Consider the following 111313-nt stretch of genomic DNA (forward strand, 5'->3'; position numbering starts at 1 on the left):
ATTTAGTGAATACTGGCAACATTAACTTTTTCTGCAGCAAGTGGAGGTATAATTAGGGGCCCAGTGTTTAGGGGCTTCATTTCTCGGTTTTCGGACAGCCAATGTTTTTATTAAAACATCCTAATGTAGTGAAACTGTAAGAAACAGGACTCACCAGGCTGAAATGACCCTAGCCTGCAAACAGACATAGATGCCTGCAGAGCTTCATTATTCTTGTTGCAGGACCAATATTTACCAACTGGAGATTTAGTAAAACCATGATCTACCAATTCTTGTATCAATTTATTTCACCAAATGAGCAATTTACTGATGATAAACATCAACATGCCAAGACATGTTTAGCGGCATACTTTTAAAACAATGAAAGCACAGAAATTGTCGCAACGTGCTCTCCTGCAAAGCAGATACAACTATTGTATTTTTGAAAAGAATATGCAGATTGGATAGTGAAACAACTGATGAAGCTCTAGTATTGCATGACCTGACACCAATATTTGGCAAGAAGAGACATATTTGAATGGCCTAAGTTCTACCTAAATCCCGATACCTAACTTTCTGTTAGTGGGTTCTAGCTCTTCAGTGGTGCCACACAATATGAAAGAACAGCTCAGGCATTTAAACAGAACTTAGTCTAAACAGGGTCCCACTATGGTAGGTGCTACCTATTTTAACTTCCTGGGAACAATATTAATAGCTAAATGGTATTTTAGCACAAAGACAAATTCCATAAGAAAACTATTTCTTTAAAATAACCTTTTTTTACACAGTTAAACAAGAAGGTAATCCATTAACAGAGTTGCTTAGATCCACTGAGTATTTAGAAGGTTTAGTAGAAATTGAAGATAAAAAATAGATTACCTGCCTTTACAAAGTCAGGAGATTCCTTCAGTTAATTTTCCAATACTGCATGCACGCAAGTTTCAGTACACCTCTACATCAATGTCTTGATGAGGCCTGGAAAGCAAGTTGGAGAAGATATCAAACAATTAATCTTAATTTTTTTTGAGATATACAGCAGACAGCTTCCTAAAAAGACAGTTTAAGGACTGCTCGTATTTGCCACAAAGCAATCCTACAACCTGTAGTGAGTGATACTGGAACTGATGCAACCCAAGAAACAGGGCACTAAAGCAGAAGCACTGGGATATGCATTGTAGAGATATTCCCCTTTACGGAGGAGAAAATGCTATGGTTGCTAAATCTTGATGAAGAGCAACCTACTTGTCCTCAATTCTAGCAAATCGGGTTGTGCATCCCAGATCTGAAGCACCACATTAGGACTGAAGTAACCAGAGTGCTGGTCTCAGCTTTTCCACTCATTTCAAGATTGTGAGAGCATCGCTTCATCCTTAAACTTCCAACTTTTCATCTAAGTATACATATAGAAAAATTTCCTTGCTCCTATCTTGTATTTGTCCAAACTGCAAGTCATTCTACTTTACTATTCTGCTCCTATCTCCTTTTTTTTATGCAGGGAAAAGTAGTGCTTACACTTACATACAATTTAGGGTCTGCTTTTAGTATACAGCTCTTTGAAACGGACATTGCTAGAGCAACACAGCCCCCTAGTGTGGATGCAATTCATTTCCATACAATTGTGAGACACTAGCTTTAACCAGATCACACATGGTGATAATTACAGTGACTTTACTTAACAAAACATACCAATAATCAGGCGTATGGGGATTGGCAAATTTAATAGCTGAAATAGTTTAAATTTGGAGCAGTTCAGCTACCATTTTTGAGTGAATATCTGCGTCACTTCAACAAGATGGAATTAAATCATGTACCTTAATTCTGACACCTCATATCTCAAGGACTGGAATAACCTGGGGTATCACTTGTGTAAGATAATCCAGCACCATTTTCAGCAGTTGGGTTTTCACTGCTTGTCCAGTTGTGCCAACACAGCAAATTTGATCAGGATGCTGATACAGGTTGGGAGGAGCAAACGAACAATTCCCTGCTCAAATGAACTTCTTGATGTGGTTCTCTACATAGCCACGTAAATATCAGCTGCACAACAGTGGTATAGGAGGGAGGAGACAAGGAGGCAGTCTGGAAACAAGGAACCTAATGAAAATATACTCATATTTTCTCACCAGTATTCATATTCAGCTTGAATGTCTTTCCCAGTCCTCTATTTCTGCCTGTCTTTACAGGCAAATTTCAGCTCGTTTAGACTAAACAAGCTTTCCTAGTCATGTCTTATGTCCTTGTTCCTCTGGAGACCTTAGGAGTCTTTGTCTGCATTTCTTCCACTCCCAAGAGATAAGTCTTCAATACAGACATGCAATGCACAGTACTCCAGGGAAGAAAAGCTGAGGTTTTGTAAGTAAAGTAAGATTAACTGGAGTCAGAAAACGGAAGATGAGATATAAGATCATGGATTCAACAATTCACATGGAAGGAACTCACCTAGAACAATTGCCTAGAACCATTAGATACAAAAGACGAAAATTCAGGTTCGAGTCAGACAATAATCAAGACAGATTGCCTGAAAAAAGATGACATTGTCCCACGTGCTTAAGAAAGCAATGATGCACTGAATGATCATGCTTTTTTTTTTTTTTTAAGAGAAATGATTACTTGTGCTCTACAATTTAATAACCATGAAATATTTACATTTAAGCTTTTGGAGTCTTTCCCTGTCTGAATATAGAGTCAGTTTTATTAACTGGTATGTGGCTAAACCTTTTTACAAGCTTCAGATTTCTCCTCGCCTTTTATGTATTCTGTTTACATATATAAATATTAATGCCAAGAAAGGCCCATGAAACATGAGGCTTGACAAAAAAATCCAGTACTTTAACATTTAAATTTGGCCATAAAGAAGGTGAATAAACATTTTTTTCTCTCCATATATTGCAGATTGACTTAGTAATAAACATGAGGTTTATATTACTGGGATTAAATTGAAGGACTTTGTAATCAGTTTTTAATTTGGTGTCTATTCTCCTAAAGTTATGCTGCTGTTCTTCATGTTTCTGCATCAGTCAACTACCTCATCTCCCTTGCTGACTAAGGGGACTATTTCACAATTAATCTTCAATTATCTTCCGTGAAAATGGCACGTTTACCAGCATCAGTGATCTCATACAGCTAAATCAGTGCTTATAATTTTAAGATGGGCATGTAAAATGCCATGTAAAAACTTCCTACGCATTCATGTGCACAAAGTCTTTTTTCTGTTGCTGTTTTTTAAAAACATGCTTTTATCCACAGATGAAAACAAAGCGATTTTAGTTAAGACAATTGCCTTTGTAGACTAACATTTGAGAAAGAATATTAATAACCAAGTAACCATTTATGATCTTTAAAGCTCTGACTGTGTAAGGAATCAGCTGGTGAAAAAATGTTTTGTCCTGTTACAAGGTTCCCCAACGGTGGCTGCTGTTTGTGAAACCGTGCTCCCTCAAATACAGAGAACATTGCAGGAGAGAGCTATCCAGCTGCCTCACTTGGCGAAATTCACAACACAGTGCCATACTGCTCATGTTTACTGTGGCATTTCAACCATATCCAGTTAGAACAGCAGCACCTTAAATCATCTGTACAGATCATTTGATTTCCTACGTGCTACCTTTGTATCTACTCACAGGCAACCTGAAGTCAGTGATCAAAACCTTAATTCACTGTGATTAATAATTACAGTATTTTTAAAGAGCAAACAACATAGAGAAAGTCAGGTATGTGACCACCTAGAGAACCTGAGCATGCATAAGTCTATGGGACTTGACAAGAGGCATCCTAGAGCCCAGAGGGAATTGGCTGATGAAGTTGCCAAGCCACTCTCTACGGCATTTGAAAAGTCTTTGGTGATTGGAAAAAGGGAAATATTGCATCTGTTTTTAACAAGGGGTAGAAAGGAGGACTCTGAGAACTACCAACCTATCAGGCTCACCTCTGTGTCTGGGAAGATCATGGAACAGATTCTTCTAGAAGCTATGCTAAGGCACATGGAGGACAGGGAGGTGATTCAAGACAGTCAGCGTGGCTTCGCCAAGGGCAAGGCCTGCCTGACCAACCTAGTGGCCTTCTATGATAGAGTGAAAATGTCAGTGGACAAGGGAAGAGCTATGGATGTTGTCTACCCACACTTCTGTAAAGCCATTGACACAGTGATAGGCCCCCACAACATCCTTCTCTCTAAACTGGAGAGATATGATTTTGATGGGTGGACAGTTTGGTGGATGAGGACTTGGTTGCATGGTCACATCCAGAGCGTAGCGATCAACGGCTCAACGTTCAGATGAAGACTGGTGACAAATGATGTCCCTCAGGGGTCTGTGTTAGGACCAGTACTATTTAATGTCTTAATCAATGACATCGGCAGTGGGATTGAGCAAATTTGCAATTGACACCACGTTGAGTGCTGTGATTGACACACCTGTGGGAAGGGATGCCATCCAGAGGGACCAGGACAAAGTCAAGAAGTGAGACTGTGTGATCCTAATGAAGTTCAACAAGGCCAAGTGCAAGGTCCTGCACATGGGTTGGGGCAACCCCGGTATCAGTATAGACTGGGGTATGAAGGTATTGAGAGCAGTCCTCAATTGAGGAGGAAAGCTTGAGGGTACTGGTTGATGAGAAGCTCAATATGAGCCAGCAATATGCACTTGCAGCCCAGAAAGCCAATCACATCCTGGGCTGCATCCAAAGAAGCATGTCCAGCAGGTCAAGGGAAGGGATTCTGCCCCTCTACTCTGCTCTCATGAGACCCCACCTGGAGTACTGTGTTCAGCTCTGGCGTCCTTAACACAGGAAATACATGGATCTGTAGGTCCAGAAGAGGGCCACAAAAATGGTTGGAGGGCTGGGACAACTCTCCTGTGAAGAAACGCTGAGAGAGTCAGGGCTGTTTAGCCTGGAGAAGAAAAGGCTCTTGGGAGACCTTATTGCAGCCTGTTAATACTTAAAGGGGGCTTGTAAAAAGATGGGAAGAAACTTTTTGACAGGGTCTGTTGTCATAGAACAAGGAGCAATAGATTTAAACTAAGAGAAGGTAGATTTGGACTAGATATAAAGAAGAATTTTTTTATGATGAGGGTGGTGAAACACTGGAATAGGTTGCCCAGAGAGGTGACAGATGCCTCATTCCTGGAAACATTCAAGGTCAGATTGGACAGGGGTCTGAGCAACCTGATTTGTTGAAGATGTCCCTGCTCATTGCAAGGGGGTTGGACTATGTGGCCTTTAAAGGTCCCTTCTAACCCAAACTATTCTATGATTCTATATTTTATAAAACAGCTTAAAAATAAAAGTTATGGAAGGCACTGAGTCTCTTAGGCAAAATATTTTTGAGAGCAAATACTGTAATGAAAAGAGTGGTACAAACAGAACTAATTCTTTCCTGAGGAAATACCTGTGATTTGTCTCTTACAAGTGGCATCTTGAAGTTTAATTATTATTCTCTGTGAAATCATCAAAAAAATAACATCAAAGCCTCTAAACAGAAATAATAAATAATTTGACTCTCTGGGGAGTAACGCCTTTTTATTTACCTAATACAAAGACAATCAACCCTCCTCCTCAAAAAAGCACTGTGCTTCATCTATAAGGACAGTCAAAAATCATTAGAAAATGTTTGTGTTGCAGTCCACAATATAATCAAGATCTTTTTCCTCATGCTGACCAACACCCAGCATATAATACTTTTTCCCAACAAAGTGGTTGATCAAAATCCAGTAAAATTATTTTAAGGTTTCATAAATAATTCATGACTGCATTTTACATACAAATTGCCTCTTCTTCCAAGTGAAATATTAAATTTATTTTTTGAGGAAAAAATCAAAGAGATATTTAAAAGTGAACAACAAAACAGTTGTATGATAAATATTTTAAATACACTGGATTTTCTTAACTGTACTGTAATACTAATCAATGCAGGAACACACATGATTTAGCTGATCTGTTTTAAAATAAGTAGCAAAGGTACAATATCTTAAAAATGAATTAGCAGTGGTGCAATCAATCACATGAAGTCTCTCTTATTTATATTTTATTTTATTTTATTTTATTTTATTTTATTTTATTTTATTTTATTTTATTTTATTTTATAAACATCTGTATTGGGTTTGTATGGCAAGGTTTTGGTAACAGGGGGCTACAGAGGTGGCTTCTGTAGATGCTAGAAGCTTCCCCCATGTCGGATAGAGCCAATTCCAGCCGTCTCCAAGACCATCCTGCCTCTGGCCAGGGCCGAGCCCATCAGCAACAGTAGTAGTGCCTCTATGATAACATAGTTAAGAAGGGGGAAAAAAACCTGGGCAACAGCAATTGCAGACAGAGAAAGGAGTGAGAATATGTGAGAACGACTCTGCAGACATCCAAGGTCAGTGAAGAAGGAGGAGGAGGAGGAGGAGGAGGAGGTGCTCCAGGTGCTGGAGCAGAGACTTCCCTGCAACTCATGGTGAAGACCACAGTGAGGCAGGCTGTGCTCTGCAGCCCATGAAGGTTCACGGTGGAGCAGAGACTCACCTGCAGCCCATGGAGGACCTCACACTGGAGCAGGTGGATTCCCTGTGGGAAGCCGGTGCTGGAACAGGCTCCTGGCAGGACCTGTGGCCTCGTGGAGAGAGGACCCCACGACAGAGCAAGTTTGCTGGCAGGACTTGTGATGCCACGGGGACTCACACAGAAGCAACCTGTTCCTGAAGGACTGCACCCTGTGGAAGGGACCCATGCTGGAGCAGTTTGTGAGAAGCTGCGGCCTGTGAGAAGGACTCACATTAGAGAAGATCGTGGAGGACTGTCTTCCATGGAGGGACCCCACATTGGAGCAGAGAGAGAGTGTGAGGAGTCCTCTCCCTGAGGAGGAAGAGGGCAGAAACTACATGTGATTAACTGACCACAACCCCATTCCCCGTACACCTGCACCCGCTGGGCGGGAGGAGGTAGAGAACTCGGGAGTAAAGGTAAACCTGGGAAGAAGAGGGGCAGGGGAAAGGCGTTTTAAGATATGGTTTTATATCTTATCATTATCCTACGCTGATTTGATTCATAATAAATCAAACTAATTCTCCTGGTTTTAGCTGGGACCGGGTTAGCTCTTCTTTTTAGCAGCTAGTTTGTGGTTGGACGTGAAACTCCAAGGAGGACTGAACCACAAACATCAGCTTGCTATCAGCATTCTTCTCAGAGCGAGCCTGTGAGCAAAACCAAAACACAGAGCTCTTCTAGCTGCTAAAAAGAAGAGCTAACCCGATCCCAGCTAAAACCAGGACACTAATTTCTCCAAGTTGAGTGCATTGTGCCTGCGAAGGTAATTGGTCAGTGATCTCCTGTTCTTATCTTGACCCATGAGCGCTTCATTATATTCTCTCCCCGCTGTCCTGCTGAGGAGAGGGAGAGAGAGAACAGCTTTGGTGGGCACCTAGCATCCAGCCAGGGTCGACCCACCACAACAGTTTAATTTAATTTTCTTGGAATCCTTCTCTTTTAATTTCAAATTTAATTAGGCTGTAATTAAAAATCTTCTCTGTCATATGCATAGCAAACCTGTTTCAGAATTGTCAAACTACATATCAAAGTTAGCATATGCAACTTCTTGATACAGACCTCGAAATAATAACCTTTGACAGTTCAGTACACTACGAAATGAACTTCTAAGTTGACCAGGAAAACCAATAGCAAAATGAAGCTCAGTTCATAGAATCAGAATCTTCCAAACCAGACGCAGTGTGGGTTGGAAGAGACCTCAAAGATCATCTAGTTCCAAACCCCCTGCCATAGGCAGGGATACTTTTCACTAGATCACATTGCTCAAAGCCTCATCAAACCTGGCCTTGAACACTTCCAGGGATGGGGCATCCACAACTTCTCTGGGTAACCCGTTCCACTGCCTCACCACCCTCAGAATGAAGAATTTCTTCCTTAGATCTAATTGAAATCTCCCCTCTTTCAGTTTAAACCCATTGCCCCTTGTCCTATCACTACATGCCCTTGTAAAAAGTCCCTCTCCAGCTTTCCTGTAGGCCCCCTTCAAGTACTGCAATAAGATCACCCCAGAGCCTTCTCTTCTCCAGGCTGAACAGCCCCAACTCTCTCAGCCTGTCTTCATAGGAGAGGTGTTCCAGCCCTCGGATCATCTTGGTGGCCCTCCTCTGGACTTGCTCCAGCAGCTCCATGTCCTTCTTGTGTTGGGGACTCCAGAGCTGAATGCAGTATTCCAGGTGGGGTCTCATGAGAGCTGAGTAGAGGGGCAGAATCACCTCCCTCGACCTGCTGGCCACGCTTCTTTGGATGTAGCCCACAATATGGTTGGCTTTCTGGACTGCAAGTGCACATTGCCAGCTCATATTGAGCTTCTCATCAGCCAGAACCCCCAAGTCCTTTTCCTCAGGGCTGTTCTCAATCCATTCTCCACTCAGCCTGTACTTGTGCTTGGGATTGCCCTGACCCACGTGCAGGACCTTGCACTTGGCCTTGTTGAACTTCATGAGGTTCTCATAGGCCCATCTCTCCAGCCTGTCAAGGTCCCTCTGGATGGCACTCTTTCCCTCCAGCGTGTAGACCACACCACGGAGCTAGATGTCATCAGCAAACTTGCTGAGGGTGCACTCGATCCCACTGTCCATGTCACCGACAGAGATGTTAAACAGCACTGGCCCCAGTACTGACCCCTGAGGAACGCCACTCATCACTGGCCTCCACTTGGACATTGAACCATTGACCACAACTCTTTGAGTGCCGCCATCCAGCCAGTTCCTTATCCACCACCACGTTCATCCATCATATCCATGTCTCTCCAATTTAGATGTTGAGCAAGACAGTATCAAATGCTTTGGACAAGTCCAGGTAGATGACATCAATTGCTCTTCCTTTATCAACCAATGCTGTAATCTCATCCTAGAAGGCCACCAAATTTTTCAGGCATGATTTGCTCTTAGTGAAGCCATGTTGGCTGTCACCAATCATCTCCTTATTTTCCATGTGCCTTAGCATAGTTTCCAGAGGATCTGCTCCATGATCTTGCTGGGCACAGAGGTGAGACTGACTGGCCTGTAGTTCTCCTGAATCTTCATTTTTTCCCTTTCTAAAACCGGGGGCTAGGTTTCCCCTTTTCCTGTTGGTGGGAACTTTACTGGACTGCCACGACTTCTCATAACGGTTTAACAACTTCATCTGCCAGTTCCTTCAGGACCTGGAGATGCACCTCATCAGGTCCCATGGACTTGTGCACCTTCAGGTTCCTCAAATGGTCTCAAACCTGGTCTTCTCCTACAGTAGGTGGTTCTTAATTCTCCTAGCCCCTGCCTTTGCCTTCTGTAACTTGGGCAGTGAGCTAGAGCATTTGCCAGTGAAGACTGAGGCCAAAAAGTCATTGAGTACATCAGCCTTCTCCATATCCCAGGTAACTAGGTCTCCAGTTCCCTCACAGAGAGGGTCTACATTTTCCTTAGCCCTCCTTTTATCACCTATGTACCTATAGAAGCTTTTCTTGTCACCCTTGATGTCCCTGGCCAGATTTCGTTCCATCAGGGCTTTATTTTTCCTAACCTGGTCCCTGGTTGCTTGGGTAATTCCTACTACAGGCTACCTGTCCTTGCTTCCACCATCTGTAGGCTTCCTTTTTGTGTTTGAGCTTTTCCCGAGCTCCTTGTTCATCCCGGCAGACCTCCTGGCGTTTTTGCCTGACTCTCTCTTTGTTGGGATGCACTGCTCCTGAGCTTGGAGGAGGTGATCCTTGAATATTAACCAGCTTTCTTGGGCCCCTCTTCCCTCCAGGGCTTCATCCCATGCAACTTTACCAAGGAGATCCCTGAGGAAGCCAGTCTGCTCTCCTGAAATCCAGGGTAGTGAGCTTGCTGAGTGCCCTCCTAGTTGCCCTCAGGATCTTGAACGCCACCATTTTAAGGTCACTAGAGCCAAGGCTGCCCTTGAGTTTCACGTTCCCCACCAGCCCCTCCTTGTTGCTAAGAATGAGGTCTAGCATAGCACCTCTCCTCATTGGTTCCTCTATCACTTGGAGAAGGAAGTTATAATCAATGCTTTCCAAGAACCTGTTGGCTTGCTTATGCCCTGCTATGTCGTCCATTAACAGTTATCAGGGTGATTCAAGTTCCCCTTGAGGACCATGGCTCGTTAACGTGTGGCTGCTCCTATCTGTCTGTAGAGGGCCTCATCCACTCGGTCTTCCTGGTCAGGTGGCCTGTAGCAGACCCCCACTACTATGTACTGTGCCCTTCCTTTAATCCTGACCCATAAGCTCTCAGTTGGCTCCTCATCCGTCCCCAGGTGCAGCTCCATGCACTCCAGCTGGTCTTTGACATAGAGAGCAACACCTCCTCTTCGTCTCCCCTGGCTGTCCTTCCTAAAGAGTCTGTATCTTTCCATTCCGACGCTCCAGTCATAGGATTCATCTCACCACATCTCTGTGATGCCAATAAGATTATAGCCCTGCAGGCGTGCACATACCTCTCAACTTCTTTTGTTTATTCCCCTTCCCCACGCTCCCTGAGTTTGCACAGAGGCATTTAAGTTGGGCCTGCAGTGAAACTGACTTATTGGCTGGAGCGGCTGAAATTCCTTTCTGCTGCTCTTCACCGGCAAGCCTGATATTCCACTCCTCCTTCAAGCCTAGTTTAAATTCCTGTCAATGAGCCCCGCTAACTTGTGAGCAAAGTCCCTTGCTGTCCCTTTGAGAAAGGTGAATTCCATCTGGCATCAGCTAGCCTTGTGCCATATAGGCCATCTCATTATCAAAATTGTGGCAATGACACCAGCCACGGAGCCACGTATTAGCAGACCAGTCACCTCTGTTTCTTCCAGTGTCGCTGCCTGCAATTGGAAGGAAAGGCAAAAATATCCTGTGCTCCAGATGCCCTTACCACCTGTCCCAGGGCCATGAAGTCTCTCTTGATCACCCTTGCACTACACGTTGTGGCTTCATGGCCAACCACACAGAAGAGCAGTAATAGGTAATAGTCCGAGGGCTGTACCAAGCTAGGAGGTTTCCTGGCGATGCCCTTAACCCAGGCGCCAGAAGGCGGCAGACTTCCCTAAGAGGAGGGTCTCTCTGGCATATTGGATTCTCTGTTTCCCTCAGAAGGGAGTCGCCTACAAATATAACCCATCTTTTCTTCCTCATGGAGGTGGTTGTGATGAAGGGGGTATGCCTTTCTGACCCTGGCAACACCTCTGTTGTAGATGGACAGTCATCCACATCATCCATCGATGGGCCTTCCACATCCAGAGCCTCATACCTGTTGTGCAGAGGCACCTGGGAAGGTGAGGTGGGTAAGGCAGGTGTTCACCTGCCTCCCCGAGCATGGACTTGCCTCCATCCACTCCTTTCCTTTAAGCTATTGCCTTCGGCCTGGGAGAGAAGATACAGGATCCCCTTGATCTTGGATTTTTTTCTGGTGCTGCTCCTGTTTGTGTCTCAGGCTGAGCAGAGGAAAAGCCACTGTGTGCCAAGATCTGCTACTCCGCTGTGGATCAGACCCGCTCCAGAGCAGCTCCCCTCGGCAATGGGCGGTTCAGAAATAAATGCCTTACACCTCCAGCAAGAAGGCAGTAGAAGAGAACCTCGTTCTAGTTTATCGTTACTTCTAGCAGTATTTCCTTGCTGCCAAACAAGTGCAAATGTATAGTTCTGTGACATCACTGAAAGGACTTTGAACACTAGACTGTACCAGCTCTTCTGATGGCACAGGAAACATATTTCCAATTAAACCTGATTTACATTCAGCTTTCCTAAGACACTCTAAGTCACACGTTACCACGGCATGGCTCCTGCAAGAAGTAGCCTACCGCTGTTCAGTGCCTGGCAGAAATACATGGGAGCCACACAGGAGCGTGCAGTCAGCACGGAATCACCTCAGCAGGTGACTAAACCACAGCTGTTGGGAATACCAGCAAAAAAGGAAAGATACAGGTCTACAAACATTTATCCTATCAATCAACTATTGCTGTATTGTACATCTTTTTCAATATTAAGGACTGATTTTTGTTTATTCACATTGCTTGGTATGTTGCAAGCCCCATCAACGCTACGTCAGATCGCAGAATTGGCAAATGAACCTTGACGTGAAAGACGAGAGGCAAACCATAAGGAACAAGTTTTCCTACTGGTTGGGATATACAGGGTTGTACAGTAGGACTGGGAAGCAAATGTCCTTGCCGCGTGCTTTTTTGTTTCCACAGCAGGCGAAGCGAGCTATTCGCTGCCTTAAGGACCCAAGTATAGCAGCGGTAAAACTAATTTTTACAGCCTAATGCAGCTCCACTCCTTACGACTTTACACACAACAAGACAGCAGATGTAGGTTTTGCCAACTGTCTTCCTCTCATTACATGCCTTCGTTTCTCCACACTCAAGCTTGTTACAAGTTCACCAAACAGCCAAATTAAATTAACTGACGACAAAACACACACACCCTGAGACAGTTAAGTTACTTTTTGAACTGCACACACGTATTCTAATTTACATCCCCCATTTGCTAAAAAAATAATAGAAAAATGTTGTTGTCATGGATAAGTGATTACAGTCAGGTGAAATTTACTCAGGTCACTGCCACCACTTAGTGAACGCACACTGTAATTTTCTCAGCTGAATTTAATGAAGGTTTTAGTTCATAATCAAATTTACACTACTATTTTGCTACCATTTTTGTCACAATACTGTTGATTATAGAGGAAATCAATCATACTTTAAGAAATATATAAGAAGCTTGCTACTAAAGACAATGCACTTGATCACCAACAAAGAAAGGGAAAAGGGTGAAAAAGGGGTTAAAAGGAAAGAGGAAAAAAACAGAAAGGGAAGAGAATAAAGGTGAAAAAGAGAATAAAGACGGAAAAAGGAAGGAGAAAAAAATTTACAAACTTTGCAAGAGAATTCAAGACGTAATATTTGAATAGAACAAAGTCTGCAGTAACATTGCACAATAGCATGTGGAAATTATCTACACTACTGCTGCCAAGTATCTAATTTGCTTTCTAAGTAACAACCAAGAGAAAATCAGGAGTAAAAACATATAATACATCATTTTACTTAACAAGGACCACATTTGTAAACATCACACCTTAAACAAAATATCAATTTCTGTATGTGTGCAAACACACACACAAATATTGTAATATGCATTTGATTAGCATCGGATATAAAACCAGCACTAATTCTAAACAAAATCAGAATTATGTTAATTGTTGTAAGAAATCATAGCAGGAAACATAATCCTGTAATTCAATTTACTTACAAAGAAATACCCTTGAAATGGATAAAAGTAGAATGGCTATTTTAAAACCTTACATAATAAATACATTTAATGCCTTTTCTAAAAAACATTTATACAGCAATTAAGTGGATTTTCCTGATTAAAGGGGATATGAAATGACTACATCAGTAAATGTTAAAAACTCAAGGTCTTTTAAATAGTCTTATTTGCTGCATTGCCCTAAATATTATGCCAAATATTAAACAAAAAAGCTTCACAGTCAAGAAAGAATTGTTTTCTTTATTTCCATTATGACACAGAAGATAAATAGCCGAGAAGAGTAGCAAAATTACACGACCAACAGTACAAAAACTCTGGAATTTGTCACTTTCAGGCACTTCCATAACTCTGAAAATAACACGGTTCAACTGTTTATTTGAAAGGAAAAAATCTCTCCCTTTAGGAATTCAGCTTTCTAAAAATTAAGTATACTTTTAAGTCAATCATCATTCATTTTAACTAGAATAGCTACATTATTATGAGCTGGGCCCCAAGGAGAAATAAGTAATCTCAAGTCCCATCATGGACTGCTGAAGGCAGTCACACGACAAAAGACCTCTTCAAAATGGTATTTTTAATGAAGTACATATAAATCAAGTTTCTCCAGTAGTTTAACAAGTTGCTAATAAATAAAATTGCTGATAATTTCTAACCATGGGGTTATAAAGAACTTTATTCTCTTAACCTTTCTGGAAGGCACCATGTTCCTGGCATAGCTCCACACACTGTGACACTCCTTGGTAATCCAGCACAAAGAGATCTGATCTCAGGGAAGCATCAAACCACCCTGTCTGTGCAGGTCATGGAAGCAGCACACCAAAGGCAATGAAACCAACTATCAATGGCTTAAGCCACGGGTCAGGATACACAGTAGGGTTTGAATGAGGAATGCGATATCCAATCCAAATACACTTTAGCGCTGAAGAGAACAGACATCAATCCTTCAAAACAAACACTGAAAATTAAATCTAAACAATCTCAGGACTGTTTTTTTACATCACCAGCTTTCATCAAAGCCTTAATAGCTCTGGCCCTCATCTCCAGCTCCAGAAGCTCCAGCTGCTGTGCTGATGGCTGAACATCTTCTGACGGAGGAACAGCTAAGGTTGCTGTTTTGGGCTCCTTTGGGCTGGACTCTGCCAACCCCAGTATCTCATTCACGCTTTTCTCAATGTCCTTCTGAAGGTCATCTATCTGACCGGCTCCACTTCTGACAGTGTTTTCTTGTGTATCTGGGCCATCTTCTTCATTGCATGGGCCTTCTATGTCACTATCATATGCATCTGCATTTATGCTGAGGACATCACTATCTTCTCCCTTACCTGTAACACAAATGTAACAATCATATAGTTGCCTATTTACAAAATCGCTTCCGTTTAAAGTGTTTCTCTGCAGACTAAGAGAGTGGAAAAAAAAGATCTATGTATTTAACACACTAATCTCTCCTCTTTTTCTCCTCTAGTTTTTAAGGCTGATCTAATTTACACCAGTGTTAATGCATTTTTATGTCAATTTAGAAGAACATGCAGTATAGCAAAGCAGCAGTATCAGGAAAATTTATTCCACCCTACGGAATTACATGATCTATTTTCCTAATTAAAATGTCATAAGGTTTTATATCACAAGGAAGCCTCTGCAGTGTAAAACTGATTATTGTTTATTATCTTGAAAGTAAACTCAGTTTTCAAAATGCAATTTTAAAAATTACACTTAAAACTATTTTGTATACTTTAAAAGCAGTGGGACACTATAGTCAGGCACAGTATTAAAAATTTAAAAGATACTCCACTTATAGTGCAACTATTCAGAATATATCACAAATATTTCAGACATATTTAACTCAGTAAAAACATGAGAAAGTTACAGGATTGGCTTTTAATGCTGGCTAGGAGTCCATTTAAAAAAAAAAATAATTGGAAGAGGTAGTGCAATAAAATAAAAGCAAAACTCTAACAGAACCTGAGCAACTGTTCTCACAATATGGCTACAGACAGACTATTGCTTTTGACACATTGGCCTCAGAAATTATTAGTCCTTGTCCTGGTTTCAGCTGGGACAGAGTCAGCTCTTCTTTTTAGCAGCCAGAAGAGCTCCGTGTTTTGGTTTTAGTCTGAGAATCATTATGAGAAGAATGCTGACAGCGCACTGATGTTTATAGTTGGCACTGAGGTCTCAAGGACTTCCCAGCTTCCCATGTTCCTGTCAGTGTGCAGGAGCACAACAGGTTGGTGGGAAGCATGGCCAGGACAGAGGGTCCACGACTCCCCTTATGATTTGAACTGATATTTAGGACCGAGGGTCAAACTGGCCAATTAGTACTCCATATCATGCAGTGTCATGCCCAGTATAAAATGAGGGTCAGCTGGAAAGAAGGGCTTTTGCTCTTCCGGGGCTCTCACTCTCGTACTCCTCTCTCTCTCACTCTCTTTTCGGGCCTCTCACTTGTCCAGGATTGCAGTGTTGGGACTTATCTGTTTTGGGATCGTTAGTGTGGGACAAGACAAGCCTTGTTCAAGGGGTGGTGAGCAACTACACTGTGCATCGCTTTTTGGTATATATGTTTATCGCTGTACATATATATATTCATATATTAGTAGTAGTGTTAAATTGTTCTTAACTCAACCCACAGGTCACTTTCCCTTTTCCCCTTTAATTCCCTTCCCCATCTCCTGGGGGAGGATGAGTGAGAGACTGTGTGGAGTTTAGTGGCTGGCTGGGCTAAACCACAACGGTCCTTCACGAACCTTTGTACCCATGGAAACTTACAGTAGGACTGCTTCCTGCTTAAAATGAAGTTTATAGTCAGATGAGGTAAAGTTACTGTTTCCAAAGGCTTTATAATTGCTTTTGATACTACCACTACCCAGAGGTATGGCTGTGTTCCCTTTTAATAATGAGGGTTTGGAGCTAAAGATCTGTGGTTTTGAAATACACATAGTTTCTTACCACAAAGATTCAAAGAAAGTTTACATTCCCGTGTAAGCTAATTTAGTCTATAACGACCTTCTATATATAAAAAATATTATTTATTTAATATATATTCAGACAGTATTGCAAACCTTTTTAGTTTCTTTTCTTTAATTCTCCTTTAAGAATATGGGAGAGCACGAAGACAAGGGAGTCAAACTCTTCTCAGTACCTCACACTGACAGGACTAGTAGCAATGGGCAAAAATTGAAATGCTGGAGCAGGTTTCCCAGAGACGTTGTGGAGTCTCCATCCTTGCGCATTCAAAACTTGACAGCATGTGGTCCTGAGCAACCTGCTCTAGCTGACTTGCTTGAGCAGGGGCATTGGATTTGAAGATCACAAAACAGTCCTTCTGACCTAAAAAATTCTGTGACTCTGATTCTTAAAACTAATACGTTAACATCTGGCTTTAAAAGGATCCCTTCCCTCAAACTTGTTAATTGCTGGGGTTTTTTTTGGAATGGCTAGTTTCAAGCATCCGCACCTCTGGTTCCTGAACCTCCAATCTGCAGGGCTAGAAGTACTCATTTGCAAGAATTGCTCATCAACAACAAAACCACCAATATACCGGAAACCCAAGCAAGTACTTCCTCTGTGAATTGTTCATTTTTTAATATCAGGTAATCAGAATCTTACAGACATTCAAACTATTAAAAAACACACACTGATAATGCAGTTTAACACAGCAGGGACCTATGATTTTAATACCTTTAACTAATTATCTTCCTATCACTGGATTTTTTGGTCAAGATGCGTAGATTTAATGTTTTACTGCTGGAAAACTTCTGGAAATATTTCTTTAATAATTCTTCTCAATAAGAATACTCCTTTGATGTGGGTTTCATATCCAGTACAAATATTCTATCCCCTTTCAAAAAAGAGTAAAGCATCTTTGAAATGATGTTTTTAGAAATCTTTGGTTTATGCTATTAATGTTTCAGTGTTTTTTATTATACAGGAAAATTTTAAAATGCAACAAAAAGAACGTGAGATTTTTCTTGAAAACACAAGTGTGAAGTGTAAAAAAACTCCCCATCCACACAGTGATTTGTACTTTCTTCTGGAGTTTTTGTTCAAATCCCTCACACTAGGTGGAAGTTCTGTACAATAGCAGCAGTACAGTATGGATTAGAAAAATTAAATTGTTCTTGTTCAAAATCAGTTTAATCAGGCAAACTCAAAAGAGACTACTTTTACTTTTAATGGGAAAACAAATAAGGCTATTGAAAAACATTACTCTTTTTTAAAACATTTTAAAACGTCTTTTGATACATGCATGTACTTAGTCTTAATTCATGAGCAGTGTCGTAAAACCTTAAGAAAGATCTATTTCTCAGGGTTTACGACATTCCTGCTTATCCTGAGGGTGTGGGGAAAAAAAAAAAATCAATAGTGACTCCTTAGAAAGCTATAAATGTGCTTTCTCTGCTTAAGAAACAGAAAACCAAATAAGAAAAAGAGACGGAATATTTTTTTTTCTGGTTAAAAAAAAATCTCAAATTGATTTTATAAACAATAGCAACATTTTAAAACATAACTCATAGGGTTTTCTTGATTCAAGATTAAAGATTTTTTTACCATGTACATTTAAAAAAAGATATTCAGATATTCACTCCTGATCACAGGCTATGATTTGTCACAGCATTTAAGTCCCGATTTAGAATTATAGAATCATAGAATTTCTAGGTTGGAAAAGACCCTAGAGATCATCCAGTCCAACCGTCCCTAATCCCCCATTAAACCATGTCCCTAAGCAGTACATCCACCCTTTTCTTAAACACATCCAGGGATGGGGACTCAACCACCTCCCTGGGCAGCCTATTCCAGTGGCTGACAACCCTTTCAGAGAAGAAATACTTCCTAACATCCAACATGAATCTGCCCTGACTAAGCTTATACCCATTTCCTCTTGTCCTATCACCCATCACTAATGTAAAGAGCCCTTCCCCTACCTCCCTACCATCCCTTCTCAAGTATTTGTAGGCTGTAATCAAGTCTCCCCTCAGCCTCCTCTTCTTCAGGCTAAACAGCTCCAATTCCCTCAGCCGCTCCCCATAAGTTTTATTTTCCAGCCCCTTGACCAGTTTAGTCGCCCTTCTCTGGACCCACTCCAGGAGCTCAATATCTCTCTTAAAGCGAGGGGCCCAAAACTGGACACAATATTCCAGGTGCGGCCTCACCAGTGCCGAGTACAGGGGCAGGATCACTTCCCTGCTCCTGCTGGTCACACTATTCTTGATACACACCAGTATCCTACTGACTTTCTTGGCCACCTGGGCACACTGCTGGCTCATATCAAGCCGCTAGTCAACCAACACCCCCAGGTCCTTCTCCGCCAGGCAGCTCTCCAGCCACTCTTCCCCGAGCCTATAGTGATGCTTGGGGTTTTTACACCCCAAGTGAAGGACTCTGCACTTGTCCTTATTAAAGCTCATGCCATTGGCCTCAGCCCAACGATCCAGTCTGTTCAAATCCCTCTGAAGGGCCTCCCTACCCTCGAGCAGATTGACACAGTCTCCCAGCTTGGTGTCGTCCACAAACTTACTGAGGGTAGACTCAATCCCCTCATCCAGGTCATTGAAAAACATGTTAAACAGAACTGGACCCAGCACTGAGCCCTGGGGAACCCCACTGGTGACCGGCCTCCAGCCGGATTTAGCCCCGTTTACCACCACTCTTTGGGCCCAGCCATCCAGCCAGTCTTTAACCCAAAGGAGGGTGTGCCTATCCAGGCCAGCAGTTACCAGTTTCGCAACCAGAACACTATGAGAAACTGTATCAAAGGCTTTTCTAAGGTCAAGGAAAACTACATCCACAGCCCTTCCCTCATCAACCAGGCGGGTCACCCCATCATAGAAGGTGATCAGGTTTGATTGGCAAGACCTGCCTTTCATAAACCCATGTTGACTGGGCCTGATCACCCGGTTAACCTGTATGTGCTCATTAATAGCACTCAAGATAACCTGTTCCATGACTTTGCCCGTCACCGAGGTCAAACTGACCACCATAGGCCGGCTCACCTGGGAACTACTAACCTTATTAAAGACTGAGGCAAAGAAGGCATTAAGGACCTCAGCCTTGTCCTCATCACTAGTGACTAACGTACCCTCTGTGTCCAGTAGGGGCTGGAGGTGATCTTTAGCCCTCCTTTTGTTATTAATGTATTTATAGAAGGACTTTTTGTTGTCCTTTACGGAGCAGGCTAGTCTAAGTTCCAGTTGGGCTTTTGCCCCCCTGATTATCTCCCTACATGCCCTAACTTCCTCCCTGTAATCCTCCCTGGATGACTGCCCATTCTTCCAAAACTTATAGACATCCCTTTTTCTTTTGAGGTGTTCCCAAATCTCCTTGGTCATCCAAGCCGGTTTTCTACCCCGGCGACTCGATTTCCGGCACACAGGAACAGCTCGCTCTTGTGCCTCCAGAATTTCCTTTTTGAGGAGTAACCAGCCCTCCTGTGCTCCTTTACCCTTGAGAGCTGTCTCCCACTGTACTCTATCAATCAGACTTCTAAACAGTCCAAAGTCTGCTCTCCCGAAGTCCAGCTTGGTTGTTTTAGTGCTCCCCCTCCTAACTTCCCCTAGAATAGAGAATTCTATTATCTCGTGGTCACTATGCCCCAGGTGTCCTCCAACCATCACATCTCCCACGAGACCTTCTCTGTTCACAAACAGCAGGTCTAGGGGAGCACCTTCTCTAGTCGGAACACTGTATGTTACCCTGACTGTGAATGCACTCATGATTTAGGCTCTTATACAGTTATCAATACAGTACCTCATAACGAAAAAATTGCACTCATACGAGTAAACACAGCATATGTGGGAACACATACAGCTTACATGTGACATCTCCAACATTCTAATCAAAGCTGACAAGAAAGAAAATCCAACCCTGGAAAACGTACGACAAGCTATACAGAGGAAGTTTACAGACAACTTTCGGTCTTTGGTTTTTGTAAGATAAATCACAATTTCCAAGCAATAAAAACTGAAAGCCTAAAAAATAAACAATTCTGATGCTATAAAAAGTCCTCATCACAGCAGTGTGTATAAAAAATAACCGGATGAACATACCAGGGCCACCTTCAACCCTAAGTAGCTTTGCTCTGTTGTTACTGTTTGGCTTCACTTACTAAACTGTCTTTATCTTGACCCACAAGTTTTTCTCCTCTTTGCTCTTCTGATCATCTCTCCCACCCCAGTGGGGGAGCACTAACTGAGCAGCTGGTGGGTGCCTACTCCTGGGTGGGGTCAACCCACCACAAGGTATTAACAGTCATTCACATCTGTCCTTGAGTTAGTATGGACCTGGAAGCTAGGTAAGGCTGCCTTGTGTTCCATTCAGGATTTGGAGCCTCCAAAACTGTGTAATACAGTGTTCATACAAGCTCATTAGCCCACAGATGTTTAATTAGCTGATAGGCTTTATTATTTCCCTCTTTTGCAGTTGTAATTTTGGTCAGTAATAAAGATCGTGGTTGGCATTTTTCATTATCTTTTTCATTTTGATAACTTCCACTTTCTCTTTCAGCTACAGTTGCGAAATTCACTTTAGCACATTTAATTTCATTTTTTAATTTTATTTTATCTACTTCTGGTTATCCTCTCATTCTCTCTTTTTTCCCCATAGCATCACAGGCTGCAGCTCAGCAGAATGATTAGAGTTATATTTTTAAATTCATATTGATATTCTCAAAAGCTCTTTAAAGCTAACATCTTGAGTGGAGACACTGCTACAGCCCAAAGCCATCATGATACTCTGGTTGATTAAGTCATAAAAAACAACCGTGAAGCAATCACCTGCAACAGTCATCAATTTCCTTTGATAATACAAAAGTGGAAGAGATCCACAGGAAACCTGTCAGTTCTAAGGTCGCTCCGTGTAGTACAACAAGCAACATTTAAAATATTCCTGACAAAGCAATAGCAACCTGCTCCTAAAAGTTTTGATGCTTTTACTGTGACTCTTTCCTTCTCTGTTTAATTTCCCTTACTAATTACTCCAGAAAAAAACACGTTTCACAAAGTTACTCCAAGAGACATCTTTTAGACAGCACTCCAAACTGTGAAATAGGAGTTGCAGGAAGCAAATAATGTTAGATCTTTGCAGAAGAGAATTTGCAATATTCTTTGATTGGAGAAGCTATTTCTGATGTTACTGCGTACAGCGAGCCCAAATGAAAATAAACAGACTGAGACAAACACCTACAATTCCAGTGCTTCATGTAAAAAGTAACACTGGCAGTTGTTACATGGTGCTGATTTAATGACTGGAATAAAACAAATACTGCTGCAGGTTAAGAAGTGTCCTTACGAAGCAGGTACTCAAATGTGCACCACTAACTGACCTGCTTTTCCATTTTTTATTCTGCCAATTGTTGTAGTATCTGAATGCCTCAATCACTACATTTTTGCATTTAAGAAGAGAAAACATACAAGACAAAACGTTCATCCTCAGAAATTCAAAGATTTTAGCGCGTACTTCCACAAGCACTGACTTCAAGTAAAACGCGCTAGTTATCCGCAGCGGTTGGTGTTAAGCACCATTCCGTCGGACCCCAGCGCTGCACAATCAAAGCAAACAAGGTATCACGTATCATCGAGACTGAACAATGTGACTAAATTACGAGCAGTGCCTTGGCAAGCAGTTATTGTAATGGATTTCTACGAATGTCAAAACAGTACTGTAGACTCTTATGATCGTCTCAACAGAAAGTAAAACTGACTCTTGACGAACTAAATGGCAGCAGCAGTATTAGCAATCCTCTATATACCAAGAAATTGAAATGACTGAAGTTCCTCTTCAGCTAAAAAACTACACATGAAGAGCCAAATGAGCTTTGCAAGAGCTTCAGTTATGTTCCAGAAGCTAAACTAGCAAACTTTGAAGAGCTGCAATTTGCTTCTAGCCGCAAAAAACTCTGCAGTCTCACAGAAGAAAGAAGCCAAAGTTCCTACAATGTCTTCTCCCATGTTACCCTCTCCTTTTGTGGAATTGGGCTCAAGGGAGATGCTATAACCCTACACCAGCTGATTTCTGCTACTCTGTGATTGCAGGTACTGGTCAGAAGAGGGTTATCAGTTATCTGGAATTAGTCACTGCGCAACATCAAGAAAACAAAATTTCAGCTTTCTCCACTACATACCTTGTTTAGACTCCTGACCTTCCAGCTTGCTGTCTTCTTTGAGAGAAGAAGTAGAGTCTATACTGTTATCCTGTCTGGAAACAAGTAAGACAACATTTTCATCTACGTCTTTTATAGTTTGAGAACTTTTCTGAGAAACATGTACTTTAAATAAAGAAATTATGTGGTAATAGGCCAATAAACCAGCTACAGTAGGCTAAAGGAATGTACAGAGTGCTAATCTGAGCACTTGAGAATTAGATTATTTTTTTTCACTTTGCCTAGTTATACACAAGAATAAAGTAATTATTTCCACTACATCCTCGCCTTTCAGAACAACAATCCTCACTGGTAGCCCCTCCTATCCCTCCCTAATATTAGAAGCTTTTCTCCAAAACTCAGAATAAATTGTCACACAGTTAAATGATTTTGAAAAAATAAAATACAGTTTCAGTTGCATTCAAATTCTATTTACTGGGTTTTTTTTCAATTAGGAAGATATTTTCCTGAAGTTACCATCTCACCACCACCATCCACCTCTCCTACATCACAATCTCATAGTTTCACACAGGGACACTTTTTAAAACTAAATGCAACTCAACTGTCAAATTGTATTCAGTATCTACATTTATATCTTCTATTTAAAGATTCGCACCCTCAACCTGTAAGGTTTCAACTGCTTTATACAACGGATAAGGAAAAGATATTTTGTGAAATGTTCATGTCCTTCATACATTTTGCACATATTGGTTATACAAACCGTGAAAATACTGTGAATTACACAGGAAGAAGGAAGGCAGAAGGATCCAGAATCACAGGAAAAGTTCAATTGCCATGTTTAATGAGCATTTTGACAGTAGTATTGCCAATTTCCTACTCTGAATGTCAGTGTGGCATCGGTTTCATACATATTAATAAGGAATCAATTCAACTATCCTGCCTGTGGGACCTAGACAGCGTTATAAAAAGGATAGCACCATTCTGGTATCACTGATGTAAATATGATGACTTTAACAACTTGTTTTCCAGTAATGGCCGGAAGGCCCTCCCTAAAATTGAATACAGATCTATTTTCCCCATGTTCTCAAAAATTTTCTTTTTTCAGGTGTCCAATGGATATGTCAGGAAGGTGAACACCGTAATACTTCTCGCCATCTTGGTCTGAGAGACAGTTATTTTGATTGTTATTCCCTTTTCTGTTGTTGCGGCAATCAATAGATGTTTATGTTTCTCCCACTTTTTGTACTCATTGCACCATAAACATGCATGGTAGCATGCAATAATTGATTAAAGAGAATGTGTAGCTGTTTTCACATGCACGTAGCACCTGAAAAAAAGATTTTTATATGTTCTGCATCTTAAATAAGGAAAGAGAAAGGTACTGTCCAGTGCCATTATAATAAACTAGGAACAGACAATTTACTGTGATGCGTTTTTCTCATAATTCAGTGATATGTATCCTTTCAGCTTGCTTTCCTACTTGGTCAACTCAAGAAATATTCTCTCAATCTTTTAATTTCTGTTGGACATTCCATTCTCAGACAGGTTTGAAAGAGAAGGAATGGATACAAACTAGATGTTCAAATAGCTATGCTGAGCAGGAAGTTCTGTATACATGGCTAAACCCTTCAGAAAAATATTTAAACTTTGCCTCTTCACAAACAAAGAGAGTTTGCTCATTTATTTTCATTTGCTCATTACTGGGTGGGGTTAGGCCAGAGGCCAGCACAGACCACCAGCTGAATCTGTCCATGATGCTGTCACAGCACATCTTCCCAGAAATTTCAGGTTTTGCTCTCCAGTGACTTGCCAAGGCTTACCACACTCAGGTCTCTGTTGCATTATCCTGTCCATTAGGTTATGTGTTAAATGGTGAGTCACCATAAGCACAAAGGCCCGGTGAGGAGCAGAGGAAAATGGCAAGCAGAGAAACCCCAGTAACTTCATCAGTGCAGAGGCATCACCCTGCCTGAGTTGGTCCCAGGGCTGTGAAAGGAGAAAAAACAGACTACTTTCTGGGAATGACACCTATTAGGAGCAGTCAGCTAGAGAAATCACTTTACAGGCTGAGAGGTGTGTGTTGGGTTTATGCAGTGGGGTTTTGGCAGAGTGGGAAGGGCTACAGGGACAGCCCCTATAAGGAGCTGCAAGAAGCTTCCTCGGCTCCAAGTCAGATCTGCCTCTGGCCAGGGGTGAGCCAGTCAGCTCTTCTGTGAACAACATATTTAAAAAGGGGTCAAATAAACCCACATCACATGGGATCTGCAGTTGAGAGAGCGGGGAGGTGGGGAGGCCTGCCTCCAGCCTCCTGCATGAGTGGCTGCCCGCACTGCCACTCAACTGAAGATGGTCATAGTGGTGTGGCTCGGAGTGCTGCGAAGTGCCCCGCTCCCCGGGTGCCCACTGGCCAGAGGTCATCCTGCCAGGACTGCCAAGACTTGTCGGGCCAGCTGCAACAGAGGGAGGACTGAGATGTGAGAGAAACAACTTAAGAGCAAAAGCTGCTTAGGCTGTCCCTATCCCATCCTCCCTCACACACACGCTTCATCACTTTGAACTGAGGACTCATCTCTGCATTGGACAGCAGTGTGTCACTTGGAAAGATCTGATCTTGCACCAATAGTATCCAGGCCAGAAACTTCACATCTCTAGTATCGCCCTGAGCTCTGACACCAAATTTCGCTGAGGAATCACCATCACCCCTTTGTCGGAAAACTCAGAGTGACCTCTATGGTCCAAACACTGGCTGTGAAATTACCTACACCCATTTTAACCGCTACGTAAAAAGAAATTATCAACTGAAAAAAAAACCCCACGCATCAAAACTTGCTGTAAAGTTTCCTCCTGTTGCCTTGACACTATCACTGATTGCACAAAACCCACGCTCCTTCAAAGACTACCTACTGTCAGCAAAAGAATTTTTAGAAGCCAAAAGTATTTTTACAGCACATTTTATTCTTTTGGAATTGATTGGACTGGACTGGTAGTGAACGAACACTGCTTTCCTGAACAGGTGGGCACTCACCACCATCTTGTGGCCACGCAGAAGCATTTCAGTTCATAGTTCAGTTCTGCTCTCGACTTCCTAATCTTGCTTTATTTGCTTGTTCTTAAGAAATATTTTTTCCTAATTATGTATACTGCAGCATAGATTTAAGAAAGGGTAGCACAACATCATGTCTTCCAAGCAATGGGACCAGAAGATATGCTAATCTAAAGCTAAGGCACAGTATACAAATTTAATACCCTCTTCTTTTCATGCCATGCTAGTATGCGACCACAGTAATTTGGAGCTCTCTTTTTATCCGTCTTTAAAGATACTTCTCATCACTCTTCTGAGATTAAAAAAAAAAAAATGCTGAATTTGTAATAGAACAATATTCAGCAGAAAGAAGTTAACTCTTACAGTTTCTTGCTAACAAATGCTGTAAATTTGCTCTATGCTAGCCTTTCATGTCGGCATGCTCCACGCTAGTGCAACGCTCACCTGGGCTCACGTACCTGGATTCCATACAGAACCTTTTACTCTCAGGAATCTGCACAGCAGCCACTTAACTTAGTATCACTCTGTTTTCTAGTATATTATATGATGAGACGTGATCAAGGAAAATTACTTCATTCAATAACTTCATAACTTGCTCTGAATCAAAGACAGGATCAAAAACCAGGTCTCTGTTAAATCAAAAATACTGACTAGAATGTGAAATTTGGATTACTATCACTACCTTTCCCATCCATTTGTTTCTATTTAATACACCCAGATGAACCAACCAAATCTGCAAATAAGAGGTACTTTAATCTGCCCAACACTGGTGTATTATCTTGTATTGTCTCAGCAGTTTATTATGTTTGTGCACTGAATCTGGACCAGCTGTAATCAGGTCAGCAATGAAACAGAAAAGCTTTTTATTTTGTCTTCTACAGGTGATACATTGCGCTGACAACTAGTACTTTCTTTTCTGCTTCACTACTTCTGTAGAAACTGTCAGAAAGAGTTCACCCCTTCAATAAAAAAGTGACTTAGTAAAATACTACACAAGACTTGTCTTGAAAAAAACAGACAAGTACTTTAAGAAAAGGTTAAAAGTGTTGGCCTTTATAAAACTGACAGATGTTAACCTAAGATTAAGAAACCAGAAGCCTCTGTTCTTGAAACTCCAGACATGCTGCAACATCCCTAACAGAGAACATGGGGAGAGGCAAGTGTCAGTGCTGCTTCAACTGAGGCAGGAATGAAGGAGCAGAAAGAAGACTGGAAGAGAAGGGATACATCTCAGCTGAACTGCAAACACACAATACCCTGACCTAAGTCGGAAGGGGATACTCACTTGTTCCATTACCACAACTCAACTGATGGGAGTCAACACCACTATGAAACCCACCTACCTGCTCAAGATATATTTAACACTGTAAAGCGATAAGGCCATTTTTATAATTTCAGTGCTTGCTAGCAGTCACAGCTCATTGTCATTCAACTGAAGTAATCACATAATTAAGGATGTAGCAATTGGGTCTTTCAACGTTACATTTGATAATTTCTCATGAAAAATCCCTGGTTTGTTCAGTATTCTTAAATTAAGTGTTTCGTCTTTTACTCACTGACTGACTGATTCACCTCCAGTCTTGTCTCCTTCATCTGCCTCCTCCTCAGTATCAGAATCAGCTCCATTCTTGCCTAGATATACAGTTTCAAACATGAAAATTTAGGCAGGTAATATAATTAATGCTATATAGTTAGACTTACTCTTAATGATTAACTCTATTGCAATCAGTAGAAGAGGTTTCTTCTCCCCAGTTAAAGCAAATGTTCTAAACTCAGACTTAGTCAAAACGAAAAACTGAGTTTTCTGCTAGCTGCACGGTTGGCATTTTTCAGTCACACTGTATTACGAAAAAAACAGAATAGCTATTGCTAGTGCAATACTGTAGGCATTAAAAGGAGACAGAATTAATAGAAGGAACTCTGCAGCATTCAAGATTCAAAGAGCTCCACTTAACTGAGAAGACAGAAGTATGTTTACAAATAAATTCTGCAGCTCTTACATACCAAGTGGAAGCTCAATACGATACTGAAAAGCTGGAACGTCGTATCCTTAAAGTATATGAACTGTCTGTCTCAGCAGAGCAGAGTGATCCACCAAGAATCCTTCAACTACACCACATACTCTACTGCAAGTGCTAACACAACTGAACTGGTATTACTGTATGTCAGACTTCCCCTGAAGAGAACCAGGAGCAAACTTAATCTCAGTTTACCTAAAATAATGGATTTCAAACAATACTATGTGGCATCCAATTATTATTACCCAGCTGGCTTGAATTGAAACTGAATGTAATTAACTAATTAACTAAGGTTGAGACCCTGCCTACAAAAGGCGGGCCACTTCCTCCTGGCTGTGGAAGATGCAACGGCATCTTTGGAGCTGCAGCCCAGGTGAGCAACACTTCTACACTCCTAGCTTTACTTTTTCCACCAAGTCAAAAGCTTTGTTCTTAGTTTGGGCAATAAGGAAAAGAAGCTTATACTACTGTTTTCTGAATGTGTCCCTAATAGCTTCTAAATCAACAGATGATTTCATCCAAGCTTAAAAGATCAAAACCAGCATATAAACATATATATATATATACACACACTATGTGTATACATACACTATTAGCATGAGTATATATGTAATACTAATATACGTACGTATAGTAGTATATATACACACTAATATACGATTCTTAGTGTGGGTGTGTGTATACATATATTAGTAGCTAGACAATGGAGTGAAAATCCAGTTTAGAAGCAGACTATTCTCTGGTGTACAGTGGTGCCTAAAAGTTTCATTCATACCTTCAAGTATCTTCAACAGTTTTTTTTCGGATAACAGCTCCAACTGCTCCAAGCAAAGCCTTTTGATTTCATCCACAGAACAGTTCTAAGAAGACAGACAAGACAAGATCACGAGCTGCCAAAAGTTTCTGAGGACAGAGTAGTTACAAACGGTAAGTAGTACTCCAAATGTACTGAATGAAGAATTAACTCAGATTGCAAGCCCCTTCCCTATTCTGGTCTGCACTGACGCAACTACTGAAGAACACCAGTTAGGTGTTTCAGTTTTGACCACCACCAGAAATAGTATGCGTGTGTGTTTTCTTCTGAAAAATTAAGCAATACACACTATCAGTTATTTGGCTGACAGCTTGTAGTTTTCACTGCAGCTGCAACACTGAGTAGTAGAAATACTGGGACATATATGTGAAGCATGGAACAGCAAACAACTGTAGCCCTGATTACTCTTAATTCTCCATTACTCAGGAGCAGGTGGGTCACATAACTAAGCCCACAAAGACCAGAGCCAACTGCTGAATCCAAGTTCACTAACTGAAGCAAATGTTGCTATTGACAACACATCAACAGTCGTATATCATAATAAAGAAAACATAGGAAATACATAAATTGTGCTCCGTTTCTCAGGCTTGATACATACCACACACTGCCACAGAGTTTATGGGTATTTCAGTTACCTTCCTGTCTTTCATACTACTTGGTGTCCTCTTGGTGAAAAAAAGTGGTCATTCCACACTTTCAAATGAACTATGATACCACGTGCAAGTACCCAAATTAGGAAGTGTTGCGCATATTGTAACATTCACGATCCTACTGTAGATTTGGCTCTACACCACCAGGCAACTTTCAAACTCAGTAATGCCTTTGCGTCCAGCTGCTTCAGACCTCTTTTCTAAATGGATGAGACTGTATGCAATGCACTACGTGTTTAAAATGAAGAAGTCCTGCCTCGCTTATATTAATATGATTCATAAAGATACAGACAAAAATTTTAAAATTACGAACAATCACAGAAATGGCATTTCATCTACAGCCTCTTCTTCTGTACAGGCTGCTAGCCTAATTTATTTTTGCCAAGTCCTGCAGTTCGCAAGACTCAAAAAGCGTGATGTTCTAAGCCAGTAAAGCTCTAGCAATATGACCACTAAAGTCCACAGAAGTTACAGCTTCAGAAGCTGTTTATGTAAAAGAGGTTCTATTGCCTTATCTGAGACACTAATTTAATACCATAAAAAGAAATTCAGCTGACACAAACAGAAATCAAACTTTTATTAATAAATAAGCATATTTATCAGTGAACAGCACTACTGAATTTACTCCACGCCATTATGAAACTCCATTTAACTAACCAGTACAGACAGACAATATAAAAATAAGTAGCCTGCGGTTCAGCAATGGCTGAGCAGTGGAAAAAGAAGTAAAATCTTAAAAAAAGTCTTACTTTCTGAAACTTGATATAATCTTTATGGAAGCAATATACAGGCAGCTTTATAGCTGGAAGTCCACTAGACTTGGGAGATTAACATGCTTTATTTCATAACCATTCAAGGTTGTAAAAAGTATATAAACAGTAAATGTATTATTTCTGTACCTTTAAAATATCAGGCAGCATCTTCTGTAGTTTCTTCTCCCCTATGACACAGAAACACTGTTGAAGCATTTCTTTTTTGTCGGTGATGTAGAAACTGACAGGTTTGAGTGACACACTGAGATCTAATCCTCCTTCTTCTATATCACTTGGTTGTTCAGCTTCTTCCACCTTTTCTCCAGATGGTACATTGCATTTTGCTTCCTAAAATCAAGGAGGGCAAGTACAACTTTCACATTTGCTAGTGAACTAGAGAAGAAGGAAACTTACAGCTTCATTTCTGCTTTCAATAGTTTTTCCTTCATAATTGTGAGGTACCGCTTAAGGTGGACTGCTGAGCTTCCCAAACTGTTCTAGTTTGCAAGCTAATTGCCTTACCAAAGTCATGTTTTTGGTTACTGGAACCATTCTTATCCTAGGGGTAATTTTAAAAGCTTCAAGAGGCAAAAAGTATTTTTAGATATCAACTGGAAAACATTGTCTGCAAATACTCAGCTGTTGCTTATACATGAAAGCAGGCTTTAAGGCAGCAGAAATCCATCTCTCTGATCTGCTGTGAAATTAAATCACTAATATAGTTTACAGCTACCCTGTGAAGAAGGAAATCGGTATACAATGCCCTGTGTGACACAGACTTCTGAGAACAAAAGCAGGCTCCATATTGGAAAATATATCTTCCATACAGCAGCGGAAGACCTCTACAGTTAAAAACCAAAACAACAACAACACAACAAACAAACAAACCGAAACAATATATTTTTGAGCAGCCTGATCTAGTTGAGAGGCGTCCCTGCCCATGACAGGGAGCTTGGATTAGATGATCTCTAAGGTCCCTTCCACCCTACGCCATTCTATGATTCTATGACTTTGAGAGCCCCACAATTCACTCAGGAGCGTGTGTCACACGCATTTTTGTACTCGTGCACCAACAGCTCCGAGAACAGACCCACTACCCTGCGAGCACGAGCGCCGCGATGGGGTCACCTCCACCCCGCTCCCCGCCGGGGGAACACGGGCCGGGCTGCCCTGCCCGGGCAGGGCCACGGCACCGCCCGTCCTCGCCGCGGGCGCCTCTGCCGCACGCCCCTCCGCGCCGCCCGCCCGAGTTTTTCTCCTCTGCGCAGCTCACGCTGACAAGTTTCGACCGGACGTCACGGGCCCTGCGCTTGCTGCCGCACAACCGGGACGAGGGCGCCGCCGCCCGCCCCCGGCCCCTTCCCGCAGCCGCCTCACGGAGTGACAGGGGCCGGGCCTCGCCCCGCCGGGGCGCCGCGGAAGGAAGGGCGGGCCGCGCCTCACAACACCCCGGCGGGCCCGAGCCCCGTCACCCGGAGGCGGAGAGCGGGAAGCGGCGGCCAGACCCGCAAAGCGCCCTCCTTGTCGCCTCTCCCTCCTTCCCGCCTCTCCCTCTTTCCCGCGCGCTACCTCCAGGGCACCGTGGCTGGACTCGGTGCTCCGCCGCTTCCTCTCGCCGCCGCTGCCGCCACCGCCGCCCGGACCCGGGGCTCCCTCCGGACAGCAGGAACGCGAGCGGCGCCGCTTCTTCTCCTTGGAAGATTTCCTGCCCGGCATCGGCCCGCCGCGCGCCCGGGAAGGGGAGGGGGAGGGGTGGGACCGCCCCACGCGCCAGGGCGAGGCGGCTTATCAGGGCTCGGCCGGAAGCACGCGGAGCGTGCTTCCGGCCGAGCCCTGATAAGCCGCCTCGCCTCCCGTCAGCGCCCCGTCCGTTTATGCAAAATATCTCCGACCCGCCGGAATGACTGTTTGATTCCCACCGTTTTTCCCACCCCCGGCTTTCAGCCCTTCGGAAAGCCGAGTAGGTGACGTAAAAGTCCAAGCAAACTACGTTATCCAGGTGACGTTGTCTTTTTCTCCTCAGCGGCACCTGCAAGACCTCTGAATGGGTTTGTTACCCGCTGCCCGGAGTCACCCCTCAGGCTTTGCTTAAAAACGGCGAGAGCGGCTGTTCTGAGCCCCTGGTGACGAAGCTTTGAGCAACAGGTTACACGTGACGCAAAACACCTTAACTTGGTTCTCACGTAACCTTTCAAGTCCCCAGAAACTGGTTCTCGCAGATTTAGGTGGGTGTATTGCTGCTAACTTCTGCTGAGATCTGCTCCCATTAAAAATGGTTCAGGCGTGGAAATATCCATAGTAAAAAATAAAAAAAAATGAAAAAATTCTCCATTTCCCAGTGAATGCACATGTCAACAATAAGTTCAGCTTTTCTGTGATGTTTCATGAGTATTGCAGAAGTGCGACACAAATGATTTTTCATGGAATGCAAACAAGTAGGAGCCATGGCAGAGAAGCCCATTAAAGGCAGATGACCACTCTGTGCAATCCAGTAAGACACTGGTCAACCTTCAGCCACCAATGCTAAGATTAGCTACAGAGGAAAACGCCAGTTAAAGAAGACAGTGAACTGGAAATAAAGACCAGGGCAGACAAATGTCCATTACACAGAAAGTATTTGTATTAAGACTCTTTTCTGTGCAGAGACATGCAACAATTTTCTCCTTTATGTGATGTACCGGAGTGTCCATTTGTCTTACTTCTGGGTCTGTTTTTTTTTCCCAGATTCAAACACCTTCCTGTCTGAGATACTTTTCGAAGATCCAACACATTGTGGGTCTTTTTGAAGATCCACTATGTGTTGGATCTTCAAAAAGCATTGGTGGTACTGCCACATTTAGGTAGAGGTCTACCAAATGCAAGTTGTATAAAGCTAGTGGTGATCAAAAGCATTGTGGCCGGATGATAAAAAGTAATAAACCAATACAGGTAACGCAGCGGTTGGCATTGTGTTCTCAAAAAAGTTAGAATAATTCATTATCGTCTGTTCCTGCCTCAGTAAGCGTTGAGTCCCTGCGAAGTCAGACAATGTGCAGTCACAGAGCCAGAGTTGATCTTGATTAGTCTGTGGTGTTAGATTACCTGGATGAGTGGGAATAGATCTTCGTATTTATCGTTACAAAATTACAGCCTTAGTGTACGCTGGAGATGGCAGAGGTAATGTAATTAGGAAATGTTGCTGAGCGGTGTACAAGTTTCACATGAAGGTGAGATCCCTTGAGGAACTACACAGAAAATAAAAGGTTAAGCAGTACATGCTGAGGCATGCAAGCAGGACAGGTGTTAGAGGTGAATGAGGAATAATCAAATACCTAATAACTGCCTGAGCTGCTAATTTCATACAAAACCTGCACCTTTGTTTGTGCGGACTGTGTTTTCAATGAATGCAGCATCTGTTCACGCAGAGTACAGAAGCTAACTGGGTGTGTTGATAAAACAATTTCTAACAAGATTGGCATTTATGTGGCTACGGGCTACAAAACTTACTGTCAAAAGGGCCAGTTCATATTTAACACTTTTTTCCATATGTTTGATACGGATCCAACAGTGACTTCGTCCACATTTTCAAATGCACCTGTGTAATTGGAAAGTCTAGAAAAAAAATTTCCCACCAAAATGGAAAGCTCAATCGCTATGGTGAAAAAACATCAAAAATCTATTGGAAAAATAGGAAATCTGAAAATGCCTAGATATTCCTTTAGGCTTTCAACAATCGCGTATGGCATCTTGTTGCTGAATGTTTAATTTCACAGTCTATTCAGGACACATTTTGAAAAGGCAGGAAATGTCTGCTGTTCCTAGACTTTGGATTTGTTGATCGTTTGAAGAGGGGGGAGAAAAAAGGAAAGTGATCACAATGGTCGTGGTTTCTACCCTTCTGTAGTAGATTACTTTAGCATATTACATTAGAGAGAAGTGTCTGCATCCAACAATTCATGCACGTATAGTTCAATGTACGGTGCTTTTAACGAAATAGGCTTGCAGACTGAAGTTAGTCTATTTTTGTCTGCAACCTGAGCATGACCGAGTAGTTTTTAAAAGTCTGCTTAAGATCAGGCCCTGGTGAGAGCAAAGTGCATCATAATAATAATCACAGATTCATGTATCCCAGGTCATGTGACTATAGTCTTCATTTGTGCTGGTGCTGGCCTAAGTCAGTTTTGATTCCTCATTCAGCTCCCTAGAGTAAGGCATCTTACATTCTATGCTGAGCTCTGGTCTAAGCAGATCCCAAGTACTTCCACTTCATAAAACCCAAGGCAGGCCTAACAACGAAGGTTTAATTTGAAGTGCTACTACGTGCTGTTCGCTGTTCTTTCCAAGAGCTTCTATTCTAGCTTAAAGATACCAACGAAGAATTGTATCACCTACTGAAAAGCTTTAATTCTTAGCAGAAGACAATTTCTCTTCAAGGGGCTCCGAAATCTCTCAAACGTACTTTTACCATTCCCCTGATGAATTGAATTCGGAGCACTTAACACACGGATCGACTTCTCTGAGGTTTATTGCTGTACACAGTAAGCCAGCTCTGAGATCTGTGCTAGGCACGTACATGTTGTCAGTGTGCTCTGGTCTCAAAAGATTGTACGGCATGGACTTCCTCCTGCCTGGCACGTTTTCCAGGCATAGATGTAACATCCCTTCACTGAAACAGAAACTTCATCCTGGTGACGTCTTCAAGGTTTTCTAGTTGTTGGTGATAGCAGCCGCAGATTTTGTAGTCCACTTACATGTAGCTGCGTGTTTATGTACATGCATGCTTATGTGTGCCACAATGGAGTTTTAGAACAGTATCATAGAAAACAAGAGCAATAGCAATTATTCAAGATAACACTGAGAACAAGAGGGTATGCAGTTGTTACATGTCAGAAGGCAGAAAAATACATCTACTGCTTTGTAAAAGATGTGAGTTTTTCCACTTCTTGCACTCAACCTGTGTTAGCACGTACCCATCTTTTCTAGCCGGGGAAAATCCTCACTGAAAGCTACTGCAGAAATCCCTGAAGGCCTAAGAATGCTATCATACTTCTGTGTCAATTAAAAAAATAAATAAACAATTGTTCCAAGATGTTACAACATGCTATAAGATCTTGCTGTGTGTTGTAACTTTTGTCTTTTTCATTACCTCCATTTCCTATGCTGCCACAGCATGTTTCTGCGGAGACAGAACCTCCAAGGACAAGGAGGGAATGCTGTGGGAATGGAATCCAATGTCTGTTCCCTCAGACAATGCTAAATCATGGATTAGTCTGATATTGCAGTATGCTGTAGCAGCAGCTGTCCTCTATCCTTGCTTTATGTATCTTGCCTAACATGTAGTGCTACAGTCCCCAGATGAAGGATTTTTTGCCACATCGTTTCCCTGCAACTTTAAGGGAATTTTGTACTATCTCTTAATATACCATTTCTTGGAGTTGGCAGAGTATGTTTATTAATATAAACATTAATTTTTGGTCTGGGAAATTCATGACAATTTTTATGTAAAGAGGTAATCTGTAACAGAGCAATCCCACAATAAATGTTAGATGAGTATAGATTTCTTTAAAATAGCACATGTACAAACACAGTTAAAGAGCACAACACTAAAAAGCTAAAGTTTCAAGAACAATTGTATAGTAGGCAACCAAAATTTAACAGACAGGCACATTATTTCACAGACATGTTTCCTAAAGGTAGCTTCTTAGATGTTTTCCTAGGAAGAGGTTTATTTATTGTTACATACTGTAAATCTTGAATAATCTCTTGGACTCCCTTATACACGAACCTGCAATGGATCACACGAGAAAACCTGTGACTAAAAGCATCATCAAGACTGTTTGTGAAGACACATATCTGGAAATTCATCAGAAGTGTAACAGTAGAAGCGTGCAACTAAAGATCTGGGAAACAAGGTTTGCTGGAAGTAATGCAATAATTCAGACAGTTCAGTTAGATGGAGCAAAAAGAGTTAAAAGCTCTTAATCACACAATCCTTCACATCTGGCACAGATGAGGCAGAAGGTATCATGATGAAGAGCTCACATGCCAGAAAAGCTTGCCTATTTTCTATTCTATTAATGAAAAAAAAAAAAAGTAACTTGAACATTGACCATCTTGACTTCACCTTAATCCTAAACCAAAATGTAACATCTGCAAGAGTAGCAGGGAATAACACTCCCCTTTTGAGCTACAGATTCCACCTTGGATCTGCTGGAAGAGCTGTAAAATACTATTTTCCCTTTTTACAGTCACCGTAGTTATTATGTTAAAGCTGACTTTATGTTTGTACAGTTTAGAGTATTTCAGTCAGAAGGGGCTTAAAACAGTCAGCTACTCCAGCTGCCTGACCACTTCAGGTCACTGCCTGACCACAAGTTAAAGCCCTGAAGTTAAGTGCCTTTTGAACACTGACAGGCTTGGGGTATTGACTGTCTCTCGAGGAAGCCTCTTCCAGTTACTGCTGCTCAATCTGTTCTCTGCATCTGCATTTCTCCCCACTCTTCAAGATGACTTTTTTTAATATTTAATCTAGTATTTTACAACATACTCTAAAGACACTTGCTATCAACTGGTGGGGTATTTCTGTCCTTACATGATTTTTAAAAGCTTTTGTAGAAGTTCAAGCTATTTTACAAACTACAAGATATTAATTTATCAGTGAAGCACAACATCTATATGGCAGTTAAAGGTTTTACCCCTCAAAAAGTCACCTAGTTCTAGGTTAAAAACACTAAGAGTCATAAGCCAGCTAGATTACAAAAAGGAAGTGGAAAAAAGCTGATGGAAAATTAGATAAATGCCATTTCCTTACCAGCATATTTGACTGGGGTTAATATTAATCAATGTCAGTAAGCTTCTGAAGAGCACCATTGAACTTAAGAGTTCTCAGGGCCTCTTCTCTGCTGACAAAAAGCAGTCAAGAAACTGACTCATTGTGCTGAAACACAGAAATGTGGTTGGAGTGCGTGTTGAGTTGACAGTCACTGAATCACAGCCATTTCCTACATTTCCATCTAGATGACCTCTAAGTACTGGGACAGTTTGACTTCTTGGTGATGTATTTTGATCCGAGTTACATCAGAAGGACTTCCTGCAAAGATCCTGCACACTATAGACTTCAGAAAAGCAGTCAAATGACAAGCATGTAAAAAGTTTTATTTGCTCTGTATCTTGCAACAAATCGAGTTTAATTCATCCACAGTATTTTCTCAATTATAGTGTCACAAAATATGAAAAGCATCTTTCTTTTTCCGCATACACTGTGTCACCCAAGTGCTAGGACAGACAAACAATTACAACAGATTAAGAACAAACCTACAGCATTCCTTTACTTTAGCAGGTTCTGATACAGAGGCATACTTTTTTATTTGAGAGTCAACTCCAAGAGACTTAGCTAATTGCACGGCATTTGTATCATCACTGATTAGCGTCCCAAGAGCCACAAGCAGTCTAAAAATGGCTTCAAGATCTTGAACAACTTCCATAACTGTGCTGATTACTGATAAACATTGAGCTTTGCCCTCAATGTTGTTCACTTTATGTAAACATACAGCATAGTTCAACGTCAGCGTGGCAAGCGCAATGTGGATGTTCTTATTATTGCCCGATTTCATTTCTATTGCTTGTGTCATTATTTCATCTCTCTGTTCCATCATGAGCTTCTGGCCTGCCTGTCTGACAAAACAATTGCAAAGAGTTCTAAGTGCCAACAGCTGGTTTGCTTGCTTTCCTTTAGGGTTCAGAAATTTAAGGAGAAGGATGATAAATTGTATGTGATCCTTTTCACTGCAGAAGTTCTCATTCACAGTGGGATGCCTGACAGACAATCTAAGAATGTCTAGGGCTGGAAAGACAATATCTAAGAAACAAAACAAAAAATATTTTAGAGTTAATATTGCATTATGCACAAATGTGCTGGTGAGTTTGTTTCAGATACAGACATTCTTAAACCCCTGGCTTTGCATCAGATAGTAAGTTTCAGGCAGGAGAAGATTCAGGTAAAGCACAAGTTTTTAAAATTCATAAAGACAAGTACATTCTAGTAACACTTCAATTAATCAAAAAGAACATCCTCCTGAAGGATAAACACAGTGCTTTGCAAAAAATCTTGAAATCTTTCCTAAAACGCTCTAATTGGTAACACTGAAGGCAAGGACAAAATATGGTTACTAATCCAAAAAGGTCTCTGAAAGCTTCTCAGTGACTGCACACCTCTAACACAGGCAGCATCTCCCTCTGTCCTCATTCCATATCTTATAGTTCAGTGTAGCTACAAAACTGCTTACAGAAAGAAAAGTCAGAAAAAAATTTTTTAGACTACCTTCAACTCTCAGACATAATTTGCAACGAGAAAAAAAAAAAAGACGTCCTCAACTGATAGCTGGAAATCCTTTTAAGTAGTTTTGCCTGCAGATATGCAGAATCTTGAGAATTCAGACTCTTCGTATTGTACAAAGCATTAAAGGTATGAAGATGTTAGCCATCACCAGCTGTGCAGAACAGTTTGATTAAGTGATGTTATATAACAAACATGAATTTTTAATACCAAAACATTCTTCCTGTTAATAAACCTTTAACTGCAATTTCAAGAAAGCAGTTCATTTTAACTCCGTATTTAGATATGTGTATATGCAAGGTATCCATTTTTCCCAGAACGTGTGGTAACAAAAACAAAATGGCCTTTCCAATCCATCAGTGCTGAAGATACAGTTTCATTTGATAAGGCATCGCCTCCACTTGCATTCATTCAGAAGGTCGTTTCACTAATGCAGTTCTACCAACATACACCAGTTTCAATAACTTCTTTTCTACCATATTAAACAGGAGCTACTTTTGAGCTTTTTTTTTTAATAATTTATCTCCATAATTTCATCTCTCATTTGATAACTTAGGACTCCAACCTCATACTTCTTTGCTCTATTTCCAAACAAGCCTCACACTCTTCAGGATGCTCCTGCTAACGAAGGAGGAAGCTTCTCCTTTAGGTTTTGCTCTTTACACAACAGTAAATGTAACAACCAGTTCCCAGTTTTGAACATTGTGACACTGACCCTACTACTTATCAGTGCTATTAGCATCTGTTTATCATCTTCTGGTTTCTACTTGGGTTATAAACTTCGGGACAGACTCTGTGCAACAGCCAGAATAACAAGACTTAAGTTCATAGTGAAGTACTGATGAAATGACTGTATAAAAATAATAACTCCAAGTGCCTACCTTCTGGCCAGTTAACTGCTCTCCATAAAGTCTGAAGTTGCTGTGCTGTAGGTTTTTCTGCAGAGGTGTTACATGTTGCAGACAATAACTTTCCCAGGACTATCAAGTCATCTTCTGTAAGCTTATGTTCTTCAGTTGCAGTCCCATTAAGTTCCTTTAATTTGCCTGTAAGACCAATAGAAGAGCCACAGCTTTCTGGCATTAGAAACTCACAAATCCAGATCTTGAATGCAATACTACAAAAGCACTTAAACAAAACTATTGTTGGGCAGTTTTAGATTTCTAAACACCACTTTTTCCAGTTTATCTTCCTAATTTTAAGTTTTTAATCATCACAACGACTGCTGCTATTAAGAGCCCCCTCTAATACTTTAATACGCAGATTCAGAATTCACATCTTAGCCTACTTGCAGGCAAAAATGCAGAAAAGAATCACAGAAAAGAAAGTATCATTAGTTTTCATAACTGAAACACTCCTTTTTTGATCTTTTCTATTACTAGGTAGTAAACCCAATAAGCTAGGTGTATGCATCCTGTCCTATATTCAAGTTTCAATGTAATTTAAAAATCAGAGTATTGGAAAAATAATTTTAATATACAGCATTTTGCTTAAAATGCATCTAGCATTAAGCACCTGCCAATCATGGTTCTTCCAGAATTGATGAGGGCTATGTCAATAAACACACAAGCAGGCAGCATTAGATTAAGTAACGTAGGAGTTTTATAGTACGCACAAAAATCAACTGTGGGCCTCTTAAAAAAAAGATACATCTATTAAATCTATCCCAGCCCAGCCATAATACTTCGAAGTGTATTTAACCATGCACTGTTACAAAAATGCCGGAAACTCAGTAAACCTAGTTTTCAGATTCTAAGCTTGAAAAAACAAACAACTCAAAGCCTGTGGCTAACAGAATTATCCTTCAAGAATACTGGACAAAAATAAACTGACTTTTAAGCATAAATAAGAGTCTCTGCTTTGCTATAACTTAGCAGAATAAGAGTCAGCCAGTCTTGCCGTTCTTCCTCTTAGCAAGTTCTGGACCAAAGTTTACTGTAAAAACTGTGCAAAACTAAAAGGAGTCCAAATCTACTTACTAACACCAACCTCCAGAAAAAAGTTTTCTAGTTTGTGAATCCCTTATATTCTCCCCAAACAAACAAATACCAGAGCACAGGAAAAGTCAGGGAAACAGGACAGGCTGACTGAAGATTCTGGCTAATATTTTTAAATAGAAAATGAAACCTGAACAACACATAGTAGAGCAATACTGCAGACAGAAAGCCCCAAAGAGACCTTGACAGGCTTGAGAAGTGGATCCATGCAAACTTCACAAAGTTCGACAAGGCCAAGCACAAAGTCCAGCACCTGGCTTGGGCAATCCCCAGTATCGGTACAGACTGGCAATGAATAGATTGAGAACAGCCCTTCTGAGGACTTCACAATACTGGTGGATTAAAAATTGGACATGAGCCACAATTGCAGGCCAGCTGTATCCTGAGCTGCATCAAAAGCAGCGTGGCCAGCAGGTTGAGGGAGGTAGCTCTGCCCCTCTACTCTGCTCTTGTGAGACAACACCTGGAATACTGCGTTCAGCTCTGGGGATCCCAGCACAAGACAGACATGGACATGTTGGAGCACATCCAGAGAAGGGTCACAAAAATGATCTGAAGGCTGAAGCACCTCTCCTGTGGAGACAGCCCAAGAAAGTTGGGGTTGTTCAGCCTGGAGAAAAGGCAGCTCCGGGAAGACATTTTAGCAGCTTTTCAAGGGGGCTTATAAGAAGGATGGAAGGACACTTTTTACTGGGGCCTGTAGCAACAGGACAAGGGGTAATGGTTTTAAACTGAAAGAGACAGTGGAACAGGTTGCCCAGAGAAGCTGTGGATACCCCATCCCTGGAAGTGTTCAAGGCGAGGTTGGGTGGGGCTATCAGCAAGCTGACCTAGTGAAAGACGTCCCTGGCCATGGCAGGGGGTTTGGACTAGACGATTTTGAAAGGTCTGTTCCAATCCAAACCGTTCCATGATTCTATGACTGTATGGCCAGGAGCTTGCCCTCTTCAAGAAGTTGGATAAAAGTGAAGGTATACTTCTTCTAAAAAGCTAAATCTCTGAAGTTTTCTGGTCAGACTATCTAGACAACTACAACATTTTCAAGCTGTCTATATAAAGAGGTGGGAAGGAAGTGAAAGAATTTTAATTTGCAGATCTTCAAGGCAGGCACATTGTTGATACAAACTAGTTTCACAAAACTCACTAAGTGTACTAAGAGTCTACAGAAACATACTGAAATAAACTGGTGACAAATAGGGTAGAGGTTCTGTGGAACATTTACAGAAAACATTAAGAGAGAGCAGAAAAAGAATGAAACATGGAAGATGAGAGGGAAAAACAAGACAACACCATTTACCAAAAATGTGTATAATTACTAAATATTGTACATTGTTTTCTTTTTCGGGTTTGCAGTGTTCTGCTTAAATACAGAAGTGACTATTACAACACGTGAAATTGCAGAATGCCTTACTTTAAAACATCATCGATTACACTGTATGGTTATCTGGTGAACTAAAACTTTTCATGAGCAAAATCAAAAAGTGATTGCACATCGCCTGCATACCCAGCAGCTAGGCAAAAAAAGTACAGTATTCAAATGCACCAGCTTGACAAAAAAGACACTGAACAGCAGCAGACATAAGCCAAGAGGAAAAAAATCAGATATCCTGTATTACAGAGTCGTTGCAAAATTTACTCATACTCCTAAGCCTTCAAATACACACACCATTACAGTGATGAACGTAATTTTAAAAGGTCAAAACCAAGAAAAAATATGAAAGCTATGGGAAATCACTTAGCTTTTAGAAAAGATCAAAACTGAAGTTACGTCATGCAGATGAAAAATGAAACACGGACCCAGTATCTGTGTAGGATTGGCCTGGTCAAAGGTGACAGCGTCCTTCTTTGGAAAATAAATATTTTCAACTTCTACTGCAGCTGACTGGTAGGCACCCATTCCTACATAAAGGAAATATGAGAAGTTCAACAGTGTACCAAAGTGTCTGACACAACAATATCCTACCAGTAAGTCTGTCCTGCTGGACATTACTGAGATAAACATCTTTTAAAAAAATTGAATGCTTATGCAAATAGCTGTCACTCCTTACATTATTTTTACATTCAAGGTTTAAAGCTTAAAGTAATACCTTCACAAACTGTTCTCCCTGTCCTGGTTTCAGCTGGGAGAGAGTTAACTCTTCTTTTTAGGAGCCAGAAGAGCTCTGTGTTTTGGTTTTAGTCTAGGACTCTTTCTGAGAAGAATGCTGACAGCTCACTGATGTTTATAGTTGGCATAGTTGGCACTGAGGTCTCAAGGACTTTTCAGCTTCTCATGTTTTTAACAGTGTGTAGGAACACAACAGGCTGGGGGAGCACAGTTGGGACAAAGAGTCCACAACTCCCCTTATGATGTGAATTTAGATTTAGGATTGAGAGCCAAATTGGCCAATGAAGTATTCCATATCATGTACTGTCATGCCCAGTATAAAAATGAAGATTGACCGGAAAGAAGGGCTTTTGCTCTTTCGGGGCCCTCACTCTGAATGTTCTCTCTCACTATCTTTTCAGGCCTCTCACTTGTCTGGGATTGCCATGTCACGACTTATCTGTTTCGGGATCATTAGTCCGGGTCCAGCCTTGGTCACCGAGCAGTGAGGAATTACACTGTACATCACTTGTTTGTCTATATTATCATTATACATATGTATATATTCACATTTTAGTAGTAGTATTATTAAATTTTTCTTATCTCAACCCACGGGTCTCTCCCTTTTCCCCTTTAATTCTCGTCCCCATTCCCTGAGGGTAGGGGAGGGTGAACAAGCAGCAGTGTGGAGTTTAGTTGCTGTCTGGGCTAAACCATTACTCTTCTTTTACACTTCTTTATAGTGTAAAAATTCACTATACAGGTGTAAATTATCAGTGATTTCTGACTTACATGAACTGAATACACAGTCATTCATAGGAATGGGTATTGCACTTAAGACATGAAAGTGGCAAGGTCGTTTTAGAACAAAGATCTCTGCTGACCCTGAAATCTCATCTTTTGATTATTTTCATAATGAATAGGCAAAGTTCTTCTATACTGAAGATTTGCAGATATGACCAAGTTATGTCACATGCAACAGCAGCCTGAAATCTCTTTAGAAAAAGAGTAACAAAAAGCTTTAATCTGTGACCTATAATGATTTCCTAGAGTGACAGATGAATTAGTGGCTAATACTACGTAATTTCCATTAAGTACATACATCAGTTTCTTTGATCAGCAACACTACTAGTAGGAAATCAAAACTCCTCTCAAAAACAGACTACTATCATATATTTTAAAGCTTTTGTGCATGATTCTTGTGCATGAAGGAACATTGTTAACCCTATTTTCTGAATAATTTCCAGAGTATAAGCAGCTTTAACTGGCTCATTATTTTTAATTAAGTATAAATTTGTATCAATATAGAATCCATGTCAAAGGAAAAGTGAAAGCAAAATATCAAGAATACTTTTCATTAGTAAGCATCATCTCTTACCTGTATATGGATCAACTCCACCCACGGGAGCTACTGAATTTGAATTTGATGCTGAACCAGGAACATAGCGACCAGCACCTGCACAGAGACATTAGGCTTTTTAACCACCACCACTGGTAAAAAGGTAATGTACACCTGTATCTAGTTACTAGTTTTCAGACATCACTATTAAAGGTATTATTTTGCAGTAACGGAATTTAATCTTCAACACTCCTAAATTTGAGGATTAAAGCTATGCCCATGTTTGAGGGTGGTGCTGGTGGTGATGATGGCACTTGCAAGCTGTGTCCCACAGCTGGGAGACATTCTGGCATGGTCTCTGGCACCCGCTCATGCGAAGGCCCTCAGCACAGCAGATAACTTATCCATGACAAGCTCCAGAGGGAGGGTACTGCTACCCAGGCCTGGCCTTTCTCCATGCCTGGGGCCTGCAGTGGCCTCTCCTGTGGGAGGGGGACTCTGTGGCACTGAGGCCTCAGGTAAAGAAACTGCAGAGTCTTTGCATCTGCAGAGACCACAGCTTGAGCCACACAAAGCAAGGGAAGACAGATAGATGGAGTCCACAGTAGAACAGGAGCCAAGAAAGACTGTCAAGATAAGGCTGAAGATTGTGGCTTCTGGCCACAGCACAAAGGCTTCTACTCCACCTATAGGTCTGCAACTGCAGAAAAGGACAAACAGCCAACAAGGCATGCATCAGAGACAGCTGAGACCACGCTTTGTGCCTGCAAAAAGCGGAAAGCCAAGGAGTGATGGGAGGCTCCGTCCTGCAGTGTACGGAGGCACCCATCTACTGACATGCTATCTCAGGAGGTTGATGTCTCCTAGGGGCTAGGATCCAGGACGCCACTGCAAGATGCCAAGGCTTGCCTGGCCTTCAGACTATTGCCCTGCAACTCTTTCACATGGGCATCAATGATTTTGCCAAGGAAGTCCTGGAGAGTATCAAGAGTGATTAGAGAGCTCTAGTGCCCCTGGGTGAAGGGCCCAGGTGGTGTCTTGTTGATGCTGCCAGCAAAGCAAAGCCACTTGAGTAGAAATGGACTCAAGTGGGTCAGCAACTCGCTGCATGGCTGGTTTTGCAGTCAGGATTTTGCCATTGACAACTACAGAACCCTCTTTGAGGAGCAAGAGGTACTATGGAGGGATGAGATAAGTCTGACAGTCTGATAAGGAAGGGCTAGAACATCTTTGCAAACAGACTTGCTAAACTAGTGAGGAGAACTTTAGCTATGCCAGGGAGGAATCTAAAATTTAGGTTGGAAGGTACCAATAAAGGTCATGTAGTAAGAAAAAAGGAATAATATGGAAAAAAAAATCCTGCTATGAATATACCTATTCCTGTGTTGGCCATGCACATAAGAGTTTGACAAAACATCAGGTTTAAGACCTTGCTCCTCTGCTGTAGAGGACAGAGTGACATGAGGCAGACCAGACAGCAGAGAACTCTTCTCCGCTAAACAGACCTGGACATGCTTCAACAGCAGCAGAGTCCACCTTATCAGTCTGTCCCACACCACTGCCCCAAATGGACAACCGCAAGAAACATCAGTCTAGAGCCAAACACTGGATGCAGCTGAACAGAATAAAATTTTAAATCCTAGCAAGACAGATTATTAATTTTACATTACCTGTAAATGGATCTGCTGCAGGTATTGTACTTGATCCAGATGAAGAGCCTGGAACATAACGTCCAGCACCTAGTGAAACAGTTGAGAAAAGCAATACACAGCTTGATGTGATTAAAGTGTCAATACTTTTCAGACAGAAGCAGCTCAAAATTAAAGCCAAACATCAAACACATCATCTTGTTTATCATGGCATTATGAGGAACCTGATCCTATCCACATGAAAGTCTCTTGATGCTGATCAAGTTCTTTCTAATTATTTGAGGGTCAAAAGCTTGTTTTCTGGGGCATATGCATTACACATTTGGATATGGCACCAATCATTCTTATCCAGCTGGACTGAGTTGAGATAATGAACTAATTAACTAATTACTAATCAACTCAAGGTACCTATCCTGCCTACAAGAGGCAGGCCATTTCCTCCTAGCTGCGGAAGATGCAACAGCGTCCCTGGTGCCGCAGCCCAGGCTGGTGAGCAACATTTGGACACAGCCAGATCAAAAGTATGTGTGTAAGTTCAGATAACTGCAACTCCATGAAGTACGTCTGAACATGATTAGCCTGTATTCCGATTTCTAGTTCATTGCAAGAAATATTTACCTCAATTTTAATGACTTTTTATTCCTAACTTCATCTTTGTGAAACTAGATGAAGTAAGAGTGGTTGTAAATGTTTGATAAGCAGGATGTAATTTATTAACATGGTTCAGCTTAGAAGTAATTAACTTGTTCTAATTCCATTTCCTGCCTGAAAAAGGGTCACTTATGTATTTCACTCAGTTCCAGCTCGTTCTCTAGAAAAACTTTTGTATTTTTTTTAATTGCTTTAACAGCATCTGGCCACCTCTTAGAGTAATAGGAAAAGTGGAGTTTTCTTCTACTGGAAAAAAACACTAGACTGAAAAATACAACTGGCTTGATCAAAATTTTGTTGAAGATTTTGTTGTTGTTGCTGAAGGCATACTTCAGAAGCTTGTCAAGGTTTCATGTTTTTCTTGTCAGACCCATCTGTGCCTTGCCCTTAATCATTTGAAGACATGAAGGTCCTGTACAAGAGTGCAGGAGCTCTGACACTCAAATGTGCCTGAGCAGACAGTGGGGTGTATTGAAAACTGACTGAACAACCAGGCCCAGAGGGCGGTGATCAGTGGCACAACACCTAGATGGAGGCCAGGCACCGGTGGTGTACCCCAGGGGTCAGTACTGCATCCAGTCCTGTTCAACATCTTCATTAATGAGCTGGAAGACGGTTCACAGCACACCTTCAGCGGGTTTGCTGATCACACAATACTGGAAGGAGTGACTGATGTCATCATTTAAGTTTAAAATTTTTACCTGTGAACGGATCTGAAAATTGAGCACTTGCACTCAGTGTTTGCCCCTTAGTGTTGTCCATAATAAACTTAGCCACCTGATCCAGAAACATAGGATTTAGGTCATTCTTTCGCAGGAAGTTGTATGCAGTCAGCCAAGGATCATCAGTGATGTTATATGGCAGTTTGTAGGAACATGCACTTTCATGTACATCGATAGTGAAAACATAGTCATACTCCTTTAAGCAGAATAAAAATAAAAACAACTTAGAAGTTCATCAGCACTTTTTATAAACAAGGATGTATCAGATGCAGACTAATAATGGCCCAGGGCTAAGCCTGAAAACTTTAACAGTGCTACTTGCAGATTGTATCAATAATACTCTCCTACACAGGCTACAAGGAAAAAATAACTTAAACCATACTCTGTGTTTTCTATAATTCTCTGTCTCAAGAGCAGCAGGCTGGAACAACGTATCATGACAATGTGCGTGCAGATACATTACAAAACGACAGATACATCAGGTAGCTCTCATGGAAAGCTCTGTTTGCCTGCAAAGCTATGGGACAGTCAGATGCCTCAAAAAAACTTCAGTCTTAAAAGCACACTTGTAATACTAGAAAACAGCAAATTCCTAAGGTATCTTTAAACCATGTGAGAGTTAAAATTAGTATCTCAAAGGCATTCCTTCTGTAGTGGCAGTAGACAGACTCTTCTGTATATGTTTCAGAATAGGAAACATTTTTCAGCTTGTCTGTCTTTAAGTTCAAAAGTTACTACAGAAGAGGAGTACAGAAAGCCTGGTACCTAATATTTTAGGTAAGCCTGGTATCATGAATTGTATGGTTCGCTTCCTTTGGAAAGGAAGTTAAAACTAACTTTTCAAGGTATTAGCAATAAATACAGGAGAACGTTATTTCTCTACTAACAATTTACCTTTCTCCAATATAATTTGTCTCCATTGGTTTACTCGTTTAACAAAAATGTGTTTCAAAAGTAATAAAGCAAGTAGTACTTTTTATACTTCTACCTTTGAGTTTTAATAGATCAAAGAAAATGAATTACCAACAAATACCTATTTTCTTAATTATATTTTACCTAAGCAAAGACTGGAATCAATGTTTTAACGATAAATTAAGCATTTCACTTAGGAAGTAATACAATCAATTAAAGTTTGCATATACCTTTCCCTCATATAAAACCTTTCCAGATGTTTGTTGCGTGGCTCCAGAAGAACCAACAACATCACCAATCTTTATCCATCTTTTTTCACTAACACTCCACTGATACGCTTCTACTTTGCCATTGTCTTTAATAAGCCGTGTCTGTCCATCTCTTGTTCCTGTAGACAGAGTATTTAGGAGTTTGAACACATTCAAGAATACAACTTAGTTCAGGAGAGCACTCAAATTTAAAGATGAAAAGATAGTTCACCAACATTTAAAGTCACAGCACAGGAAGTAACTACATACTACATGTCACAACAAGAATAGCAGAAATCTTGACAACAGCATTTCACAATTATGGTACTGGAATCTGCTACCAGACTAAGTTGTAAAAGCAATCCTTAAGTATTGATTCTATGATTCTATTTCAAAGGTTTACCATTTTCATAATCATAGAATGGTTTAGGTTGAAAGGGACCTCAAAGATCATCTAGTTCCAAACCCCCTGCCATGGGCAGGGACACCTTCCAATAGATCAGACTGATTAAAGCTTCATCCAACCTGGCCTTGAACACTTCCAGGGATGGGGCACCCACAACTTCTCTGGGCAACCTGTTCCAGTGTTTCACCACCCTTGCAAAAATTTTCTTCCTTATATCTAATCTAAATCTCCCCTCTTTCAGTGTAAAGCCATTTTCCCAGGGGGATGACAATCAAGAAAGGTGATAGTCTCCTATGGTTTAACAAGACTGAAATCTTCATATGATTTTAAGATATATGCCGCTTGCCGATCAGAGCCAAGGGCTGAGGTCACTGGTTACTTTGTCTTGCAAAAAAGTATTTGTCTGTTTAAGAGTAATCTTAACTACCACTGCTTTCACTGTATTCTCAGTAATGTCTTAAGAACCTGGTAAGTGTGAACTGAGTTAATCAAGACCAACTATTTTTCAAGCCAAAAGCTAAAGCAGAAAAGAATTTCACATTCAGTAGTCCTTTTGCAAATTACAAACTGTCTCAAGTACTATTGGCACAACTGGCATAACAGATCCAAAACATCTCAAATACACAGCAGTACCCTGAATTCCACCTTCTTCTATATTATCTCATAAAAGAAATATTTTTTATCATTTCAGTCTACAAAAAAATTACTTGTATTTAAATTATTGTCTTGTCTCCAAAAGACTAGTAGGATAGTAAGGGAAGTATAATAAGGATAGTAGAGCAGAATTAAGCTGTCTTCTTTAGCAACTCTATTGAAAGTGATCAAAACCTTAATTTTGGATGTTATGCCAAGTTTCAATACCTGAGAACCAAAATTTGGAGGCATCTCTAACATAACAAAAGTACAATAACTTACCAGGATCCTTTAGATCTTCTTTTCCAGGAAGGTCATCAGCATTAATATCTCCTAAATCACCAGTTTTAGGGTCAATGGATGCTTGGGAAAGCTCATTTTCAAAAGCTTGTATCTCCTCAGCACTTGCTGTACGTTCCAAAGACTCTGTAAACACTCTTATAATTCCATCACTGAACAGAGAGAAAACATTCAAACAAATACTATTTTAAATGTCAAAATGATTACATACATTCTAATGGTGACTTCTGTGTCTTGAGAACCCATCGTTATTTCTAACAACCCCTCCTCATTATTTTTATGACAGGAATTCACTCTCATGCTAAAAATACCCAGAGAAGGACTTAAGCAGGTAACACCCTATCTGTAGCATAATGTTAAAATCACGGTAGGATACGCCTATCAAAAGGGTTCTTTATACAGCGCTTGTAAGTCCATTCTGAGTCTACTCATGGTTGATCACATTCCCGAAGAACTCACTCTGCCTCTGCGATTCACATAAACCAATGACTTTTTGGATGAAGTTTGGATGAATGTTTAAATTTAATCTAACCACACACTTTGATAGCTGTATTTTTAAAGACAGATGAAACTGATATCCAAAGTGATGCTTGCAGTTCCACCAAGGCTTTGCAGATTTACATCTAAAAATACACCGAGAGTAAAACCTGGATACCTTGCACCAACTACAATGTCACCATTGTCTAACACACAGCAGCACCATACAGACTGAGCTGGGAGTCTGATTGTTTGAGCACATTCCCCTTTTTTCCAAATTCTGAGAGATCTATCCTCTCCAGTAGTTACAAAATCTGAAAAGAAAAAAAAATACAAACATTTTTAAAGTCGTATTTTTATTGTACTGTGACACTAGATGCCATTCTGCAACTGTGTATCTAAAAACTAGAACAGTGAAAGAACCTTTCTACAACTTAGTAGTTCTCTCAATTGCAAGAAGATAGCTATTGTTTTGTCTTCTCAAAAAAAAAGTACACAAATTGCAGACTAAGCAGCCAGACAGAGAATGAAATTATGCTCAAGACAAACCAAAGATTGTTTCCTCAAGAGTTTAAACAAAGAACTTTGAACAATTTTGTAATTATCACTGTTTTATTTTATACTATACTTGCATAGTTTCACATTTGTTTTAAATTCAGAATTTTGCAAGGTGGGCCTGCTTTTTCAGGAAGCATGCCTAAAGCACTCTCAAAAGTCTATGAGCTGCTCAGTGAGGAATTTTAAGGCATAACAGATTTATGACATACACATCGACCAATAAAGAAGCACTTCACCTGCTGAACAAACCCGCAAGTGTCTCGTACACCACACCACGGTCACTGACTTGCAGTTTCCTCTGCAACAGTTAGTTCTGACCCTTTAAACCTCTTAACTCCGAAAACAAATGCAATTAAGCCCAACACACAAGTTTCTTAACCTGAACTATTTATAAAGTACTTTGAAGACCTTCTGTGGAAGTCTAGCTTTACGTTATACCAAACCACATTACCATTTTAGTTCTCTGCAGCCGTGCTGAAACACAGGCACCAACCTAGACGACAGCTTTGCCTATCGCTTTGCCAAAGTTTCACTTAAGCCTTACAATTAGGCCCAACCTAGGACCTTTCATCACACCTGCTGCCAGAGAGTTCTGCCAGAGGTCTGATTTGGAGTCAATCACAATATTTTTTTTCATTATCTACACTAAAGGAAAGAAGTAAATTAAACGCTACCCAAGTTCTTCAGTTGCAGCAGCTCCACAGAACTACAAAATGCCTGCCTTGTAACTTCATTTTGGAAGAATATCAGGTAATGCTCACAAAAAGAATCCTACCTTCACACTGAGGGAAGACAGAGATGCTGTATATGTAATTCGTATGTCCATAATACACCTGCAGACACTCGCCAGAGATCTGCCATCTTCGAACACTAGCATCATTAGCACAGGAAAGGAATTCCATTTCACTGAGAATAGCTAATCCTCTCACACAATCTTCATGTCCTTTATAAAAAAAAAAGGAGAACTTCTAATGCAACTTTTTTTTCTATTAGCAGCAGTATACGATTTCTATTTAGCTCACATCTAAATCCTGGCAACCAATCTTCATTATGGGAGCAGTTTAAAAAAAAAGCAATTCGTTGCTCATTATTCTCTGAACGAAATCTAATTGTTTTACAAGTGATGCAATTTCTGGGCTTCCAACTTGAGAGACTTTAAAATGCCTGTCTAAAAATTGTTTGATTTATCTACAGTTTTGTAGGGTTTTAGTTTTTTTTATCTTTTTTAAAAAAGGACACAATCCTGATGAAATTACCAACTGCAGCAACATTTACCAGTGAGTGTTCTTTCACATCTGCCCGCCTTCCACAGTTTAATAGTTTTGTCAGCTGAACCAGTCAACATTAATCCCTGTTCAGGCAGTATTTTCACTGCCCATATTGCAGCTGTGTGACCCTGAAAAAAAAAAAAAATCAACCAACATTGTTAGACTTGTCAGAATCAAATTTACAGTACCTATTTTATGTTCATGTAGAGGAACTTCCTACCTTTAATGTCATCATACATCTGTCATTCAACCAGACCTTGGCTGTTGTATCCCATGATCCACTTAATAAGGTGCCAAATTTCCCAGATGAAAGGCTGCAAACTGGAATGAACATTCAAATCAGCACTGACAAGTTTCCTGCATTACCACCAATCTTATGGCAGCAATTTAAAGACATTTATTTAAGGAGATTTACTTGGCATTAGTAGCTTATTCAGTGATGAGGAGTTTGGGGAAAAATTAAGTGAAAGTGTAGTTGCGCTGCAACCTAGAAAGGATCTGCTTAAAAATTGCTTAGATTACAAAACTTCACATCTTTTTGCATTCATATTTTTAAATTTCTTAGTACCAGATCTCCTCTCCTCAGACTAGAGTATGTTGACAAGCAGATTAGACAATTAGTCAAGACACAGAATTCATGCAAAGGTTTAGTTTTTCAGATTACAGAGAAAGTCAAGATTTCATCAACATGTAGTAGCTTATGTCCTCAAGAAGCAAGATTTCATACAAAAAAATACTTAGCTCATCTTCTTGGAAGGCAAAATACTACTACTACTACAAAGAAACTGTGGTGACATTTGAAGATTTAGCAAAAATATAATCTGTAAATGTTTCAGTAATAGACAGTTTAAAAAAGCCTCAAAACTTCCAAGATGCGAAACGTGTATTTTTGACATCCTATAATTACATGATTATACTGTTCAATGGTCTGTTAAATACTAGATCAGCTCAGGAAAAAAAACCTTAGTATTCTAATAGGAAAATTGCTGAATCTTTTATTACATAGCTAAGGAAAAGGTGTACAAAGTTGGTTTAATATGTCACGTTATGTTGCACTGACTTGACTAAAGAGAAATGAAATCTACGCAGTGACCTTTTAGTCCTTACTATGTACTTAAAGCACTGATTAATATTAGATCCCCATTTAGGTAATAAAATACGCAGTGAATGTTTCTTTAGGAATCTCACTTTTTCTACTTCTACCAACTTTGATATAAGAATTAAGCTTAATACATGGAGAACTAAATTAATTGCTTCTTAAAAATGCAACTCTTGAACTGTCACTGCATGAATTGAGATTATAAAATCTTTTTTGCAGAGGCTGTAATTAAATAGTTTGCTATGTCAAATACCAAAGAAATTGAGTTTTGTTACTTCAACTTAATTTCCTCTCTAACAAATCACGTTAACTTTTACGCAACAAATTAAAAAAAAAAAAATACTACATACCTGTGTTCTTATGACCCTTAAGGACATAAAGAGGAGCTGGGTTGTCAACTGTGAAAATGCAAATATTATGATCATTGCCACCAGTTGCAATCAGCCCACGAGGATAGAGGTCACTTGGAGGTATGATGCACACACAAGACACAAAATTTGAGTGGCCGCTCATACAGTGCATTTCAGTAAAACCCCTGTTAGGACTAAACACATACGATAATCAGTTCAGAGTCATGACAGAAATAGTACTTATTTGAGGCACTGAATTACAACAGGTGTTTTATACTCCAACTATGGAATTAACAACTATGCTTGCATTGTGCTGAAGACATACTATAGATGACCTAAAAAGAATGAAAAACTTAAGATAAAAAAATATATCCCAGCATTCCAACCCAGTAAGTAACAGTTAAAAGCTTTCCACGTATTTTTCAGTGATGGTAAACCTGGAAGGACTTAAGTTTTGGTCTTCCTTGCTCACTGGCAAACACTATGCCCAATTTGATTAGAAGTGGTTGCAGTTTGCCTTTATGAAATCTTTTGCTGTCTCAAGACTCAAATATGTACCCCAATACACCCTAAAATAACAGAGCATGTAAATGAAGAAAGTTTACTGCCTGCCAAATCTACTCACTGGCTCTTAACTAAGAGCACTGTAGAGGTTTACTAGTTAAATACATCATAACCGTTTCAAGCAGCACCCTTATTTCTTCATCATGATCCGGCCTCAATAGTCATAGCACTAACTGGAAAAAGCTACTTATCCCCACACAATAAATGTGTGGGTTGTAGTGCTGGTTCTTTTGGTTTGTTTTTGTTTGTTTTACTTTTCTGTGTGTGTTTTTTTGCCTCCCTACAGAAAACATACCATATCACACCTTCATCCTTCATACTCTCATGCTTGGAATATGCAGGAAAATCATGATACTCTTCTAAATTCTTGTCATGGTTTAAGCCAGCCAGCCACTAAACACCACACAGCTGCTCACTGACCCTGCCCCACCCTCCAGGGGATGGGGAAGAGAACTGAAGGGGAAAAGGGAAGGAGACTCATGGGTTGAGATAAGAACAATTTAATAACCAAAAGTAATAATGATAACATAATAAAAATAGTAATAATATATTTCTATTATAATAACATATACAAAAGTGTGATGCACAGCATAATTGCTCGCCACCTGCTGACCAACACCTGGCCAGGCTAGTGATCCTGAAGCAGAGAAGTCCTAAAACACAGACGTTCCAGAAGAGTGAGAGCTCTGAAGAGAGACCCAAAGAGAGCCCAAACTTCCAAAGACTGCCAGTGAACTTCCCAGCCAACCCTCAACTATATACTGTGCATGATGTTTCACGATATGGAATATTCCACTGTCCAATCTGGGCCCGAACCTAAACTCAAATCCTAAACTAGGAATTGTGGGTCCTTTGCTCTGGCCTTGCTTCCTTCCAGCTTGTAGTGCATCTGCACACTGGCAAAACATGGGAAACTGAAAAGTCCTTGAGGTGTCAGAACTAACTATAAACATCAGTGTGTTATCAACATTCTTCTCATACCAAATCCCATACTAAATCCAAAACACAGAGCTATTCTAGCTTCTAAAAGGAAAACTAACTCTATCCCAGCTGAAACCAGGACAATTCTAAAATGTCCTCTCTGCTGAAGGTACAGAGAACAAATGAAGGTAAAATATCTTCTGTAAATTTTAAGTAACAACAATAACGTACAGCAGTTTGCTTACCCACTGAACCCTGCTTACTGTAATCCTGCAGTCTTCAAAACAGGGATAATCACTACCAACACTAAGACTCTGCCTAAGTTACTCATGTCTTCCTCACACAGCCCTCAAAAATTATGGCTTAGAATTAGACTTCCTTTCTTGCAATAAATTTCTACGCAATTTAACAAGTTCTTCCCTTTGTGAGGGGCAATTTAACAAGCCATCGATTGCAGAGCTACAGAGATCACCTTAAACACGCACGTGAGCGTTCAGGCAAATTTGCCACTTATCTCTGTTTCACTGGCAGGCAGCGGAAAGAATACCCACGCCTAGCAACTTCCGAATGCAGTTCACAACTTGAAACTAGGCAGGTGAGGAAACGCGTCCTGTGGCTTCGTGCCATACCCTACATCTCCACCATCTCCTGTTCGCACTGCTTCGCAGTATCTCCTGTGGCCATAAAGCTGTGCTGAAAAATTCGCTGAGCGAATTCATAACGACAAATCCAGCAGGAGACAAGCCTGTACAACGTAAGTATCAGAGAAAATCACGTCGTGGGGTTTTTTTTCTTTTCGTTGTATTTGGATTTTTCTGCACAGCTTTTGGTTCCGATTCTAATTTATGTCCAAAGAAGCCTGCTCAGCAAGGGCGAGAAAAAGAGTTTCTAAAAAACATAAAAAGCACACCGCCTCACTGCCGGAAAGGCGGCACTGCCGCCGAGAAGGATCCCGGCAGAGCTCCCACCGCACGCACGAGCCCGCCGGGAGCCCCGAGCGAGGGCCCGGCCGCGGGATCCAAGCCCCGGGACACCCCCGGGACGCCAACCCAGCGGCGGCACCTCCGCGCCCGCCCGCCCGCAGAGCCCGGCCCGGCCCGGCGCGGCGCGGCCGCCCGCGGCTTCGCCGCCGAGGGCCGCGGCGCGGCACTCACCCGTCAGGAGCCCAGAGCCGCGCGGTTCGGTCCCGCGACACGGACACGAAGCTGCCCTCGGGGAAGAGGCCGCAGGTCAGGCCGCGCACGTCCTGCCCGTGCCCCAGCAGCGAGCAGCGAAGCCGGTACGCGCCGCCCTCGCCCGCCATGGCGAGAGGCCGCCGAGGTGTCCTGACACAGCAACTATCCCCGCCGCCGCGGCACCGCGGCTGCGACCGGAAACCTGCAGGCGCCGCGCCGGAAGAAGCGTCACTACGAGGCCGGCCGCAGGCGGCGACATTTTATGTCGCGACAAGCACCGCGCCCCAGAGCGGGAGGAGAGCCGCCGCACTTCCGGCGCAAAGCCCTCTGGGAGCTGTAGTCTCGGCGGGCGGCGGCACCTCGGCGCCGGAACGGGATTTCTGAATGTCGCGGTAGCCGGGCGCCGCGCGGTGCGGACGAGCGGTTGCTGCGATACCGGATCCGTTGTCTGCCGAGGCTTAGTGGCTGCTGGGCAGTCCGGTGAGGGGAAAGGGCCGTTGCCGCCCGGGAAGCGGGATCCGCGACTGTCTGCGGCTCCGCGGGGCGTCCCGGTTCTGTAGTAGGAGCCTCCCCGGCTCCAGACACCTCCGCCTGTCCGGGTCAGGTTTGTGTCGCCCCGGGGAGCAGGAGTCCTGCGGAGTCCTGCTGCCTGTTGGGTCACGGCCAGCAGCACCACCGCCTCACGGGCCCCTCCGAGCGGCTGCAGCCATCGAAACGCTGCCTCGTTATGCGGTGGCTGCGGTGGAGCTCCTCCGGGGGCCGGGGAATGCTGCCGGGATTTATCAGGGATAGGGCAGTCTGGGTTTGCATCGGTGACTGGTGATGCCTGGAGGACTGTCTCCGGGTAACCCAGATGGATATTTACAAAAGCTGTTCGCTTCCAGGTTGTTTCCTGAGAGACTTTAATTCTGTGGGCAGATGCTGAAACAATAAACGCAACGAGAATTAGCAGGAGTTACCTGTTTTGACAATGTACACTGATGTCAGACCTTACTGATGGGCCTTCTGTGGCCCTTCTGAGCACTGTCTCTGCCTGGGACCGTGATTTTCCGTTGAGGAAGTGCTTTGCAGATTTCTAAAGAAAATGAAACTCCTTTTAATAGAGGGAAGAATTAAGCTATAAAGAGATCTCTGGTAGTTTTAAAACGCTTGTGCAAATTAAAGGACTATTTCTATCCTTCTTTCCAGGGAGAAGTTCAAAAGGGAACAAATATGGCTAGCAGCCACAGACCTCCAATACCTCGTCCTTCTTCAAGAGCAGGAATAGGGCTGACTGCAAGGCCTGCCTCTTCAACAAGGACTCCATCAGCAACCAGAATAGGAACAGGAGTATGTTAAAAAATGTGAACATTAACTTTATTGTGTTTAGATTTTTATCTATTTTTTGTGATATTTTTAGAACCATGACTCGAGTGATAGTTTCTTGGGAAAAACTTTTAAGATTTTAATTCTGTAGAGAGATTTAGTTTTCTAATTTTGACTGAAAGGGGTCAAGGAGGTCTTGTATCAAGAGTCCACCTGGGAGACTATAACAGCATTAACGTTGCAGGCAGAGGGAACAATGAACAGCTTCTCAAAGGTAATCTCTTACCCTTCTGCAGCGGACATTTCACTGAAGCTTTGTGTAGCTGAAGACATGCAAATGCTAAAAGATACTTATAGGAACAGCATAGAGATTAACTTAATTTTTTAATTGCTTTGGCAATTGCATAAGGATAAAAAATCATAATTCAGAGTTGAGAGATTTGTGGGGGTTTTTTTTGTGTGTTTTTTTTTTTTTTATAGATGCCTCCTAGTACATCACGACCTGGTTCTCGTGGTGGTTCTTCCACTACTGGAGGAGTATTATCATCTCAGATTAAAGTTGCAGACCGTCCAGTGACTCAACAGGGATTAAGTGGAATGAAAACTGCAATGAAAGGTATTTTTTACTGAAAATAGCTATCAAGGTGTCTGCAAACATTTTAAAGAAATATTTAGGTTTTTAAAGGAAAGCTTTTCATTGCTGTATGAATTGCAGGGTGAATAGCTATGATTAATAGGAGTAGGAGAAAGGAAAGGAAAGTTAAAGCATCCCTCTTATTTTCTTTGCTCTTGGCAGTTAAAGAAGACAAAGGCTTTTCTGTTTCTGAGTTGTGTTTAAAAATCATTTAAAAGAATAGAACAGGATAAATTGTGTCTTCTTTCATTGCTGCAGAGTAATTAAAATACTTTGTTATATAGTAGCTATTCATATAGCTGAAAAAGTAATGTTTATCTTCACAATGGTCTAAAATTAATTTCTGCCTTCATTTATTTCAATGAGGTAAAATCTATGTAGGAACACTGAGAAGATGGCAGTTCTCTGCCTGCAAATTCTGCAGATTGTTTTCATAATTTACAGTTCATCAAAATTAGTTGTTTTCTAGCGAAATGTCATCTTGTTCTCCTTTGTCAGGTCCTCAGAGACAGATAATGGATAAAACGTATTACCTTGGACTGCTGAGGTATGTCTTAACACACTCAAACTGCAGAAGGTTTAGTGCACTGTTCCCTTTCTGACGTGAAGTTTGTTGTGCTCAACAATAGCACAGGATAAGTGGTGTTCACTTATGATGAAATCTGTCCTGTTGTAAGAGTTAAGGTCATTTTGCATCCAATTTGTAGGACGAAAGGAGTTTTATGGTTATGTCCAAGTACGACTAGATTCCTTTGACCTTTTCTTTGTTAGGCTTGCTAAGTTAAATGCACTTCTACAGCATTAATGAAAGGAGGGTCAGTGATTTTGAGCTTCCAGCTGTAACACTTGGTAAGTCCTATAGCTCCATTTGAAAGAAGTAGCATCGCAAACTGAGCACTTTTTGGTGTATGTTTCAGGTAGTTTGCTTGGATTCCATACCCATTGAGCTAACACTGACAAAGGCAAGGCCTTGCGGAAACGGTCATATTGCAGCATTGAATATTCAGTCCTAAAAGATGTCACTTTACACATGGATGACATCTGCATTCTGTGAAATGATACTGTGGGTTTTTTTCCTGCCCTTTTGAGAATAATTCACATCTGTTTCACCAGCAGAGACAAAAGCTAATTAAGACGTTTTATTTCATATCCAGGTTTTCTAACAACCACGTATGATTTTATCTGATAGAACCACTCTGCTTTTTAACTCGTTTACCCAGCTCTTCTTTGAAATACTGATTTGAAACACATGTAGTCTGAAAAAGAGATACTGATAGCACATCTCATAGTAAAATATATTTTTTGTTCTATCTGTGGCTTAGTTGTATGTTCAAATGTTAATGATCCTTTTTTGTTTATTTTTTTGCAGGAGCAAAACAAATGAACTCACAACAGAAATTAGCAAGCTACAGGAAGAAGTAGAAATGTACAAGCAAGAGAAATCTGTCTATTTGTCGTATGAAAAAAGGTAAGATGCATTGCAGCTCATGCAGTGCTAACTTCCTCGGTCACAAGACTATTCTTGAGTATTGTGCATGCTTCAAGGAACCAATAAATAATCTTTTTTTTTTCTTTACCTTTTTTTTTTACATATACAAATATGTAAAAAAAATATTATGTTTGTCTTTCATTTTGTTTTTAGGGCAGAGGCTTTAGCTGGTGAAATCAAAGACTTTCAAGGTCAGCTAGCGGACTACAACATGGTATGCTGCTGTCAGCTTTTGATACTGAATGTTGTCTTTTTTCTTATTTATTTTGTACTGGTTTTGCTTTAGTTCAGCATCTCTTTTAATTGACATTTCTCTATAAAAATGTACTGGTTAATACTGCCTTTTGTTCAGTTATTAGAAAGGAAAAAGATGGAAACTAAGGAAAACAAAAGAAAAAAAGAAAGTGTGCTGTACATTAGGAGAAGTGATTGCATATGGATTTAAGAAATTACTGCTGCTTAATATTTGTGGGTTTTGTACCGCTACATATAATGACGATTACTTCTGAAAACTGCATGTAATCTATTAAGTTTCCCAAATCATGATTTTTTTCCATTTTCAATAACAGAAAATTGCTGTGTTTTCACGAGCGCTTTATAAGTTGCTACCTATTTGTCTGATTTTTTTCAAGCATAATTAAAAAAAATGGAGAGCAATAACAGGTTGGAATTATGTCTCATTTCAGGTTGTGGATATACTTAACACCAATACGGATATAGCAGAAGTGATTCGAGATTACAATATGGTAAGAATTAGGATATTTGCTATGTTTGAACACTGAAATGGTGTGTGTTAACATTCTTGGTGCTTTGAACATACAACATATATAAAAAAGCATGGTACAAATTTAAAACTTACCCAGTTTTTCCAGTTAAATTAACCATAATATTGGCAACGTGTTTGCAGTGAGACAATTGTCTGAAGTGTTGCATTAACAGCCCTGTGATAGTTTTCTGTGGTTTAGATTTGAGAAGGCTGTCATCCCAACCCAAGTTATGAGTGTTAATATTTATTTGACTTGGGAGCATAAAACACTGGTCTTATGAAAGGCAAATTCTCTAGACTGCACTGCCTTGTCAAGCTGCCTTGTCTTCTGGAAATTTAGTTCTCTTTTGTCTTCTGCCTTTTAAATGACTCTAGTGTAAGAAATATTGAATAGGTCTCTGACACGGCCAACCACAAAATCAATGAGCTTTGTTCTTCTTTTACTTCTTTATTTTCTAACATAGTTACAGTGTTCCTCTAAAGGCGTGAGTGGTGTTAAGCATGTTCCATTTCTTATGCTCGCTTTGTCCATAAGCAGAAGAAACTAGTTTTAGAAAAGGTTATTTTGGTAGCTTGAAAAACCACGTAAGTATTTCTTGGTCAAAACAATTTTATTTTTTTTCCCCCTGCATTTGATTGAAAAATAAAGTCACAATGTGTGTCATAAAGAGAAGAATGTTTTGCAAGCATTGCATTTTCATTTTGTTTGTAGACTTAAACAGTATTTTACTAAGTGTTCCAGGAATAGATCCCACAGTGAAAGTGAATTGATTTGTTACAAACTTGATTGTATTTCTTTTTCAAATATAGAGATGCCTTCTTACTTTTGGTTTCCAGTGGAAGACTGCAATTTCACGAGTTCTTTATTCAGTATCAACTGTGAAAAACCTCTGGAGCAGGCAGCCTCTGCTGTTCCTTCGTCTACTGCATTCTAAGCAGCTTCTTGCTCATTTAAGGAAACTTTGAATTTTTGTATAAAATCTATATATTACTATAAATTATACCAAAATATCTTTTTTTTCTTTTAAGTTAAAGGTTCAGAATGACCGAGATGCTCAGAGTGTGGATAAAATTTTCACAGAAAGACAAGCGTAAGTACATGAAGTATGTTACTCCAGAGCTTGTTAAAATTGTTAACTGAACTTGGCACAACTGAGGTGTTATGTAGCTCAGAACTTAACAGTGCGGTGCATGCCACAAGCGACACCTGAGCAATTTCAAGATGATACATCAGTGCAAGGCTGCAGCTGGAGTTCCCAGCTTTAAACTCTTCTGAGTAACTGCTGTGAAGATACTTACGACGTCATCCAGGATGAGTTAGGTGGCAGTGGAGACTCCTGTCTTTTGGCAATCTGCTGTCAAGTTCCTGAGTTTTGGAGGTTGTGTTGTGGAGTAGCAAAGTGGTGAATGCAAGCAGAAGTGGGAACTAGAAGTGAGATTCCTGTCTGGTAAGGTAAGTTGTGTGGAGGGGAAGATGAGGACAGTGAGATGCTTGTAGGAAGAATTTGTAAGCTGTGAGAATGGATTGTGTAGGGATAGGCTGAGAGGTTGAGTTTCTGAGATGTTTAATTCAGGGACAGGAGATGTGCAGGAGAAAGAGATAACCATCCTGCTTGTTGCCAGTAAGAGCAATCTCAACAATGAGATTTTATGTATAAATAAACACTTTAAAAAACAATTTACTATTTATAAGAAGTCACTTTCAATAATACTGCTGTTTTCAACAGCTCACAAATTTGTCTGTTCTACCCCGAATGCATTTTTAAGCGTTAAGAAAATATGGAAAGAAAAAGATTTGTTCTGTAGCAAACTAAGGCATAAAGGCATTAGATACGCAGTAATGATAATTTACCGTTGTACTTTCTGTAGACACATTTAAGGGAATGGAGCAGTTGGTCTTTATTGCTCTGCTAATTTTGGTAAAAAAAAACCCTCAAATGTCCTGTTCTCTGATTGTGCTAATTTTGCCTAATAGACTACTGAGCTGTGACACCGTTGCTTTGGATTCAGTCCCCGGTCTGGCAGTGGTCTGCTTCAACGTTTGAGAGAAATTGCTTTTCCTTGTTGGATTTCTTCCCATGTAAAGCATTAGTGATTATGCCAGCTTCAGAAACTACTTTGTAAAGGCTTGTCATGCTAAGCAATGTACAGTAAGCTCTCCCTCCCTGCCATAAGTAACCAAATAGGTTTTTATAGAAGGTGAATTATGAGTATTTTTTGCATGTTTTGAAATTATTTTTTGTGACACTAATGCATGCTCATCACCACATTTTTTAGCCTCATGATTCATGCAGCAATACCTTCATATCATAGATTTCATATCATAGATATCATATCAGAGATACCTTTATATCATATGGATTTGACAAGCTGAAAGGAGGTGGACTGCTTAGCTTCATTTTGTATTGTACATGGGTAGCGTAGTATGGAAGTACAGTTTTGAAAAGTCAGTTGATCCATTGTTTGAGACATTAACTCTCCTCAGTTACATAAGGATCTATGTATTTATCCTCAATAAATCCATCCTCTCCAGGCACAAATGCATTAATTTTCTCAAATATTACTATGGGATCTTCATCGTTCGTACCCGATACTGTAGGGAAAGAGCTCATGTCTGCTGAGAACTCCTGTTCAAACATCTCTGAGTCGTTTTCTTCCAGACGACGGTGACTGTAGCTGATCAAATAGCGACACCATGTCGGGCATTTTATAGCAGCAAAAATCAGGAGTGTAGTGCTTAGGACAAACCCTAGGACACCCGCTAGGAAGGTCCAACTTTTGCCAAGAAGTGGTAACTCTTTAAAACAGACAGGAAAAAAAGAAGAGTCATTTTCCTGAAGAATACCAGCAAGAACTCTAGTATGAATTTTTTCATAATTAGACTGAGAACACACAAAATAAACAATTTTTGGGGAAATTGTTATAGTTTGTTAAAATAGGGGAATTACCAAATGTGCCCAAAGCTTTAGTGGAATTTTATAGCTATATGACTAGGGAGTCATTGACATCACTCAGACCTAAAATGCATGTACATCTTGAATTTCCTAGCAATATAAATCCGCCATGCATATTTCTCCAAATTAAATAATAGTTTCAAAGTCAGATAAAGTTCTGGGGACATAGAAACATCATAGATTTTTTTTTTTTCAAAATTTAAATTCCAAGATTGGGCTTTAGGGAAAAAAAATTCAGTAATTGACTTCAAATTTTATTTCTCAGGCTTAAATTTCTGTATGGTGATGGTGTCTGCACCCTAAAATATTACATCTTTTATTTGGCATATCCTTTCAATTTTATCTCTTTTATAATAAAAATTTAAATAGACTGTAGTTGCCAGTAGTCTTTATTTAGAAGCTGGTTTTGTGTGCTGGCCACTGTCTTAAAATAGATTATACCTGCTGCAGCAAAAGAAGTCTGTAGCAGTGGTGGATTACAATTTATGTATGTATTTGGAGATTGATATTTCTTCTGCTTTAGCCAGAAGCAAGAAGTAAGTTATTTCAGTATGGAAGAGTGGAGAACATTAATTTTCATGTAAGAAAAAAAAAAAAAATCACTTTGCCGAAAGAAAAACTAGAATCATACAGAGTGATGATGGAATTAATGTCGAAAAGTAAGGAGACTATCACTGAAATTTTCAAAGAATATGGGATGGGCACATCCATGTCCTTTACACTGAATACAGTCGGGGGCAGGAGTAAAATTAATAGGCTTATTCTTTTCCACCTTTTAAGAAGACAGCTGCATCTAGAAAGCAGTTAGTTTGGAAGAAGTAATTGAATTTTTTTAAAGGTGCGTCCCGAGTTCTGTTAGGCAGAGATCTAGACAATTATCTGAATTTCACGCCTTTGCAATTTCATCATCAGTTTGCAGTATCATTTGAGAATTCAGGTGTAGTTGATCGGTTTTGAACACTTACTCAGTAGAGCTTAACATTCACCTTAATGTGTGTACTATCTGCCAAAACCTGGAAATAGTAGCCTTGGCTTTTCTGGAAGAATTACAGTGTACTAGGAATACGAAACAGTATGAAATCATGGAACAGCAAATCCAACAGCTTGTAAGCGGTAAAGGAAAGCATCAGTACATTACCTGCGTTTGTTCCATTGTTTCCAGTGGTGGTGTTTGGAGTCAGAGTTGATAGTAAGGCACTGCTTTTAAGCTTAATAGCAGAAGTGGAAGATACGGTGTTTTCTAAAGAAGCGTTTCCAATTTTGCAGTCAGTTGATTGGATAGCTGCTGTCTTGATGGAGAATTTTTCCTCGTTGTTTGGGGATGTACATGTAGTGCTGTTTTCGTTTTCTGTGAATGCGAGCAGTGGAAAGGCTATGAGATACTGCTAATTAATTGGCACTCTAATCTGAAAAATTGTAATGGATAACTAATGCGTTACTGCAAAATACAGATAAATTCATGGTGGATATTATCCACATGAGGAAAAAACAAGATAAGGCTGTTTGATGTAAACAAGTATGAAATGCTGCTCTTGTCAAAACTTACCCATTGTCACATTGGAGGCAGTTAGCCATATCTGTAAATCAAGGAGGTCACAGGAGCAGGTCCATGGATTTCCAGCTAAAACGATTTTAATCAATTTAAAAGATGATTTTATATGAAAAAACTTCAGAAAGTTATACTGTAGATTTAAAACTGTCAGACTTTTTAGAGAAGTAAATATATCTGAATCTAGTTGAGTAATCATGTTATAGGATAGGTTCAACACTGACAGTTGATTTAATCCTACAAATGCTGCTTTATGAACTGTGTTAATAAGATTGTTGCTGATATCCAGAATCACGAGATTTGTCAGATTGTAGAAGCTGTTATTATACAGTACAGCAATCATGTTTTCATTCAGATAAAGTTCAGTGAGGTTAATAAAACTTCGAAGAATCTTTTTGTCACTATCTTTTAAAGTGATTTTATTATTTTTGAGGCTTAATTTAGTAACGTTTTGGAAAAGGTTATTGGGGATATTAGAGAGGTTCTTTCCAGACTTCTCACAAGTGACCTGTTGGAAGAAAGAGAATGACAACAATTAAATACTGTAGGGAGATCCGGTAATGACGGTGTCAGTGATGACTGTGAAGGGCATGAAAAATCTTTCTTGCAGTTTTTAATGCTAGCACTTTAAAAGAAAAGTTCTACTGCTCTTCATGCAATTTTATTTATGTTTTTGTTATATACTCATGGGCTAGCGATACAGGGGAATGAATCCTCTGAGTGTATGGAGACCTGAAGTTCCACATCACTCAGTGCTGACACTCTGTTTGAGATGCAAGGCTCTTTATGTGATAATCATCCAAAATACAACCAGTTTGGCACACTGTTTTGGAATTAGTAGAGCTGTCTGGTTTAGAATTCTATGTGAAAGTTGGCTAGGTGGAAGAAGGATTCCTTTCCCACATAATCTGGAAAGAAGGTGTCGTAAAGGAAGTAGATTTAAGGCTGAAAATTAATCGAACTATGCTTTTTCAGATGTATTGTTCTATTTCAAAACCAGCTATGTTTGTTTACTCTTTAAAACATCTTTGTAGCAGAGCTTCAACAAAATATTTAGTATATATTTTTATTATAAAAACAGCACTTAAATTCATTTAGCATAGCTGCATTCCTTTCTGATTTGAAGGTGTTTACTCTCAATAATTTGAAACATTTTTGTTCTCTGAAAAGAGTAGATTTTTTATATGTGTACGCATGCATCACTGCAGACTGCCGTTTAGTGTCAATATCATAGAATCATAGAATCATAGAATCGTTAGAGCTGGAAGGGACCTTCAAAGGTCATCTAGTCCAACCCCCCCTGCAAGGAACAGGGATATCTCCAACTATATACTTGAACTGGCTTTAAAGGAGATAGTACGTACTGGAAACAGGTTAGTTGTGTAATCTCTCTTCCTAAATAAGTAGCCTGTGTTCAGCTTGTTGCTGCTGTGACCAGTTTGAGTCTAGATAGCTTATTTAAAAACAAATGTAGGTGGAGTACCTTTTCTACACTGTTTATACCCATTGTTTGGGTTTTTTTGTTCGTCATGTTTGTCCCAGAGATGAACAAGCAGTAGATACAGTATTGGACCTGTAGGCAGTGAGTCAGAGCAAATAGGGCAATAGCAGTGTCCTCATTTCAGCTGAGATAAAACTGATTTTCTTCTTAGTAGCTCGTATAGTGCTATGTTTTTGCATTTAGTATGAGAACAATACTGATACTACAGTGATGTTCTTAGTTGTTGGTAAGCAGTCAAAGACTTTAGCTTCCCATGCTCTTCTGAGTGCACAAGAAAATGGGAGGGAGCATAGCCAGGATGGCTAACTCAAACTGACCAGTAGGATATTCCATACCTTATAATGTCATGCTCAATTTATAAACTGGGGGAGTTGCCCGAGGGCAGTGCAATCGCTGCTTGGGAACAGGCTAGGCATTGGTCAGCAGGTGGTGAGCAATTGTATTGTGCATCACTTATTTTGTATATTTTTTTATTATTATTATTGTTACAATTTTAATCATCATCTTTTTTTTTTTTTTCCTGTCCTGGTAAACTGTCTTTATCTCAGCCTACAAGTTTTTTTTTCTGATATTCCTCCTTATCCCATTAGCTGTGGAAGAGTGAGCGAGTGGCTGTGTGTTGCTTAGTTTCAGTTGGAGTTAAAGCACAACAACCGGTTTTATCACTTCACTGTTAATCAAGACTTCTTCCTTCCCTTCCATTCCCCAATAAAAGCAAAATCAATTAAATTAATGTCTGAAAAAAATCTTTTAAAATTTTTGTATACATTTGGACCAGAATTGAGCGAGTGCTGACTCAATAAATCTCTCTAACTTGAGCAGTAGTTGACCTTGTCCGAGCATGCTTTTTAGGTCTATTCTAGAAAGACAAAGGAGGCACTCTTGTTTTCTGCAGAGAGATTTGGCTGAGATATAAAACCATCATATGTTTCAGTGTTATTCACTGACTTACAACGACTGCCAGCAGCTATTTGTCCATTTTGCAGAAAACCCTGTCTTCTTATTTGACTCCTGTGTGCTTCTTTCTTCAGGAATTTTATGTTTATGTATAGTTTTAAGAATGCCTTTAGCTTCTAGTATACATTTCAAGAATAAGGGTAATTTACATCTGAAACTTACGGTTTGAGAAGTAACGTAGCAGTCAGCAGTGACTGGATTCAAAAACAGTGTTTCAGCCAAGATCACAAGCCAAGAGAGTTTCATGTTTAAAGCCTAGCAAAAAACAACACTTTGTATACCAAGACCAGAATACCAGTGTCTTCTGTAGTGGTAGTTTAACAAATTAATAGATACAGTTAGTTCAATTATAATTTAATAAATTTTGCTCTTCATAAATTGTAAGAAGTGTAAAATTAAGAGGAAAAGTGTAGATTATCAGAATTAATGCAGTCAGCTTTCATTTCATTGACCCAAACCTAAAATCTGGTGAGGAGACTGTATCAGCAAGTAGAAAAGGGATTGATGAGACAAGTTAATAGACAACAGTTTCATAAATGGATAAAACAAATAGGCAGGGATGTACTCATTAACATCCTTGTTAAAGCAATTATGGGTGCTGGAAGACTATAACGGGAGTAAACTGCAGAAAGTATTCAGGCTTGCATGGTCACCCTAAATATTTTCTCCTGTTGCCACTGACAGAGGCAGAATACTGTGCTAGAAGGTTTGTTGGTTTATCCAGTCAGATTTCTCTTGTGTTCTTACCTAAGTTATGAAGCAGTTTTTGTGAATTTTTGATTAGTAGATTGGTCTTTTAATCCCTTTATTATCCATATCATAATATATATTATATGGCATAAACCTGAACCTCTATTTTATGAAGGTGTAGTTGTTGCTCTGATCTTTGAGACTAAGTAAACATAGTTCAATCTCTTGAGCTGGAGTTTTTGTACAGATTCAAACCTTATTTTCTGAGAGTCAGGAAGGCTTCTCTGATCAATGGTATTCACAGTGACATTAACTTCTCTCAGAGGAAGTGTCACTTATCCGTCCCCTTTGAATCGAGCATTATTTGCAGGATCTACTCATTTTGTACAGGAATGTTGAACAATCTCTGTCACATTTTAAATCAGTCCCTATATATGCCAGACTTGAATTAAAATGTTATGTGAAAGGCAGATTATCCCTTCATTTTTACACTTTTTCATAAGCATCTGAAGAGAAGAGATAGTGGGCTAAGTGAACCTCAGTATCTCCTTCCCATATTTCTATCTTCCAGATTAAAACAAACCCAGAACATAAGGTGTAAGGTCCTTGTTTAAAGTGCCTAGTGTATCTTGAGCTGTAGAGAGTATTCACTGAATGTAACAGAGAAGGGGGAAAATTACACAAGGAAGCTCATTTGCATGAACCGTGCTAAATATAGGCAGCCAGTCGGATTTTAAAAACTCCACCAGTCCTTAAAAAGAGTACCAGGAGGCCTTTGCTGATCCTGCTGACATCATCAGGAATAGATGATGTCACAGAACATATTAGTCAAATCTAATTCGTTGCTTCTATGTGTTTGTGTGTCCGACGACTGACCTCCTTCATGGAACTCAATCAGCCTGGAAACTTACTAACTTCTTAGAAGGAAGAAGATAAGTGCCACTTATACGGCTCTGATCCATTGCGCATTTCAACTGCTATTGGAATTTTACAGTAAATACGAAAAGAGTTCATAAAACTTTTTGTTAGACAATATCAATGGCAGGGACAAGGCTTACTAGCAACAGCAGCCTGTGTGATATTATGTTCTATATTAGGTATTATTCTTGTCAGTGATTGTACTGATGGCCTGCATATTTTTTGGAGTCATTTTGTGTATTGCTAGTGGAAAACAGTTTGAGAACTCCCAATACAGACTATGTCAACAGTTGGATGTCGTGACATACTTGGATTTTAAAGGTATCGCTTCCGAGATGTTTAGAAACAGAGCAAGCCTTAACCAGGCAATCTAGAAAAACAGAGTAACAGTATTATCATAGTTTGCAGATTTCAAAAAAGATACTGTCTTTAATAGGGTGGGGAAAATATATTAAAATATTATTTTAAAAGTTAATCTGTAAGTTAATAACAATGAAGTTGAAAATTAAAATTAATTTAAAAGTTTTTCTAAACTTCAAGTAAAATGCTAACACGTCTGATTGAAGGGAATGCCGTTAAAAAATATCCTTTTCCTGTCTAGAGATGCACTCTGCATATGTCTAAGTCAAAAACATAGTTCCTATATTTTATTTTAGTCTCTACTGAAAAGTTAGGGGGTTTCTTACAAATTTGATTTCCTCCATTGTGTGTGTGGGAACCCATATAATCAGTAGAAGAAGAGGAAAGCATCTGTGATTTTAATTACAGTTTAACTTTTTATTGAAACCGGACTTTAAGAATTGCTGTTTAAAGTAATTGATTTGGAAAGACACTGAGCCTGGCGATACAGTGGTAATAATCTGGCATTTCCTTGTAATTAGAAGTGTTTTCTTGAACAGTTTTCCTTAGAGAACTTTTAAAGATTTTGTTTTTTAGTAATAATGTAATTTGTATTGTTTTTCTCTCATTTGAAAAGAAAAAGGCAGATTTGGGAAGGTAATAGAGTTTATATAATCAGGCAGTCTGCTTTTCAGAGAAGAAACAAACTGTTCTCTGGCCTTCTACTGAAGTACAATTTACTTAACAACTTGGCATGTCCAAGGTTCATAGCAATTCCTGAGCTTCTAGTGTATCTCAGGATGTATTTGTTTCCAGTCTAGCAATTAAGTTATACTACTAAACCTTTGCCTGCATTTTGAAAAAGATCTGCCAAGTATCTTACCTTTCTGGTGCTTCTTAGATGCAGCATATGTACACATGTGTAGGTTTTTCAGTGTACTGACAAGAAATAATATGGTGCAAGAGCACTTTGTTTTTGTTCAACCTTTGTACCTGATGAATAAGCAGGCAGTGTAAAAAAATAATAAACCTAGAAGAGCCTTAGCAAAAGATTGACTAGGTTGAGCAACTTGTTATAATCATCTTGGATTTAATTGGATCTGTAGCCAATAAGGAAGTCTAATAATAGCATGCTCTACGGTCAAGTTCCAGATCATGTAGGAAGCAGAGAGTTAAAATGCCACCAGGAATTTACAAGCAAGTCAGGTTATAATCAATTAAAGAAATGCTGGAGACAGAAAGAGACTTGCATTTTTTATGTGATCAGTCATCAAATGAAGAAAATTTCAAGATATTTGCACACTAAAGTAAAGATCTCTAGTACTAGTTAGTTAAATCTGTGTTAAATTCTTGTATTTTGGGAACATCATCATCAGAGGAGCTGCAGGGTGTGATACATAAAGATCATTATTTACAAAGAATTATGAGCACTTCAGGACATCTGTTACATGGGCTATATTTCAGGAACAAATTCTGAAACCAAGTGATACTTGCTCTGATTTGAAAGCGTGTCTCTATGCAGGTTGAAAAAAGTATTATGTTGATACATGAACACCACGTCAAATAAATTTTTTCTTGCATTGTTGCTCATTCTGTGTCATTCTGTCCAATGCACAACATCAAACTACAAAACGGTTCAGCCTCCTCTTGTTCTCCATTCCTCTCAATTATGTGGCTGTAGAAACCATTTTACTTTACTATCCCTCTTTGATGTTATTGCCACACTGATTTTTTGCTTGATATCTCAGAACATTCTGCAACTTTTCCAAGCCTCATCCCTGATTCAGGTTTGCCAGTAGTCTTCAAATTACTTGTGGTAATGAATTGGCTTCCTGTGACAACCATTGCTGATGTTTTTATTGCCTCTTAGAAAATCACTGAGTTTTAACCTTCTGTCAAAATGTTTCTGCTAGAGAAGATGCATCACAGTTAAGTCAGACATTTCTAGTCTCAAGGACATACAGGATCACCTTGAAGTATTCAGCCAGGAGTCCATATCGCATAAGAAAACAAAACTTGCCTCAGGTAAAGAGTCTGCTTTGTGATGTGTCCACACACTTTACATCGGTGGTGCTGGAAAAGTAGGCTTTCTTTCCTTACTCTGCCATGCATGCTTGCAGTCAGTCTCAGGCATAGATGAGAAAAAATCCAGTAGAGCTTAGAGACACCACTGCCCTCAATGGTGGCAGCTGCTTCCACGTGGTGTTTTGGAACACAAGAGAAAAGTCGCAAGCTGTCTTCTTCTCTCCCTCCCTAAGTGCCCTGGTCATCTCCAGGAAAAGGCACTCCGTTTGCACTTAGAAGACAAGCTCTCTGTGATCAGTACTGTCAGTCTCTCCAGGTGAAATACATCTAGTGTGGAGATTTATTCTGGAAATCAGCAACCATGACATTTCCTTGAGTTCTTCATTGCAGTTTCTCTGTTTTCATTCTGTTATGTCTTCAGTTGGGCTTGATTTGAGAGAAACCATCACTGCTGAGACCTTGCAACAGCTTTCATAGGCCCATACTGAGGGATGAGAAGCCTTCAATAACGAAGTAACATGAAAGCTCCCTACCAACCCCCAGTTCCATGCTTCCAGAGGGTCTTGAATCAAACTAGTCGTACAGGCTAAGAACATGCTGCACTTTAAAAATTAATCCTTTCTGCTGCCAAGTGTAACATAATTATCCATTTATAAACTGGTATACTTACAGAGAGGGCCTCATTCTTTGGACTGGGTCTGAATAAATTTATAGTCCTAAGAGGATGCTCCATTTAATGTTGTGTTACAACCATCCAGTATTTCTTGGTCAGTCCCAGTGCACTCCAAATTTGCCACAGAAAGTGGGAGATCATCACTTTGATTTGTTTCTTCATCATCAGGCTCCAAAGCATCTTTGCAGCATGGCTCACTAACCTGACAGAATTTCTACTCAACATCCTCAGATTCCTGGAGATTATAGATCTTTCTTGAAACCAATTGGAAGACTAGTTACACTTTTAAATCTATTTTAAGAATTCCTTGGGAAGTGGTGAAAACTACAAGGAAAGGCTGAGGAAGCTGGAATTGTCTAATCTCTAGAAGAGAAAGCTTAGTGGGTATCTTATCAAAGTCAATACTTTATGAGCAGGAGTAAAGAAAAATGGAGCTGGTATCTTCTCAGGGATGCCCAAGGGCAGGACAAGAGGCAATGGCCACAAATGGGAGAACAGGAAATTCCATTTAAATGTAAGAAAACCCCGTTTTTACTGTAAGATTGGCTGAACATTGAAACATTGCCCAGACAGGTTGTGGGGTCTCCATCCTTCAAGATACTCAAAACCTGCCTGAACAGGACACTGACAACCTGCTCTAGGTGGCCATGGTTTGAGTAGTGGGGCTGAACTAGACAACCTTCAGAAGTTCATTCCAACATCAGCTCTACTTTGCTTCTATGAAATTTTCCCTAGAATAAATTCTAGGGAATTTATTCCCTTACCCTGAGATTATCCTTGTGCAGTTGCACTATTTTGCATCATCTTTTAATGCCTGAGAGCATTCTTGGCTGGAATCATTGATCTGATAGTGTAGTTACACAATTTAAAATTTTTGGCATCTTGCAACTCAGGAAGAGTTAATGAAAAATAGAAGAAAAATAAATCCTGAAGGAAGGTATCTAGCTATTTTTGTCATTCTTAATAGCAGAAGTCACTCTGGAAACAATCAAACAGTTTAAACAATCTTTCATGAGTTGTGAAGAGAAGGAAAGTATACTTTTCAAGGTCTCAGGGGTTTTTGTTAATGTCCTGTATGTTTAGCTATGTTCCCAAATAGAATTTCTAGCTTTCAGGAATTTTGTAGAAATTACTAGACATTACACGAAACAGTGAGAACAACTCTTTATGCCTTCTTTGAATCTGCTAATACATCTACATGTAGCTTACTATAGCTGCAGTGGTAGATAAGTTTTTATCGTTGCAGCCCATTGATTTCCTAAGGGGATTAAAGCCATGAATCAAGAATGTCAGAATGGCTAATTTCTTAGTTCTTACATGGTTAAGAAGCTCCTCACTGCCTAAGACTCTGAAGCCACTCTCCATTTTTACAGAATCCAACAATTCATTGGTAAAAGAAAGTCGACATCATTGTTATTCAGTACTGTCAAGTCCTGATATCTATACAAAATGTTTTCCTTATGTGCATTCACAAATCATATACCAGCTTCTTTATTTCAAACTGCCAGTTCTTGTTTCAGGAATTTGCTGATTAAGGGCAACTAAGACAGAGTAGTATACTTTTGCCAGTGTTGGAGACTATTCAGATAGATAGGGTGGGAGTGTTGGAAAGTACCATGTGGGTACTGTAAGGGCAAAGAATTCTTCGTGTTCTGCATTCTGTGATGTGAATGTTTATATAGCTAATCCAAATCCAAGAAGATTATATACAAGTAGGTAACTCCTTTTTTAGAGTCTGTGGAGTTTTTGTGTTAAAGGATCATTTCAGTGAGGCTTGAAGGAATGCAAGAGTTTGAAATGGGTGCTTAAAATAAACGTCAGCTAATAAAAGTTACAAAAACGTTCTGTTTTTACAGCACAGAAAAGTTAATTCAAGGTGTAGAAGAAGATATTGAACGTGAAAAGGTTGTGGCAGATAACATAATAAAAGACATGTCACAGGAAAATCAAGCTAAATATATGGAGATGAAGGCTGCAAATGAAAAACTCTCCCAGGTTGGTTCATTTTGTTGTACTTACCTGAAACGTTTCTTAATCTGGCTCCATTGGTTCAAGATACAATTTAAATATTAGAGAGCTTGAGAACAGAGTCATACAATTAAAAAGTGTACTGATACCTTAATCAGTCACAGAAGTGCCTGAAACATACATAGAGCAATTGACTAAACCAAATACATTGTCTTTCTCTGTTTCTTCTTTTAAGAACAAATGATGTTCATCATTTTTGTTTTAAATTTGGAGACTGACATGTGGATTTTAAAAGTCACTGTAGTGCTTAGGTGTTTCATCATGTGTAAAAACAAAGCAAAAGGGAAAAACAACCCATTCTCTTCAGTTCACTTGAATAGAAAGTCCTGTGCACAAAACCGAATCTGACTGGGGTTTTTTGTTTTTCTTCTTGTACATGTGAATGTTTCAGAGAAATGAACTGAGCTTTGTAAAATGTTTGTGACTTCACTAATCCTAATGTTAACAAAAGCAGTAAGATTTCTAGGTTCTCTAGGATCATCTAGCATCAGGCATACAGTCTTAAAAAGTTTCTCTTTATAGTCTGTTCAGAGAGAGAGAGACACATTTTTGAGGCCAGTGCTTCCCAGCTGACTGGGATGAGCTGACTCACTAATCAGGGCTAACCTGTCCCTTTCTGGACTATGAAGAAACTGTGGTGGCTAGTTCAGATTTTCATAGAATCACAGAATCGTCTAGTTGGAAGCGACCTTCAAGATCATCGAGTCCAACCATTCACCCTGCACTGTCAGGGTCCGTAAACCATGTTGCTCAACACCAAATCTACACGGTTTTTAAACACCTCCAGCGATGGGGACTCCACCACCTCCCTGGGCAGCCTGTTCCAATACTTCACAACCCTCTCTGTAAAGAAATTTTTCCTGATATCTGACCTAAATTTCCCCTGGCGCAACTTGAGGCCATTCCCTCTTGTCCCGTCATTCATAATGTGGGAGAAAAGACCGATCCCCATTTCCCTACAACTTCCTTTCAGGTACTTGTAGAGAGTGATAAGGTCCCCCCTGAGCCTCCTCTTCTCCAGACTAAACAGTCCCAGCTCCCTCAGCCGCTCCTCATAGGACAAGTTCTCTAAACCCTTCACTAGTTTTGTTGCCCTTCTCTGAACTCGCCCCAGCACCTCAACGTCCTTCTTGAAGTGAGGAGCCCAAAACTGAACACAGTACTCCAGGTGTGGCCTCACCAGTGCTGAGTACAGGGGGACAATCACTTCCCTGCTCCTGCTGGCCACACTGTTTTTGATACATGCCAGGATTCCGTTGGCTTTCTTGGCTGCTTGGGCACTCTGCTGGCTCATGTTCAATCGGCTGTCGACCAGCACCCCCAGGTCCTTCTCTGCTGTGAAATGTGACTGTGAAATTTTAAAATGTGACTTTAAACTTCCAAAGTAGAAAAATTCCAAATGATAAATTCCACACTCAGTACTGATTTTAAGAAAAATAGTGGAAAAGGGGCAATTTTTTTGTTATAGTCCGACTGCAAATAACAATGATAAGTTTATTGGAGAAGTCGGATGCTGGAAGTAAGTGGATATTATATGTGAGTTACTTGGAAAAGCTGGACACAGTCTTGTCTTTTTAAGAGCAGCAATGAGATGTTTTACAGCATTTTATAATACTAATTTGCAGAACAAAAAAATAATCTCATCAAGTAGTAATTTTTGTCTGAATTTTGCATTTTTTTCCTCTTTAGGAATTGCTTGTTCAACAGCAGGAATTGGACGCTCTAAATGTAAAGGAGGAGACTCTAAGAGCTGTATGTATGATAACAAGTGATCTCTTTACCAGTCTTCACTGAACTCTAGTGTAAAAAATAATACAGTGGAAAAATACCTATAATCTTTCTCCTTAAATTTTCAGATACTATAGGATCATGCCCTAGAATGGGAAGGCAAAGCTGCCTCTCTACTTTCCACCAATTATTTCTAATCAGTTGTGGGTAAAAATAATTTTTGCTAGATGCCAAGTACAAAATGTTGATAGCAATAGTGAGGTTTCCTAGCTTTAGTTATTCATGTGGTTGCAAATGTTTTGAGTGACGTTTGATTGATTTGGAATCATTCACATCCTTCCTAAGGATTTGTGAGACCTAATTTTACCATATGTTTTAAACTTTCAGGACATGTGAGAATGATTTTCTTGTACCATGTATCATGTCAAAAGCAAGGGCCATTCGAAGCACAAAGATGTTTTTTATCCCACGTACATACATAAACACACACTCCTAATATACTGTTACATTGCTAGATTGGGGAGAATTTTCTCATATTGGGTCTTTCATGGTAAAAGGATCTGTGAGCTGAAACATACAGTCATGTATATATTCAGAAAGTATAGTTTTCCAATACTACTAGACATTTTTCTGGTACTTTTGAATACTGTGTATGGTTTGTGATCCCCTAGAAATAATAAAGTAGTATACGTACTACTGGTTAAATTGGCCTGAGGATGAACTCATAAAGCATGGACTAGCTGCCTGGGATATTCCATTCCAGAAAATGCAATATTGAGAATATGGATTATAAAGTTTATTGTTTATACTGTCTCTGTACTTTTTGTAACAAATAAGCTTCACTTTCAATATATAGGTAAGTGTTGCTTAACTAAAGCGTAATTTCTGCAACACTCTCTTGCCATCTGAAAATAGCTAGTAGGTGTTTGCTTTTCCTAACAGGAAGTAGCACACTCCCAGGTGAAACAGGAAGCTGTGCAGCTGTATGAAAAGCTCCATGAGCTCGAGGAGCGTCGAGATCAAATGATTGCTGAGGATAAGAACATGGAGTCTCCACAGGAGGAAAGGGAGAGATTACTAAAGCAGGCAAGAACATAAAATGCCATCATGTAAAGGATTCTCTGAGTCAGTATTTTAAGGGATGATAGTATCTAAAAATACTTGGATTTGGATCTTGTATTTGTTTGCTCTTTAGGCAGCACAGACCATCTGAAATTAAGAACAGTTAATGAATTGGCTGGATGGGATGTTTCAGGTTCTGCCAAAGCAAAATTGGCACAGTCAGCTTTTCAGCTGAGTGATTTGTTCCAATTCCAAGTTGTGTCAATTTAGTTTACAAGGGTCTACGCTGTGTTATGTAACTATCTATAGACACTATATGGATTATATATGAGAAAGCAGGAGAACATTTGGAAGATGTAACACCTAAATCATATAACTGCACTTCAATGCAGATCCATTGTTGGACAATCTGACAGCAAGTTTGTGTTTTCATATGCTGAGTTTCTGTTCCCTGTGTACTGAATTAAGAAATCTTTTTGATTTTCTTATTTTCAGTTGTAGATTTTATTTCGTATGTTAAAGTTGTTATACTTTTATGTAGGTTAAGGATGACAGTCAAGAAATAGCAAGCATGGAAAGACAGTGAGTAATCCTATTATACTCTTGCTACAAATTGCGTTTACACCCTGAAGACAGATAGTTGAATTCCAACACATATTTCTATGGGCTTTTAGAACATCACCATATTTTTGAGCCTCTGCCAGTGTTAAACCTTCCACAGAGAACAGAATATATCCTTCTGTTTCAGCTAAACAACTTTTATAGTGATAGGACATTTAGATCTGCATAAGATACTTCCTATCCTTATGAATGTGCCTTGAGAATATAAATTGGCAATAGCACTGACATAAACTTATTTAAGGCTGAAGAAGACATTCATCCATAAGAGCTACTCATCTGCAACATTTGTGAAGTTGAGCCTACATTACGCTGCAGTCACCTTTTGAAGAGTTTGTTACGTGTTCTTAAAACTTTGAGTTTGAGTTGCAAAGTTACTTACAGGAAACAATTCTAAGGTTTAACAGGACGTTGCTTCTTGATTCTTGGGTACTGAACCTTTCTGAAGGTTTGTCAGAAACTCTGGTAAATGTTACAATAAATAGTAATGTACTGGGGGAGGGAGATAAAACAGTACAGTATTTTTGTGATTTTGAGCCTTTTGATTTCTCTCTCTTTGCAGAAGAATTGAGACAATTCTCAAATCTCCTAGAAACAATTTTAAATTATTTTAAGCAGTATTCTCAACTGTAATCATTAGTTAATTTTTATAGCATTGACACCTTTGATGGCAAAGAATTTTTTGAAAGAAAGAATAACAGACAATTATATTTGAGAATTTACATAGAAATTTTTTTAAGGTAATTGCCTTTCTCACTTCAATTGATTATTTAATACAGTGTTTTACTTGGCAATTTCTTAATGGATTTTAGTGAACACGCAGGTAATTTTTAAGAAATACAGTTCCTTGTTGCAGTTTACCATATTGTACCTCTGCAAAACTGTATAGCAACCAGCAGAGGGACCAGTTGAGTAAGTTAAGAACCACAGATGATTCAACAAAAAATGTTTTAATAAAAAAAGAGTAGCAGTACTTATGTTTATTAGATATAGGGACTAAAATGATGGGTGCTTTATATATACCTTCTATAATAACAACAATCCTCCTGATATTCTTTTGGTTTTGATAAACTTAGGTTTGCTATTTTTATTCTTGATTTTTCTCTCCATTTTTTTCCTAAAAACTGGGTATTTTACAACACGTTTTTAACCTTGGATTTCATTATTTATTTGTCAGGCTGGCGGAAGTGAAAGAAAAAACAATCCATTTTAAAAAGGTCATTCAACGACTTGATATGGATTTGGAGAATCATCAAGGTAATATGACTAGAGTTGTAGCAGACAATGCAGAGCTGTATCTGTTTGTCTTATAACACATATTGTTATGGACATTAGTTGCTTGAAACTTTTAAACTTATGCAAATGTCCAACATTCACCATCAGAAGAAGGTTTTCTGTCTAAGGGTGGAGGCTTCCCTTTTCAGATGTGAGAAACAGGGAGTACCCACCCTCAGTGGTGAGTTCATCAAGTTCGTATTGAGTAGTAAAACAATCATATAAAATAACAGTACTGCTGTCTGATTTTGTGTCCCAGTTTTATTTTTAGGACTACTTGAGGAATGGAATTTTATCTTACTGGGAGCATTGCAGAACCAGCTCAGCTTTACAAAAGCTTTTATTTATTTTACCTTTTACATGATATGATACACTGTCTGTGAATGTGAATAATGTGTAAAACAGAATTTAGTACTGTTTTTATCTGTATTTGAAACTTCTTGGGTTGATCTTTGCAAGAAGAGTTTGGGAGCTGCCTAGAAATGGCATTAGCTTAGAAACTTACCTTCAACAGACACCTGCTGTAGTACATTAGGCTAGGTTAGATTTGGATTTCTCCCAGCATGGGAAATTATGGTTCTGGAGGAAGTAACTTAATTTGAGCATAGGCCCTCAACAGCTGTGGAAGATTCTCCTAAAAATTGAAATTCGTCCCATGGAAAAACCTTCTAATGATGAGGAATACTGTTTACATAGGAATTACATATCTAGGTGCTTATATTCTGGAAAACTTCGTAACAAGTTATTCAAATTCTGTTCGACTGATGAATTAGTGTGTTTGTGTCCTTTTTACCATTTTTCTCAGGCGATCAGTGTAAAATTTAGCTGTACATTTCTTCAAGGTGAACAAATATTTCTAAAATTGACCTTAAGCAAATGTTTGATACATCTGGTTTTCATCTTTTGCATTACAAAATATTTCTTTTTCTCCAGATATTTCATTATTTTTGTGCATATAATTTATTAAGGCTGTTTTATTAGCTTTCTTGTTTCCAGATAATATCATTACCAACTTCACTATTTTGCTTTAATTTTTCCTTTTTATTCGGCTTGCAATTCTTTTTTTGTATCTTTGGAGAAATGCAGAAGGTAAGAAGTTGAGTTGCTTTTCACATTTTATAGTTAGGTGTACACACACAATCATTCATTGCTGGACTGTATGTCTTTCACTTGTTTTAGAAAAAGACCTCTGTTGAAGAAGAGGGTTTAAAGCATATGTAGGAAAAAGCACGTGCTCTCTGTCAGCATATCAGGAAGAGTCAGGATATTCAGAATAAAATTTCCTCATAGTATAATATAGAGGTAATTATACCTGTTGGTATATCATAGAGGGAATAAAGAAGATATTCATAAGGAGTAGCTTTAAGACACAGCAGTCTAAACTCCCAACGTGCTCCTCTCTATTAAACGGAGAGAGAATCTCAGAGGGCCCTTCATACTTCTGCTTTAAACCGGCATCTTGGTATATCCTTGAGATTCCTGTCCTCCTTCCCTCCCTGGTCTGCTTACTTCTGGCTCCATATTTAAACTGTTCATTACAAGCGTTCTCAAAACTTCAGCTCTTTAAGTTTTTTAGTTAAATTTAGGGTAAAATAGTAAATTAAAAAAATTACAACTGAGGATTTTTTTAATGTTTCAGGTTAAATATTTTAGTGCTAGGAACATTTTTGAGTAGGATAAACAAAATAAACAGGCCTTAATGTAGAAATAACTATTTTTAGTTTTCACTAAGAAAATCTAAATAAGTAAAATATTTACCTACTTATTATGTGTTCCATGTATTAACAGTTACCTTTAATTGATTAGTCAAAATCAATATTAACTCATAAAAACATATACCTAAGACTTCACAAATTGCATGAGAGGCTAAGATGTTAAGGTAGTAATGCCATATTTTAAAGCAAACTTCTTTGTAAAGACATTTTAAAGATTGTAGTCTGTATTTCAAATACTTTTTTTTCTTTAAATATTTGGGAGATCACATAGCTCTCTGTTTCATGGTTCACTGTAACTAGACTTTTTAAGAGTAGAACAGACTGAGTTACTAAGTATTGGAAACTTGCCTTGCAAAATGAAAGAGAGAGTCCAGCAAGGAACAAAGCCACAGCTGCAAGGAAGCTGAAGCAGAATCACAGTCCCTTAGGGGCCCACTGGTGTTCTTATTGTTTGTATATACTAGATAAAAAGAAAAGCATGGGAGTGTACAAGTAAAAAGACCTGGAGAAATTTGCTTCCTCATTTATATCTGTATCTACTTCATTCTTTTTCTTTGTATTCTTTAAAGTCACAAGGTTAGGCTAAAAACGAATCAATGAGCAAGACTCAAACAATTAAAAGTTTAGGTGTTTGAAACTTAAAATTAATCTTAGGAGCTGAACTGCCTCATCTTCTTGAAACTTGAGACAAATATATCAGATCTGCTGCTTTACTATTACATTTTAGTTAAGAGCTATTTATAGTCAATAGTTAGATTTCAAGATGGAGTGAATTAAGTGTTGTATGTTATTCATTACTTCTAATACCACTATGAAGAGTAAGTGTGGAAATGACTTTTTAAACTTCATTATAGAAAGCTTTCTGTGCATTTTATTTTCCTATACCATTGCTTGTACAGTTTTCCTGTTTATTTCCCTGAGACTGTCACACTGTTGCTTACAAGCTGTGTATCCTCATGAAAGTCCATTCTAATATGTGAGAGTGCCATTGAAATGGATGGCATGTTAAACAGAGATGCAGAAAGTTTTGACTAACCATACTGCAAAAATACACAAAAGCATTTGTTCTCTATTATTGAAATTCATCTGACTTCAGAAAAATCCTATGAACGTCCTTTGTTCAAAGCATTTATTTATCCCAATCTTATTTATCAAAAATTTTAACCTCTAAAAGTTCTCAAAATTGCATTGATGCTAATTCATTAAGCTAATTATGTTTTTTTTTAAATATAAAATATGTATGGCATAGACAGTTGAAGGGACATGGGATAGTTAAATGACATGGGATAAGTCCTGTAGTTTCTAGGCATGTAGAATTTTTATATTTAAAGCTGACATTTTGCCTACCTAAAGGAATAAAGCACTGACACAATATGAAGTTAAATCAATGCTACATCTCTTGCAGGAGAGGAAAACTGGAAATACAAAGAGCTGAAGAAGAGGGAAGAAAGCATGGACAGTAAGTTGTCTAATATGCTCTAATTAGACCTAAAACCACTAAAATATAGGTTTTCTTGTATTATTAACACTCAGTTAATTTAGAGCTGAAAAAACTGATTTCCTGATCTTTGCATAAAGTTTCTTTGATCTACCTCAGAACAAGATAATTGATATCTTAGAAATTACTGGACAGTCACAAATATTTGGAGTATCTTTCAAGGCTTTTCATCAAACATTAAAGGTCTTAGGAACACAGCTTTATTTTATAAAAGCAAGGCTGAAATTCATTTTTTAATTAACTTAAATAACAGAGACATTAAACCAACTGTTCTGGTCTGATTAAAAGCAGAACTTCAAAATGGGCAAGCATAGACATCAAATAGTTCTTTGAAATTAAGGCTTCTCATATCTTTTCATTCAAGATGAATGCTGCTAAAGCTTTCTTCCATATTAAAAGTTCCGTAATGTTGTAGAGACCTCAGCAGCAGCTAATAGAGGATGAAAACAGAACTGTTTTAAAAATATACCTTATTGCTAGTATAATGTAGGAGGTAACTTACAAAAAAAGTTGGTCTGTTACTCAGCAAAAGAGGAAAATGATCAATAAGTATGCCATGAAGGCCAAAGTGTATACTTTTTTTTAACAGTATTCTGAAAAAATGTTCAATATAACTTATGTCTACCATCTCTACCAAGTATGCTCTTACCCATCTTTCCTCATTGTCAGCTGAGGAAATCATACTGAAAGAAAGGTCTCTCTCTATATAGATGAAATCATACTGAAAGAAAGGTCTCAGCTGACAATGAGGAAAGATGGGTAAGAGCATACTTTAGAGAGTTTCTGCATTTTTAAATTACCTAATTTCCTGAGAAGCAGAAGGGGAAAAGTTCATTTGATCTTGATTTTCAGTATGAATACAGACCATGAAAGCAGGTCTTCATGATCCTTCTGACTTTCGGGGTTTTGCTTCTGTTTCTGCCCTTCATCAGAGGATACTGATACAGTTCCAGAGCTGTTTGAGATTAACTAAGAGGTTTCAGAATGAAGGGATATTAGAGATGGGAAAAGGGCAAATACCAAACCTGTCTTGAAGAACAAGAGCCAGGGAAGTATAGACCACTCAGCTTACAATCACTTTCCGGAAAGATTGTGGAAAAAACAAGGAAGCAAACAATTTGTTAGAGGTACAGAAATCGGTATATGAATAACACTGGCATTGATCTGTCAAGAACAAGCAACTAATTTCCTTCTTTGACAGAAAAATACTACAGAACAAGGAAAGAGCAGCAGATGATGTATACTTTGACTTCAGTACGTCTTCTGCTGCTGTCTCATGGTGTTCTTAGAAGCAAGCTAGGGAGGTACTGTTTACTACTACCCTATACTATTATATATATTACCTTACACTATTATATTACTCTATACTCATATATTACCCTATACTATTATACTATTACCTGTGCGCTCATGCAGCCCAGAAGGCCAACCGCATCCTGGGATGTATCAAGAGAAGCGTGGTCAGCAGGTCAAGAGAGATGATTCTCCCCCTTTACTCTGCTCTTGTGAGACCCCACCTTGAATACTGAGTCCAGTTCTGGTGTCCCCACCATAAGAGAGACATAGATCTGTTGGAGCGTGTTCAGAGGAGGGCCACAAAGATGATCCAGGGGCTGGAGCACCTCTACTACGAGGACAGGTTGCGGGAGCTGGGATTGTTCAGCCTTGAAAAGAGGAGACTTCGGGGGGAACTAATAGCTGCCTTCCAATACCTGAAGGGAACCTACAGGAAGGCTGGGGAGGGACTTTTTACAAGAGTGTCCACTGATAGGACAAGGGGAAATGGGTTTAAGGTGAAGGAGAACAGATTTAGATTAGATCTTGGGAAGAAATTCTTCAGTACGAGGGTGGTAAGACTTTGGAATAAATTGCCCAGAGAAGTTGTGGATGCCCCCTCCCTGGAGGTGTTCAAGGCTAAGTTGGATGGAGCCTTGAGTAGCCTGATCTAGTTGAGAGGCATCCCTGCCCATGACAGGGAGGTTGGATTAGATAATCTCTAAGGTCCCTTCCAGCCTATGCCATTCTATGATTCTATGATTCTATACTGTGCATTTGATTATATGATTATTAGTTATGAAGGATTCACTGTCAAGATGTAAGGATGTAATGAGTAGAGTTTTGCGGTGTGTTGAATGTTCAGGTTAGTCAATATTTTTATTAATCAGTTGGATGACAGGAGAGAGAGTAAATATATAGTTTCACATAAAATGCTACATTGGAAAAGCTGAAATCGTGTTGGAGGACAGGGTTAGAATTTAAAATGCTTATGACAGATTAGAAATTAAGTACAAAAAGTTCAAGAAGGATTAAGTGTAAGTTTATACACCTGGGCAGAGTGATCAACAGAAAAATACAGAGCAGGGAGCAGTTCACTAAGCGTTGGTCTGTGGTATGGCTCAGTTACAATGGAAGACAAAGTGAACATAGCTCACTAACATGGAAGTGAACAGTATCACACTAACATGGAAGAGAGAATACCACAGCAACAGGGATACATGGGAGTGTAATTTGTCAGCCAAATGAAAGAATCTTGTTCTCTGTGCATTGAGGAAGGCTTCAGTTGGAATTGTCTCTAGTTCTGCACTTAAAGAGAGAGGTTGGCAGTCCTGAAGAGACTGATAAGAGACACGGAAAGCATGACATGCAAGGAAGTTATTAAAGAAAAAGTCTTTTATTTTAGAGAATTTACGACAGTTGTCAGATGTGTAAAAAGACTGTTTCAAATAATAAGTGACTGATCTATCTGCATATACGTAGAGGATAGAAAAGTAGTAATACAGATAGCTGCAGAAAGTTTTTGGCTTGGATACTAGAAAAAACTCTAACATTAAAACTCACCAAGCGTTGGAGTAGGTTGTTCAGGAGGATTGTAGAGTATCTATCATGAGCTGTCTGTAAGAAGAGTATAGACAAACATCTGAATTACTGGCATACAGTTGTTTCTGTCCTGAGGCGAGTGAATTAATTAGATGACCTCTTGCAGTCTCTTCTATTCAATTTTTATGAAATACCCATCATTCAAATTAAAAAAGGTTGATCAGACAGGTGTGATGAAAAGGAGAGTTGCTTTCAGAAAAACAATGAGATGAGATGTAAATATGGACCTTACTTAATGTTTCTAAATAAATTCAAAGAAGGTTTGAAAAAAAAAAACCCACATAAAAAGATCCAGAAAGCCAAAGGAGAAAAACACTAGTCGAATCATATAGGTAGAATTCTTAGGTCCTAATTCCACTGTTTCAGTCTCAGTTTTGTCACGAGGTTTGCACAGGCCCACCTGTCTAGCCTGTCCAGGTCCCACTGGACAACATCCCTCCAGTGTGTCAACCACACCACACAGCTTGGTGTCATCAGCAAACTTGCTGAGGGTGCTGCACTCAATCCCACAGTCCGTGTCACTGACAAAGATGTTAAACAGAGTCAGACCTCAGGCCCCTGAGGAACACCACTCGTCACTGGTCTTCACTTAGACATTGAGCCGTTGACCACAACTCTTTGAGTGCGACCATACAACCAGTTCCTTATCTGAGTGGTCCTTCCTCAAATCCATGTCTCTCCAATGTAGAGACAAGGATATCATACAGGACAGAGTCAAATGCTTTGCACAAGTCCAGGTAGATGACATCAATTGCTCTTTCTTTATCCACCAATGCTGTAACCTCATCCTAGAGGGCCACCAAATGTGTCAGGCACGATTTGCCCTTAGTGAAGCCATGCTGGCTGTCAGCAATCATCTCCTTATTTTCCATGTGCCTTAGCATAGATTCCAGGAGCATCTGCTCCATGATCATAGTTTTAACTATGTTTGTGATTACTGGTTCACGGCAGTGTTGGCAAAAGGTAAACCTTCTTACCTTCTTGCCAAGTACTGTCTCTGCCGTTACTGGTCAGTGTCAGGTGGACCGAAACTTTATTTCAACTTTTGAGCCAACTGCATCTGCATCAGAACTAGTCATTCTATTTAGCAATCAGCTGTGCACATTGCAAATGTGTTGCCTAATGCCATCCATTGACTTCTAAGAATTCCAAGTGGTTTTCATCCTGAAATCTCTGCCTCAGGGGTAGTCTTTGTAGTAACTTAGTGTCGTCCCTTGGTCCTTATAATGCACATTTTCCCCTCTAAGAGTTTTAGAAGCTGCACTTCGTGAAGTGTCTCGGTTAGCTCTTTCATGGACAGCATTGCAGATGATGTCAGATATTACAATAGTTTTCTTATCCATAAAAGTTTTATTAGTAACGAATTTTAAAATCAGGTGTTTTTAAAAAATCCAGGATGTTCTGGGATCCACAAATCTCTAGTCAGTCCTCATCCCTTCAGGATTTGTCAGTATTTCATTAAGTAGTTCCTCCTGTCGTCTTTCTCTCTTCCCAAATAATTGAATTTACTAGTATCTAATCCTTCTTTCTCAAATGACCACTTCTCCCCTTTTTCATCCAGCTAGAAAGTTAGCAAACTCTTGCATTTCCTGAGTACTCCTGTGTATATAAGCCATGTTTCAGGAGGAGACCCAGCAGGAGAGGGATGATCATAGCTTATAGGCCTAAGTAGCATCTTGATGGATCTCTGACTTTCATGTGATGTCTCCAGCACCTTTTTTGCAATATGTCTGTCACCAGGAATACAATGTAGTGTAATACCTAGGACACAAATACAGGGTGCATACTACCATTACAACTGTCTTGTCAGATTCAGTTGGACACTTACTAGCGTGAACATAGATTAGAGATGTAGCAAAGGGACAGCATACAGAAAGAAAGAGATCATAGAATCATAGAATGGTTAGGGCTGGAAGGGACCTTCAAAGGTCATCTAGTCCAACCCGCCTGCAAGGAACAGGGATATCTCCAACTAGATCAGGTTGCTCAGGGCCTTGTCCAACCTGGCCTTGAACGTCTCCAGGGATGGAGCATCCACCACCTCTCTGGGCAACCTGTTCCAGTGTTCTACCACTCTCATAGTAAAAAATTTTTTCCTAATATCCAACCTGAACCTACCTCCCTCTATTTTAAAACCATTACCCCTTGTCCTATCATAACTGGCCCTCCTGAACAGCCTCTCCCCATCTTTCCTGTAGGCCCCCTTGAGGTACTGGAAGACCGCTATAAGGTCACCCCGGAGCCTCCTCTTCTCCAGGCTGAACAGCCCCAACTCTTTCAGCCTGTCCTCATAGAAAAGGTGCTCCAGCCCTCTTATCATCTTCGTGGCCCTCCTCTGGACCCTCTCCAACTGGTCCATGTCCTTCTTATGTTGGGGACTCCAGAACTGGACGCAGTACTCCAAGTGAGGTCTCACGAGGGCAGAGTAGAGGGGGACAATCACCTCCCTCGACCTGCTGGCCACGCTCCTCTTGATGCAGCCCAGGACACGGTTGGCCTTCTGGGCCGCAAGAGCCCATTGCCGGCTCATATTGAGCTGCTCGTCCAGCAGTACTCCCAAGTCCTTCTCCTCAGGGCTGCTCTCGATCCAATCACCACCCAGTCTGTATTTGTGCCTGGGATTGCCACGACCCAGATGTAGGACCTTGCATTTGGCCTGGTTAAACTTCATGAGGTTGGTACGGGCCCACCTCTCCAGCCTGTCAAGGTCCCTCTGGATGGCATCCCTCCCTTCCAGCGTGTCGACGGCACCACACAGCTTGGTGTCATCGGCGATGATGACAGGTAGATATTGGTCTCAAGTCCTTAGCAGTGTTTGGCATTTAGTCCAGGCCATTAGAGACAGTGAAGTCACCTGTTTCCTTTAGTAGACCATTTTAATTGTTTTCAGAAGACTGAAACAGCTACTGGGACAAGCATTCAGAAGGATGTCAGAAATGATGGTGATGAAACTCCTTTCACATTGGGTGGCAATTCTCACATAAACAGTATGCAAGAAGGTGGTGACCTTTTGTCATTAATCAGTCAAGTAGGTGTCTCTGGAAAAATTGTCCTCTTTTTAATTCCAACCCATAAGTTGACAGGTTTCAATGATTCTACCACCTGTCTCTTAAATAAACTATTAATCTTAAAGTAACTAGTCTGAAATTGTACAGCTTACAATTTAACAGGAAGTTTTGACTGGAAGCAACAAGGGCTTGCGCTGTACCCATGCAAATAGCAGCCTTCTTTATCATGTTTGTTGATTTCTAGATTTTCTTGAGACTTTTGAAGAGGTGAAGAATCAGGAATTGGAACGTAAGGCCCAAATAGAAGCCAACATTGTTGCACTCTTGGAGCACTCAAGCAGGGTAAGTATATTTCCCTCCTCCTGTAGCAAGCTGGGAATTTAGAAACACAGAATAGGAGAATGAATGGATAAAGAAGGATGGTGGTTTTTATATATTATCCAGTCAGTATCTGCATAATAATGTTTTAACAGGATTTAATATTTAAAGATGTACAGCTGTAGGTTTGTGGGTTTTTTTTAAAAAAAAAAAGATTTGTTTGATTTTTCTTTATTTCTGGGGAGTTTTGAATATTAGATGATACTTGTGACCAGAATAAAATAAATGTTTGCATAATTGCTGTAACTCATCATCTTTGCTATAATGAACATTATTCCATTCATGATAAACATTTCAGAATACTGCAAATAAAACTACTGCAATATTTTTACCTAAAGTCTGCAAATCTCAGTTCATGAGTATTCTGTCACTACTATTAAGTAATTTAAAATATTCCAGTCATCTCTCTAATCTACTAAAATTATGTCTGGAATACCCTGCTGTGTCATAATTAATGTATACACTTTAGAAATTTTTTCCATTTGCAGTCTGCCATCTTTTTGCACTTTCAAAACATTTTTTCCTTTTACGTTTTTGGTTCCCATGGAATTTTTTCTCACAGAAACCTTTCAGATGAGTAAGACTTCGATTATATCATCACTTGAATTGTCTTCTAACTATTTCAGTATGATACACCGTAAAGTACATTTTAGGTAATGACGCTTACTTTAGAAGAGATCAATATAGCAACACAGTTTGTACTTGCTGCGTTTTTGTTTCATCTTCACTGGCGTGCCAGTACATCTTTTATGAAAAGTTGGCAGAATTAAAAACATTCACATTTAAATCACTCCAGACCATTTCCAGTATTTTCAGTCTTTGTGGTCGAAAAGCTAAATACTCCTCAATGCACTAGGACAGAAGAGTTTTTTACTTTTCCGGTGACCATTTGTTGTTTCAAAGATACAACATGTTCTCCTTTTTGTTGTTGGTAACACACAGAATGTGAATCGTATGAAACAAATTTCATCTGTTACCAATCAAGAACTGAAGATTATGCAGGAAGACCTCACTTTCAAATCAAATGAAATGCAGAAATCACAGAGCACTGCTAAGAATCTGCTTACAGGTGAGATCAGCAATGAATTTTCAAATTCATTCCTTAAAAAAATTAAAATTACTTAACGTGTTACACTAATAGCAAGTACAAGATCAGTGATCTCCAAATATTAAAATGCAAATGCAGTGGCAAGTTGACAAATTGAAACTCTTGTGGATAACAAGTTATTTATATTCCTCAGGGGTATTTCACTTACTATTATCAGTAAATGATCAGCTTCCTTGCACAGATACATGTTAAACAGATGTATTTTAATAGAGGGGTACAAAGTTCTTTGGGCTAGAAGTTTAACTTTACTAATATCCACCTTGAAAGAAACGTTTTTCATAGTATTAAAATAGTGTTTGATAAATTAAATTAAAGACTTCTGCAGTTATCTAACCATGTATTACTTGTAAACATAATTCTTAGTATCATTTACTTATGGTTTGTGCTTTTCTGAAAGGGTATGTACTGTGGGAGAATAACTGGCAACAACAGTGAATAGCTGTCAAATTCTCAGGCTTTGATTCTGCAAAGTGAATATTCATTTTTACTTCATTTTGGAAATACTCAAATACTTAAAATGAAGTGTACGAATCTGCAGGATCTTGCCTGTAATTTCAAAAAGCAGACAATGTTTTTTTTTCATTTCCGTAACAAGTATCTGTTTAGTTCTGTATTTGCACTATAGTGGAATTGTTCTCATAATTCTAAGCCTTTGCCAATATCATTATTGGTTCAGCTAATCCTTTCCTTCTTTGTTTGGCTGAAAGGAAGGGGCAGGAATTAAGAACCATAAATCATTTTGTTAGAAGGCTATTACTCGCTGTACTTGGTAATTTTCAAAATAGGAGCCTGTTTTGTAACTTCAAAGTAGTTACGTGCAAATAAGTTGTTATGCACAGAATGTTACAGAAATTGTTCCGTTGTGTGTTTGTGCATTTAGCGTTCGCTTGCCTGCAAGCATTTTGCAGTTCTAGCGTAGTTTAAAAAGCTGGGCCATACATTACAAGTTGAAATATGACTTTTTGTTCTTTCGTGTAAGCATCAGTTCTTATTACTGTACAATATAAGGATGTTCTGGAAGCACATAGCAGTATAGAGACGTTATTGAAAGACATATTTCTTTCTTCGCCGGGGGGAGAAGGAAGTTACAGTACATAATTTTGAGTAGATCATTTAAATGATTCATAAGTAAGTTTCTGAAAGGTGGGAGTCACAGATACTGTAATAAACAACTTAAGATTTTTTCAAAAATATGGTGAATGTTCAGTTTGCACAGTTGAAGTTCTTCCTAATCCTTGAATTATAGCACAGTCATCTTCGGGATTCCTTTGTTGTGATTAAAGTATGGATTTCCATATTTTCTTGCCGTAACAAAGATATTAAAAGTCCACTAGAAGAACTCTTAAAAAAAAAAAAGAGTAAGTAAAAAAAAAAAAAAAAAAAAAAAGGAAACCATGAAGAGTAAACAAAAGTGCTGATGGCATAATTTCCCAAAAACATTTCCCTGGGTCAGTGTAGTTTGGTCTAAGAGTTTGCTGCTGTGTACACACTGCCTGCTAGACGCTGCAACTTCATGGCCTATCAGAAGGAACTGGGCTGCATCCTCTTCCTGTCTCTTCCCCTAGAGAAGTTTTTTTTTTGTGGGTTTTTAGTTTTGATTTTTTTTCATTGAGGCGGTTGCTGGATAAGGATAAAATTCACCCCTTCCAGTTTCTTCCCTTTTCTCCAGAAAGTGTGAATGGATAGGAATAGCCTGCTGTCTCACCAAGTTTTTACAGTATATATATAGAACAGTCTAAGAATCCCTTCTGGCTTTTTGGCATCTATGTTGTTACTATCTATTATTTTTAAGTAACAAAATATAAATATTAAAACAACTATATAAAAAGTGAAAATGCTGTTATGAGGCCTAAATAAATCTTAAAGAAAATCTAAAGTTGTTTTCTGCTATTTCTCTCCAATTTGAATTATTTTTATTTCATAATTCTGTTTTTTACTCTTTTTAGTGTTAAAGCCCTGATTTATTGAGGTCCGTAAGCATTTGCCTGTCTTTAAACCAAAGTGCTGTAGGAACAAGAGAAGTAGAGCTGTGGTCTGTTCAGTCGTTTTTTAGGATCTGACATTAACCAATAACAGAAACTTCAATGTGAAGCTATGGACAGTTATGAAATATTCTAGACACAGAGAAAGTGTTTTCTTAAGCCCTTTAAGGTGGAAGACAGCATAAACATTGAATCACAGACATGCAATGCAGTTCCAAACCTTTTATTTTTAAACCATTCTTTTTACTGGTATGGAAATTTTTCATATTTGTATAAATGTTCTTTGCACATACAGGATCGTTTCAATCTTAGCTTATGGAAGTATGTTCCTCAGGATAATTACATATTGTACATAAAAATCATAGAATAGAATCATAGAATCATAGAATGGTTAGAGTCGGAAGGGACCTCACAGATCATCTAGTTCCAACCCCCCTGCCATGGGCAGGGAAACCCCCCACTACACCAGGTTGCCCAAAGCCTCATCCAACCTGGCCTTGAAGCCTGGCCAAAAAATCTTGACTTGTCTTTTTTTTTATTTTGAGGCTCCTAAAGAAGTCACCAATGCACTCTGTAACAAGCCAGAAATATTGATTAAAGCCAGTATTTCACTCTAAAAATAGAGTATATGGCATAAATACACAAGAGGAGGTATGAGTACCAAAATCTTGCTATGACAGGGTTTTGATCAGGTGAGATTTATCAAATAATTCCAGTAAGGAAACCATACTTACAGTTTTTAGAAAGGTGAACTCTCCCTCTGTCATGTATGCACATCCACTCCCTTCTGCCATAAAGATCTCTTCTGCCTTGGTTAAGTTAAGGGGAAAATTTCCTACCCTTTTTTCAGGTGATCGGCACAAACCTAAGTCTGTGAGCAAAATATACAGCCTATGCCGAGAGAAGTTTCTTTGTGCTGTCTCATCCCTCCCAGTTCCCCACTTTGCCTGATATTTTAGAATGTCAAAAAACCCACCCTGCATTATTTGTGTCATTCTTCTGAGTTAGACACAGCTCTGAAACATGAGAGTATGTAGCCATGTGTTTAAATGTGCAGGAACATGAAGAAAATACAATGACAAGGCTGCAGGTCAGAAAACCATCTAAAACAACTCTAGCCACATCTCGTCCTTCCAAAGTCAGGGTGGATAACTTCTCCCCAAAACTGGATCAAAGTATTTTTTGTATGTGCGTGCGGGTATCTTTATTGTGTCCTCTCTTAAGCATCTCATGTCTGACAGTTTCAGTCTTTACATCTCTCTTCGTGTAAGAATCCGTCCATACTTCTAAGTACCTGTATCTCTGTTGTTTCTTTTTAATGGACTATCAGAAGTAAATGTTATATGTTGTAGCACATGCTTATTTTGTAAGCTATGACAGTTCTTATTCTGTGGAGATATGGAAGTGGTTCCTGTACAGAGCAAATGTTTAAATCACATTTGGCTATTTGGTCTCGTAAAACTAAGTCTAATCATATACAAGCAACATAAGTAAGAACAACATGATGCTGAAAACTAACAAAAAAATTGAGTTGTTCGCAACTTTTTAAAGTATCACCACTGCTTTAAGACTTGAAATTGACTGATACTATAAACAACTTTAACAATAAAATACCACACTGTGATATAGAAAATCACCACATTTTCATTACTCTTCAGTTACGAAGTATAATACAGTAACTGTAATATAGGAGTCTGATTTATGGGATGATTATGAAGATCAAATCTTTTTCTTTCATTCACATTAACATTCCATGAATATCAAAATCAGAAAGAGATACAGAAGCTGTTTGTATTGCTTAAGTATAGCATAAATCTTTATATACTGGGCAATGTATCATGAAACAAAAAGTACTGTTAAATAGAGATTGTGTATCTGCTGGTCTAGAGAGTCAAAAACTGCAGATGGACTTACAGAAGATGGAACTCTTGGAAGGCAAGATGGTTGATGAACTGGCTTCTCTTAAAGACAAAATTGAACAAACAAAAACGGAGTTGGAGGTCTATAATAATTTGCCAGCCCTGAAAGCATCAGGAGAAGAAAAGAAGAAGGTAAGGAAAGGAGTGAAACCTTGGATTATACAGAATTTGGGTGGTTTTGAGCACCTGATGGAGGGGAATCCAAGTCTAAGACTGGCAATCCTGACCTATAGCTGAAAACTGGGCTTGCACACCAGTGCAAATGAATTCAAATGCTTCTCTGCTTATATACGTGACTTATTAACGGGGTACATGTAGCAGACTATCAGCTGCATACCTCTTGATAACTTCCTTCCACAAAATTTCCCATTTATTTTGGTGATTCAAATGAACTTTTCTGCTGTAACGTATGACTTTACCCATAGGTTTGAATTTAGCAATCTAACCACGGAACTCAAACAAAAAAGAAAAATCTATCCTATGTCTGTTCGCTCTAAGACAAACTTCATCTAGAGCATTTCCCATTTCACATGTGACAAATTTCTACAAATTCTTAACATTAGTGTTCCCACTTGTGCTGATATAGTATGGTCTAAGCCTACAACTTGGTCATAACCATTGAATATTGTCCTTAGGATAGATTATGCATTGCTAGAGAAAAGCCGTATGAGTTCTTTATGTGTATGATCTTGTTCTGAAAGGAAGAAAAAAGTAGCATCATGAAAGCTGAGTTAAAATACTTTGTCTGCAGCCCACAGCAAATGAACTCATCTATTAATTGGTTTGTGTTGGGTTTTTTCCAACTAGAGACTCCAAGACGACAAAGAAAAATTAACAAGACGTAGCCATGCTTTCAAGAAAATAATGGAACACTTGAATGCCGAGTATGACACGCTAAAGAGAGAGCTGCAAGAAAATGAGACACATCGTCAGGTACAGTACACACTACATATTACCTCTTCAGATGTTTTTATCGCAGTTTCGATTTTCTCATGCAGATGAAGCATTGTATGGACGGAATCAGTTTATTCTTTCTCAGGGAGTTTTCAAAGTTACGTGTTGAAAATGCATAGCCATATTTTCTGTTTTCAAACAAAAGCTAATATTGTGCCAATAAATTTCCTGTGAGCTTTGGATTTCAAAGTTACTAGGCAGAGGTCTTTCTGAACTTAAAAATTTTGCGAATATTTTGTTTTAAGTTTGCATTAATCTTGCTCAGAACTCTCTCTCTTTTGCCCTTCCTTTTCTTGAGGAGTTTTGAGGACCAACTTAGACAGAAACTACAGGGAAAAAAAAAAGTCACTACTAATTAGATAAGATCTCTTTTCCTTTTCAAGTTATAGTGGTAAGGTTTTTTTCTTGCAACCTGTATTATTAGTTCTGTTTCCCTTTTTCCAATCCTTTTGCTCTTTGCAGACCACTGAAGTTTTAGGGTTTGTTCAGACTCCTTTAAACCCAAGGAACTTTGGTGCATGAGTATATTTGCATTTCAAAACTGAATCAGGAAATAAAATGTTTATAAATTCTTGAGCAGCTTTGATTCTTACATTATAGACACCTATAAATTACTGCCATTTTGGTAACAGAACTTAACAGGCATATAGGCTTGAATGGACAGAAAGAAAATGGATAACCTCAAAATAAGCTGAAAAATGGAAATTGATTATTTTTGCTGCGTTTCACCGATTTTTATTGTTCAGGTTGTTGAGATCTTTGTCCATTAGAACTATTACTTTTTTCTAATTCAGTTAAAAGCTGAAGGTGATATTTGTACATCTTTAACTTTCTTCTGAAATGAACTTTATGGAGCAGATGAGAGGGCATAACTCTAAATGAGGAGGTAGACACTCGGGCATATGAACATTGTGAGCTAACTCTAGAGTGATTATATGAATCCCCAAAGCTTCCTGCCAAAGTCTGCAAAAGCTCAGATATTGTGTATTTTTTATGCAAAGATCAGATTCTTATTCCTAGAGATTTTGTAAATCAGGAATAGATACCTAGCCAGTGTTAACATACTTGCCTAATGATGCTGAAAAGTTTATATAAAATAGTAATAGTACAGCATTTCTTCAGCTCATTAAGCTGTGGCAGTTCTATTTCCAGGTGTGCAAAAAAGATTTGTTTCCCTGCTTTTTATGTAATGAGAGCAAATAAAGGTGTATCTTAAAATAGCTGCTTCATTGACATGCATCAAGCATTTTGAAGTGCGAACGGCGTTTACGTGTCTTGAGGGTTTGGGCCATTTTGCAAGCAGTCAACTATATGGATTGTAGCGTTCAAGGAGTTACTATAAATATGCACTGAATGTTTCTTGTGGTGTATGTCAGACAGTACTTTAAACCTAGCCTCCTTTACCAGCTGTATTGCATGTAGCAACATCTACAAAGGGGGCAATAAAAATTACAATTGGTCAGAAATATCGTATCTTGGAAAGAAATGACTGCCATGTTTGCTGTGAACCAGTACACTAGATAACTGATTCTTCACTGTAAGATTTGTTTTGAGTTATATAGCAACTATTTTCTTATCTTCTAACTTAAGAATACATTTTTAAGTAAAATGTTGTAATATTTTCCTAGTTTATTACCTTAGTTTCCACTGAAAGTTTAGTCTCAGAATGATTTTCAGATTCTGCATTTAAAAATAACATCTGCATTATCTTGAAATGCAGAACCTTGAACAGTAGCATCAGAAAAACAAATAGTATAAAATTGTATTGTAAGGAAGTGGCCATCGATATAATGTCCACATTAGTTTCCTGTTGATGCTGAAAGTATTGAAGAAGTGCCAGCACTTAACCCACACTCCTACAATCTTCTCACTGCAGCTCTGTTCTTATCGCAGCTTCTGGCATCAGACAGGAAACTGAACTATGGAAGTAAGGAAGTTTCTTCTGTATAGCTCCAAGTCCAAGACAGTGTCAGGAAATATTGTATCTTTGGTGATTTTAGATCTTACTGATTTTAAGAAGAGATCATTTAAATGATATAAAGTGTAATGAGAGGTAGTATCTCCTTGAAGTGTTCACCTTTTTACTTTTTACTTGCTTACACGTTTCTCTATATGACAAGTCTTGAATTCTTATCTGAGTTTTTCCATCTACCACTATGGTTGCTTGCAGTGCTTTTATATAAATAGATGTATGAAGTGCTAAATTATACACAGGTTAATCATTGGCAGCTTTAAAATCATTTTGCCATTGTTTCTTATTTCTGTGGGTTTTTTTTGTGAAATAACTTTGATCTTGCCAGGTGATAGATCTAGTACAAGGTATTGATACAACATTTTTGGGAGATTCTTTGGATAAAGTACATATGTAGTAATTATCATTTTCTTTTTTGGCTCTTCTTGTGTTTTCAGCTTACAAATTTGGAGAGGAAGTGGCAGCACCATGAGCAAAATAACTTTATGATGAAGGAATGTATCCTTTTCTCTAAGAAATAGAGTAAAATTCATGCACTGTATTAATTAAGGAAGAAGTCTGTTTCCTCTGGCAGAATAAGACAGGACGGAATGAGGAGCAGGAGACAGGGGAGGAGGGGAAAGGCAATGCTTTGCAAATGTCTGGTTAGCAGATAGATATTATATATAGCCAAACTTACATGTGTTGCCTGAAATAATTTTATGGATCCCAAAGCATAACGTTTGTGTTGCAATCTGGAGTTTTTCCTGTTGGGTTACTTTTGCCATTAGGTTTCATACAGATATCATGTTCACATCTGTCCAGTCTTACCTGAAATTATCCAGCAAGTGTAGCATTGTTTGAAGATCAGTATAGCATGGTGACTTTGCACGGTGTTTTGTAGTTTTAAAACACCATAAGTATCAATGATGAAAAAGTAAACAACAAATTGTATGTATTTAATGTATTTCTTATCAAATAAAAGAGGAATTGCATGTTAGAGGCATAAAACCCAGATAAATGTGCTAAGATATGACAAGGAGGTGTTTTAACTGCAAAATGGGCTGGGATAGGGGAACTGCGTTGGATCTCTCTCATTTTGTGATGCTAATTAAAGATTTACATTCCACTAATCATATAAGACCTTCCTAAACATCAGCAAAATCTTACCTGCTGCAAGTGACTTTCATAAGGTAGTTTTTGAAATCAGCAAAAGCACTGAAGTTTTTTTATCTAGAATTGATGGTTCTCCTTATCTTGTACTATTCTCCATAGTTACTGTAGAGAGCCGAGTAGGGCAGAGTTGCACTTTTATTTTATATTCTACGGACTTTGAATTCACTGCAATAAAATCACTTCTTTAAAGTGATTTAGGAAAAAAACCTCTGAAATCTCAAAGATGCATAGAATCACTGTTAGATTATTATAGTGCAAATGTAATTAGTAAAAGTAACAGCAAAACTAGACCTTATCATCTGTTGTTGTGTGTTGGACAATGGACATTTCTACATGTCTCAGCAGATGACACAAGAATATATTTCAGGCAATTCTGTAATAGTCTAGCCATCAGGGACAAAATAATAATAATATAGGATCTGCATATAGTGTTACCTTTTTCATATACCAAATGATCTGTGTCTCATATATGGTTAAGTGCTCTAATTCTTAGAAGAAATCTGAAAACTGGACAACATAATGTAATTAAAGCCACTTCTATGAAGAAGACTCTACAGGAATATTTTAGTATGACGAGAATCTTAGATCCTACTTTTTCTAATAGAAAAAAAAATGTAAAATAAACCAAGAAAAAAAGTTGATCAGGATATTAAAAGCTCCTCCTAACTTGCTACAATGTATTACCTATCCAAGTGCAGACCCTTAGACCCAGTTTTTTGTCTGCTTGGGCTAGTGGAAAGAAAGATCCTGCTCTCCTGGACTGGCTGTACATAGATGAGTGCCTTGAAATGGTTTAGTTTGCAATGTGACAATGGGCAGGGTCTTCCACGAGGGACTTACTGCCTGTATACCTGAAAAAAAAATCTGACTCAGGCATGTAATTTCTTCTTTTTACCATGCTTCGCATGAGATGGCAGCTAGTAAAGTGGTGTACATCTCTTACACCCAATTTGAGTTTTTTCCATTATTTGCAACCTTGACAGTTTTCACTGAAGGAAATTTACTATATTGTAGTTCTCTTATGATCTCTAATTATGCTAATATTTGTACTGGCAGTTTGTTTCCTTGAATCGTTCTAATCAGTCATAGCAACAAAAAGTCAGGAGAGTGACTACCAGCCAATAATGAAGAACGTGAGAAAGCTGGTCACAGAATACAACAAAGCTCTCATAGAAGCTTTACAGAACACCAAGAACTGAACCCAGGCACTTCCTTCCTGCCCCGATGGACCAACAATGAGAGATGTGCACAGGCAGCATGGAAAGCTGGACTACTGAGCTCATTCACTCACCGCTATGGTGACAGATAATTTTAAAAGTATTTTTTCAGGTTTTTAAAAGTCACATGTTTTAATAGTATCCCTCCGTTTGCAACATTTAAAAATTCTAGAAACAAACTTCTAAATTTTACAAAATTGTTCAAATAAAAAGGAAATAGTGCACAATGAGTGTAAAATCATTAGAACATTTTACTGAAGCCCTGTGCTAGTTTGCATCTCAAATGTGAAACTTCAGTCTGCTTTACACAATGAATCTGCGGTGGCTAAATGCACGGACTCCGTAGATGTGATAGCAGAGTGACCTTTGTTATTGTTATACAGGCAGCTTTTATAGATCATCACTCTAGCCACGATGTGTCCACGCGCCCCTCACCCAGCTGCGATTGGTTACAAACAATAGTGCACGCACCTATTTTAACTTCACTATTGGCTATGCCTAAAAAGGAGCTATTTTTCACCTGCTAAACTAAACATCATTTTCTCACACACTCTATATCATCTTCCCATACTCCCCATGTCAGCTTCTCACACTCCTGTGCTAGCTTCTCACACTCCCTGCACCAGCTGTTCACACTCCCTTTTCTTTCTCATCCTCTTGTCGGAGAAGGTTCCTGGCAGCTACATGGGAAGCACCTGTGCCTTGTCGAGACAGGTGCTGCGAGTCACGTTGGCCAGCCGGAGACCACATGACCTATGGGAGGCTTAAAGGCGGGGCACTCCCCTCAGGGAGTGGGGCATTTCCCTCCTGGAGATTGGAGAGGTAGGAGCCTCTGGAGAGCAGTGAGTCAGAGCTCTCTGTTGGATAGCCTTTGATTGGGATTGAGACCCTTAAGAATTGAGGCAAGAGCCTTCTGATACACAAGGGGAATCACAACGGCCTTTTGGGTTGTGATTCCTGAAGACGAGGTACCAGTGGTCTGCGACATCCTCTTTATCGGTGTTTTCCAGCTTCTTCAATAACACAGGCTTAAATCATCAAGGCCGGGCCCCAATGGTAACTGTGTGTATGATTCCACATGAATCTCTAATTGTCTTGTAGTCCTATCCCTGCCAAACAGGAGTCTTCTCTGAATAAGGACTGCCTGACCATCTCTCATACACATTATCTTAAATGAAGTGTATAATAGGATAAATGATAATATCAGCATGCCATCACTATTTAAACATCGATTTATAACAAGTAAGGAAAACATCTAAGGATGACAAGCATCCTTTTAAGTCAGAATTGCTTCACAGTATAAAGTCTTATAATAAAAGCAAATGTACTTTGGATCTGTCATCAAATTTTCATTTCCCAATGGAGAACTGATCAACTTCATTATTTTATATTTTTAAATGTAATTATAAGGAGGGAACTGTAATAAAAAGTAGTGAAACATAGCTAATGCTGACCTTGAGCAGACCAATTTACTCTTGTAGTATTCACCAATAAATGAAATAACAGGGAAAATTATTTGTATTTTAGAATCATAGAATCATTAGGGCTGGAAGGGACCATCAAAGGTCATCTAGTCCAACCCGCCTGCAAGGAACAGGGATATCTCCAACTAGATCAGGTTGCTCAGGGCCTCATCCAACCTGGCCTTGAACGTCTCCAGGGATGGAGCATCCACCACCTCTCTGGGCAACCTGTTCCAGTGTTCTACAACTCTCATGGTAAAAAATTTTTTCCTAATATCCAACCTGAATCTACCTCCCTCTATTTTAAAACCATTACCCCTTGTCCTATCACAACTGGCCCTCCTGAACAGCCTCTCCCCATCTTTCTTGTAGGCCCCCTTGAGGTACTGGAAGACCGCTATAAGGTCACCCTGGAGCCTCCTCTTCTCCAGGCTGAACAGCCCCAACTCTTTCAGCCTGTCCTCATAGGAAAGGTGCTCCAGCCCTCTTATCATCTTCGTGGCCCTCCTCTGGACCCTCTCCAACTGGTCCATGTCCTTCTTATGTTGGGGACTCCAGAACTGGACGCAATACTCCAAGTGAGGTCTCACAAGGGCAGAGTATTGGGGGAGAATCACCTCCCTCGACCTGCTGGCCACGCTCCTCTTGATGCAGCCCAGGACGCGGTTGGCCTTCTGGGCCGCAAGAGCACATTGCCGGCTCATATTGAGCTGCTCGTCCAGCAGTACTCCCAAGTCCTTCTCCTCAGGGCTGCTCTCGATCCATTCTCTGCCCAGTCTGTATTTGTGCCTGGGATTGCCATGACCCAGATGTAGGACCTTGCACTTGGCCTGGTTAAACTTCATGAGGTTGACACGGGCCCACCTCTCCAGCCTGTCGAGGTCCCTCTGGATGGCATCCCTCCCTTCCAGCGTGTCAACGGCACCACACAGCTTGGTGTCATCGGCGAACTTGCTGAGGGTGCACTCCATGCCACTGTCCACGTCACCAACAAAGATGTTGAAGAGGGCCGGGCCCAACACGGACCCCTGAGGGACGCCACTCGTGACCGGTCTCCACTTGGACATCGAGCCGTTGACCACTACTCTCTGAGTGCGGCCATTGAGCCAATTCCTTATCCACCGAGTGGTCCATCCATCAAACCCATGCCTCTCTAGCTTAGAGAGAAGAATGTCGTGCGGGACAGCGTCAAAAGCTTTGCACAAGTCCAGGTAGATGATATCCATTGGTCGACCCTTGTCCACCGATGCTGTCACCCCATCATAAAAGGCCACCAAGTTGGTCAGGCACGATCTGCCTTTGGTGAAACCATGTTGGCTGTCACCCACCACCTCCTTGTTCTCCATGTGCCTTAGCATGGTTCCCAGGAGAATCCGCTCCATGACCTTGCCAGGCACAGAGGTGAGGCTGACCAGCCTGTAGTTGCCCGGGTCCTCCTTGTTCCCCTTTTTAAAAATGGGGGTTATGTTCCCTCTCTTCCAGTCATCGGGGACCTCGCCGGACCGCCACGACTTCTCAAATACAATGGCCAGTGGCTTGGCAACTTCATCCGCCAGTTCCTTCAGGACCCGCGGATGGATCTCATCAGGTCCCATGGACTTGTGCACCTTCAAGTTCCTCAGATGTTCCCGAACCTGCTCTTCAAGTACAGTGGGCGGTGGTTCATCCTCACAGTCCCTGCTAGTTCTTTCCACAGCTTGGGCAGTAAGACAAGAGGCTTTATCAATGAAGACTGAGGCAAAAAATTCATTGAGTACCTCAGCCTTCTCTATGTCCCGGGTAACCAGAGCACCAGTATCCTTCGGGATTTTCTACAATGTTTTCTCAGATTTCAAGCTGCAGTGTCATAGAATCATAGAATCATAGAATCATAGAATGGTTAGGGTTGGAAGGGACCTCAAAGATCATCTAGTTCCAACCCCCCTGCCATGGGCAGGGAAATCCTCCACTACACCAGGTTGCCCAAAGCCTCATCCAACCTGGCCTTGAACACCTCCAGGGATGGGGCATCCACAACTTCTCTGGGCAACCTGTTCCAATACCTCACCACCCTCAATGTAAAGAATTTCTTTCTTATATCTAACCGAAATCTGCCCTTTCAGTTTAAAGCCATTTCCCCTTGTCCTATCACTACACACCCTTGTAAAAAGTCCCTCTCCAGCTTTCCTGTAGGCCCCTTTTAGGTACTGGAAAGCTGCTGTAAGATCACCCCGGAGCCTTCTCTTCTCCAGGCTGAACAGCCCCATCTCTGTCAGCCTATCTTCATAGCAGAGGTGCTCCAGCCCTCTGATCATCTTCATGGCCCTCCTCTGGACTCGTTCCAGTAGCTCCATGTCCTTCTTGTGCTGGAGACGCCAGAGCTAAACACAGTATTCCAGGTGGGGTCTCACAAGAGCTGAGCAGAGGGGCAGAATCACTTCCCTCGACCTGCTGGCCACGCTCCTTTTGATACAGCCCAGGATACGGTTGGCTTTCTGGGCTGCCAGTGCACATTGTCGGCTCATGCTGAGCTTCTCATCCACCAGCACTCCCAAGTCCTTTTCCTCAGGGCTGCTCTCAATCCATTCTCCGCCCAGCCTGTACTTGTGCTTGGGATTGCCCCGACCCACCTGCAGGACCTTGCACTTGGCCTTGTTGAACTTCATGAGGTTCTCACAGGCCCATCTCTCCAGCCTGTCAAGGTCCCTCTGGATGGCATCCCTTCCCTCCATATGCATATGCAACCTCTACTTTGACAAAAATGCACAGAAAGAGATTCAATGTATAACAAAAGCAGGACCAATACAGGAATAGCTATGTGCTTTATGATACAGAAATTTCAGAAAACATTTGCATAAAACAAAATTTAAATGTATATATTTCCCTCATGTTCTACATGTAATGAAGTTATAAACTACCTGTTGATAATTTCCTCCACCTGGTATGTTGTAAGCTTGTCCTGATCAAAGAGAAAAAAGCAGAGTTGCCTATAGATACGAATTTCAGCCAGAAAGTAATCTAGCCTTTTACAAAAATTAATAAAAAACCAGTGGGATCTGGATTCATAGTTGCTCTACTCTCTTAGAAAAGTTTTCTGAAAAAGAAGCAGACTATCTGCTTCACTTTATAGAACTGGAGTAGACAAAGAATTAGAAAATGCACTGAGTCCATTAAAATAGAAGTTCTATATTTTTATCACTAAATTTCTCCAAATCTGTGGTTATCATTTTGAGTATAAAAAGGTATGTTATATTATAAAACAAAAATATTGAATATTCTTGCAGAGAGCACTGTGTTTCCAAATTCAGCACAGTAAATACCGTTGCTCTGTATGTCTGTATAATATTTAGAGATAATGGAACAGGATTTCTATAAACCGAGGGCTGTTATCTAGGGGAAATTCCCACTAATGTCTCTTCCTTCCTGTCAAAGCTTTCAGCTATTCCAGAGAGAGCCCATTATTCGCTGAGATAAAGTTGAAGTCTAATATTCTCACCAATCAAACCATCAGCCAGAGAGATGGCCTCCTGAATTCCACTTGTGCTACAATAACATATTTTAGTGAACAATGGAAAAAAGCTGCAGACTGAATAAACAGACTGCTTTAAATTCACTTCTGCTTGGGGCAGGGGATGGTTTTTTTCCTTGGTAGTGATTCTGCAAGATAGCATGGTAAAGCTTACAGGTTTTTGTTGTGTTCCCCAGGAGATGCCTGTCATAGCAGCACGCTGTTCTTTCCCTTGTTCTGTTGAAGGATCTCCAGATTACTTGTTTCTGTCTGAGAACCTTGTCAATCGTTGCTTCTTTTAAGAGTTCGTCATTATGGTCCTGGATCATGGTCATAGTACCTGTGGCTAAAAAGAACCGTATGGATTCCGTGAGCTACACAGCAGGCATTTAGTCTCCCTCTAGGAGATTAATAACTTATTCCCAGTAGTGAGCTGAGTAAATTGTATCCATATTTAACTCCTAAGTCTCTGTGAAAATAACCTTTTCTTTAACTCTTTTTTTTTTTTTTAATCCAAGTTAAAGTACCAGATACATGGCATTTTTTCGCCAAAGCTCCTGTGTGTATATCAAGACACTAATTCAGTAACACAGGTCTCTCTGCCCAGTCAATCTTTTATCCATTTTGTGCTATGACTTCAAACTGAGAGCATATTAATTAAGTGACATCATCTATGGAGTGGAGAAATTTAAAACCTTTTCTGCTCACTCGTCTCACCAGGGAGGGCTGAGTAGCAGTATGGATCACTCGCCTCGGTCTGCTGGCAATGCTCTTCCTAACACATCTCAGCATACTGTTGACCTTTTTCGCTGTGCATTGTTGACTCTTGGTGAGCTTGGTGTCATAGAATCATAGAATGGTTTGGGTTGGAAGGGACCTCAAAGATCGTCTAGTTACAACTCCCCTGCCATGGGCAGAGAAACCTTCCACTACACCAGGTTGCTCAAAGCCTCATTCAACCTGGCCTTGAACACTTCCAGGGATGGGGCATCTACAGCTTCTCTGGGCAACCTGTTCCAGTGCCTCACCACCCTCTGAGTGAAAAATTTCTTCCTTATATCCAATCTAAATCTACCCTTTTTCAGTTTAAATCCATTGCCCCTTGTCCTATCACTACACGCCCTTGTAGAAAGTCCCTTGCCAGCTTTCCTGTAGGCTCCCTTTATGTACTGGAAGGCTGCAATAAGATCACCATGGAACCTTCTCTTCTCCAGGCTGAACAGCCTCAACTCTCTCAGCCTGTCAAGGTGTCCACCAGGCAAGACCCCAAGGCCCTTCTCAGCAAAGCTGCTTTCCATCCACTCGGCCCCAGTGAGTATGGGTGGCGGGGTTGTTCCTCCCCAGGGGCAAGACTGCGCGTTTATCTTTGTGGAACTTGAGATGCCTGTCTGCCCATTTCTTCAGCCTGGTGATGTCCCTCTGAACAGTGGTGCAGCCATTTGGTGCATTAGCTGCTCCTTCCAGCTTTGTATCATCTGTAAAGTTGTTGAGGTTGCACTCTGATGTGTCATCCAGGTGTTAGTGAAAAGGTAAAACAGTATTGACACAAGTATTCACCCCTGGGGTACACTACTCCTGACTGGCCTCCAGCTGGACCACTGGTCACACAGTGAGCCCCCAGGCAGTTTACAGTCCACCTCACTGTCCTCTTACCTAACCCGTACTTTGTCAGCTTATCTATGAGTATTTTATGGGAAACCATGTCAAACGCCTTGCTAATGTTGAAGTAAACAACATCCACACCTCTCTCCTTGCTCACTGAGTTAGTTACCTCATTATGGAAAGCTATCAGGTTGATTAAGCATAATTTCCCCTTCATAAATCCATGCTACCTACTTAAGATCACCTTCCCATCCTTCACGTGTCTGGAAGTGGTTTCCAGCTTAAATTGCTCCATCATTTTCTCAGGGATCAAGGTGAGGATGCCTAGCCTGTAGTTCCCTGGCTCTATCTTCGTGCTTTTCCTGAAGATAGGAGTGACATTTGCTTTCTTTCAGTCTTCAGAAGCCTCTCCCTGTTGCCATGAAAAAAAGAAAATTGAGAATGGCCTGGCAATGCCATCAGCCAGCTCCCTCTCTGCATGTAGGTGCATCCCAACAAGCCCTATGGACTTGCGTATGTCCAGTTTGTTTGAAAGTTCCCTAACCTGGTTCTCCTCCAGGAAGATGCCACTGAGGCATTAGGATACCAGACTTGACAGTGTTTGTCACTACAAATCTCACTTCGCTGGCACACCGCGTGGAAATAAGCATTTCAATTTCAAAATTTTCAACCAAAGTGTCTGTCATTTCTATGTCATGTTTGTGTTTTGCTTGATGATGAGCATAGGAATGACTGTCATTGTTCCCAGCTCATGATGGGATGAAGACTGTACCAACCTTGTTCCCCTGTTCAGGAATATCACCATATCACCATATCACCATATCACCAGGCAAACTGTATTTTTGCTGCAGGCAAGTTAATCCTCTTGTTGGTCATCCTCCATCTTACCTTCACTGCTTTTCATTGTGATGAAAAAAGCTTATTTTTCTTTCAAAATGAGTTGGGTTTTTTTCCCTTGCTTTTTTTAGCTTGCAGCATTCCTGTGAGCAATTCCAGACAGGCAGAACACCGAGATTCTTTTTTAGTTCTTTCTGCCTGACGACATAGTTAATATTAATGCTTCTGAGTGCTGGTACATGTTGTTTCACAATCAGAGGGATACATTTCCAAAGTGAAGTGGTTGTAAAGTTTTTCAGTACACTCCTGCTTTTTCTGCCGCAAGTGTAAAACAAAAATACAAGGCATGAGGCAGAGCTTGTGATGAGGTACTAGCCATAATATCTTAGTTTTAGGTGAAAGGTACTAAAATACTTAATTTATAACTGTTCTGCAAAGTACATGCTTTGAGTGAACTGCTGGGAAATGTAGAATCATAGTGATAGGGCATCTAAGTGGGGTGGATGTGGCAATTGTCTAGAGTGAAAAAAAAAGCCTCGGATTCTGAAAGAGATCATAAAATCGGAGTTCAGTTGAACGCATGCACAGTGGTGAGTACTAGCTGAACACTAAACGCTATCTATATCGTAGGTGACAACTCCAGCAAGAGCAATGCTGTGAAAGGCAGGTTATTCACTGGGAAGGGGAAGTGAATTACTCCCAAACAAAATAGTTGTCATCTTCTTCTTCTTCCATAAAAAGGAAGGAAGCCTTTAAGCATTTCGTAGCTGCAAAGATTATCTGAATTCAAATCTCAGCTTTGATCAGTCATTCGTTGGGATTGGCAGAAGTTTGGAGCAGAGGAAGAAATGTTCCTTGCCCTGACTTGCGGTCTATGCTTGCAGGTTCTCCTTTCAGGAAGGAGGACTAACAATATGCCAAATGTATGAAATGGAGGAAGCCTCCCACATTTAAAAAAAAAAAGAGCCAGAAATGTAAAATGATCCTCTCTTGTTTCCTCTTGTAAAGCTAATTCCTTGAAAGCTACATTCGTTTAAAGGGACTGGTCTTGACTCACTGAGCACTGGTGTCTTTGGATCAGGCCCAAGATATCTGCTGTGCAGCAAAGGATGAGTAGGGTGCAAGACTTCTGTCTCCAACATACAACACAATTTTGCCCACAGGTATTTTTTCAAGTAGAGTGAGGAGGACTCAGCACCTCTGAAAATTAGAAAGAAAAAGAAAATAATGATTGCAGCAGAAATTAGAGGTAGTATCAGTCACCCCAACATTATGCATGAGGGACAAAATTCCAAATAAAGCCCTCAAATTTTCAGTATCCTTCCTGTTCTTTTTTTTTTTTTTCCAAATTAAATGAAGAGAGAGTATTTAATGGCTTGGACTTGTGTTCAAGTTTGCTGTGTTTAATAATTTTTAGGGTTATTGAGATGAAAGTTAATGAAGTTCTTTACCCATATGCAAATCTACATTTTAACTTCTTACCTTGAGGCATGCATGTCTTTCACACTTCCATATTTCAAGAATTGCTGAAGTTATATTGTTCAAATTCTCAAAAAAACTTACCATTTAGAAATCTTTCTCTCACGCAGAGAGAAGACCAAAGTTAAAGCCGGAGTGTTCAAGAGAGGAACTATCACACTGCAGCTCACCCACAGTGCGTGTGTGGCTCTCCTATATCAGCACAAAATTTTAGCCTATCCCAATATTATATAAATTTGGAAGCAGAGCCAGGCAAATAGCAAATGTATCACTAAGTTGCCCTTGTTGAATGCTGGTTAAAGTTAATTACAGTCAAATGATGCAGTCATCAAATAAAAATTACTATTAGAATCACACCAACAGTGTGAGATTAATTCAGTGGAAGATAGTGGGTCCTGCAAACAGGATTTTAAGAGTGAATTTTTGTAACCTTAATGGATGAAAACACCAACCCTGAAATCTAATTAGCATGACGCATTTCCTGGTCCTTGGAAGCAATCAATAGTCAGATCTGCAAACCTCATGTGCATTAAGTGCCTTTGCACTTAGTCTTTATCTCTCCAAATGGCACAGATATGAAATTCACCTCGTTAATGTCAGGTGACTTTAGGCAGTCATATTTTATTGCTGCGCATCATTCGAGGTGATTCAATGTTAGTATCTTAAGGCATTTGGATATACATTTGTTATCATTAAACATAAATACACAGACTCATTTGTCCTTCAAAATGTATTATAGAAAAATTAAGTAGAAAACCAATAACAGAAAAGAGAGGAGAAAAACGGTGAACTCTGTAGCTTCTGTATGAACTCCACTTACCTCCTGCTGGAGCCTCTTTCAGACTGGAGAATCTCATTCATCTCTGGACTTCTTTTAATTTTGGAGCAGCAGGAGTATCAACATCACTTATGTTTGTGCTATCAGAACCTGATCCAATCTTGGCAGAGAAAAAAACTTGCTTTGGAGTGAATTTAGCACATGTTCAGAATCTCTTGTTATAGCAAACCTTTTTTAAAAGCAAAGCAGACACACTTTAAAGTAGGAAAAAAATCAGCTCAAAAAGCAGTGACAACAAGGACGCAATTTTGTCCTCTTCATACAAACTAAGTGGGATTTAACTAGCTTGCTTACTTCTGATACACATGGCTTCATATACATGTTTGACATTATCAGTGGCCACCACCATTGCTGGCTCTCAACTTCACTTCTCACACTTTCTTTCTCTGAACCTTTTTTAAAATAGTCTCGTTCCATTCTGTCAGCAAAGAATTGGGAAACTATTTTTTTTGTCCTTCTGCTGACAATACGCCTTTCTAAATTCTACACAAAGCATATTTCAGCAAAATACAAGTGACTCACAAAGTAAAAGTTTCCAAACTATAGACCTTAGTCAAACAGCCTGATGTCCTTCACAACAACTTCAGTGATACCAAGGCCCTAAAGTACTCCTGGGTTGTTTCAACAGCTGAACTTTCACCTTGAGAGAAACCTGAGATTCCTACGAGATCTCATGTTTAACTCCATTGTAGTAAATTCCCTTTCATTTCACTAGCAAGGAAGACAGGAAAGCAACATCTGTCTTTGGCTAAGGCTGTTCTGTGGACTGCTGAATACTCAGCCATTTTCCAGGCTGTGGTCTCCTGAAAATCCAAAAGAAGCTCTTTTTTGAGAACAAAACAAAATCACTGAACAAAAAAACCTTTATCATAGCTATATTCGCAATCCCAAGTTACCGTAAGAGTATGCATATGCAGGAGAGGCAATAGAAAAAGCAAGAAGTAACCCAACCTCCTTGGCATGAGCTGCAACAGAAAACGGGCTCAGTTACCTTTTCTGCCTCACCTTAAAGTTTCTCACAACCACCTATTACAGTATCACTACTCCTCCACACTGTCCCTTCCATGTTAGTCTGACTTAACTATGTATAGCAGAAACTTTTATCTCCCTCCAGTTTCTACACTGCCACTGCGTTGCATAGGGATAGCCCTCATCCTGACCGCTTAGTCCAGCAACAGCACATGTCCTCTGATAGGCCACCTGGATGTTACTTCTCACTTCCAGGTGATCCAAAATAGGCGGCTTAGGTGCTGTGGTTGGCCTCAGTGGCATAGGCTGTTCTGTAGGGAGAACAGGATCTGCTTAAGAAAATGAGCTTAAAGTCTGTCATTTATGAGCCTCTGCTTCACATTAGCCAGTCGTGGTGAACTTCCTAAAGTTCCTTTACTGCCTCCTGCTAACACATATTAACATCACATCAAGGCCAAACTAATGACCTGTTTCCAAAAAGCATAATACATCCAGAGACTGCAAGAGGATATGCGTTTTCTGCTAACACATCTACCTGATTAAAGAAGTGCAGAGTGGCATTGTTTATTTTTCCTCCTCACATATTTCCATGCGCTACAGCATGTATGAATGGATTGTCCTTGAGACAAGCATGCTGCTTATCTAAAGAGGAAAGCCTGGTGTCAGGAGTTCAGGGCACTTGACATATCATAAAATTAGCCTTCAGCAGGGTTATGAAAAATCATGTTTAATGCTAGGGTTATATTTACATGTCGAAAGACAATTTGTTTCCCTCCTGTAATTAATTTAAAAACTCGTGCATGCCATTGTGATGGGTGTTAAGTTAGATGTGACTGCTGATATGTATTAATCAGCAGTTGACCACGAACAAAACTGATTTTCCGGAGGGGAACACTAGAAATCGCATGGGGTTGGACAGCCTTTCTGAGTCTTTTCAAGTACCTTTAGAAAAGATGAAGGGTGTAGTCCACAGGGTGCAAACCCAGCTACATATCCATCTGATGACATGCCATGGGCATGCCCACTGGCCAACCCAGTAGTCAACAGCCTCCGTTAGCCCCACGTGCAATAAAAGCTAGAGTAACTCAGTATCATATTTTATTCTTCCTGCCATCCTCATCTTTAGCTGTTTCCTTCAACAGCAATCTGGTTTTTGCAGAAGGCTATTTCCAATTCTTCTATTCCTTGATAGTGAATGCAGGCTGAGATTTAGAATCTTCTTGTTTTCCACCAACATAAGCTAAGGACTGGATAGCAAGAGATGGGTGCATGCATGAGCTCCTGCTATGACATCATTGCTGCTTAGTGGAGGGGATAGACAATTCCACTGAACTTCTGTGTTGTTCAGTAGTCAAAGAGATGATCAGATCAAACAGTTTTCAGTTCACAGGAAAGAAAATTGATGTGATCTACTTTTAGGAAAGCTCATATTCTAATAACTTGAAATATAAGGATGAAAATATGGAAGGTAGGACTGGCAGACACTTAAATATGAGTAAGAATACGCCAGAAGAGTGAAATAATTTAAATTCCACAGTCTAGCTAAAGCTTATCATGTCATTAATTTTGACATCAGTATGAGCAGTAATCAAACTGTAGTACTTAACTTAAAAGCCTTCCAAATAGAAACAGAACTATGCTTAAACACTTATTACATATAAACAAGTATGTAAATGTTTGCAGAATCATACATGCTATTCTTTATTTTTTCAAAAATGAAGTTACATAACGAAACACAAAACAAATACATGAGCCTGCTGAGGCTGGTATGCCAACCAAATTCTGACTCAGGTAAGTATATAATTCCTTTCTTCTGGCTTCAGCAACTCTTTGCAATCCTTGTATTGGTAGAGTATTGCCTATTTAGGCTCTTTGCTGTCATCCTGGAGATAGCTACTTTGTCATGGCAGATGAAATGACCAGTAGGTACAAGTTGATTCTTAAAATATAGTGAATAGCTGACCTAGCCGATTACATGTACTGCAAAATCAGTATCAGCAGCCGTCCATATGCCTTGCTTTGCTTTTAGGTGCAAAAAGCATTTTAAAAATGGAGACATGATGCATTTCTCTTCAGTGACCTGTTTATACCCTGGGGAGTGACATTTAAGTGAAAAGTTTAAAAAACCCTCTAAGCTTACAATAACCCTTCAGCAAATTAAAAGACACTGAACAAAAAAAAAAAAAGATAGGCCATGTGACACGTGCCAGTCATAGACCAAAGCAAGGTTTTGCTCGTGTTCTCGGGAACAGAATTAAGACTCAAAAGAGAGTCAAGCGCTGGGTAACTTTATTTGCCCGACCACCAGTTCGCAAACACAGAGGAAAGAGAGCGAGAAAGGAAAGAGTGAGTTAGTTGCGACAGCTACCACCACAGAGCTGTGGCGTCCCGACAGTCCGATTAGTGTTCAAGTCTGGTGGGGGAACGTTCTGTCCGATGTTGGTCATTTCTGCTCTTTTACTGGGATTCATTCTTCTTTCAAGAATCACTTAGCATATTCCAAGAGCTGTTTTTCTTAACCGCACCCACTACCCAATGGTGGTACCCATGCCCTCTGTCCTCCAGGCCCCAGGTCTGGGCACATGCACAGGGGATTAGGTTAAATTTCTTACAATCCTTTTAGGTTCGTAAGAAGACAGGAGCCCTCTAATCTTGCGGTCCGACTGTTGCTCTGTTGATACGGCAGTGGCCTCAGTTGGCAATTTTTCATTCCAGCAATGTGCAATGTTGAGATAAACATGTCAGTCGGAGATACTTTGTTCCATCAATGTTGATACAAATATCCGACACAGTCCTTTACACCATGTTAGAAGTAGGCTGAATGAGCAACAGAACAGAGTTATTCACTAGATGAGAATTATGATAACACTTATTATCTGGTAATACACTAAATATTCTGATGTTGGAGGAGTCTGTATCAGCAGGCTTACAAAGGCTAACCTGCAACTGGACTGTGAGTAATCACTCCCTCTTCATGTCTAAAAGCAGCATAAAATGTTCTCAAAAATCAAAGATAAATATACGTGTGTATTTTGGTCTGGAATCAGACCAGGTAAATATCTCATATTGTGCCTCCTTTAAG

At 39.8% G+C, this 111313-nt stretch overlaps 4 protein-coding genes across 6 annotated transcripts; 1 reads left to right on the forward strand and 3 right to left on the reverse strand.

The window, feature by feature from the left end:
- Positions 1 to 13265: 13265 nt before the first annotated feature.
- On the reverse strand, positions 13266 to 31309 carry CAAP1 (caspase activity and apoptosis inhibitor 1). Its single transcript, XM_086629358.1, has 6 exons — positions 31163 to 31309; positions 29741 to 29941; positions 28153 to 28237; positions 26916 to 26991; positions 22338 to 22411; positions 13266 to 14544 (listed from the first exon to the last, which is right to left on the reverse strand). Exons 1-6 carry the CDS (start codon positions 31307 to 31309, stop codon positions 14201 to 14203), a joined length of 927 nt encoding a protein of 308 aa, XP_086485484.1. The 3' UTR covers positions 13266 to 14200.
- A 4344-nt stretch (positions 31310 to 35653) lies between these two features.
- On the reverse strand, positions 35654 to 55405 carry PLAA (phospholipase A2 activating protein). The gene is made up of 14 exons (XM_086629022.1): positions 55242 to 55405; positions 52603 to 52796; positions 51374 to 51474; positions 51161 to 51281; positions 50661 to 50828; positions 49506 to 49641; positions 48833 to 49002; positions 47494 to 47651; positions 46331 to 46547; positions 45000 to 45068; positions 43369 to 43446; positions 41702 to 41803; positions 38789 to 38953; positions 35654 to 37430 (listed from the first exon to the last, which is right to left on the reverse strand). The coding sequence occupies exons 1-14, from the start codon at positions 55388 to 55390 to the stop codon at positions 36865 to 36867; spliced, it is 2394 nt and encodes a 797-aa protein (XP_086485148.1). The 5' UTR covers positions 55391 to 55405; the 3' UTR covers positions 35654 to 36864.
- A 228-nt stretch (positions 55406 to 55633) lies between these two features.
- IFT74 (intraflagellar transport 74) lies at positions 55634 to 97717 on the forward strand. Of its 2 annotated transcripts, none has more exons than XM_086628796.1 (20): positions 55634 to 55742; positions 56451 to 56591; positions 57048 to 57183; positions 57700 to 57748; positions 58571 to 58669; positions 58844 to 58904; positions 59377 to 59436; positions 60486 to 60547; positions 72919 to 73057; positions 74780 to 74842; positions 75761 to 75904; positions 76422 to 76462; positions 77676 to 77755; positions 80894 to 80947; positions 87116 to 87213; positions 88192 to 88318; positions 92227 to 92390; positions 93066 to 93191; positions 95622 to 95682; positions 97423 to 97717. In XM_086628796.1, the coding sequence occupies exons 2-20, from the start codon at positions 56475 to 56477 to the stop codon at positions 97536 to 97538; spliced, it is 1797 nt and encodes a 598-aa protein (XP_086484922.1). In that variant the 5' UTR covers positions 55634 to 55742; positions 56451 to 56474; the 3' UTR covers positions 97539 to 97717. The 2 variants fall into 2 exon arrangements, with proteins under 2 accessions (XP_086484922.1, XP_086484923.1); XM_086628797.1 differs by having other exon boundaries at positions 60492 to 60547.
- On the reverse strand, positions 61928 to 69830 carry LRRC19 (leucine rich repeat containing 19). 2 transcript variants are annotated; one of them, XM_086628798.1, is made up of 5 exons: positions 69248 to 69830; positions 66580 to 66672; positions 63957 to 64467; positions 63549 to 63758; positions 61928 to 62253 (listed from the first exon to the last, which is right to left on the reverse strand). In XM_086628798.1, exons 1-5 carry the CDS (start codon positions 69272 to 69274, stop codon positions 61928 to 61930), a joined length of 1167 nt encoding a protein of 388 aa, XP_086484924.1. In that variant the 5' UTR covers positions 69275 to 69830. The 2 variants fall into 2 exon arrangements, with proteins under 2 accessions (XP_086484924.1, XP_086484925.1); XM_086628799.1 differs by lacking the exon at positions 63549 to 63758 and having other exon boundaries at positions 69248 to 69277.
- Positions 97718 to 111313: the final 13596 nt, after the last annotated feature.

This window comes from Tauraco erythrolophus, chromosome Z, assembly GCF_009769465.1.
Source record: "Tauraco erythrolophus isolate bTauEry1 chromosome Z, bTauEry1.pri, whole genome shotgun sequence".
NCBI lineage: Eukaryota > Metazoa > Chordata > Aves > Musophagiformes > Musophagidae > Tauraco > Tauraco erythrolophus.

Coding starts and splice junctions, on each gene's coding strand:
- CAAP1 (XM_086629358.1), bottom strand. CDS start 31,309: ATGCCGGGCAGGAAATCTTCCAAGGAGAAGAAGCGGCGCCGCTCGCGT. Junction 28,238..29,740: donor TGCTGCCTGATATTTTAAAG/GTACAGAAATAA, acceptor CTGTCTTCTTAG/AACTGTTCTGTGGATGAAAT. Junction 22,412..26,915: donor GGAGGTGAATCAGTCAGTCA/GTGAGTAAAAGA, acceptor ACTTGTTTCCAG/ACAGGATAACAGTATAGACT.
- LRRC19 (XM_086628798.1), bottom strand. CDS start 69,274: ATGCTGCATCTAAGAAGCACCAGAAAG. Junction 66,673..69,247: donor ATCTAAGAAGCACCAGAAAG/GTAAGATACTTG, acceptor GTTTTTTGCTAG/GCTTTAAACATGAAACTCTC. Junction 62,254..63,548: donor AAACAATGGAACAAACGCAG/GTAATGTACTGA, acceptor TCTGTTTTAAAG/AGTTACCACTTCTTGGCAAA.
- PLAA (XM_086629022.1), bottom strand. CDS start 55,390: ATGGCGGGCGAGGGCGGCGCGTACCGGCTTCGCTGCTCGCTGCTGGGG. Junction 52,797..55,241: donor CGGCTCTGGGCTCCTGACGG/GTGAGTGCCGCG, acceptor GTATGTGTTTAG/TCCTAACAGGGGTTTTACTG. Junction 49,003..49,505: donor GACATTGTAGTTGGTGCAAG/GTATCCAGGTTT, acceptor CTCTCTGTTCAG/TGATGGAATTATAAGAGTGT.
- IFT74 (XM_086628796.1), top strand. CDS start 56,475: ATGGCTAGCAGCCACAGACCTCCAATACCTCGTCCTTCTTCAAGAGCA. Junction 56,592..57,047: donor CAACCAGAATAGGAACAGGA/GTATGTTAAAAA, acceptor TTTTTTTTATAG/ATGCCTCCTAGTACATCACG. Junction 57,184..57,699: donor AATGAAAACTGCAATGAAAG/GTATTTTTTACT, acceptor CTCCTTTGTCAG/GTCCTCAGAGACAGATAATG.